Source organism: Canis aureus, chromosome 13 (genome assembly GCF_053574225.1).
Source record: "Canis aureus isolate CA01 chromosome 13, VMU_Caureus_v.1.0, whole genome shotgun sequence".
NCBI classification, from domain to species: domain Eukaryota; kingdom Metazoa; phylum Chordata; class Mammalia; order Carnivora; family Canidae; genus Canis; species Canis aureus.
In genome coordinates this window covers 27,685,062-27,829,240 of record NC_135623.1, presented here as the reverse complement: position 1 = coordinate 27,829,240, position 144,179 = coordinate 27,685,062, and the positions used below count along the sequence as shown (strand labels likewise).

The following is a 144,179-nucleotide window of genomic DNA, read 5'->3' as shown; positions in this document are numbered from 1 at the left end:
AGATTGAAAGCTTCAGAAACAATGACATTTTCAGACAAAACCATTCATTCAATACCTGCGGTGAGAACTACTGGTCATTTAGGTTTACATTAGCAAAGAGTTAAGAGAGGGAAGCAAAAGAGAGAGAGGAAATGATCATTAGTGAGAAGAAACACATTTTTTTTTTTTTACTAGTTTAAGTCCTTATAACATGTGAGTATTAAGAGTAGGACACTCTTGAAGCTGCTCCCGCGAGCACCATGAGCACTGGAGCTCTGCCCACAGGAGTGTAAATGCCTGCAACAGAAGGAATTTTTTTTAATTAATTTATTTATGACAGTCACAGAGAGAGAGAGAGAGAGAGGCAGAGAGGGAAGCAGGCTCCATGCACCGGGAGCCCAAAGCCCATGCACTTGTCTCCAGGATCACGCCCTGGGCCAAAGGCAGGCGCTAAACCGCTGCTCCACCCAGGGATCCCAACAGAAGGAATTTTGATTTCATCTATTTTCCTTTTTATTTTTTCTTGATTTTAATTTCAACCTCTGTTCTATTTTAAAAACCACGAAACTCATTTATTGTTTAAGAAGACACAATATCTGGGCTTCTATCAGTTTTCTTGAGCTCGGTTAAAGCAGATTGAAAATGGATCATGAGGTTGTTCATTCATGATCAAATAGAAAACACTCCCCTAGACTATGTGAAGGGTGTAAATTTCAATGAACCATGGTTTGTACCCTTAAAGGAGCTTATAATCTACTTGTGAAGACAGACATGCACACAATTAATGGAATAAGTAAATAAGTAAATAAAAGTCTTAAGAGAGAAATTATGGATAGGGTCCCAAATATATTTATAATATATAAATCTGAATTTCATGTGTGAGTCTGATTCTGAAGGCATTCCCAAAGAGGAATTTACCAGACTATCTACATTCCTAAAGATCATTTTCAATTTAGAAATATATTTCCTTTTTCCCCCCACACATATGATTTTATTATTCTATATTCCAAAGTAAACAGGTGAAGTAAACACTGGTGATGATAAAACATTAAATTTATAATCATTATCTTCATATTATACATCAAATTTATATTCATTTTTATGTATCATGGGGTATTCATTATAAAGAATATTTTCTTCCCAAGTTCATTTATACTGTTGAGGACACCAGATGTATGAAAGCATTTTTTTTTCTTTTCTACTGCTTTAAAAGATTTGCAGTACTAAGGCAAATATTAATTCATGTACATATAACCTAGTTCCCTAATTTTAATCTGAGTAGGTCATTTTTTACTTTAGGAGAGTATTGGGATGCTTGGGTGGCTCAGCGGTTGAGCATCCACCTTCGGCTCAGGGCATGATCCTGGAGACCCAGGACCAAGTCCCACATCGGGCTCCCTGCGTGGAGCCTGCTCTTCCCTCTGCCTGTGTCTCTGCCTCTGTGTGTATGTGTATGTGTATGTGTGTGTATGTGTGTGTGTGTGTGTGTGTGTGTAATGGATAAATAAATAAAATATTTTTTAAAAAGGAAAGTATCAAGAAGATGTTATATAGAAACTTTACTTTTCTTTCAAAAGGCAAAATAAAGTTCCTAAGTTTTCTCTCCAAACTGTCTGCCCTAATTCTGTCCTACTTTTTGTAGTAGGAGGACAGTTTGGATTTCCTATCTATTAATTATTTGACTTGTTTGTGGAGACTGTCAGGGAGATTGTTAGTGAAAATGCAGTCAGGATTTCTTTGGGTAAATCTGTGATGACAGCATGTGATGGTTTCACACTAAGAGGCCAAAAATGTGAGACAAATGTACCATAAAAAAATCCAAAGTCCTTCTACATTGTAATCAATACTCTGACTAGTATGTGTAACCTACAAATACCCAACTTTTAGCCTGGAAAGATTCAACTACTGTAAAACCTTCATGAAGAAATTCATTTCTGGGGACATCTGGGTGGCTCAGTGGTTGAGCGCCTGCCTTCAGCTCAGGTTGTGATCCCAGGTCCTGGGATCAAGTCCTGCACTAGGGTCCCCACAAGGGAAACCTCTTGTACTATTGGGGGGAAAGCAAACCAAACTGGCACAGCCACTGTAGAAAATGGTATGGAGTTTCCTCAAAAAGTTAAAAATAGAACTCTTCTAAAAAAAATAAAAATAAAAAATAAAATAAAAATAGAACTCTTCTATAATCCAGCAATTGCACTACTGGGTATTTACCCAAAGAACACAAAATTCTAATTCAAAGGGATACATGCACCCTGATGTTTATAGCAGCATTATCTACAATAGCCAAGTTATGGAAACAGCCCACATGTCAACTGATGAACGGATAAAGCAGGTGTGGTATATACACACAATGAAATATTACTCATCCATTGAAAAGAACAAAGAATAAAATGGGAGAAATAAAAAAGAGAAAAGAAAAGAATGAAGTCTTGCCATTTGCAACAACATGGATGGAGCTAGAGAGTATAATGCTAAACAATGTAAGTCAGGCAAAGAAAGACAAATAGCATATGATTTCACTCATATGTGGGATTTAAGAAACAAAATAAATGATCAAAGAGGAAAAAGACAGAGAGAGAGAGAGAGAGAGAATCAAACCAAGAAACAGACTCTTAACTATATAGAACAGACTGATGGTGGCTGGAGGATTGGCTAAATGGGTGATGGGTTTTAAGGAGAACACTTATGATGAGCACTGGGTGTTGTTGTATGGAAGTGTTGAATCACTGTATTGTGCATCTGAAATGAATATTACACTGCATGTTAACTAACTGGAATTTAAATTAAAACTTAAAAAAAAGAAATTCACAGGGTGGGTAGGTGACATCTATCAGTTAAGTGTCCCACTCTTGGTTTTGGCTCTTTCTCTAAAATAAATAAATAAATCTTTAAAAAAAAAAAAAAAAAGGAAGAAAGAAATTCAGGGGCGCCTGGGTGGCTCAGTTGGTTGAGCGACTGACTCTTGGCTTCAACTCCAATCATGATCTCAGGGTCATGGGACCAAGCCCTGCATCAATCTCTGCATTCAGTGGGTGTCTGCTTGAGATTCTCTCCCTCTCTCTCTGTCTCTCCCTCTGCTTTTTCTCTCAACTAAATACATCTCTAAAAAGAAAAAAAGGAAAAAATAAATTCAGTTCTGTCTCTACAGACCGAGGCAGACTTCTTGGGAAATAGGGCTCCAGGAGAATAAATATAGCCACTATCGACTTTCAGTGTGATATACAGGCATACCTTGTTTGACTGTGCTTGGCTTTATAGCACTTCTTACAACTTGAAGGTTTGTGGCAACCCCGTGTGAAGCAGTTTCCAACAGCAGTTGCTCATTTCACGTCTCTGTGCCACAGTTTGTTAATTTTTGCAAGAGCTCACACTTTTTCATTATTATTGTTATATTTGTTATAATCAGTGATTATGACTCACTGAAAGTTTATATGATGGCTAGCATTTTTATAATAAAGTACTTTTTAAATTAAGATGTGTACTTTTCTTTGGTGCAATGCAATTGCACACTTAGTAGGGTACAGTATGGTGTACACATAACTTTTTTTTAAATTTTTTTTAATTTATTTATTTATGATAGTCACACACACACAGAGAGAGAGAGAGGCACAGACATAGGCAGAGGGAGAAGCAGGCTCCATGCACCGGAAGCCCGACGTGGGATTCGATCCTGAGTCTCCAGGATCGCGCCCTGGGCCAAAGGCAGGCGCTAAACCGCTGCGCCACCCAGGGATCCCTACACATAACTTTTATATGCACTGGGAAACCAAAAAATTCATTTGGCTCACTTCATTGTGATATTCACCTTACTGCACTAGCCTGGAATCAAACCCGCAGTATCTCAGAGGTATACGCCTGTATTTCACATTGGCAAATGATCCAGTTAGTCCTTTAGCAGGTGTTCAGAAAGAAAATTAAATTTACAACATTAGGAGTCAAATAATCTCTTCCGTGAGCCCCATGGTATGCCCATGATCATTGAAGTCCTATAAATAATCCAGGCTCTCTCTGCTACAACAGCAGCCGGGATTCAATTTAGCAATATCTCAGGGAGCTAAGGGAGCCCAAGGGCTCTCACCTAGCAGTGTAGGAACTAGGCTCTTTTTTGGCACCAGAAGATGACTCCATTCCCACCCGATGTTCACATTTGCTGTATCTTAAGGCAAAGATGATTCCTCCTCAGAGGTCTCTTCCAGTAAATCTTTGCCTTGAGTCTTTTGCCACGTTTTGTTAGCTCTTTGATATGGACTTCATTTTTCCCTGCATTGGTTTCTCCAGCTGCATACACAGGACATTTGGTGATGAGTTGGTGTTGAACATGGCTGTGGAGATGACGGATGTTTTAAAGGTTAGGATTACTAAGAAGTGTTTTATTTTAGTTCAAATGTGACTGGCATGGTGGTGTGTTATTACTTCAGCCCACTCCTCTGTCTATAACCTACATAATTTGGGCCAGATTTATATGGCCTTCACCTAAGGGAGCACGAAAATTTAAGTAGAAAAACATTGAGCTTCTAAAGTCAAGGCTGTCTATGATATTGTAACCTAAAGTTTCATCACAGCCAGAAAACTCATTTGCAGGTCTGCTTGGACACTTCTCTCTTTCTACCAAACTTACCAGAAACGTCGAGAAAGTGTATCTCACTGTTGCAGAGCCTCACACAAGCCTGCGAGAACCAGTATAAAGGGAATGTACAGAGCAGGAGAAAAAAGAGTCACTGCTCTGTCCTGAAAGTGTAAACTCTGAGCAGTTGTGGAGAGAGAAAGACAAATATTCTCACTTAGCACAAGAGGAAATAGCTATTCCAAAATAACAGTGGCAGAAGCCAGAGTATCTGTTACAAACTTATTTAAAAAAAACAAAAAACAAAAACAAAACAAAACAAAAAAAAACCAAACTTATTTTCATTGCCCAAACCCCATGGAATCTGCTCTTAGCAAGGTGATCCATGAGACAGTGCGTACTTAACCCAAAGGCTGCTTTTAATTCTTCAGTTTACTTAATTTCTTTAAAGAGAAACGAGCTTTTCTCCATCCTCTTAAGTCCTTGTGTTCCGACTCTGTCCTATCTCCCTACAAATTCTTCATGGATTGCAAATCCTCTAAGAGCTGCAATTCCTGTTTAAACGTTGATGGCTCCCTAATCTAAATGTCCACCAGAGAACTCTGTCCCCAGCCCAGGTCGCTGTCTCAGACTTGTTATGGTACAGTGTCATCTGAATATTTCTTTTTTTTTTTATTCATGATAGTCACAGAGAGAGAGAGAGAGAGAGAGAGAGAAAGGCAGAGACACAGGCAGAGGGAGAAGCAGGCTCCATGCACCGGGAGCCCGACGCGGGGTTCAATTCCAGGTCTCCAGGACCGCGCCCTGGGCCAAAGGCAGGCGCCAAACCACTGCGCCACCCAGGGATCCCCTGAATATTTCACATGTAGCCCAAAACTATAATTTCTTCACCCAACTGCATGCTTCTCCTTTCTCTGTGGTCTACATCTTGAAAATGGCATTTATTCACTCCACCGGCTGCTAATGATACCCTGGTACACAAGACAGATGTGGCCTCTGCCTTCCTTCAGCTTTAATCGAATAGTGAAGAATTAATTTTACCAAGAAATAGCAGATATTAAGACTGTTGCAAAAGGTAAAGTACATCGAACATATAAACGGGGTACTTAAAATTAGTAGGGGTGGCAGTGGGTCACACTGATTCTCTCTGTCTTGCTTATTACCCCAATTTAGCACCAAGTCATGTAGTGCATAGCTCCTTAAACATTTACATGCCTCCTCAAATAAAAACACAAAACAAAACAAAACAAAAAAAACATTTACATCCCCTCATTTCCCTCTAATCCCACTATCCCCATCTTAGTTCAGGCTACCTTGGACTTACATCACAACAAACAAGTCCTTAACAGACTTCCATTCTTACCCTCCTTGCCTTCTTCATATCCTAAAATGTAATAAAAAAAAACTTGGAAAATCATTATTATGATGGCTATCACCCAGATGTACAGAAAACCTCTTTTGGTTGTGATCAAACCCTAAGACAATTTGGTCATCTGATTCAGGAACAGTTGCGCGTACACCAAATGCCCAGCTGTTGACAAAAGTCTGAGAAAGCATCTGTCATGCAGTTAACAAAGCAAAGTGCAACCTTCTCTGCCACATGAGGAAAAGGAGAAACACTCAGCTGGCAGGAAGGCAACTTCACACACCCACAATGTTGTCACCTCTCTGAGTCTAATTAGAAACTTAAATCCAGAATAGCATGAAACGAATTAGATTTTCCCATCTAAAGATGCCACAGTTGTTTCATGTTTTAATAGCAGCAGCACAGAAGTTCGTTGTGAGATGTATCCAGATAAAGTGAACACCTACAGCTTGCTATATACAGGAATGCATGGAAGAAGCAGCTGCTCCTGTCTGTTCTCTAAATGCCCCCATTAAAGCCAACGGCATTCTTGAATGTTGCCACAACTTCCCAGCTCAGAAGACGGATGGACGGTAGGCTGGCCAAAGGAACATCTTGAGTTTTCAGTTAGTCCTACCCTTGATTGACCGATGCACATCCTTGGAGAATTCCCCAAGCTGAACCTTGTGTTAGCAGATGAAGAGGTGCCTGCAGGAGCCAGTTCTGATATTAAGAGTGTTAGGATGACGAGTTTAGAAAAAAAGTAGCCAAGCAAAGCTGAGAGTCATGGCAGCATGGAGTCCTTTTCCTTCAGTGGCACCTTAAAATCTCCAATCCTCAGGGAAATAGTGTATACAGACTCCAGAGTGGCCTACCCAAGACCCATGGCTAGAATCAATTACACAAATATATCTTCTTTCCCAAATCACTTTGCTAAGCTCCAATCTTACATATGCTACTTCTACCAACAATTTACTGGGCACCTACTACACAGAGTCTCTATGCATTTGGCCATTCAACTGACTCAGTATTTATTAGTACCTACTCTGTTCCAGACACAGGTCTAAATAGTGAGATACGCAACGAAATGAGACACAGTCCCTCTTCTCAAACAGGAGACTATTCAGTTGGGCAGGTAGACCATAAATTATTACATGTGGGATCGTATTTAATCTTTAAAACCCATTTTTACCAGTTGTGAACATAATATTTTTAAGACATTAAGGAAATAATTTGCTTAAGGGCATGCAGATGGTAGGTTGTGAGCAGGGCTTGATATGTGTGACCCCTTAGCTTCACAGAGTGCAACCTTAATGTGGGTTATGTCGCTTAGTGCTCAAAGACACATCACATCCAACACATGGCAGCCTAAACTCACTGTACCTTTTCTTCAGACCTGCCCCCAGTTTTTCTCTCAGCAAATAGCAGCATCACTTATTTTGTTTTTCCGAACCATAAATCTGATCATTATCACAGATCCTGCTTATCTTTCCCATCTCAACCATAAAATCACTTATCAGGTCTTAGAGATGTTTACCTGCCTAAATCTTTCACATCCATTTTTTTTTCCATTCGTACTGCTATTCTATGTTTTAAACTTTCTTTCTTTTTCCTCTGGGTGATTGTCATGGCTTCCTTATTTCTGTGTCTTTAAATAATCCCTGTCCTCCCTCCAAACAATCATCTACTGTGCTGACTGAACAAACTTCTCAAAATATAAATTAGATCATGTCACACTTCTGTTGAGTCCCCACTCCCTAAACAAAAGATTTATTTTCAGATTCTATCAATCTCTTTAGGGGCTAGTGTCTGTCTGCCTTTCCCTCAGTTCCTTCCACTCCTGTATTCTCTATTTTAGTCTCCCTGTAGAAATTCTAATTCTGCACATGCATCCTGGCCCTTCCTACCTTTATACATATATATGCCTTGTTCTCTCTGCATGGAGGTAATCTCCCCCAATCTTTATTAAGCCAGCGTTTATTTGTTCTTCAAAACTCAGCTTAAGAACCAATTCCTTTAGAAAGTCACCTTCTCATCTCACTTCCCAATACTGCAGATCAATCCTTCTGGGTCTTATTTCACTTTGTGCATACGTACTTACCATGCATGAGTTCTCGAAAAACCCCAGAAATGTGTCTGTCTCCAATGATAAACTGAGCTTCCTGAGGTCAGGCTTAATCAATCTGAGTATGAGTCTTGCAAAATAGCAAAGTAGGTGCCGTTCAAAGGATACGTGAGCTGTGGTCAGAAAACCGGCTTTTTCAAAGTCCATGCTCTTCCATGTAATAGCTGTGACCACAATTGTCATTTAAGCTCTTACCTGAAGTTGCCTCACCCATTAAGAAGCAAACGATAATGATGAGAAGTTGTAGAAAGATGAAATGAGACTCAACATATGAAAGTCTTTTCACCTATAAAATGCTATAAATGTCTTACTTTCCCATGCCCCTCAGAGCTCCTTGGGAGCAGACCCCATGTTTTGATAGCTTTGTAGGATTTTTCCCTCTTCACAGTCACACACAGTTTAGTACTGACCTGGTACATAGCTCAGATTTGATAAAATACATGTTTGGTTTTTTTTGTAACTCGTAGTGAGGGTAGTAATCCTTTGCTTTAAAATGTGTAGAGAATATTTCTCTACAGAATTTCCCTGGAAAGGGATACCTGGGTGGCTCAGTGGTTGAGCGCCTGCCTTTGGCTCAGGGTGTGATCCCAGGGTCCTGGGATCAAGTCCCACATCGGGCTCCACACAGGGAGCCTGCTTCTCCCTCTGCCTATGTCTCTGCCTCTCTCTCTCTCTCTCTCTCTCTCTCTCTGTATGTGTGTGTGTGTGTCTGTCTGTCTGTCTCATGAATAAATAAATAAAAATTAAAAAAAAAGAATTTCCCTGGAAAGAGAAAATGCAGAGTGAGAAATATGAAAACTTAAAAACTAAACTTAGCCCATTAATTAAGTGCCTGACAAGTAAAAAGAATAGGAGCACAGAAATAAGAAAAGTCAATCATGCCTACTACAGTGTGTCTTTGATGGCTTTTTTTGGGGGGGGATATTTAAAAAGACAGCAACTTGAACCTAAGGACTCTTCTCAGAGTTTGACCTGGCAGAAGAGAAGCAGGCAGTTCATTTTTTCAATTTTGCCTCCAAGTCTGCAGCCTCTTCCACCATGTGGAAACCCTTCCTCTCATTTGGAGGCTACTGGAGTCTTGCTTCCAGGTGTCTTCCTAGAACTGGCATTCCTAAAGATTTCTCCTCACCTCCGATGGCCCCCTCTCATTCCCTCAGCTATGTTTCTGTCTCCACGTTATTTTTAGCAAGTTATGATACAAAAACTATTATACCCATCAACTCAAGCAGCAACATCTGTTAGAAATACCACACATGCTAGATTTTAGGAAATCTGATATGGGTAAGATACAGTCCTTGTTTCTAGGAAGCTTAACACTGTTTTAGGGAGTATAGACAAATCACAATTTATGGTCAGATGAGTACATTATAAAACAGAGAGAAAACTGTGGTAAAAACCCCTAAGAAAAGAGCAGCTCACCAGACTGGAGGATTTGAAGAAGGCACCACAGAAGACATTATCTTCAGGTGGGTTGGGGAGGGTGCGTACAAGTTGTCAAGGTCTGCGGTGGGCAGGAAGGGAGAGGACACATGCATTCTAGACAAAGAGAATGGCATTTCCAAAGGCCTAGGATGGGGCATGACATAGTTAGAGTATAGTTGGAAAATGCATATGTTTTAGAAGCTCCCGAATTCAACTGAGGTTGTCTAGTGGTAGACCATTGAGCTACTTAAGAAAATACAACGGGGGAGTTTGGATTGTGAGCATAAGGAATATATTTGGTCTAAGGGAAACTTCAACATGGATTACTGCTTAAACCTGTCCCTCCAGTTCTTCTTTCTGAGCCATTCCCCCACCTCCAGCCCAACATGTGTCTCCTCTGTCCACGTGTTCCAACATCATCTCCGATCTAATAACTGGTTAACTTCATATCTGTCTCTTCCATGTATACAATTGCATCCATCCTGCCTTCTCTCCAATGCCTAGCATGACTTTACAAACCTGTCAAATTGAACAGAAATGTATCTTATTTCATTAAACTCTAAGGAACAATAATAATATAAGGAACAATAATAAACATATGCAATGTAATTGAACATTTATGCATTATACTTACTAACTTTTGAAAATACCACGTGGGTATGATCATTCTCATGAAACAGTTGAGTAAACTGCAAAATGGGAGACTCTTCATCCTGTTTCATGTGAAATACCCAATCATGTTAAAACTCCATCACTTCTACTTTTTATCCTACATTCTGATGCCAATTTATTTGAAAATAGGATGCTTCTTTTTCAAATGTGTGGAGCCACTTTGTTTTTGTGTATGTGTTTGGCTCTTACAGTGAAAACAATCTTTACTAGACTAAATGATTCCTCCAGAGAGGGAGATAAATGCAAAATTTTTGAAATGATGATCATATATTACAAACTCCTCTTTGTTTCTTGAAGGAACAGTGAACCCTCTGTACCATGTCAACAGTGCAGGTTGTGTCTGCAGACATACAGCGGACTAGGAGGTACCAAAATGTGTAATTTATTGTGATTTGTCTGAAGAATTTTTTGGAGTCAGGGATGCAGGAATTTCAGGGTTGAGCCTCTCCTCAGAGTCATCTGAAATGTCATTGATTATTACATCTTCTGTACTGGGCATTCCTATGGCATTAACTTTGGTTTCCAGGAAATATACCAGTGTATTACAATTTCATTGATGGGAAATGCCCACTTATTTTTTTTTTATCAGTTAGGCTCAGACTCACGTTTAGGTTATTACAGGAAAGACACTAGTAGGCATATTAATAAGTTCTAATCCCATCAATATTTTTCAAACTATGAGGGAAATCAAGCATTTTAATACTAAATGCACCTACCTAAATGTAATACCTACATTAATCATAATTTATGACCATCTATTGTTTTAGGCAATTTATCATGGAGAATAAATGAACTTTTTCTTCCTCTGGATCATATTTTATTGTTTTATTTACTGCTTTATAAATATGTATTTAAAATATTCTATAATTCAATATTAGATTTCTTTCTTAGTTATCTAAATAGATACAACATAACTTTGCTTTCAATGCAGCTTATGTGTGGTTTTATGGATTTACCATTATCCTCCTTAAAAATATATATATATGTACTTTCTCAGTGAAAGCATGAAGCCCCTGTTGAGTAAGTACAGTTAACTGTTTTATTCAACTTCTAAAACTATCCGGGGAACCTCTAAACAAGCCTGTGTTTCTCTTAGGTATGGATATATTCCCTGGGACTCTGTTGTCTACCGAGAAAGATAGAGTCAGTATGGAATTAAACTTGATGAGAATTTATGCAAATTTGGTCATTCAAATAGAATTAAACAATTGATCTGCTCTTGGTTTAGGAGCTACCCAAAAATTAACCAAAATACTACTATCTTCTAAGTCTTACATTGTGAAAAGAAAACTTATTCACAGATAGAGAAACATGGATTCTTAAAGCTATAATGGACCTAGGAGTCCTCTAGTATAATACAACAGGGGCTTTTTACGAAAATTGTCCAATTGGTAATGAACTCTTATTTAACTACTTTCTTTAATGACATTTGTGAAGGAGAACTCAGTGCTTCCCTCTGAAAAACTCTACCTGTGAGAGAGTTCTTTACGTTTCAGTCTAACTTACTGTAGTTTTTAAAGACAAAGTGATTTGATCTCTTTTCCATTCAGCAGCTATTAATGAATGAGGATATCCATCCTTCAGAACAAAGGTGCATAACTGATAACCTCAAAATCTGTTTATTATGAATTTGTTATTTAATAGGAAAGGAGTCTCTATCTCAAAATATAATATACCACATTATAAAGGTAGTCCAGGGACCATTTTTTACCTTGAAGTAAAAAATTAAAATCACATTTAAAATCTTAACATAGGTAATAAATTAATAGATATTAAAAGGCATCTCAGATCAATAGAAAGGCAGTTAATAAATGGATTTGGAATATACAGTTAACAAAACAAAAAAAAAATTCAATGTGGTTCTTATAGTATCATTTACCAAATAGATTGAATTTTAACTAAGTACCTAAAGGTAAATACTAACGTTTAGCCAAACAATAAAAAAATTGCCTATTTAATATCTTCTTAATCTAGAAGCATGCAGAGAAATCTCAAAGGAAGGAATGTACAGATTCAAAGATATAAAAAGTATACATTTTTGTATGTAAAAACAAAACTGGAATTAAAAGCCAAAGAGTATAAGAAAAAAAAAGTGGCAGCAAATATGTCAAACCAAAGGTCAATCTCTTATTATACAGAAGAGTTCTTAAAATTAATAGAAAACATATCTCAGAAGACAAATGGGCAAATGAACATACTTTCCAAAAGCAGAAATACAAATAAGAAATGATCTTGTGGAAAATGTTCATTCATACAAGTAACCAGACACAAATCAAAATAACAACAGAAAACACATCTATCAGCAATAATTAAACATTATAAAACTTAAGCTAAGTCAGGCATTTATTGTACATTGGCATAATCCTTTTGAATTTGGATTTGGTATGATGTATTAAAACAATAAATATATGCATATAGTGGGGTAATAACTTTATTTTGAGATTTTCCTCAGGAAATCATCTAGATATTATTTGGAGAAAAGTGCTATTCATTGATGCCCCCTTGCACTATTATCTATGTTAGCCAAATCAATTTAAAATAATAAAAAATAAAGTAGTATTAAAAATCATTATTAATGAGTTGGTTGTTATGATACATCACAGAGTAATTATAAGTAATAAGACATAGGAAATGAGAATATTGGCCCTGCAGATAGATAAAAGGAGCACTCTAAGTAGTGGATCAATGAATGCACAATGCTGACCTAAGAATGAGTTTGGTATATCCATGGAACAGAACAAATGCTCTTGTGCTGGCATCTAGAGAGCCAGGGGAGAATGTAAGAAAATGAAGCAGGAAAGGCTACACATGGGCAGGAGTGGGAAAAAGAGATCCTGAAGCATCTTAATTGTCTTATTAATTAAGGACTGTTGTTAACGTAAGGGAAGGGCCAGCATTCAGGGGGTTTTAAAAAGTCATGTGGTCTCATTAATTTATATATTAAAAGACTTGCCCTGACAGCACAGGGTAAGGCAGAGAGTACAGCTGGGATGGAGACTTTTTGACAATCAGATGACAGATGATGATGACTTCAATGAAGGTAGGAAGGTAGGAGCGTTAGTGGGGATGAGAAACAGGCAAATCATGGATGTTCTGAAGATAGAGACCAACAGAATAATGGTAGGAATCAGAGAAAAAGAGCTGGAAAAATAATACCAAGTTTCTTTGTGGGTTTATGAACAGAAAAGGTGATACAAGTTTACAATCATGATTTTTAAAAAAAAAATATTCTTAGAAAACTTGATTAGAAAGGACCTCCTTTGGGGCTCCTGGGTGGCTCAGTGGTTGAGCATCTGCCTTTGGTTCAGGGCGTGATCCCGGGGTTCTGGGATCGAGTCCTATACCGACCCCCCTCAGGGAGCCTGCTTCTTTTTCTGCCTGTGTCTCTGGCTCTCTCTCTGTGTGTCTCTCATGAATAAATAAATTTTTAAAAATCTTTAAAAAAAAAAAGACCTCTCTTAACCTGCTAAATGGTATCCCCACTATAATTAGAACAAATATAAGACTTAACAGTGAAATACCGAGAGCCTTCCCTTTATGAGAAGGTGAGGAATGAATTCTATCATTGATGTTTGTACTAGACCCTTAGCTAGGAGGTCCTCACACAGAAGAGCACAAAAGATAAATAAGTAGACTCAAGACTGTATGGAAAAGATAAAACTCTGTTCAGTGATGGTATCTGTATTATCAAAAGAATATACAAGTAAATTATTAGAATTGATAAGAGAGGGATGGGGTAGCTGGATGACAGGCACTAAGGAGGGCACTTGATGGGATGAGCACTGGGTGTTATACTATATGTTGGCAAATTGAATTTAAATTTAAAATTTTTTAATTAAAAAAATTAAGAGATTAGCAGATAACTAGAGGAAAATAAAAATATACACACCTATTGCTTTTCTATAAACCATCAACTAGTTAGAATATGAAATTTTAAAAATATGCCATTTATAATGTAACCAGAAATGCAAACTTCCTCTGATATATATATCTACAAATATAGATAATACTTCTGTAAATAAAATTATAAAATTTGAGAGACATCAAAGAAGACCTAAATAGAGAAATATGCCATGTTTGTGACAAGAAAACCTGGAATATTAAAAAATGTCACTTTTCTCCATATTATTTTATGGATTCAATACTACCCTAAAGAAAATCCTTACTTTTTTTGGTTAAACTTGACAAGTTTATTCTTTATTGCATAAAATAGTGAAAAAGGTCTAAATAGCCATGACATTCATAAAGAAGAAGAACAAAGTGTGAGGCATTGCACTAACATATATCAAGGCTTGTTATAAAAATATAATAATTGGAGCAATGTAGTGACAGTCTAGACACTGGGCTAGACAAATACACAAAAAAGGAATAGAACAGGAAGCCAAGAAGTTGATCCACACACACAGAAACATAATATATGACAGAACCGGCATTGCAGATTAGTAGGAAAAGACAGTCTTTTCTATGAATGTTCTGGGAAATCATGCATACACATGGAAGAAGAATGAAATTCAATATGAATTCAATATGAATTCAATTCATACTTTACATAAAACTAGTTCCATGTGGACTAAAAACCTACATGTGAATGGCCCATGAGAATTGCAGGTCATCAACTGTAATGCCCATGTAAAAAAAAAAAAAAAAAATGTGTCCTCAGAAATTAGCCAACAGACTATCTACCACCAGTCAAGAGCCCAACAAATTTCTCAAATCCAGACAGACAGAACTAAGCGGATCAGTTAATAAAAGCCATTGAGGAAGGTCCTCATAAGGTTTTGAAAATATGACCCAAGGCACAGTGTGACCAAGGGATTTGTGAAGAGACTTTCAGAACTTGTTTTGAAGCGTACTTATGGAGGCAGAGCTAATGCTCATCTTCTCCCTCTGAAATCTTTTCTACGGATTTACAGTGGACGTTTAAAAGGAGAGAAAACACAAACAGTAGTGATGGTCATCATAAGATAAATTTTCACCAAAAATTAGAGATTTCAAATTTGATCTGAAAACCAAAAGACTCCCCTAAAATCTCTTACTTTCTGGGATACAGTATAAACAATATTTGGAGTCCTGAGAAATCAGGGCTAAGATCCACGGAGATTCATTCCATAGACCACTGAGTGACAGACTCAAAGAAGCTCTGTGGAACACACAATTTCTGAGTTAACATTAACAATAGCAGTGAGGAAATCTTGAGCGGATCACAGTGGGACGCTCTAGAAGTTCCCCATGTTTGGTGAACACCCCAAAACATCATCAGACCACTTGTTCATGAAGAAAAGCTAAATTTACTAGAGGGACTGCAGTAAGGGAAAACCCCACCTTAGCAATGTCTTAGCAGTGGTTCAGAAGGTGGGTGGGAGTCAGAAGAGGGATATTTATAAGATCTTGGCATTTTGGCACAAGTAGTTTAGGGTGAGGCTTTCAAGTCAGAAAACGAACTGGATTTTGCACAGTCTATGATATCATATTTCCAGCTTAATAAACATAGCAAAGTGATAATCTACAATTATCTAGGGCAGTCATCTCATAGATATTTTTTGCATTCATTTCCTGAAGCAAGCAATGCTGTCATTTGTTGCTTCATAGTTTTATTTTTCCTGAGCAAAGCTTTCCTGGAACAAAGAACTAATTTGTATTGACAACACTTGGTTCTTAGTCCTCGTAGCTATGCTTGATGCAACTGTAGTTCTATCCCCAAATACTAAAAAGAATATGGCACTGTTTATGTAATGTTCCAAAGGAAACAAAATAATTATACAGCTCACGGGCTCATATGTAGGAGGCAGAATGACTTAGAACAACAAAGAAACCAGGGTAGAGGTTTACCTTGGGGATGAATTGGAAGGTGTTGACCTATTAGAGGCATTTGAAAGTTATCTGGAGATCTCACAATATTCAATTTCATGCCCTTGGTGGTAATTATGCTAATAATTGCTTTACAACAATTCTTTAAACTGTACTTATATGTAACACACTCTGCTGAATGTATGCTATCCTAACAATTTTAAGTTCATTAAAATGCATGTTCTAAATTCAAAGTTATATCCTTGTATTCCATTTGATGCCTGAATTCCAGTTGTAACTCCCATCTCTTCTGTTCTTTTGTAGCTGAATGACCTTGATAATGTTACTTGCCTTTCTCTTCATTTTCCATAAAAATGTGAATAATATCATTTTTGTGAAGATCAAATAAAATGTGTAACTTAAATGGTACTTGTTTTGACATTACATTGTTAATAATGATGATGATATCCCTCCACATTACTAAGTAACCCTCTCATAGTCTGCACATGGATCCATGGAGTTCTGAAAACATTTCTTTCTTTCTTCTCACTTATTTTCACTTTTGAATTACTAGAGGTTTCTCCTGTGTGTGTGACTGGAAGTAATTTATCTCGGAGAATTACTTTTTGAGAATTAATTATGATGTAGGGACGAGTTAGGGGCAGACGGGCTGGGCTGGGAAAGATAAGGGAAAGGCCCCAGAGTCAGGTTCCTACTCAACCCAAGGAAACAGAGATAAGACAGTAAAAACAGAAAAAAATAAACCTGGCTCCCTAGCTCCAAAATGTTAGGGAGTATCCCCCTTTAATGGCTACTAAGTAATCACTGAAACTCATCAGACCACAAAGAAATATGTCATGAAGGTGTTATCAATAGTCCCTGCTCAAACCAAGATGGTACAAGAAAGGCCATGGGCTCCCTGACTAGGCTCACAGGAGTAGAGAAGTGTTATGGAGGAGACATTAACCAGAGAGAAGGGAGCACCTTGTTTGGGCTCATGATATTGACATAAACATCTTCTTTGGTATTATGATGGTTACTAGTCCACCATGTTTGTTCTAAATATCCACCTGGTGCTGACAAGTTCCTTGGTCAGTTTCCTATAAAAGACAGATCATAAAAGCCCTCCATGGCAACCCCATCAGGGGTCATCTCACTTCTGAGAACTTTCTCTGTGTCTCTGCTTCATAAACTTCTATCGCTTTGCTCAGTCTCTGTTGTCCGCGAGATTCATTCTTCCACTCGGTGAGCCAAGAACCAAGCTCTCCCGTATCAGTTATCCATTCTAGTCCCTCTCAGATTCCTTTTCTGGTTCCTGCTCATCCCCAACTTCTTGATTTTGAAGCATCATAAGACTCAGTGTTTGAGCCTTTTCTCTTTTATATCAAGATTAGCTTATCCGGTCTCCTAGCCTTAAATACTTCTATAAGCTGATGACCTCCACATTTATATCTCTGTCCTGGACCTTCCATTTGCTAAGCCCTCAAATCTTGGAGTTAAAATTAACTTCTCTCATTTTTGTCATATCCCACATTAGATCCATTAGCAAATATTTCTATTACTGACTTCAGAATATATCCAGAATCCAACCGCATCTCACCATCTCCACTGTCATCCCCTTAGTTGAACCACAGTTTTCCATCACCCAGATATTGGAATAGTATCCTAACTGGCCTCTGTTTTCCCATCACTCCATTTCAATTTGTTCCTAACACAGTGGCCAAATTGATTCTGTGGTATCATCAAGACATGAAGTCATGTTTTTCCTTCTGCTTAAAAACCTTCCAAAACTTCCCATTTTACTCAAACTTAAAGCTAAAGCTTTTGGCATTGCATATAATCACCACCTAATTTATAAGCGTACCTCCCTACACACGCACACACATTCACACACACAGCACTGCCCATCTCCCTTCTCTGGTTTGTTTTTCTTCAGGATCTGCTCCTCCCCCTCCAACCTTACCTCTCTGACACGATCACCTGTTTGCTCCCCCGTAGCTCACTCTGCTACGGACACACTGCCCTTTCCCACAGCACCGAGGGCACCCTCCTAAGTGCCTGCAGTTTCATCTACTCAGACCCTCTGCTCTCAGGTTTGCACCTGGCTCATCCCCTCACCTTCTTTAGTCTTTGTCCAAACATCACCTTTTCAACCAGACCTTCTGATTAAATTTTCTTCAGCTTTTCTGATTAAATTTTCACCCTGCTTTTCTGATTAAGTATTTTCCAGCCTCTATTTAATGTTATACTGTATAATACAATATAATTTACTTATTTTTATAAATATCTGTTTGTACACACACATTAAGAGTGTAGAGATTTTCACTTTTGTTCACTGTTATTTCCTAAAAATATAGAATGCTGGCTGGTATGTATTACGCATTCAATAAGTGTTTGTTGAATAGATGAAATTGTCTGACATCTCCCACTGTGTATGGTGTCTCAGTTTTATCTGGAAGCATATATAGATATGGATATAGATAGAGATAGGTATAAGGTAGTTGAGCAAGTCCCATCTTCTCCAAAATAGGTAGTCACATTATCTGGCACCATAAATGTCATTTGCTATTCATTTACCATGTCCCTTTTCTACCAGAGTACCATAGTTAAACCAGAAGGAGATAGGGAAATATCTGCCATGCATTCCTGTCATTCAAGTTGCACTTGAATCCTTACAATCCTTAAAATATCTCCTAGATTTGTCCTAAAGGCATCATTCATCTTGTGTCAGGTAGTATGGGACTATGTGACTACTGTCAGCGTAACTGATACTTTAAACAGATTTTCTTCTTTTTTTTTTTTTTTTTGCATTTTTGTAATGTTTTAATGTTAACTTACAGACATTCAATAACCATAGTATAGCCTTAAGATGGGAAAATGGTATGTTTACATGTGAGACAAGAATAATAACTGTGTACATTTGGTTACTATTTTACGTGGCTTCTAAATCTATACATGCTAAGAGTCAACCAGTTCCCTAAGTCTGAGTTAATACTATCTATAAGTCTGAAGGACATTTTGAAAAACTGAGATAAGTTTTAAACAATTCTAAAATTGAATAGTTTTAAGTATTTTTTAATTAAATGAATTAGACTGATTTGTACCAGATATATAGATTCAGACATTGAATAATGTGCTCAGTCTTTCAAGGTGCTGAAAATATTTTCTACATTGGGCCATTAATCTTTTTTTTTTATTTTAATTTATTTTTTATTGGTGTTCAATTTACTAACATACAGAATAACCCCCAGTGCCCGTCACCCATTCACTCCCACCCCCCGCCCTCCTCCCCTTCCACCACCCCTAGTTCGTTTCCCAGAGTTAGCAGTCTTTACGTTCTGTCTCCCTTTCTGATATTTCCCACACATTTCTTCCCCCTTCCCCTATATTCCCTTTCACTATTATTTATATTCCCCAAATGAATGAGAACATATAATGTTTGTCCTTCTCTGACTGGCTTACTTCACTCAGCATGATACCCTCCAGTTCCATCCACGTTGAAGCAAATGGTGGGTATTTGTCATTTCTAATAGCTGAGTAATATTCCATTGTATACATAAACCACATCTTCTTTATCCATTCATCTTTCGTTGGACACCGAGGCTCCTTCCACAGTTTGGCTATCGTGGCCATTGCTGCTAGAAACATCGGGGTGCAGGTGTCCCGGCGTTTCATTGCATTTGTATCTTTGGGGTAAATCCCCAACAGTGCAATTGCTGGGTCGTAGGGCAGGTCTATTTTTAACTGTTTGAGGAACCTCCACACAGTTTTCCAGAGTGGCTGCACCAGTTCACATTCCCACCAACAGTGTATGAGGGTTCCCTTTTCTCCGCATCCTCTCCAACATTTGTTGTTTCCTGCCTTGTTAATTTTCCCCATTCTCACTGGTGTGAGGTGGGATCTCATTGTGGTTTTGATTTGTATTTCCCTGATGGCAAGTGATGCAGAGCATTTTCTCATGTGCATGTTGGCCACGTCTATGTCTTCCCCTGTGAGATTTCTGTTCATGTCTTTAGCGTGGCAGGATACAAAATCAATGCCCAGAAGTCAGTGGCATTTCTATACACTAACAATGAGACTGAAGAAAGAGAAATTAAGGAGTCAATCCCATTTACAATTGCACCCAAAAGCATAAGATACCTAGGAATAAACCTAACCAAAGATGTAAAGGATCTATACCCTCAAAACTATAGAACACTTCTGAAAGAAATTGAGGAAGACACAAAGAGATGGAAAAATATTCCATGCTCATGGATTGGCAGAATTAATATTGTGAAAATGTCAATGTTACCCAGGGCAATATACACGTTTAATGCAATCCCTATCAAAATACCATGGACTTTCTTCAGAGAGTTAGAACAAATTATTTTAAGATTTGTGTGGAATCAGAAAAGACCCCGAATAGCCAGGGGAATTTTAAAAAAGAAAACCATATCTGGGGGTATCACAATGCCAGATTTCAGGTTGTACTACAAAGCTGTGGTCATCAAGACAGTGTGGTACTGGCACAAAAACAGACACATAGATCAGTGGAACAGAATAGAGAATCCAGAAGTGGACCCTGAACTTTATGGTCAACTAATATTCGATAAAGGAGGAAAGACTATCCATTGGAAGAAAGACAGTCTTTTCAATAAATGGTGCTGGGAAAATTGGACATCCACACGCAGAAGAAGGAAACTAGACCACTCTCTTTCACCATACACAAAGATAAACTCGAAATGGATGAAAGATCTAAATGTGAGACAAGATTCCATCAAAATCCTAGAGAAGAACACAGGCAACACCCTTTTTGAACTCTGCCATAGTAACTTCTTGCAAGATACATCCACGAAGGCAAAAGAAACAAAAGCAAAAATGAACTATTGGGACTTCATCAAGATAAGAAGCTTTTGCACAGCAAAGGATACAGTCAACAAAACTCAAAGACAACCTACAGAATGGGAGAAGATATTTGCAAATGACATATCAGATAAAGGGCTAGTTTCCAAGATCTATAAAGAACTTATCAAACTCAACACCAGATTTTCTTCCTTAACAGATATACAGCTTCCTGGAAATTGGCCAATTCAGAGACTGATTAAAAATAAAACAAAGATCTCCAGAGTTTTAAAAGTAGCTAGTGTCTTGGTCGGCTATCACAGAAGACCATGAACTGTATGGCTTACATACAACAGAAATTTGTTGCTCACAGTTTTGGAAGGTCAAGGGTCCAAGACCAGAGTGCCAACATGGACAGGTTGTGGTGAGAGCTCTCTTCTGCTTGCAGATTGCTGGCTTCTCCCTGTGTCCTCACCTGGTGGAAGGGGTAGTGGAGCTCTCCAGGGGTCTCTCTTATGAGGGAACTAATCCCATTCATAAGGGTTCCATCCTCATGACCGAATCACCTATCAAAGCCCTCACCTCCTAATACCATCATGTTGGAGGGAAGGATTTCCACATATGAATTTGCCTGTCTGCAGCCAGATTTTATTAATTTCCTGGATAAAGAGAAATTTCAGGGGCTTTTAAGTGTTAGAAGGAGTGAGTTCACGGTGGTTATGCCAATTAAGAAGTGAAACTTTGCATCCCTTTTATGACTCCAATGAGTTTATCCGTTTGAACACAGGTAATTAAAACAGGTCCCATTGTTCATTGTTAAGGAAAGATTCATTTGGTTTTAATAAGGGTCTAGTATCCCGGAGTCTCTCAAAGTTCATTATCCTTTATCAGCTTCAGCTGATTTGAACCTGTCATGATGAAATACACATTCAGTTTTTACTGAAGCCCTAGATGACTGCAGTTGTGAGCAAAAATTTTTCTTTTATACTACCTGTGGCTGCCTATATAATTTTCAGCACTAAGGCAACAAACACTACACTATATATATTATTCCCAGGGTTAAATTTTTTTTGACTTTTCTACTATAGAACAAATGAGTTTTTCCTCTAAACATGGACTCGAATTTGTGGAGAAAGATAATAATAGTTCATTTATTTACTCTTTAATGCATTCTATATGTAGTAAATGCCAGACACAATGCTTTTTACCTATTTTTTAACTAGCTGGAATTTCTTCTTTTGTCTCATTCTCTGCAGTGCCTTCTTCTATTTGTTAATTTCTTGTCACTAATTGAGTTATCCTCTCTACCTTCCATTTGGTGATTTCTTTCTTGAATTATTTCCTGAACAGACATCATTACTAATAAGTTTGTATAGTGAAGGCCTTTCAACGAACCCTTTCATATTATTGAAGGGAGAGCATAACTTTTATTCAATACAGTTATATAGGGGGAAATATGTTTAACAGGAAAGTTAATCTACTCAAACTTCTGTAGCCCATCAGTTATCAAATCTTTCTGTAGCCCATCAGTTATCGAATCTCCTAACAATTAGAGACTATTGCACAATTTTATTCATTCAACATTTACTGAGAAATAAATAAGTGCCAAACATTCTGCTAAATTCTAGGGATGTTCAGCTAGACCCAATTTTTCTGTGGCTCTGCAATCAGACAACTACAAAGCAAATTATGATGCCAAGTTTCCTATTTCCTCCACTTGTTCTCCAGGATTTAGGAGCAAGGCTCCTCAGGCCGGATTCCTGGGACTCCTGGCCCTTCTTACTAGAATTTTTTTCATTGCCAAGGCTTAATGTTCAGCAATTATGAGTAGCTATCAGTTGACCCAAAGATATCTAAAATATACATATTTTGAAATAATGTATTAGGCTTTATTCTACTAATGAGAAAATGAGAGGCCTAAATTTGTGGCTGTGTGTTAGCCTTGTGGCTAACCTTTAGCCTTGAGTACTACTATTGAGTATTAATATCATTCCTTGCCACTCAAATTTTGATCCACACACATGCAACATCAGCAGTATCTGGGATTGTATTAGAAATGAAGACTCTGTGGTGATCCCCAGACCTACTAAATCATAACATGCATTTTCACAAAATCCTCTGGTGATTTGTATGTACATGGAAATTTGAGAAGCTGCTGTAAATCACTTTGACTTTTTGAGCCCTTCCTTGTAAGTGATTAAAGTTCTTTCCCCTACATAGTTATATTATTAATTTCAGTGAAAATAAAAGGAGAGGAATAAGAAAGAAATCAAATTTTGAATCCAGAGAGGCCAATATTAGGCTTTGTTAGATGAGGTAGATACATCTAAGGTTTTAATGGGATGGTGGCACAGATAAATGGCAAAATTATTTAGAAGTTTTGCTACCTGTTGACATTACTGGAAATGCCTTCCAAGCAATTGGAAATCATCATACAGGATTAACGTAACCCACCAGTCAGGAGCCTTTTGAATACTTGTAACCAATTGATGTTCACCCCTCCAGGCATCAAATGCAATTACTGTTTTATCTGGGGCACAATTTAACTTGAATTTGACGTATTGAATGTAGAGAGAATCACAAAGAGTAAAGGCATGAAGAAGTCCACTTGAAGGGAGAGCACCTTTCATTCAGCAGTGGAACACACAGGGCACTGGCCCACTGACATGAGGCCTGAATCACACTGCTGATCTGTCACAGAGGTGAAATAAATAAACCCAAAGTCTTATAAAACTATTGTTAAGTACGTGTGCTATGTGAGGAAGTAGCTTACAATGAAATTAGTCATAGGATCATACTAAACAAAATTTAAAAAAATGAAGGTCTCATTTATTAGTGTTATTTCTTAACCCTAATAAAAATAAATTAGGGCCTGTGTTTTATCAACTGCAAACATGGATTCTGGCTCTTTCTAACTAGAGTTTGTTGATTGCCCTGGGTTGAGGTTTAGGAATTGTGAAGATGGTATATCTGAAAATGCTTTGTAGGGGCACCAGAGTGGCTGTCGGTAAAGTGTCTATCTCTTGATTTTGGGTCAGGTCATGATCTCAGGGTACTGAGATGGAGCCCCACATCAGGCTTGGCATTGAGCAGGGAACCTGTTGGGATTCTCTCTCTCTCTCTTTCTCTCTTTCTCTCTCTCCCCCTCGGCCCCTCCCCCACTTGCGCCCTCTGTCTGTCTCTCTCTCTCTTAAAAAAAAAATGAAAACACTTTGTAGACTGAAGTTGATCAACATATTATTCATCATTAGGCATAAGTATCTTTCTTATTTCAAAATTTGACTTAATTTTTCTACAAAATAAACCTCCTTATTGTGGAAAGTATAGCTCAAATTATGCAAACATCAGTAAAATCTGTTATTTACTCATCAATTCTCTGACATGACCCCACAATAAGGATTCCTATGTTCACTCAATAGAATGTCTGTATTGTTTTTTTATCCTGCATGTAGTTATCTCAAAACAGAAAGATTATTTACATGACACGTAAATCACTGCCATCCACAAATCTCTACTTCTGAATGCTTAGGCAACTATGATTTAAAGTTCTCACTGTCTTGTTTTTAGAAAAATGAGCCAAAAAAATACATGTAATATTCTGGTCACTGCCTCCAAAGTATAAAATGAATTTATTGAAGCACAGTGTATTGATGTCATATGGAGACATTTGAAAGGTATGGGATTAGTTATTGGTATACTTTTAAAGAATATTCTAACAGAATTTGTTTTGTGGCTTTTTATGTGAATACACACATATGTATGTGTGCACATAAATATAAATATAACAGCTAAAACTTTCTTCTTGCCAACTCTAGGTAGCATTACTTGCATTTAATGTGGCAGAGATTGGCTACTTGCTCAATGACTCAATTCCTTTTTCTTCCAGGCAATTTTAGATTCGTTTTATAGACTGCATTAGAGTTGACGCACAAACTGCCAACTGGAATTTATGTGGGCAAGAAGTAGACCTCCATTATATTCAACTACTGAGATTTTGGAATTTATGTTGTGGTATAGCTAGCAATGCTTTTTCTGCTAGAGAATAAGCATGCATCTGAGAACAATCACGTATAAAATTTGAGTTCTTTCTTACTAATTGTTCTTAACCGTACTCCCCTCCTACCCCATACACGTGTCTTTTTTAATCTAGAAGAATAATGTGAACCAAAAAAAGGAAGAATAAGGAAGAAGTAAGAGTGAAGATAGTACAGAGAAGGGAGATATGTGAGTACAGAGGCCTGATCTTGTCCAGGGGGTTGCCAGGGGCAGTCTGTATGTCCCAAACTCCAATAAGCTGTTTATTACTAGACTCTTAAAGGCCATCCTCTGTTGCTAATACTCATTTGCTGCTCTCACCCCTATCTTCATCCGTCTGGTCTTGCTAACTGCTCAATAAACCTGTTTCCCCTACAACATATCAACAGGACAGCCTGCCTGCCCAAGTGCAGCTTGCAGTTCAGAAGGGCTGTTGCTCTACTCTCCATATCCTGTTAATGACATCTGTCATGATTACTGTAATAATTCTATGGAAAAGATATACATAGCTCAGTAGATTTTAATACTCTTAGAGCTCATTCTCCATTCTCCCTTAAAGACGGTTGGTTTTTTTCTATGCCTCTGAATATGATAACATAGTGATTCAAACAATTATTTCGAGCCTGTTAATTTCTGGTACTATATTTGGCTTTGGGAACATACGGAAATAAGGCACAACCATCCATGAGAAGCTTTTAGTCTTTTACAAGCAGTCAAGTACATAAGCAATTCCCTTCAGTACAACATGATGAGTTCTATAATGGGGGTGTCTGTGGAATTTGCAAATTTACAAATCAGAGAAGGGAGTGGAAGTATGTCCTGGAAATACGGAAGATCATGAGAAAAGGAAGAGGAACAAAAGGACCAAAAAATACATTCACCAACAAAGAATACATATTGCTAGGAGGAGAATATCTGAGTTTGTGAAAAGGATTTTACGGCAAGCATGTCCAGAGGCTTGGCTGGCATGTTAAGAAAGCTCTGTAAGACCTGGGTGCATGCTACAGGTACGTGTCTTAGGCTATGGCACAGCAAGGTAGATAACGAGAGACAGAATAAGAGGGTCAATTAGAAGTTGATTTCAACAATCCAGAAAGTGATGATTGTACCAATGAAATCAGTGAGGAGTACACAGATTATTTATGATACAGATTAGGCAGGATGTGGTTACATCTTAAACATAAAAGAGTCAGAGATGGCTAAAACTCTACCCAATGTAGAAAATTAGGGAATCACTAAGAGACTGGCTGAAGCCATGGGAAATGATAAACATCCTTTGAGCTGCATGTAGGGTGAAAAAGAAGGTCAACCAAATGTTCACAAGGTGATTTGGAGTCACAGGAACAAAGCCATCAGCATTCAATATTGCTGCAGTTAGATGAAAAAAAAATCTAAAAATGAGAAAGGATGAACAACATTGCTTCAAATGATGTCAAGAACAAACGTGATCTATGCTAAAGTAGAATTATGTCTAGGATTAAAGTAAATTATTAATAGACTTTAGAACGGGTTAGTAAGATTTCCTTTATATGGAGATATATATTTTTACATTTAATTTTCAGACAAAATTGCTACTTTTTTTGTCTAATGCTGAAAAAACACTTTTACTATAAAACTACATAGAGAGTAGGAGGAGCTTGATATACTAAACACTTAATTTACCCTAATAGTTTCCTACCCATGCCTAAAACCACATCTAAATAAGAAGAAACACATTCCCCAAGTGTCACTTCAATTGTTAAGTAATCCTTACTTTCTGCCTTTAAACCTTTGAGACCACAAAAAAATTAAAATAAATTTTCTATGTTCTATCATGAATATCTTCATTAAAGTACTGAACCATCAAATTATTTCAACCAGACATCAAGGTGATGCTATAGTGCAGTAGTACACTGTGAGTACAATGGAACAGAGAAGAATTGAAAATCTTTTAAACATGTCAAAGAATAATGGAAAATTCCTGACAATACAACTCAAAAAATTAAATTCAAGAATAAAATACAAATATAAAGGAGATTAATACAAAAGTGGATCTTCAGATCATAGGAAGCAATTAATAAGATTTGAGTAAAAGATGAAATTTAACAATAGAAAATGTCTCTCAAAATGAATGTAAATAGTTTTAAATTACATGCATTATATTTAGCCTGTAAGAGTTATAATGGTCATTTCTTGACCATTCCAATTTTAAACATGAGTTGGAATTGTCTCCCAAGAGGTATTTAAGACAATAGGTGTCTTTGATTTAGGAACAGAAAAAATGCATTGTAAGAATCTCTAAAATATTTTCCAATCAGATTTAGCAGCTATCTAATATGATATAAAGCAAATCTGTCCCTTCTCCTTCTAAACATTTCTGTTCCCAGAATACATTGAACTGCAACTGCATGCTTATCTAAAAATAAATCTTAAAAAAACTCTAAAAAGAGGAAATTCTCTGTTCTTTCCTGAAGAAATTCATAGTCCAGACTACATTTCCAATTTCTCTTAGATTTTTTCCCACCTGGACATTCTACTTGAGACTCAGATTCTCCTGATATACCACGCTCAATTTCCTTTCCTCAATCCTCTTCACTTTTCTGGCTTCCTTAATTCTCTTACTGATTCTAGGATTCAGACATATTTGACTCCTTCTTCTCTTCAGTTTCTAATTGGTAACCAAGTAAGTCATACTGGATCTCATTCTGATTCTCATTCCCTTCTTATAGCCTGTGCTTGCTCAGATTCTCTTTACCTTTTCCCCAAAGCATTGTCCTAGTTTCCTAACTTGCTTTATTTGGACTTTCTTCATTCCAATCCACTCTAGACTTTATTGTCAGATTACTATGTTTGACGCTCAAGGGGCACCTGAGTGATTCAGTTGGTTAAGCATCCGACTCTCAGTTTCTGCTCAGGTCATGGTCTCAGGGTCATGAGATCAAGCCCTGCATCAGGCTCTGGGCTCAGCATAGAGTTTGTTTGGGATTCTCGCCCTCCTTCAGCCCCTCCCCCACCTCTCTCTCTCTCTTTCTGTCTCAAATAAGTAAATAAATCTTTAAAAAAATACTTTTGTAGCTCTATTTGATCATAAATGTCCTTTATTCAAAATCTTCAATGGCTTTCCAGTGATTTGTGAACAAACCCAAAGGCTTTGCCAGGTATGCAATATTTCCCAAATTTTTTTTTCCAATTTTATCCCCATTATTTCTTTTTATGCATGTCAGCTCCCACTAACAGCAAAATATTCCTTCCTTTCTATACCTTTTGATCTATTGTTTCTATTGATCAGCTCATGATTTGTGCCAATAATGCCCTTCCTGCATATCTATTATTAATCCAAATCCCATGTTATCACTGGAAATACTATCTCCTCAAAACAATTCTTCGTATTCTCCATCACATTCCACCCCTTTAGAAGTTTTCTCTGAATTCCCTGGATTCCAGTAGTATTTTTTTTTCATTTTTAAATTATACTCATCATTTTTACCTTATCTTACAGTTATTTGTATATTTATCTCACTTACAATCATGAAAGGTCCTTTAAGACAGGGCACTTGATTCATCCTTATAGTAGTGGATACCTAGTATTTCTTTATTAAATAAAAAATGAGGGCAGCCCGGGTGGCTCAGCGGTTTAGCACCGCCTTCAGCCCAGGGCCTAATCCTGGAGACCCGGGATCGAGTCCTATGTCAGGCTTCCTGTTTCTCCCTCTGCCTGTGCCTCTGCCTCTTTCTCTCTCTCTCTCTGTTTCTCTCATGAACAAATAAAAAAAATCTTTAAAAAAAAAAAAGCAAAATGATGTGAAGATAAAATTTCTTTGTCCTGCTTCTGATTTTAAAGTGGAACTTGGGATCCCTGGGTGGCGCAGCGGTTTGGCACCTGCCTTTGGCCCAGGGCGCGATCCTGGAGACCCAGGATCGAATCCCACATCGGGCTCCCAGTGCATGGAGCCTGCTTCTCCCTCTGCCTTTGTCTCTGCCTCTCTCTCTCTCTCTCTCTCTGTGACTATCATAAATAAATAAATTAATTAAAAAAAATTAAAAAAAATAAAGTGGAACTTTATATCACATCAGGTAGCACAAGCACAGTCATGAAGCAAGATAACACCAATATTAGCACATTTAGGATCTTAGTATCATCAAGATGTATGAAAAAAATGGAAAGTAATTAGAACTCCAACTTTTGAGGGGAGGTATCCTTGAAAAGTGAATACCTTGGGATCCCTGGGTGGCACAGTGGTTTAGCACCTGCCTTTGGCCCAGGGCGCGATCCTGGAGACCCGGGATCGAATCCCACGTCGGGCTCCCGGTGCATGGAGCCTGCTTCTCCCTCTGCCTGTGTCTCTGCCTCTCTCTCTCTCTCTCTCTCTCTCTGATTATCATAAATAAATTAAAAAATTAAAAAAAAAAAGAAAAGTGAATACCTCAAAATTTCAGATAATGAGTCTTACAAAGTTTTAGTAGGCCAGGAGAATCTACTGTGTTCAATTTTGAGTTGTTTGATGTTAAATTCTTTCCATTCTAACTATGGTAAAATAATCTAATTTCTTCTACAAGAGACTGTAAATAGCACTTTGCACTGGCTTAAAACAGAAGTAATCAAATAAGGACCAGAAGCTTTACAACAGTCTGATAAACCTGGAATTTTTTAGTATAACCACCCTTCCTAATACTTAAGCATTATTAGTGGAACAAGGACCTTGAAGAGGGTGTCAAGAGTAGATAGGAAGGAAGGAGTAGAAAATAAGAGAGAGCAGCAACAGCTTCCAAGGAGGATTTTAGGAGTTAAAGGGATAAGAATGGGAGGTGGACAGAAAGATGTAGATTGCAGTTAAAGGAAAACTTTGGGAACCAAGAGATAAAGATTCAATTCACAGCTCTACCACTTACTGGCTATGGCTGTCTAACCAAATATCCTTAGCTATAAGGTTCAAATAGGGTAAATACCTAGTACACTAAAGTGAGAGTGGTGACTTCTACTCCAAAGATGTTCTAAAGATCAAATGAGATAATTACCTAACATAGTAACGATTATATAATCAGTGCTTAATTCATGGGAAGCTATTGCTGTAGGACTTTCCACTGCAGTAATGTAGATGTAGACCTAGGTGGAGAACCTAGTTCTGTCCTCATTAGCTTATGACTTGAAAAAAAAAAACCTAAATCCACCTTCAGCCTCAATTTCATCATTAGCACAGGGACTATGTGAACATTAAATAAAATTATATATATTTCATGCACTTATCGATTGCCCCTTGAAAGTTAGATGAAATTCGCTGGAATTCCTATGGTATGTTCTGTGAACAATCCAATACCATCACCAAAACATGCATTGTATTTTGGGAGAGGAGAGAAAATGAGAAAAGAGGGTCATATTTTAGTTTTACTAAATAATACATTCATTGAAGTTGTGCTTTTGTTATCTAATATTTCCCTAATGGGTGAAGGTAGTTTTACCCTGAACATGTACATTTTCTTTTGCAGGTGACTTTTCTCCCTTTAGAAAAAGTAAAAGGTCTATTTGGAGCAAATGTTTTATAAATTAAAAAAAATATTTCTGATCAAACATAGCCCAATTGGAAAACATTTTACTTCAACAAACTTATTTTGTCATGTAAAAAATAAAAATGTTGAACCTATAGAGATATCAGACCTCCTCACCTCTGTCAGAACTGTGAAGAATATAAGTCAATGGGAAACATTAGTATTCTGTTTTTAAAGAAATAGCCTAAGATAAATGCATTATCTTCTAGTGGAAGGAGAGAAAGGTGGTATTTGTGTTGAAGGTAGTAAGGAGGTCAATAAAAATTGTGAACTATTACACACGGGGACTATTTGAATTGATCAAATATTCATTCTTTATACTGATCCACTGAGAGTCTGCTGTTTCTAGAGTAGAAAGATGTAAACTTCTAAGATTTAACCATGATCAGAAGCTTCATCCATCCCTCTGGGAAGCATGCACGCCAGACTCATGAGTCGTCCACCCTTGGGTGAAGGATGGAGGAATGGAGAGTCCAGGCGTTTGATGCCATTGGTATCATTTCCTTTTTTGAATTTTTTATCTCTTTTGAATAAATAAACATAATAGTTTCTGATAATTATATCATGGGATGGTAGTGGCTAACATTGGCACCAATTATGAATATATTTTAGTTAGTCCCTAGATGGATGTTCTACAACATTTTTCTCCAGCTCCTATTTCTGACTCTTCCATTTATGTTCTTTTATCCTTGCAGGACATTGTCCTCAACTCCATTCTGTGACTTCCAAAAACCAATTGCAGCCACAAAATAAAAATCAAAGGTAAACACCAAAACAAAGAAATAAAACAATATTTACAAAGGTTTCTATGTGTCTGGAAGTTTTGGAGGAGGTGAAAATAGTATTACATCAGAGGAACAGAAACATCTTTAAATTCATTGTTATTATTATTTCTTGTCCTTGCCCACTATGAGACTCAGTGATTCCATGTAACTCATTCCTCCTTTCCTATCCTTTTCATGATAAAAGCAAAAACATACAGTTATAAACCCAGTAATGACATTACCAACAATTCTCCCCTTTTCCTAATGCAGAGAGTTTGGTTCTCCATTGCCCCCGCTGTCAACTCAGGTCAGAGCTTCCCTTTACATGTCCAAAAATTCAGCAAAAGCTTTGAAATGACTACTTTGAAGAGCCTGGTGGACTTCCTATGCCATACAAAAATGTTCCATCTTTTTTATCTATAAGCAGCTGAGATAATGGGGGATTGAAGCAAAAGAAGAATTTTTACTTTGTACTGACACTGGTCTAAGAACCATAAATACATTAACTAGTTTAATTCCACAATTCCCCTAGAGGATCAGCATACTATCACCCCCATTTTGCAGGCAAAAATGCTGAAGTACAGAAAAGATTAAGGAATTTACCCAATGATACCCAGCTAGAATGCATCAGAGGGAAGAAGCCAGACTTTTTTAGTCAGGATAGGTTGGATTTTGCTGTCATATATTAATCAATCAATAAATCAATTCAGAATTTCAGCAACTTGATCCTTGGCACGAAGTTATTTTAAATGCATTGATAGTAAATGGAAATAATTTCCAAACAGCAAAACCAAATTGCAATGTAAGTGACCTTTATGTTAAGAAACGTTTATTATGGGTAGTCATAATTTCCAAGTCCCTTGTTTACCTACTCATTTGAAAATGACTCAATTAAGTAAAAGTGAAATGATTGTTTGCCTTCTTACCCACATAGTTACCAGAGTATGGCATAGGATTACCACATCAAAGCTAATCTCATAGAGAAAAAAACTATGCACAGGATTGAAGACAAGGAAGGATTCAAATCCTGGCTCTTCCACTTCCTGGGACAATGACCTTCTCTTAGTGATCTCTTCTGGGCTTCAATAACGACAATGTCTCAATGGGATTATTGTCAGAAATAAAGGAAGTAAATAACATGCTAAGTGGAAAGGCGATTTTCTGGTCTTTGTGGTACGACTGCCCTGGGTTCAAATTTTAGCTCTGACAAATGATATGCATATGAAATGGGGGCTGTTGCTAATTTCCTTACCTCAGAAATGGTAAAAATTATACCAACCTGGGTCTTACAGAGTTATGGGAAGCTGAGAGTGAAAATGCAGAAAGCTGGTAGTTGAACTGACATACAGCAAAAGTTTAATATGTGGTTGATCTGGATATTTCATATTATCAATTTTTTTATATCTGTAGGACACAGAGGCCATGATACTTTTTTGAGGCATTATTAATTACCCCAGACTTCAATCAACTTAAACCCCAAATGAAATAATCACACATTATTCATCTCTTCTTTTAAATCCCTTCACTGACTCACCATTGCCTCCTGTGTAACATTTTAATTTCTACTCCTAATAGTTCATGTATCTGCAAAGCAGGCTTACAAGGCAGGCCTTGGTCCTTCCCATATAGGTTCTGTGGGCACAAGAAGGACTCAGTTCCTTAAGGCATATAGAGAGCAGGCTAGATGCTGCATAAAAATGTGAGAAGACCAGTTCCTGCAATCTGACTTCTCAAATTGATTTTGTTATATAATATAGAAATGATTGTTCAGGTTCCCCATCACTTTTTTTTTCTCACTCAAATGTCCTACTTCCACTTTTCTCTCCCTTCACATCTTTCCATAGCTGTCTTAACTGGAATAGCTCTGGAGTTTAATTAAAACAATGAGCATCTAGTTTGCACAGTTTGTACAGGTGAAGAATATAACCCAGCAGTGATTATTTATTGATGTGAGGATTAAACTCCTGCACTCTCCATGTTAGTGGGCTAAGCAACATTTTCCCTTTTAAATACCCTGATTTCCTTGTAGAAGGGCTTAATTGATATAAGCAAGACAAGAGCAACACAACACACCCCTGGGTCTTACGTGTTAGAGCCTAACGAGAAGGAAGAAAGAAGTAATATGCCCATATGTCTATGATGCATCTTCAGAGTATTAGACCTGTTTTTAAAAGTATATCATTCCTGAACATTTTGTTAAAGCATCACAAATTTAAATATTATATGCCTACATCTCAGTTGTGCTGGTCATTATACTTAGCTGTACAGTGATGGGTCATTCACTTGTGCAACAAATATTTTGAACTAGTTAGTGGGTTAACTGAAGAGGTCCTGTGCTCTGAGAGAGAGCTGAGAGATGAGAAGGAGTTTGGGGGGAAGGTGGAAGTATTTTTCAACTTCAAGAAACATTATGGTGAAAGAATCCAAGGCTGAGGTGAGACTGGAATGGTAAATAGTAGTTTGATCCCCTAGGACCTTGTGTCTCATATTTAAGAAACTTGAGCTTTATCTTAAGTGAAATGACCTTCAAAATCATACAGTAGTAAAGGACTTAAAGGAGCAGAAATCTCACAATTCATAGCAAAAATATAGCTATTAAAGAGGGGGAGCTCAGTAGGCAACAATGACGTAACATAAAAACTCACCTAACACCAGCCTGGTATGTTAGGAAAGAGTCTTCTGGGAGAGTGATGTCGATTCCAACACCTGAAGGTTGAGGAAGCAAGGGGAAGAAATTATGAAGGGTATTTCTGATAGAAGGAAAACATGGAATGACTGCCAGAGAGAGGACTGGATACATTAGGTCTGCAGGTGTGGAGTGAGGACTGCTGTGGGGTGGAGGGCAGAGAGGAAATGGGATAGGCGAGCTAGCTCTGAATCAAGATGAACTTTAACAACCACAGTTACCATTAAGTTTATTCTAGGGGCAATGGGAACAATGAAGGGAGTATATTCTCTCCTGCTGTCACAGTTGTCTTCCTCTGGCAGTCAACACAAACAAATAAAAACACAAGTGAAAACCACAAGTAAACAAGTAAAAACCACAAGGGTACACTGCATTTGCTTCTTCAACAGGTATTTCTTTTAAGCACCTATTTTGGGCTAGCACAGCATTAGGTACGAGAAAAGACAAGCCAGAAAGCAGGCAATATACTCATTTCTATCTTCCATTTTTGCAATTATTTTTATTAAGCAGCCACTGCGCTATCTGTGCCAGGAATACAATGTTGGGAGAAACACAGACAGGGCCTCTGCTTCTACTGAGATCTAATGCACGTTACCGCAAAGCTCATAGGGCTTTGAAAACACAAAGGACGGGCACCTAAAATGACTTCTGTCTCTGTGTACCATCTGGGTAAGGGGGCAGGCAAGAGATAAAAAAAGCATTGTTAAGACAGGTTTTCCAATAATGTATTGGAGGAAGAGGGAGAAGCTTTACAAGTACAAAAAGAGAGGAAAGACCATGAGGTTTTCAGGAACTACTACAAAAGATGCCAACTATACCATCAACTTTAGCACAAATCCTGTGAACAACAGAGAAAAAAGGCCCATGTTCAAAAAGGTTTCCTCTCTGCTTTACAGAAAGAACCAGATTTGTTCCTTTGTTAAATATAAAACCAGTCGCATTAATTGACGTTAGGTTAAATTTGACAGGATCTAGGGACCGGACCAAGGAACATTACTATTTTAATCTTAAATGACTTTATTTCTATACCTCTAATAGAGAGTAAATCAAAGGCTTATGAAAGTCCTGCAGCTGGGAAAAGGAAGCATGATGCAGATAACTATTTTTATTTAAATCAATGTGTTGTATTCATAGAGAATAGGGCAGGATGCTGCAGCTGCAAGAGGGGATTTAAAATTAGAGCAGCTTCAATAGTGTTGTTCACAATTTCATCCAAATTCCTGAGCCTTGCCCCATAGTAAGCATATTTTTTGCATTTGTGATGTGTGTGCATATGCATGCATACACATTTAATATTTTCATGGGAAATTGAGACAAACTGCTCTAGAGTCTGAAAATAAAATTATTCTCTGTTGGATAATAATCCCTCTCTCTTTCTACTTATGTCCGTGGCCTCAAAGTCATGTCAAAACTGCTACTTCATAGCTGCTGCTTCTACAAATAAGGAACTTCATTCAATTTCCAGTACCTGGAAAGGTACTGTTTGCTCCACATATGACAGAACTATAAAAACTACCCTCTAGTGTTATCCGACCAAAAGAAATAGCTGCCTTTCAAAGAATTGCTTATGTAATCCACACGTCCTAGATTTCTCCAGGTTTCAAGGGTCATCTTTTCCTATAAAACCCAAATGAGAACAGTCCAAATCCTCAACTGGCTTGCCCACGGAGGTCTAGTTTTTATCGGGTTCCCTTCTTCATCTATTTCTAGGAATCTTTACAGATGTCCTGAGTCATATAAATAATAGAATACAACCCGGCTTACGAGGGCATTGTCCACCTGAATAATATAATTGCTTTATATCTGCCGCGCCTTTACAAAGCACTTGCTCACTCATCATCTCATTTATCTTCACATTATCTTGTACACAATGGCACCCAGATGCAAATAACACACATATTTATTGATGGCTTGGATCCACATTTAAGGATTCCCAATCCTGTGTTCAGTCACACACGACATTGTCTTGTCCCCCGGGGCTGTCATAGTCAAGTGAGCTAACACATGTGAGAAAGCAGTAAAAAAAAAGTGTGTTCCAAATAGATTGCTGTTTGATTTTTGTTGTTGTGTTTGACATAGTTAAAGGTGTGCTAGGCCAGGTTGTCCCTTCTGTTCTATTCTTTGGATAATGATCAGATTAATCTCTCTGCGTGTTGCATCTGTTATGCCGCCGAGTATACAAGAAGGCTCTACTTTGAAAACTCCTCTACTTATAGTCCAAGGAATTGCATCATGATAGTGTTCGAAGTTTCTCAGCTCAAGGGAGAACTTACGCAGCTTGACAATCCCGGTCATGGTACCTATTTCCGCAGACCGCCCAGCCTCCTCACCAGACTCTCAGCATCTCTGGGGAGAGTAGACCTACCGTTGGTAAAGTTAGCAAAACAACAAGGCCGCTGATTGATTTAGGAAGTGACAAATGTGTCAGGATTCCCCTGTGGGAAGCTGTGGAAATCTGGCCTGTCCACACATCCTTGGCAACTGTTACAAAGCCTTTTCAGTTGCGGTAAGTTGTAGTCTGGCTAACTAATTCAAAAGGAGCTCATGCGTGGACCAATTTTCTGCCAGCTTTGCATAGAAACACCCAGTAATAAGCCCATGGAAGTCAGTAACATTTGCTTTACAATTTCACAGAGGCCACAATTAGAATTCTTCCTCCACAGTCGGGTGAATGGACAGAACAATCCAGAGAGTGAAGGTGTGATGGCAGGGAATGTTAGCACACTTCAATGCTTCAATGGCTTGAGTCTGGAAATGATCCCGGAAGGAAGACTCTGTCTCCAATGACCCCGGGTGGGCTCCATCCTTCCGTGTATTCATTTTATGCCAGTTCCTTTCTGCCTCTGGTGTGATTTACCAGCACTTCTCCACCATGCTCACATATGCCACCCTTCCAACTCTGACACGATTTCAGCCTGTCTCCTGCCTTTGACGATGACCTAAATAACAAAATCTCTGTTCTGAAACACCTTTCTTCAGGAAAGATATTTCACTACAGTTTTTGGCTTGATTCTGTTTCGCTTAGATGAGGTAGAAAAAAAAAAAAACATGGTGAAACAACTCATTATGTGCACTGACTTCTTTAAAAATATACATAAAGTATTTGAATGAATAATGTATATATTTAAGAATTCTTGATAAGTATGGATGAGAACTATTAAAATTAGATTTAAGCTAAGGAAGGAAGGGGGAAAAGCTAAGTAGAAAAATATTTCAACCATAAAGTAAAATATGTAGTTCGTACATCATAACTCAAACACCTACACTGATGTGCACAGTATGTGGATGATTCTACAACTGTGATTTTCACAATAGTTATGTATGCTTTTTCAAAGACAATATTTCATTCAATCATCATCTAATCTTACTAGTTATAAGGGAAGGAGGAATATATATATTTTAACCTGTTTCTAAGAAGGAATAAATATATAAAAAAAGATTGTTAAATCAGAATATCAATTTCCCATAGCATGCCAAAATTTAGAGTTTTGAGATTAAAACTACAACTGGCTTGTAGTCTTTAAGACAGCTCCTCTCACTTTTTAGTAGATACTCAAAAATAATCATCGTGAAAACCAGTATCACAAACATCAACTGATTTTCTGTCTTTAACCTGTGTAAAAGAAAAATCCATGTTGCTTGGAATACTCAAGTGCTCTGAAAGCCTACTATTGAAGGCCACAGAGCTACACTCATGAATCTGAGAGAAAACCAATAATTAAAAGTAAGGTAGAGCATAAAAATAAGATTATATGGCTCAGATGCTAATCAATGATTCCTAGTTGCAATCTGTATTTGTCGTACTTGGTTTGTCCCAAATCATTTGAATATCTTTTGGGTATTTGTGGGAATTTCCCACAATGTGAGTCCTATCCTTCTAAAGTCAATCCCAGGACTCCTCGTGCCATCTTTTCCCACTGCTAGGCCATCAGGTGACTTAGATTCTGGCAACTAGACGTACCCACTTGAGGCAACCAGAAGGAACAAGAAGACTCCCTATATGAAAAACAAGAAGTGGGCAGCCTGGGTGGCTCAGTGGTTTAGTGCCACCTTCAGCCCTCAGGGTGTGATCCTGGAGACCCAGGATCAAGTCCCATGTCGGGCTCCCTGCATGGAGCCTGTTTCTCCCTCTGCCTCTCTCTCTGTGTCTCTCATGAATAAACAAATAAAATCTTTAAAAAAGAAAGACAAGAAGTAGGCACATGCAGTATCCATCTTTTAGTGAGTAACATAGTGAAGGGGTAAGACCCTTTGAGAGTGGCAGTGGTGGAAGTTTGTTGTGGCCATTATGGCATTGGTGGTACACACTCTGTTGACTCAGAACTATGCTATTTGTGCAGGTTGGGGACAACAGCAATTTCTTCTTTGCAACAGTTCTACATGACATTGTTGGGGATTTTTCATGGCTAGTCATTGGCTTTCCAGAAGATGCTTTCAACTACCTAATGAACTTCAATAAATTCCTACCTGTTTTCACCTGAAAACATTGACTGCACTAAGTAACCATTTTCTCATTGTATTTGAATAGTATTCTAGTTCTGGTCTAATTTTCTGACCTACTGGTCTATTGTGTGGTATAATTGCAAATTCACATCAGTAGGGCAGATGCAACAAACCCTCTTTCACAGTATTTGAGTGCCCTCTCACTTGATCTTCTTTCTTTTTCAAGCATTTATCACCTATAAGCAAAGTATATAGTTTATTCATTTTTTTATAGTTTATTCATTATGTTTAATACCTAATGTTTGTCTAACCAAAGCTTCCTGTAAAACGTAAGCTCCACAGGGCAAGGGATTATATTCTGTCTGGGGCATTGCTGTTTCACAAGTATCCCAAAAGAGTCAAGCACATAGTTGGGACTCAGTAAATAATGAGTGAATGAATTAACAGAAAAATACATCAATTCATCTTTGTGGTTCTAGAGGATCTAGGGAGAGATGGGTCCTGATGGCATTTTTAAATAGAGGTATGCTAGAGATGCTTTACCTGTTTTTCCCATATTCTTGGTCTTTAAGTGAACCTGGGAACTTAGATCAAGTGAATCTTAAATGTGAATGAAGGAAATTCCTTTCTCTCCCACTCAATTGCCTTCATCAGAGAAAATCTGTATCATTAGCCTGCTTTTTCTTTACTAAAATACTTTGCTATTCTGCATATGTTCTCCTGAATTTCCTCATGCCTATCTACTAAAGGTCTCCATGAAAATGTATCATCATCATTAAAATAGCATTATCAAGAAAGTACTTCAAGTAAACACATTATTGAGACAAGTCCACTATTAAGTGAAAATAAGTGGCAGGAAAGTGAATTGATATCAAAACAACTAGGAGGCATTTGCTTAATAAAATTGATTGAAATGGAAAGCTATTAAATATTTTTAATTATGCTCAGAAATAGACAAATGCATTTTGAACAAGTTTACAAATTTCTCCTCACTCACATAAGTACAAAATCATTTAACATGATTCACAATCAGATCAAGTCTCTTTTCTTTCTCAATATGAAAGTATTTTCCAAGGAGTTGGAAAAGACATATATGACATTTTCTACCAAATAGAGAATATTGACAATCAATGCAATTTATTTTAGTAAAACCTTCATAACTTTGAGAGAAGGAAAGAAAAGGAAATGGAAAAAAGAGGAATATAAACACATATGTTGAATATCACAATGGGTCAGAAGCTGGGCTAGGTCTTTATACATGCATGACCTTTTACATATGTCTTTTCACGTCATCTTCATTATAACTCCAAGAGATATTATTATTGCTGATTAAGAAAATTGAGTCTTTGGGAATTGTCTTAAGTCAATGGAGCTAGTAAATGGGACACTTACAAAAATCTGACTTTAAAACTATTATTGAATTGCACTGTACTGACACACTCAAGATAAGGCTAATGGGAAGATGCCATTAGGATCCCTCTTGCCTCTTATTGAAGATGAAAGAAATCATCTCTAACATAGACTTGAAAACTCTCAAAGGACTTGGAGAAAATGACTGGCAAGGTTTAAACATGTCAGTTATCATGGCACAAGAGAATTGTCATAAAAAAGGAATGCTGATTATTCAAATCCTAAGAGAATAAAAATGGATCCAAAGTTCAAATTTAATTAAAATTACATTTTTGTCCCTGGTAATCTAATTTGCATTGTTGGACTTGATTGTTTTATTAACATAAGTAGAAAATCGAATAACATGGCAAAGAAGTAAAGAGTGAAAGAATGAAGAAAGTACCAATCTTTGTTTACTTCATAAACATAAACTAGCTCCTCAAATTCCATTCTTTGGTAAACAACTCTCTCCCCGGTTTTATGAAGCACTGCTTCTAAATAAAATCTTTTTTGAATAACAAGTTCTTCTTTATGAAATTTCCTACATAAGTCAAACTAATTTTCTCCCTGGAGAAAGTTCTGGTCCCAGCATGACGGAAGCCCCAGAACATACTCCTGTTGTCCCAAAGAGACTAATCAAACTGCATCAAGATGTGACACTCAAAATTTAACTTTCATGAGAAAAATATTATAAATGGATGCTTGCAAATGTAATTAATATCAATAAAACCACATATTATGGCATATTTCACTGAAACATTAAGAGATCATTGAAGCTGTAATTTAAAGAATATTCTTGAGGAGGAGGGGCAAGATGGCTAAAGAGTAGGGTCCCCAAGTCACCTGTCCCCACCAAATTACCTAGAAAACCTTCAAATCATCCTGAAAATCTACGAACACGGCCTGAGATTTAAAGAGACAACACCTGGAATGCAACAGTGAGAAGAGTTCGCGCTTCTATCCAGGTAGGAAGACGGGGAAAAAGAAATAAAGACACAAAAGGCCTCCGAGGGGGAGGGGCCCGCGAGGAGCCGGGCTGAGGCCGGGGCGAGTGTCCCCAGGACAGGAGAGCCCCGTCCCGGAGGAGCAGGAGCTGCACCGACCTTCCCGGGGGAAAGGGGCTCGCAGGGAGGTGGAGCAGGACCCGGGAGGGCGGGGATGCCCTCGGGCTCCCCGGGACAGTAACAGACACCTGCGCGCCCAGGAGAGTGCGCCGAGCTCCCTAAGGGCTGCAGCGCGCACGGGGGACCCGGAGCAGCTCGGGGGGCTCGGGGGCGGCTCCGCGGAGGGGGCTGCGGGGCGGGAGCGCGAATCCAACAGCGCAAACCGGGAGCACAGGGCGCCGGGACACAGCCCAGGATCCGGCCTCCCCCCGGGACAGGCAGAGGCCGGGAGGGCCCAGGACAGCGAGGACGCTCCTGCCCCAGCTGAGCAGATCAGCGGCCCCGCCCCGGAGCCTCCAGGCCCTGCAGACCGAGAGCTCTGGAGTTCCTGCGGGGGCTGACTCCAGGGCTGCAGAGCTGGCCCCGCCACTGCGGTTGTTCCTCCTGGGGCCTCACGGGGTAAACAACCCCCACTGAGCCCTGCACCAGGCAGGGGGCAGAGCAGCTCCCCCAAGTAATAACACCTGAAAATCAGCACAACAGAACCCTCCCCCAGAAGACCAGCTAGACAGAGAAGATCCAGGGGAAGTCAAGGGAATAAAAGTATACAGAATCAGAAGATACTCCGGGGTTTTTTCTTTTTTTTTTTTTTTAACTTTTTGATTTCTGTTTGCTTCCCCCACCCTTTTTGTCCTTCCTTTCTTTTTCTTTCTCTTTTTCTTCTTCTTTTTTCTTTTTTTCTTCCTTTTTTTTTTCTTTTTCTCTTTTCTTTCCTTCTTTCTCTCCTCTCTTGCTCCTTTTCCCAATACAACTTGCTTTTGACCACTCTGCACTGAGCAAAATGACTAGAAGGAAAACCTCACCTCAAAAGAAAGAATCAGAAACAGTCCTCTCTCCCACAGACTTACAAAATCTGGATTACAATTTAATGTCAGAAAGCCAATTCAGAAGCACTATTATACAGCTACTGGTGGCTCTAGAAAAAAGCATAAAGGACTCAAGAGACTTCATGACTGCAGAATTTAGATCCAATCAGGCAGAAATTAAAAATCAATTGAATGAGATGCAATCCAAACTAGAAGTCCTAACGACGAGGGTTAATGAGGTGGAAGAACGAGTGAGTGACATAGAAGACAAATTGATGGCGAAGAGGGAAACTGAGGAAAAAAGAGACAGTTAAAAGACCATGAAGATAGATTAAGGGAAATAAACGACAGCCTGAGGAAGAAAAACCTATGTTTAATTGGGGTTCCCGAGGGCGCGGAAAGAGCCAGAGGGCCAGAATATGTATTTGAACAAATCCTAGCTGAAAACTTTCCTAATCTGGGAAGGGAAACAGGCATTCAGATCCAGGAAATAGAGAGATCCCCCCCCTAAAATCAATAAAAACCGTTCAACACCTCGACATTTAATAGTTAAGCTTGCAAATTCCAAAAATAAAGAGAAGATCCTTAAAGCAGCAAGAGACAAGAAATCCCTGACTTTTATGGGGAGGAGTATTAGGGAAACAGCAGACCTCTCCACAGAGACCTGGCAGGCCAGAAAGGGCTGGCAGGATATATTCAGGGTCCTCAATGAGAAGAACATGCAACCAAAATACTTTATCCAGCAAGGCTCTCATTCAAAATGGAAGGAGAGATAAAGAGCTTCCAAGACAGGCAGGAACTGAAAGAATATGTGACCTCCAAACCAGCTCTGCAAGAAATTTTAAGGGGGACTCTTAAAATTCCCCTTTAAGAAGTTCAGTGGAATAATCCACAAAAACAAGGACTGAATAGATATCATGGTGACACTAAACTCATATCTCTCAATAGTAACTCTGAACGTGAACGGGCTTAATAACCCCATCAAAGATGCAGGGTTTCAGACTGGATAAAAAAGCAGGACCCATCTATTTGCTGTCTACAAGAGACTCATTTTAGACAGAAGGACACCCACAGCCTGAAAATAAATGGTTGGAGAACCATTTACCATTCAAATGGTCCTCAAAAGAAAGCAGGGGTAGCCATCCTCATATCAGATAAACTAAAATTTACCCTGAAGACTGTAGTGAGAGATGAAGAGGGACACTATATCATACTTAAAGGATCTATCCAACAAGAGGACTTAACAATCTTCAATATATATGCCTCGAATGTGGGAGCTCCCAAATACATCAATCAATTAATAACCAAAGTAAAGAAATACTTAGATAATAATATACTTATACTTGGTGACTTCAATCTAGCTCTTTCTAGCCTCGATAGGTCTTCTAAGCACAACATCTCCAAAGAAACGAGAGCTTTAAATGATACACTGGACCAGATGGATTTCACAGATATCTACAGAACTTTACATCCAAACTCAACTGAATACACATTCTTCTCAAGTGCACATGGAACTTTCTCCAGAATAGACCACATACTGGGTCACAAATCGGGTCTGAACCAATACCAAGAGACTGGGATAGTCCCCTGCATATTCTCAGACCATAATGCCTTGAAATTAGAACTAAATCACAATAAGAAGTTTGGAAGGACCTCAAACACGTGGAGGTTAAGGGCCATCCTGCTAAAAGATAAAAGGGTCAACCAGGAAATTAAGGAAGAATTAAAAAGATTCATGGAAACTAATGAGAATGAAGATACAACCGTTCAAAATCTTTGGGATGCAGCAAAAGCAGTCCTAAGGGGGAAATACATCGCAATACAAACATCCATTCAAAAACTGGAAAGAACTCAAATACAAAAGCTAACCTTACACATAAGGTTAGAGAAAAAACAGCAAATAGATTCTACACCCAGGAGAAGAAGAGAGTTAATAAAGATTCTAGCAGAACTCAACGAAATCGAGACCAGAAGAACGGTGGAACAGATCAACAAAACCAGGAGTTGGTTTTTTGAAAGAATTAATAAGATAGATAAACCATTAGCCGGCCTTATTAAAAAGAAAAGAGAGAAGACTCAAATTAATAAAATCATGAATGAGAAAGGAGAGATCACTACCAACACCAAGGAAATACAAACGATTTTAAAAACATATTATGAACAGCTATATGCCAATAAATTAGGCAATCTAGAAGAAATGGACGCATTCCTGGAAAGCCACAAACTACCAAAACTGAAACAGGAAGAAAAGGAAACCTGAACAGGCCAATAACCAGGGAGGAAATTGAAGCAGTCATCAAAAACCTCCCAAGACACAAGAGTCCAGGGCCAGATGGCTTCCCAGGGGAATTCTATCAAACGTTTAAAGAAGAAACCATACCTATTCTCCTAAAGCTGTTTGGAAAGATAGAAAGAGATGGAGTACTTCCAAATTCGTTCTATGAGGCCAGCATCACATTAATTCCAAAACCAGACAAAGACCCCACCAAAAAGGAGAATTACAGACCAATATCCCTGATGAACATGGATGCAAAAATTCTCAACAAGATACTAGCCAGTCGGATCAAACAATACATTAAGAAAATTATTCACCATGACCAAGTAGGATTTATCCCCGGGACACAAGGCTGGTTCAACACCCGTAAAACAATCAATGTGATTCATCATATCAGCAAGAGAAAAATCAAGAACCATATGATCCTCTCATTAGATGCAGAGAAAGCATTTGAGAAAATACAGCATCCATTTCTGATCAAAACTCTTCAGAGTGTAGGGATAGAGGGAACATTCCTCAACATCTTAAAAGCCATCTACGAAAAGCCCACAGCAAATATCATTCTCAGTGGGGAAGCACTGGGAGCCTTTCCTCTAAGATCAGGAACAAGACAGGGATGTCCACTCTCACCACTGCTGTTCAACATAGTACTGGAAGTCCTAGCCTCAGCAATCAGACAACAAAAAGACATTAAAGGCATTCAAATTGCCAAAGAAGAAGTCAAACTCTCCCTTTCGCCGATGACATGATACTCTACATAAAAAACCCAAAAGTCTCCACCCCAAGATTGCTAGAACTCATACAGCAATTTGGTAGCATGGCAGGATACAAAATCAATGCCCAGAAATCAGTGGCATTTCTATACACTAACAATAAGACTGAAGAAAGAGAAATTAAGGAGTCAATCCCATTTACAATTGTACCCAAAAGCATAAGATACCTAGGAATAAACCTAACCAAAGAGGTAAAGGATCTAGACCCTAAAAACTATAGAACACTTCTGAAAGAAATTGAGGAAGACACAAAGAGATGGAAAAATATTCCATGCTCATGGATTGGCAGAATTAATATTGTGAAAATGTCCATGTTACCCAGGGCTATATACACGTTTAGTGCAATCCCTATCAAAATACCATGGACTTTCTTCAGAGAATTAGAACAAATTATTTTGAGATTTGTGTGGAATCAGAAAAGACCCCGAATAGCCAGGGGAATTTTAAAAAAGAAAACCATATCTGGGGGCATCACAATGCCAGATTTCAGGTTGTACTACAAAGCTGTGGTCATCAAGACAGTGTGGTACTGGCACAAAAACAGACACATAGATCAATGGAAAGAATAGAGAACCCAGAAGTGGACCCTGAACTTTATGGTCAACTAATATTCGATAAAGGAGGAAAGACTATCCATTGGAAGAAAGACAGTCTCTTCAATAAATGGTGCTGGGAAAATTGGACATCCACATGCAGAAGAATGAAACTAGACCACTCTCTTGCACCATACACAAAGATAAACTCAAAATGGATGAAAGATCTAAATGTGAGACAAGATTCCATCAAAATCCTAGAGGAGAACACAGGTAACACCCTTTTTGAACTCGGCCACAGTAACTTCTTGCAAGATACATCCACGAAGGCAAAAGAATCAAAAGCAAAAATGAACTATTGGGACTTCATCAAGATAAGAAGCTTTTGCACAGCAAATGATACAGTCAACAAAACTCAAAGACAACCTACAGAATGGGAGAAGATATTTGCAAATGACATATCAGATAAAGGGCTAGTATTCAAGATCTATAAAGAACTTATTAAACTCAACACCAAAGAAACAAACAATCCAATCATGAAATGGGCAAAAGACATGAAGAGAAATCTCACAGAGGAAGACATAGACATGGCCAACATGCACATGAGAAAATGCTCTGCATCACCTGCCATCAGGGAAATACAAATCAAAACCACAATGAGATACCACCTCACATCAGTGAGAATGGGGCAAATTAACAAGGCAGGAAACCACAAATGTTGGAGAGGATGCGGAGAAAAGGGAACCCTCTTACGCTGTTGGTGGGAATGTGAACTGGTGCAGCCACTCTGGAAAACTGTGTGGAGGTTCCTCAAAGAGTCAAAAATAGACCTGCCCTATGACCCAGCAATTGCACTGCTGGGGATTTACCCCAAAGATACAGATGCAATGAAATTTAGGGACACCTGCACCCCGATGTTTATAGCAGCAATGTCCACAATAGCCAAACTGTGGAAGGAGCCTCAGTGTCCATCGAAAGATGAATGGATAAAGAAGATGTGGTTTATGTATACAATGGAATATTCCTCAGCCATTAGAAATGACAAATACCCACCATTTGCTTCAACGTGGATGGAACTGGAGGGTATTATGCTGAGGGAAGTAAGTCAGTCGGAGAAAGACAAACATTATATGTTCTCATTCATTTGGGGAATATAAATAATAGTGAAAGGGATTATAAGGGAAGGGAGAAGAAATGTGTGGGAAATATCAGAAAGGGAGACAGACGTAAAGGCTCCTAACTCTGGTAAACGAACTAGGGGTGGTAGAAGGGGAGGAGGGCGGGGGGTGGGAGTGAATGGGTGACGGGCACTGGGGGTTATTCTGTATGTTGGTAAATTGAACGCCAATAAAAAAAAAAATCCAAAAAATAAAAAAAAATAAAGAATATTCTTACATCATAGGACATGTTCCATAAAAACCATATATTCCAAGAAACAAATCATCAAAATGGGAAATATACTTCATTATACAAATCTGTGGGTTTTAAGAATGTTTTGTGCATCAGTTTAAAGCATTTTGGTCTAAAAAACAAACACGCAAAAGGTATTCAAAGAGTATTCAATATGAAGAATTTTTCTGCAAGTGACCAACTGAGAGATCAAAATGTGTCACTTTCGTTTCAAAACCAAAAGCATGACCCAGAGAGTGAACTTATTGCCAAAGACCAGTGAACTGCACCTAAACTAACTTATTTTTTTATGATTCATTTATTTATTTGAAAGAGAGAGTATGTAGGGGGAGGGGCAGAGGGAGAGCAGGAGAGAGAATCTCAAGTACACTCCACCCTGAGCATGTGACCCCACTCGGACTCAACCCCAAGACCTTGAGATCATGATCTGAGCAGAAACAAGAGTGGGATCCTTACCGACAACCACTCAGGCACTTCATTCCCCTAAACTCACTTTTGACTAATCAGAAGAATTAGATCCTATTAAATATTTCACAAGTTACCAAATATTAACTTTGTCATTAAAAATGAAACAAATGAAAAAAAAATGAAACAGATGAACAATGGTTATTTATTTGGATCATGTTTTGATTGCTTGTTTTATATAAAAGGAAACTGGTAGAAGATAAGTGTCTTTCCCTGGACGTTAATTTTGTAATATTTCATATGATCTTAAGTCCTCACCATCCTAGTGAACTATAAATAAGTCTTTTGCCACCACCAACTTCATTCTAGAGAAATGTGGTTTTTGTATATAATAAATAGGTAAGTTTCAGGGAGCCTGGGTGGCTCAGTCAATTAAGCCTCCACCTCTTGATTCCAGCTCAGGTCTTGACCTCAGGGTCGTTTGATGGAGCCCTGTGTCATCTCCACACTGAGTGTGGAGCCTGCTTAAGATTCTCTCTCTCTCCCTCTGCCCCTCTGTCCTCACGTGGTCTAAATAAATAAATAAATAAATAAATAAATAAATAAATAAATTTCAAAAACCTACTTGAATAAATTATTTGAATATTTGCAAGCTATATTTGCAATATATTCTGAATATAGGAACATAGTGTTAGGAATTCAGTAATGTAGTGTTAGGAACACTTACTGGGCCCAGAGAGGTTGAAATACTTTTCCAAGGTCATACAGCTGGTAAGTAACCAAACTGGGATTCAAACTTCAGCAGGAGCTTGAGGTGGCTCCAGAGTTTGTGTCCTAATCTACTATCTTATTTGCAAAGTTCTTTATATTATTCATTTTCATACTTTGATACGTATATCACAAATATTATTTTCTCGAGGTTTATTTGTTTTTGTTTTTTCTCCAGGTATATTTGCCTTTGAACATAATTCAAGTTTTTTATTTAATCATGTACATCAACCTACTAAAACTACTGCCAGGATTCATGACACATGCTTCCACTGATCCCATAGACCAAATATCTCATCGTCCTCACTTCATGTAGACTTTCTAATACTACGGTAATTTGTTTCTACTCCTATCTTTTTCTTGATATTTCTAGATCTTTCTAAATAAGATCAGTTCTTATTTCTCTGAAGGCACTGTCTTTCATGTTCAGATTAAGCTATCTGATCTGTGGTGTTTTTCTCTAAGGGTCATCTAGAATTCTTGTATTTCATTCTCTGAAAAACCTAAATTATACAGAAAAACCAGCCCTTGCACTGGAAGCTGTAAAAACCAAAGTCATGTTGCCAAGTTATAATCTCCTCCACTGTTCCCATGACTCTATTTCCGTGATATCTACTCTATGATGTATTCTTAAAAAATATATTTTCTCTACATATGCAAAGGTGTTGTCCCTGTTGGCATAAAGAGCATGCTAAGGATGTATGAATCATATATTCCTTTTCTTCTCTTTTTTCAGTTTTTATTTAAATTCCAGTTAGTTGACATATGGGTTACTACATGTTAGTTTCCAGTGTATAATATAGTGATTCGACATTCCATACATTACCCAGTGCAAATCACAAGTGCACCTTAATCCCCATCACCTGTTTAGTTTCCCATTCTGCCTATATTGTTCTTTTTCACTTTGAGTCAAGGTGCAGTTGTGGAGGCTTACATAGTTATTATAATACAATGAATCACATATTTCTGATCAGTCTGAACACAGAGGCCCCCCCACCACAAAAAAAAAAGCAAAATAAAAATACAAGATTTTCTCAGGGCATCAAAGATTTATTAGTAGGCCCTTCTTGACAGGTTCTGTTGCCTTCAGGCAAATAGAGGGATTCACATTAAAAGATGTGACTAAATATAAATATGTGTTCATTAGCTGTGAAATTGAGTCATTGTGTTTTCATGGATTTCAGTAAGTTCTTAAAAGTTTGCTTTTAAAAAGACGAATATACATCATGGTATTTTGTTCAAAGTACTAACATTGTTCAAACATCCTTTGTAAAATTAATGATTGTTGCACACGTCTGTGTTCTTGCTGAAATATTTGAGGGAGGGAGAAAGGGCAGGGGTGTAAAGGAGGGAAGAGAGTCGGGCTTGTTTGTAATAATTGTTTTTTCAAGAGCGGTATCTATGAGGTCCATTTAAAAATGGACACTGAATATAATTTCACAATGTAAAGTAATCAAGTTCAATACTTATTTCTTGGATTTGTTGAGTTCTTCCCATCCTGGATGTACTCATGCACTTCACAAACAAAGCCACCTTCTTCTATCCCCGTCAGAATCTGGTGGGAGTTTACCTTTCCCACTAACACCCATTTATGTGAATTGGATTCATTGAATTAAATCAACAGCAATCACAAGATTTAGAAATGGAAACACAGGGGCACCTGGGTGGCTTGGCTTGGTGGTTGAGCATCTGCCTTCAGCCCAGGTTATGATCCCGGAGTCCCGGGATCGAGTCCCACATGGGGCTCCCTGCATGAAGCCTGCTTCTCCCTCTGCCTGTGTCTCTGCCTCTCTCTCTGTGTCTGTCATGAATAAATAAATAAAATCTTAAAAAAAAAAAAAGAAACATTGGAGACAGCAAGAGAATTAAAATGCATGAATGATGGGATGGAAGAGGAGGATAAATTAAAGAGAAATTTCACACTTGAATGAGGAAAAATAAACAACAATTTTTAAAAAAAGAAGAAGAAGAAAAGAAAAAAGCAATCATGTGCTTCTGAATTTGCTTAGTAGTGGGACCTGTGTCAGGGTCCCAGTGTTTTTTTCAGGGCCCCAGGCCTTCCTCACTGATTTCACTCTGCACCTATAAGTTGATAAAGCTGTCGCTTCTTTAAACAATTGTCACTAATATATGGCATTTGTATTTATATATATTAAATGGTAAGCTATCAGTGCATCAGAGGTATTTAATGTATCCCATCATTTGACAGACCCGTCCCCAAATGACAACACTCCAGAAAACACGTTAGTGCTGTTTACGTTATAATTGGACAAAACAAACCTTTCCTTGCAACCACTGTGAAATAAATATGGAGACTTTATCTGTGAGTTTCTAAAGATTTCATTGTGAGGCAGATCTATTGTAGAAAATGTCACCTGAAACATATTTATATATTTATCAATTTTTTAGCATTTCTTAGTTACTAATCCAAGTTTACTTTTCTTTATCCCTCACTATGAAACACACGGTATATCTCATCTTTAGGAATTTTAAGGGGCTTTAAATATTTCCCTTCCACAAGGGTTTAACTATAATATGGAAAGTATGAAGTAATTTCAAAACTAGCTTTCAAAACAATGACATTACTCAGGCAATTTGTATATTCCTAATCAGTTCAACAAATACATGTTAACTAGCTATTAAGTTTTGGACACAATTCATCTTGAAAGCAAAAATATATAAGAGTAAATCCTGTCCTATGCCTGTAAGTGGAGACAGGCATGTCAGGATGAAAATGCAAATACTATATAAATCATATTTAATTTCTGTTTAATATATAATTAAGCTTTATAAATCACTAAATAAAATATATTATAATTGGTAGCGAATATTAGTTACTAAGAAAATGTTTTGTGTCACACACGATGATAATACATCGTAATACATTATCTAATTTAATCTTGACAATTCAGAAAGTTAGAAAGTTTTATCTACCTGTTAACAATAATGACAATGAGACTTAAGCTCCTTGTTGACATTGTTGGGTTTAAGTGTTTGGCCCCTATAGTCAGAGCATCCGGGGATTCAAATCCCTTCTCTATAACCAGTTTTTGCTCCACGGTCTACATCTCCAAAGCAGGATTGGTAAGAGAAGTTGCCTCACACAGAAAAGTACAGGAATAAGGAAGTCATCACCAGCAATGTGCTTCACGCTGGGCTCCTCGTATAGCAAGGGCTGAACAGATACTAGGTGACCCCACTTCTTCACCAAAACCAATGGAAGTACCTGGGGCAGGTGCATCAGGCATGAATGAGAATTACTGCACAGAACCAAATCGCTACACAAAGCTTTGTGTTTCCTTCTCCTTAATGAGCTATCAGGTAGCTAGGAGTGGCTGATACATAGACAAGGACAAAGTAAATGAGGGAAGCAGTTATAATTCAGAAAATTCACAGATTGGGGACCAGGTTATGAGAGTAGAATGTGATTAGATTGTGATTTTCCATTGGTACCTTCCACCATTCAGATAACAGAACAGAACTAGTAACAGTAGATAGAATGTAGATAGCAGAGGGTCATAAAGAAAAAAAGGCTAATTCCATTTTGTTAACTTTTTGTTTTTCTGCCAGAATCAGTGTTTTCACTTTTTATTATCAGGAAAACTGCCTGTACTTTATTTTCTCTGTTGACTACAAACAGTTATTATGAGATCTATGATTCCTAACTTATGTTACAGCTTACCATGAACAAATAAAGACTCTAATCAGTTGTTGTGTGGTGTTTTTTCCCCATTAAAGCAATTGAAAGTGACCGTTTCATGGTCCATAATTGAAAAGGTAAAACAGAAACACACACTTCACTAAATGATGTCAAACAAATGTGGTATTGAAAAGATCAATTTAATTTTAATCTTCTAGATCACCAACTTTATGGTGGCAATATTCTGTTTGAGTCAAGAGTTACATGGAAGAGTGAATGATAGTTTTAGAGCCACAAACACCAGGGTTCATATCCAACCTCTCACAACAGCTGCTGTGTGCTCCTGGGCCAGTTGATTAACCTCTCTGATTTTCAATATTCTCATCTGTAACATGGAGATAATGCTTTACTGTGGTTTCTTAGAAAATTAAATGGATGTTTGGATTTTAGCATCCAAAATAGTGATTATCAAGTAGTTTTTACTTACTACATATTAGATTTTTTCCACCACATTCCAATAAATTAAGGTAGGATTGTTTTTATTATTCAAAAATATTTTTAGGGCATAAGAACAGGGGAAAACTACAGTATCACAGGGAAAAGTAATCAACTGATTTCTGTATATCCAGTCAAGTTTAATTACCATATATGTGTGTATGTGTCCACATATAGTGGGTGTATATGTGTATGTGGAGAGAAAGAGAGAGAAAGAAGCAGAGACCAGGAGAGAGAGAAGGAGGAGGAGAAAGAGAAGGGCGAAAAATTATTTTTATGTATTTTAAATGATTCAGGGGAAAAGGAAACTCAAATTTTAGACCACTATCAAAGTACAGTTACCATGAAATACATTCATCTATCAATATAAACTTTTAAAGGGATACAGTCATCACTATCATCTTATAATTGACTCTATGCCTTACTGCAATTGGGGTGTATAAATAACCCAGATAATCCATCATTCCCAGACTCTGGTTTTCAAGCCTTCCATAATCCTGGCTTCATTTTGCCCACCATCCCTCATGTCCACTCATCAGCAATACGTATTTTTAACTTCAATGGTTAAACCTTCATCATAGTTCCACAAAAGTGCTAGATTCTCTTTCTTCAGATATTCCATTCCCCTGGCCTAAAACGTTTCTAATCCCTACTGTTCACAAAATCTACTTTGCTGAAGAAATCCAGCTCACTGTGTCTACAAAGTCATTTTGCGTTACTTCCAACAGCAGTTTTTCAAATGTTGATCTACAATAAATTTTTCACTAACACAGAGGCAAATAAAAAATTAAAAAATAAACCTTTTATGTTGGTCACTGAATATAAAGTCCTGAGTAGTAAGTTTCCAGTTTTCATCATTCTTCGTTATATTTGAATTTCCAAAATACATTTATATCTCAGGTTTTGTGGGACAAATGTAATTTCAAATATATTTGCTCTCTCCATAAGCTCTTGAGATAGCACTTAAACTACTTTTTCCAAAAAGTCCCTTACACCCAGTGATGAAATAAAAATAATTTATCAGAAGAAGGGTACTGATTTTTGGCTTTGTAATATATGGCCATATACACAATGAAATACTTAAAAATAGATAGAACTTGCATAATTTGCATAGTTTGCCAACGTCTTTAGGATCTTTTATACTGTCTCCCTTACATATTGACATTGTACTGTTTAGGAATCATATCTAGGCTGGTGCAGAACACTCAGTAGTTGCTTGCTGATGAGCTGGGATGCTCCTTCCATCTGGAAAGCAAAATGAGATCTCTATCAGAGCAAAGCTTCATAAAGACAATGACTTGATGCACAGAGTTAATAACATGGATCATTCTGATAATATCCAGCTAAAGTAGCAAAATAGCAAATGATGAAATATCCATTTCTGGTTGAAATAGTTCCCAAAGATGATGAGTTATTGATCCTCTCTATGAATGTTGAAAGCAGTGCTTACTTGGGCAGACTTAGGAGCACTTGCTCCCTTCTGCACTAAGAAGGGACCCTTTTAGTTTCTCTAACCCTCACAACCAAATAGATAATACACTATACTCCTTGCAAAAAAAAAAAAAAAAAAAGAATTCTCCTGCTTTGAAGAGTACATCAGAAATCTTTCTTTTCTGTTTCAAAAATTGTAAAGATAGAGCCTAGAAAACTGCTACAGAGGTGAAATACCAAGACCTCTCTCTGTTTATGAGGGAAAAGACCAAGTGTATAATCCTCTTGCCTTGCCCTGGGCCAAACATGTTTAATGTGCTGAAAAGGAAGGAATTTTCTCCTTCTTCTTACATAAAATGTAAGCCTTTGTACATGTGCCCTATTTAATTTCCCCTTGGGTTAGAGCTGCCTGCACAGTCAATGTGACCATTTTCACTCAACTGCCTCCCTTTATTTATATACTTTTCAAAAGGCCAAACCAATTTGTGCATCATGTTGAAGTCCAATGCAGCGTTCATTCTTTATATAATTATAGAAAGTTGCTTATTGTTTCCTCTACATCAACAGTATATTTATCTTAATAACAACTCCCTAAGTTCCCAAGAAATCCTTGTCTTTATTCAAAAGCAAACTATGTTGGATTGACCTGAGGCCAGGACGTGAAAGAAAGATCCTTCTACAGAAAATATTTTGGGAAAGCAGCTTGGAAATCTTTGTATCAGTGATGTATCTGTGATGACTTTTTCTGTTTAGGATCTATAGAAATGCTTGTCGTTTATTTACATTAAGAAAATGATTACTGGACTGCAAAAAAAGCTGAAATCTTGTTTTTTTTTTTTTTTGAAATCTTGTTTATTAAGTTCATGTTTCATATAAATATTAAAATTTATACTGTTTCCTTATGAATTTTAATAAGAGCTTTATGATTAATATAACAAGGATAGAAGTTAAGTTGTAAACAATATTAATCAATTAAGTTGTAAACAATATTAATCAATTAAATTGAAGCAATTTATTATGAAAATTTTAATGACCTCTTTTTTCCTGTTGGAGAAAGCAAAAACTTTGTGAAGTTCTATACCAAGAGAAACAAGCTGTTCCGTGTCTTGTCTGACGTATGAAGAAGATTCACATGAAATAATTGTTCCCAAAAGACCCAAGAAAAGCACATAGTTTTTAAACTTGGAGGCAAAGCTTGAAATACATGACTCATGGCATTCAATGTTTGAATTTCACCCTACTGTTACCTGATTTTTTAAAGAAATGACAATTCCAGTGGGTTGAAGGGATAACTTCTTTTGAAATTATCAATAAACCATGAATGGTGAGATTGTCCCAAAATTTAACCAGGCAGCAAGCAGTGATAAAATATGAGGTTTTGTCTCAATTGGACGCAAATGATAAAGAAGCAAAAGTGGTGAACTTCAAGAGGTATTCCAAGGCTTACAAGATAAATCTGCTTCAGGAAGCAAAAGAAGGAAACTTCTAATTCTTTTCTCCTACAATTTTAAGAATATATGGAGAATAAAATAAATAAATTCCACTCTCTCAAAATCAAATTAGCATCTACTTCCTTCATATCTACAATATGCACAGACTATCTAAAACAAAGGGAGCAAAATGATTAGTTGGAAGATGAGTAAACTTCCTAATATATACAGGGCCCCTTTATCCTCACCCAAAAATGAGGAAGTTGAACCTTGATTGGTCTTTTCCCCAAAAGAAAATAAATGGAGCTGGGTGTTCAAAAGTATTAGAGGGAAAATGGAAGTCAGAAATTGTATAGGTTCCCCCCCCCCTTTCTTCTGTCTTCTTTAGCGTAGAGGGCAATAGTTGTCCAAAATTCTCATTGCCCCTCCTGATTGACAACCAAGGTTAAAAGTGGAATAAAACCATTACCAATATATTACCCCAGAGTGTGAAATTGACAGCATTTACTAGTACTGACATTTTTCAGTTACCTGGATAAAATATATATGTTATTGAATTGTATTTGAGTACCTCTGCAACAAAAGAAAAATGTTGCTAATGTAACAGAATACAAATATGTTACTAATGTTATAGAACACAAACTAATGTTTAAGTTGTTTACATTGGAATTAATTTTCTTATAAAGCCCTAACTGTATGAAAATAGGCTTAGAAAGAAAGAGCCGACAAATTATACACAAGTATAATGAAAATCAACAAAGAAGTTAAATTAAAAACCTATTTATAAAGGAAGAGAAACTATGTCTTATGGCCAATGTATTATTGTTCCCTATAGTGTACAGGGGACAGTGTTTCATTTTATCACTAAACCACAAACCAAAATATTCCTCTGAGTTTTTCTGAGATGCAAGGAACATCTCTTGAAGATTTTATTAAAAACAAGTCCAGGCAGAAACCTATTCTAATACATACTTCATGCCGCTGGCCCAGGAGGTCACTGAGTTTTTTTCAAAACACTTTTGAAACAGGAATTCAAAAACAGTCTGCTGGAAGCCAAGAAAAATCTTGAGTTTCTCATATGGTTTAATAGCTAGAGTTGCTGTGTTCAAAAATTAAATGAATTCAGTGATACATAAAATTTCTACCATTTGCCTTGCTTTATAAGGTCACGGGGTCAAAAGTAGCCAAGATTCAAGAAATCTACTTTATTTTAGTATTTAGTTATTTTTAATTTTTTGAGTACAGTTGAGCATTTAGTTATTTTTAATTTTTTATTTGAGTGTAGTTGACACACAACGTTATATTAGTTTCAGGTGCACAACACAGTGATTCAACACCTCTATATATTATGCTGCAGTCACAAGTACACCTACCATTTGTCAAGCTACAATGCTATTACAATATCAGTGACTATGTTCCCTCTGTACCTTTTATTCCCATGACTTATTCATTCCATATTTGAAAGCCTGTTTCTCAATCCCCTTCACCCATTTCACCCATCATCCTACCCCTCTTCCCTCTGGCAACCATCAGTTTCTTCTCTGTATTTATAGGTCTGATTTTGGTTTTTGTATGTTTATTTCTTTGTTTTGTTTTTTTAGATTCCGTGAATCAGTAAAATCACATGGTATTTGACTTTCTCAGCCTGACTTCGTGAAATCTATTTTTTTTAATGTGTCTGATCCTTAGAATGCAGACTTGGATGTGCCCATCAGGAAACTCCATGAAGTAACATGTATGATGTTGGAATCAAATAGTTTATTCTCCCTTCATGTAAGTAGATAATCTCTTTTTAGCATGTATTTTTGGTATGTATCAAATATCACATACTTTTAAAAAATTAAGAGTAAATAAATTACATTCTATTTCCCCTTCCTTCATGTAGGGAAATGTTGCAGATACTTCATACCCTCAAGAAGGGACCCCAAGCCAAATAGTGAAGTAAATGAAAAGAAAACCATAAAACTCCTAGAAAAACCTATGGGAGTAAATCTTCTGGACATTAGTCTGGGAAGTGACTTCTTGGATATGACACCAGAACCACAGGCAACAAAAGCAAAAATAGATAAGTGAAACTACATCAAAGTAAAGATCTTCTGCACAGCAAAGGAAACAATCAACCAAATGAAAAGGCAACCTATGGAACGGGAGAAAATATTTGCAAACCATATATATAATAAAGAGTTAATATTCTGGGGGCACCTGAGTGACTCAGTCATTAAAGCAGTGAACTCTTGACTTTGGCTCAGGTCATGATCCCAGGGTCCTGGGATTAAGCCCCACATCAGGCTCCATGCTCAGTGGGGAGTCTGCCTGAGGATTCTCTCTCCCCCTCCTTCCTTTCCCCCACTCTCTTTCTCACTCTCTCTAAAATAAACAAATCTTCAGAAAAAAAAGAGTTAATATCCAAAATATAAGGAATTCATACAACTTAATAGCAATCATCATCATCATCATCATCATCATCATCATCATCATCATCCTATTATAAAGTGGTCAAAGGAAATGAATAGACATCTCTCCAAAGACATATAAATGGCAGGAGGTATATGAAAAGATACCCAGTATCACTAATCATCATCACAAATCAAAACCACAGCAAGACATTACCTCAAACTTGTTAGGATGGCTATTATAAAACAAAACAAAACAAAACAAAACACCACAAAAGATAGTAAGTATTGGCAAGGGCATGGAGAAAAAGAAACCCGAAACCCCTGTACACTCCTGCCAGGAATGTAAACTCATGCTACTACTATGAAAAATAGTATGGAGGTTCCCCAAAAAATTAAAAATAGAACTACCATGTGATCTAGTAATTCCACGTCTGCAGTTACCTCCAAAGGAATTGAAACCAGAATCTTGAACAGATGTCTATAACCCCATGTTTATTGCAGCAGAGTCCATAACAGTCACCACATGAAAGCAATGTAAATGCCTACCAATGGACGAATGGATAAATAAGTTGTGGTATTGTCATGTGACAGAATATTATTCAGTTTTTTTTAAAAAAAGGAAATTCTGTTTTTTGTGACACATGGATGAACCTGAAGGACTTTATGGAAGAGCAATAAGCCAGACACAGAAGGACAAATGCTATATGATATCACGTCAGGAGGAATCTAGTCATAGAGAAGCAAAGTAGAATGGTGGTTGTCGGGGGCTAGAGAAAGATGGAAATGGAGAGATAATAGAGTACAAAATTTTAGTTATGCAACATAAATAGTCCTAGTGATCTACTGTGCAACAATACTGTATTATATAGTTTAAAAATTGCTGGAGGATAGATCTTGTGCTAAGTGTTAATAATAATAATAATAATTAAATAAGAGGATGGGAGGAAACTTTTAAAGGTGATGGATATGTTAATGGTAGAGACTGCAGTGATGGTTTTATAGGCATGCACTTATCCCAAAACTTACTAAGTTATATACATTAAATATGCATGCCTTTTTGTATGTCAATCAAATCTCAATAAAGTGGTTTTTAAAAATAACAACTACACAAGCCTCTATTTAAGATCATAACATTGTATATAACCCCTAATGTAATATTGTATTTTTACTTATTTTTAGTGTATATGCCCCCTAATATAATATTGTATTTTTACTTATCTTTATTGGAAGGAACAATTAGTGGTCAAGTTCAAGAGGGGGTTGAGAGAAACAGCTGTGGGTACTGAGGGCATGCAGGGAACATAGTGGAAAAATTTTAATCCTCCCAGGTCTCTTTCAACATAGGTATATAACCCTGCTAAGTACCAATATTCATTGCTTCCATTGTATTTGTTTTTAGTTGTATTTTTATCTTTAACTCTTTTCTATAATAGACTATCACAATCTAGGCAGAAATTCTAGATTTCTTATTGGATTCTATTTTTACAGTACACTGTAGTTAAATTAATAAAGTAATAATTTCATTCTAAACACATTTTTAAATAACCTTGATGGAAACTAATTATTTTTCCCAAAATAATATTCTTATAAAACTGAGATGCATCTTATCCATGTCCTAAGCATTAGAAAATCATGATAGTAGTTAGTCACCTGGTAAAAACAAGAGTAGTGTTGTAGAAACTAGATTGTAAGGGCTCGATGAAAATGTAGACAGCAAGGGGGTGCCTGGCTGCCTCAGTCAGTAGGGCATGCGATTCTTGATCTCAGGGTTGTAGGTTCAGGCCTATGTAAAAACATAAATATATAAAATGTGGGTAGTGAGGAAGTAGGAGCAGTAAGTAGATATTTATGTTAAGATGTCTGGCAGAGAAGGAAGGGGAAGAAGCAGGGACTTAAAGGATCGAATGGGAATGGCTTTTAGAAGAGAGAAGTATAGGGGCACCTGGATGGCTCAGTAGGATAAGCACCCAACTCTTGATTTCAGCTTGTGTCGTGATCTCAGGGTCAAAACATTGAGCCCTGCATTAAGCCCCACCTTGGGATCCACAGTGGGCGTGGAGCCTGCTTAAGATTCTCTCTCTCCCTCTCCCTCTACCCTCCCTCACTCTATCAAAAAAAAATGTAAATAAATAAATAATATAAAAGAGGAGTATGTTCATTAGACAAAAGGGGAAAAAAAGACTGAAGGATAGATCCTTTGGAGGAATGTCTCATTAGATGTAGAAAGTGATAAGAGCAGGAACAGGAACTGAGATGAAGAAATCCACGTCAGGTGAGCTTCATTCCTCAGGAAAGCTTTAAGTAACACTATCTGCTAAGAGGAAGAGCGGTGGGGAAAGGGAATGAATCTTCGGAAAATTGAGGAAGTGGAGATTAGCAACAGATGTCCTTAAGAGTCCTCTCGGGAGTCTCACTAGCTCAACTGCGTGTTGACTGCCAGCTCTGTTAAATAGGGAGCTGATTGAAGTAGACAGTAGGAACCTTTTTATAGTCTAGGAAAATAGTGTGCCAAGCAAATTAATAGAAGTCTAGGCATGAAAACTCAAACTTGTGAAACTGTGCTCAAACAGACGGCGCAGTAGACAATTATGCTCACTTCAGTTGATTCTTATGTGTTTGAAAGCTCATGCAGGTTACTCAAAATCCTAAGAGATGTAGGTATAGTTCTATTTCCCCGTTTCTATCAAGAAAAAGACTACACTTCTTCCATGTCTGACAGCTCCCACATACCACAATACAGCACTGTCTCCTACCAAACACACACACACACGCGTGCACACATATACACACACACTGATATTTATTATATCTTGGCTTTTGTTTGATAAATTTAAATGGTACAGTCTGGTGAGTTATGGCTGAATGCATGTGTATCTATTCAGGACAACCTATTTTGTGACATCCTCAAAGCTGAGCCAGGGACGGTATTTATGAATGTCATAGATATTAGAATGAATAATATCTAACTAAAATTATAAAATGGCAGGATAGTTAGGCATAAATATACTACTAGGGATCCCTGGGTGGTGCAGCGGTTTGGCGCCTGCCTTTGGCCCAGGGCGCGATCCTGGAGACCCGGGATTGAATCCCACGTCAGGCTCCCGGTGCATGGAGCCTGCTTCTCCCTCTGCTTATGTCTCTGCCTCTCTCTCTCTCTCTCTCTATGTGACTATCATAAATAAATAAAAATTAAAAATAAATAAATAAATAAATATACTACTAGTGGAATGCAGAAATATGATTCAATGTAATCACAGTTAATTTCAAAAGTAGTCACATAAAAAAAGACTTTTTTAGAAGAAACAATATGATGAAAGATGGCCACAAATACAGGGGAAAAAAAAAAAACCACAAAAACAAAAAAAAACCCAACTTGGGTGGAGAGATTCAAAGTAGATGTGAAACAAACATTACACTTCCTATTATTATAGGAGACACAGCTCTTCTTCAGACACTGGGATAAAAAAGGGGGTAGTGGAGTTCCTTTATGGTATCAGCTTAGCTCATTATGACCCTGTAACTTACCTCCTCAAAAAAATAAAAGGGAAGCAACTAGGGAATCATGTTTAAAGTACATAGCCTACCACACTTATGTCCACACTTTAGGCACTTGACCCAAGCTTCTTTCTCCTGCATTTTTCTCTCCTAAAATTCTAGACTTTAAAAAATAAAGAATTCTAGTTCAAGGAACCTATTTTTTTCTTTTTATCTTTTAAGCATGCATAAGCAAATGTATGCCAGGCATTTTTCACAAACCATATAGGCCAAGAAAAAGAAATAGTCAGCTTAGGGTGCCTGGGTGGCTCAGTTGGTTAAGCATCAATGATTCTACAAACACATGGCTACACCATAAGAAGATTCCACTTGAGATCACTGAAAGATCCAGTTTGGCATTCTGAATGTACATGCATACACACATACACACACAACCATTCTAAGTATAAATCTCTGCATGTAGAGATATGAAAAGAATGGGTCACTCAAATGTTTTGAAGGGTGAATCTGATTTCTCGGTGATATGATCACGGTTTATTGCTTCCACTGAATGTCAAATTGTAGAGACGCAGGCTCAGCAGGCTTAAACATCGAGATAGGCTTCAAATGAATTTCTTGACATCTTTCTCCTTGGAGGGCATTAAGAGGACTGATAAGTACTTTTGAAGAAGTGTTCAAAGCTTATGAATAATCAGGGAAGTAGATAAAGGAGGGTTGAGATAATTCAAGAGTGTGTTTAAAAATATTTTTGCCATAATTCCTTTATAGAACTTTTATTATGAAGTTATTAATAGTAGACCTCCCTTATCCATAGTTTTGTTTTCCGTGGTTTCAGTTACCCACTGTCAACCACGGGGTGGAAGCACATGATCCTCCTTGTAACATATCATCAGAAGGTCAAGAGTAGCCTATTACAATGTCATGATGCCGATGTTATCACCTCACTTTATCTCATCACATAGGCACCTTATCATCTCATAGCATCACAAGAAGAGTAAGTACAGCACAATAAGAAAAAGAGACCATATTCACATAATTTTTATTACAGTATATTTTTATCATTGTTCTTTTATTGCTGTCAATTGCTGACTCCACCTAATTTATAAATGAAACTGATCGTAGGTATGTATGAAAAATCACAGTATAGTGGTACCTGGTGGCTCAGCAGTTGAGTGCCTTCCTTTGGCTCAGGTTGTGATCCTGGGGTCCTGAGATCAAGTTCCACATCGGGCTCCCCACAGGGAACCTGCTTCCCCTCTGCCTGTGTCTCTGCCTCTCTCTGTGTCTCTCATGAATAAATAAATAAAATCTTTAAAACAAAAGAAAGAAAGAAAGAAAGAAAGAAAAAGAAAGAAAGAAGAAAGAAAGAAAGAAAGAAAGAAAGAAAGAAAGAAAGAAAGAAAGAAAGAAAGAAAGAAAGAAAGAAAAAGAAAAGCCATAGGACACATAGGGTTTGGTACTATCCCTGGTTTCAGGCCCTGACTAAGGGTCTTAAGACATCTCCCCCACAGAGTAGAGGGGACTGTTGTAACTTACTATGAAAATTTGGAAAAGTTTAGAATCAGAACTTGGCTACTTCTTGTATGACAGTCTTTTTGTCTTACAATATTAATAAATGAAAAGTAATAACAAGTGAGAACTTTAATATAAGACTGAGATCAAGTAACTTGCCCGCACTCACTAGCAATTGACAAAAATTGAGATTTGAAGCCACAAATCAGTGGTCAGTCTGATCACAAAGCTCATGCTCTTCTAACCACTGTGCTATATGGCCATTCTCCATCTTCATGCCTCTGAACAATTAGAATTCATCTTGATAAAAACACATACCACTTGAACCCTATGTACAGTAGAGTTCCACAAACTTCTACTTCAGTGAACTTAACAAAGTGTAACCAGTCAGTTTACCCATACTGTGTTCTATTCAGGATTCATGGCATTCACTTTGGTATCTTAGCTTTGTTTACTCTCTGCTTTTCTTACTGAAACTGCTTCTCATCTTCCGACAGTTTTCAGGAACAGTAAAATCTGTTTTTCTGAGGTCATTCTATAAGGAAACAATTGGGAGTTAAAGATATAGAAAGATGTATTTAAGTCACAAATATTTTCCATCCTGTCTCTTCTGCCTTCAAAGACCGAATCCAGCCTTATAGGGATTTTTACCATTTGGGAAAAGAAAAAAAAAAACAACATTCTGACACAGTGCATGCCAAAAGAAATATTCTTCTAAAATATCCATTCTCCTCTTTTAAATGTTACTTTCAAATGCCAGCCCATAATTTCCAAGCAGCATAAACTATTGTAAAAATCAAAGGAAATTTAGTGTTTTTCATCTGAACAATACATTCTATGTGCAATCTTAGTGCTTCAGTTTTGGGTGTAGAGAGTTGGATATTTTTCATATTTCTTCCCTGTAATTCGATACCACATGTCTAACAGCATGGATATTCTCTTTTTTTGGATAGAGAGACAAGATGTGAGGGTGAGTGACAATGGTTGTAGTGACAGAGACTATGTGCAGTTCAGAACACTGTGCATAATTCATAGAATTCCATTTTTACTTTGTAAGTGTGCCACAAAATTCTAATTGGGTACTCATTAGCCTGGGAGAGGGGAAAAAAGAAAAAAATGCTTCAAGATATATTTTTAATTTTCACAGCATTCCATTTCAGATCTCTTGAATCTACAACAATATCTACTTTATTTGTTGATACAGATCCTATAAAATGCTTCCATTCAGTCAATTGCTGTGGTTGACTTTGACACTGATTTGACTTTGGGCCTAACTTCCACTTCTCTTTCTTGATGTCCACGATAAAACTCTAAAGCATTTGCCCTATTCGGAGAGCTGGCAGGTCATTTTTCAATATCATTTCATGCAGCTGAGTGTTAAAGAAGTCTTTCACTCCGAGAATGGTGTTGCTTATTTAAACTACTGAAAAAACCTTAAGGACCCATGTGTTCCAAATAACAATAATACAAATAGTAAACATCATGGAGAACAAACAAAAAAAATTATGGAAATTAATGAGTCATTCTTTATTCCCTCTCCCCAATGTGAGACACAAATAAGCAAAGGCAAACAACTTAGACAAACGAGCGGATGGAGATTGGAAGGGTTGAAGTGGACAGGTGGAAATGACAGATGCTCTGGGGGTGAGGAGGAGACCTGGGGACAAATGATAAAATCTGATCCAGACAATTGGAAGAAAATGATGGCTCCGTTTAGACAAAGGCTCTAGCTAAAGAGGAGCAGCACACAGGGACCCCAAGAAACAGGTGAAGGCCTCATCTAGAAAGTAAGGCTGGTGTTATTTGTGCCAGTGAGAAGAGGAGACAAGACATGTAAGCTGGCCAGGGCTGGATGACGCCGAGGAAAAGTCTTGTTAGGATGACATGACTGGCAAGCAGTAAGTTGGATGAGAACTACCACTTCCCTGAGGGAGATAGATGAAGGTAAGGACAGCAGGAGGAAGCATTCTGCTCCCAACTGACATAAAGATTGTCTGTTTGTTGAGGCTCACTTCTGGAGTCTAGATCCCCTTCCAAGGAGGGGAGGCTTCTTTCTCTATGAGGTGGTGTTACCCTGGCCCTAAGTATAGTTATAGCGGTAAAAATAGAACTTGTGTAGCTCAGGCAATAAATATATAGGTTTCTTGGAAGCCATATGGATTCCCTGAATGCCACATGTGTTCTTGAGGAAAGCCAGAAAAAGCGAGTTTAGTCACTTGAGAGCTAGAGATCATAAAGGACACACTGAAAGGAGATAGAAGTTGTGAGATGCCCCAGGTCATCTCTGCACACCTCCACCCACATGCACACAGTTTAAACACACTGTTCTGGAAACAACGGAGGAATTTTGAATTTTGCTGCTCAAAATAATCTTGTTATCAATTTAGGTATGTACTCTTCCTCCCAGCCTAGGACTCATGAGGAATTGCAGCATTACTAGTTTCTCCTCCTACACAGAATCTAACATCTTCTACTGACTCAAAGTAAGTACCTAAGTTCTCTATATATTACACACAGAGAAGCCCTGTCAGTTTTTTTTTTCTATGGTTCCCAAACCTCTGGGTTGCATACCCAGTTCCTTTACAGTATTCAAGGGCGGTGCACCTACATGGCTCAGTGGGCTAAGTGTCTGACTCTTGATTTCAACTCAGGTCATGATCTCAGGATCTTGATCTCAGGGACATGAGTTCAAGTCCCATGTTGTGCTCTGCACTGGGCATGGAGCCTACATAAAATAAAATAAAATAAAATAAAATAAAATAAAATAAAATAAAATAAAATAAAATAAAATAAAATAGGTTCAAGAGGCATCTTAGTCTAGTTTGGTCCTCTCTTGATGCAGCTTGTGAAACATGCCATAAGCAAAAAAGATGAGTTATTATGCAGGCTTCTCTAAAAGCCAAAGGGTCAAGGTATGTTGGTGGCCTGACTGTCACATTTTCAGTGGGATGCTCACTCCCAGTCTAATGTCCAATGGAGAGACTACACCTGACTTGCTCTGAGCTTTTTGATCTGAAGATCTTCCAACTTGCTCACTATCAATAAATAGAGGCAACAGGTGGAGCTGAAGGTGGAAAGGGTTATTAACCAAATTTTCCAGGGATCTTGGGGTTAAATAATTTATAAACCTACAGGGTTTCAGAGGAATTAGGTAGCAGTGATTTGTCTGTAAAGGCTAGAGGACTGGGTGTTAAGTTGCAGCTCCTTGAGTATGAGATGACACAGGAACCCGATGGTTAACGGTCTCTGTCACAATCTAGATACATTGTAGGAAGGACAAATAGACTAAAGCAGACTTTTCAACAATAAGAAAAGAAGCCAAGACAATGGGATAGTGATACACAGTTCTGAACTGTTCAGAACTATTAATCTAGAAACATAGACTAACATAAACTTTCACCTGAAACGGAAGTGAAATTATGACATTTCAGAAAAACAAAAACCAAGGATTCACCACCAACAGAGCTTCAGTAAAGAACTTCTGGAAAGAAACTGAACAAAAAAGGAAAAAAAATACAGTGAAAGAAGTAATGGCGATCAAAGGAAATCATAAACGTGTGGGTGAAACTAAGCAAATGATAAGTGCAGGAAGCAACAGCATTAATAAGAATCTGGAAGGTAAAAACCAAGATTGTTCTGATGGAACTAAAATACTGGAAAATAATACTATGTAAATTGGAAGAAAGTAATGGAAGTCAGAGCATAGTGAATTGTTCAGAAGCAGCATAGAGATATTCATTAACTTCAGATCTTGTTAAATATGCGCGTGTTAAGTCAAAGTTTAAGGGTGATCGCTAAAGAAAAGAATCGAGGTGTAATGTCCTAATCACTATGGGAAAACATATAATGTAAAAATATCTCAAACATTTCAAAAGAAAGCTTTGTTTAAAAAAAGAAGAAGAAGGAGGAGGAGGAGGAGGAGGAGAAAAATCAGGACAAACGAAAAGCTAGAAGCTATTAGAAATAAGGGCAAGTTGGGACGCCTGGGTGGCTCAGTGGTTGAGCATCTGCCTTTGGCTCAGGGCATGATCCCAGGGTCCTGGGATTGAGTCTTGCATCATGCTTCCCGCAGAGAGCCTGCTTCTCCCTCTGCTTGTGTCTCTGCCTTTCTCTCTGTGTCTCTCATAAATAAATGAAATCTTTCTAAAAAAAATAGAAATAAGGCAAGTATATTCACAAATTCAATAAATACAAAGTAATTCAATTTATCTTTTAAAAAATAGATATTCTAAGATTGTGTTAGAATATTCCAGCTCTATTGTTTAAAGGATCTAAAACATAAAGACCCAGAAATATATTAAAAATGAAAGTTTGTGAGAATTAAGTATTGCTTTATTACTATCGAATAAAATAAACTTAAAGGTTAAACAGAGAAAAACATGCTAAAGATAAGGGGGGACACAATATAATAAGTAAGTAGTTAAATATACCAGGAAGGCATAATACAATAATCTTAAATTACTTTACACCTAATAACACAGATTTAGGAGGACAAAAGGCAAAAAATGAAAGAATTACAAGAAGAAACTAATGAAGCTATGCTGAAGTGAGGAAATTGAATGTACTTGCATGCAGAAAATTTTAAAGCATCCTTCTTAATCGATAAATCAACAAACAAAATAAATGTGTGAGTTTATAGAAAATTGAGCCAATAGGATAAAAATATGACCATGTATCATAAGCATGTACAAAGCAGCATTCAAAAATTGGAGAACAGGAACAAATGAGACATTTATGCTAATTAACAACACAGTGGGGTAAACAATCAAGCCTTAATCAGTCAAAGACTTCCACTTCAGGAAGCTGAGTTTGCCACTTACCCCAAGTTTTTTGTTTATCACGGTGGCCTTGAAAAGCATTAAAATAGAACTCACAAGCATACTACTGACAGGAAGGACTGTAGGACAGATAAACACATGCAGCATAATACCGTTCACAGTGAAAATATAAAGACCTGCATTTTAAGTTTTGAAATTCAAGATGCCCACCTTGGGGCACCTGGGTGGCTCAGTTAAGTGTCCGTCTCTTGATGTTGGCTTGTGTCATGATCTCAGTGTGCTGGGATAGAGGCCCCCCAGTTGGCCTCTGAGCTCAGGCAGAGTCTGCTAGAGATTATCTCCCTCTCCCTCATCCTCTGCTCCTCCCCTGCTCTCTCTCTCTCTCTCTCTCACACACACACTCTCTCTTTCTAAAATAAAAAAAATAAAAATAAAGATGCCCACCTCTTAGAGGTAGTAGATAAGGAGTAGGAGGTGGCTATGGAAACATTTCTTATAATGTTTCATTTCTTGGAGGTGCTACACAAGTATTCATTATATCATTCTTTTTGCCTTTTTGGATGCTTGGAAATTTTACAATCAAAAATAATATAACAAAAAATAACAAAAATAATAATAATACAACAAATAAATAAATACATATTTCTAACAGTGATCTAGAATAGAACTCATAACTTTCTTATAAGAAAGATAAATGGTTCAGCCTCTCAAAAACAAAAAGAAAGCAATGGAAGATAATTTTATGTGTGCAGATAGAGATACATTTTGAAAGGTGAACAAAATAATATGAAAGTAAAATCGGAGATGACCAACCATTGCAGAGCATTATGTCTTACTTACAGACATCCGCCATCATGTTCTTCCCCAAACTGTAGTGTGCCACGTGTTAATGGGAATTCTCGGTGAAAGTTTAGGAAACATTACAAATTATATCTCCTCCTGGAAAATCACAAGACACATTATTACATGAAATGGCTCTAAGAAACTAGCTGTAAAATAAGGCTGCTTAATTTTGTTGAACTTCATTTCCCAAACTGATTTGATCATAAAATCCTTGTTCTAAGGAATACCTATTAGCAAATTTTCAGGATGCTAATGTTCCATTGAAGAAATTTAGGAAATGCTGCCCTAAACGTCTATTTCCTAGAGTCATAACTAAATGGGAAATACTCTAGTCATTTATATTTAATTTATATAATTAGTTAAGGGTACTCAGTCATTTTTCAGGTGAAATGCCCCAGATGATATGTTTTTTTTTATTCCTAAGCCTGTATCTTGTCATTTCTGTAGTTAAAATTTTAAAAAAGATGTTCCAATTACAAGAAAGAACTTGTTAACCATCAGGACTTTATTATTAACTATTTACCAAACAGCAGATAGTTTTTGTTCAATTATTTTATTCAATTTTATTTTTCACTGATTGCAAAAGCGAAACATAGAAAACTAATTAAATATGAATACAAAAAGGAAGAAAATAAACCTATTTGAAATCCAGATCTAACTACTATTCTGGTCCTATAGGTATGACAGGCCCAGTTTTTATATATATGTAAAAATGTATATATTTTATTTTTTAACGTACTTTTCCAAACCCCATCTCTCACTTGCTCTCAACTTGATTTCTATTCTAAAAATAATTTATTATCTTCTGTGAAAGCCAGTGTTTTCATGATTTGATGCAGAGCATCTTAGATTTAGTCGATGTAAGTTCATCACATGAGCTCAATATCAAAGGCAGAGTTCAAGAGAAACATCTTCAGTCAGGCTCTTAGCACCAGGGTTAAATTTTTCTCTTACCCAAAGAGCAATTCAAGAGCTCCATTGATCAGCACTGCAGTCCTTTTATTGACTGTCAAAAAAGACTATCCAGCAATATTTCCATTATTGCCATGTAACCTTCATCTCATTCATGTATTTATATCCTCATTTATTCATCCACTTAGCTAGATATGCCCTCTACCTAACTAGAAAATTAAGATGTATGCTCCCTCTTTAAATTGAACTGGATTATATAGGCCAGATTACAGCATGACAAATGTGTAGGGAAAGCAGAGGGAGGGATTGGCATCCAGGTCTCTCAAGTAAAACTTGCAGCAATTAGAGCTAAATACTATTTCATTAATGCTATATTTAAGGATGCCTGGGGGGCTCAGTGGTTGAGTGTCTGTCTTCCGCTCAGGTCGTGATCCCAGGGTCCTTGGATTGAGTCCCACGTCGGGCTCCCTGCATGGAGCCTGCTTCTCACTCTGCCTGTGTCTCTGCCTCTCTCTGTGTGTCTCTCATGAATAAATAAATAACATCTTTAAAAATAAATGCTCTATTTAGTCCAGTGAAGTGTTATTTTGTGGAAATAAAGAAAATATTTGAATTATACTAAACCACCATAGTCTATGAGCAGTCCTGCTGGCATGAGACTGATGGAAGACACTCTCTCCCGGGCCCCTCAAGATCCCGAATGGGCCTCATACTCTGCTCCAGCCCCTTCCAGCCCCATGTTAGGAACTGTCCTGCCAACCCCAGAGGCAGGCCAGTGACCTCAGTTGAACAGAAAGTCCTAAAATGGATGCTTGTGAGCTTCAATTTCTTCCAGTTGTGGTCCTGGAGCAGTTCGGTCCCCTCAGAGACCCACTGGGGGACATGCCCACCCGCGCTCCTGTCAACCTTGGTCTGTTGCAGAGCCTGAGATGGTCCTGTAAGTCAGCTTCAGGCTCCCTCAGTCATGGTCACCGAGCCACAGTGATGCAGTCACCTGTCCAGAGAAGAGGTGGGAGAGGAGCCCACCTGGGCCTCCAGAGCAAGCCTCAACCTTGGCTGTGGACCAGAAGTAACCATAGGAGTCAGTTGTAGCCCTTCCCAGCCAGCATCTGGATTTAGTCCTCTCCATGCAAGGATGCATCCAGGATCCCGGCAGGAGCCCATCCCCTCCACCCGCCCCACTCTGTATACCTGGTAACAGGCCTGCTATTTAAGGACCCAACTGCACACCCCAAAGTGGATCCTTGTGCCAGCACCACCTACTGAACAATGTCCCTTCCACCTAGGGGCCAGACAGGGTCCCCCTATGCCCAAGACTCTAGCAAGAAGCCTGCCACCTCTGACCCCACAGCAGACCCAATAACAGCTTTATTTAAGGCAAATATTAATAGAACTGAAGGGAGAAATAAGTAACAATATAGTAACGATAAGGGAATTTATCACCCCACTTTTGAAATTGGTTAGATCATCCAGACAGAAAATCAATAAGGAAATAGCAGACTTGATTAACCCTGCACACCAAATGGACCTAATAGGCACATACAGAACATTTCAATCAAAAGCATCAGAACACACATTCTTCTCAAGCGCACGTAGAACATTTTCCAGGGTTTCTGGACTGAACCCAGCTCTGCCCCTCTTCCCTTACTCTGCTCGCGCTCTCCTCTCTCTCTCTCTCTCTCTCTCTCAAATAAATAAAATCTCGAGGGAAAAACCCTGGCTTAATGTGCAATTCAGAGGTTTTCTAACTACTTAAATATATATCATAAATCAGTAATTCTAGCTTCAGTATTATGTCAGCAACCTTACTAGATGGGTACGGTTTTCAATTACTCTAACACTTCCATAGCAAAATATTTATTTAAAATCATTTAAATGTGTGTAACTGTGAGTATAAATGAAAAGCAGCTTGCATATGTCATCTATGTTCCTGAATAGCCTATATTTTTTTCAGTATGTATTTATTTAATATGCTCTTTTGTTCTCACTCATTATCTTCATAAGTGATAATGCACATAGCCTACTGCCATTCATAATTAGCAACACAAATTCACTGCTTAGAATTTTGTCTTCTAATTCCTCAAACTCGTGGTCATGAAAACATGTTATGAATTTGGAAAGAATACTTATTTTCTCCCAAAAGATATCTAAGTCAACCGTGATACTGCTTTCAAAGGTAGAGAACTACAAATGGGAGAGTTCACATTTGCTTTTGCCGGTGTTTCTATACCAGAGCTGTATTCAGGTGTATTCAGGCAATTTCAGAAATGTTTTAAAGAGACAAAAAATACCAGATACACATAAATAAAAATCGAAGGAAGAAAAGAACTAAGTGCAACAGTAATAAGCATGCCATTGAAAGCCTTCCGGGAGGGAAAGGAATTAATCTATTTTTAGCAGCTGGGCATTATTTCTTAGTCATTTGCAGAACTAATGAGCTTAAAAGTTAGTCCTCCAGTTTCTTCCAAATGTTAGCACATTTAACCTAATTCATAAAACGTTTTCTGGTCTGAAGCTATCAACAGATTATTAGAGACTCAGTGATTTTTCTTCTTGCCACTCTGATAGCGTTCCTGTAACCTCCGCTGTCTTTTGTAACACAGAGTCCATTTTATAAAGTGAAAACGAAACAAAGCTGAAGGAAAACAACCTCCAGTGTTCTATTTATGAAATATGTGATCAGCTTAGTTTAGAATGTATAGGAAATGTTAATAAGCAAGTTAAATAAAATCATAAATAGGCTGCTTCTCTAAAGCCAACCACATAATAAAAATGTTCTAGTTTGAAGTTATATGAGAAGAGGACCATTCTTGGCAAAATAGAAAACAATCCAAGGGAGGGAGAATGAGAAGTTAAAAGTCTATCTTTGACATCAATATCACTTTGTTCTCTCATTGCTCCCTTTTTCCCTCCAGGTGCCAGGGACTGAGTCTCTGTAACCCTCCCCAACCCCAAATCAATTTATATCTCAAGATTTTCTTCATCCTCTCTATGCCATCATCTAAGTTTCTCAATTTAAATTTCCATTTTCTAAATATGTTAGTACAGTATTTCCCCCACATGTCTGAGAATCGGAATCATTTAGGTATCTTTAAAAATACACACAAATCTGGGCTCCACCCAAGATAAATAAATCCAGAATACCAAGAGTAAGGTTCGGTGTTCAAATTCACTTTCCTGATGATTCTGATCATCAGGTTTGGGGAGGACCGGGGCTCAAGCCAAACAGCTGAGATATCTGACAAATCTTTTTTAAAATATATAAATAAATCCAAGAAACTACAGATTATTAAAATTGTATTCTTCAGCATCTTATTTGCATTTTAACAGGCCGTTCGATGGCAAAACTCCTAAAGTGGTAATTTTGGATATTTGAGATATTTACTTACATATTCATCAAATACAGAGCATCACACTGGGCTTTCACAATTACTGTTCCAGGCAATAGAGATTAAAAAAAAAAAAAAAAAAAGACTAAGGTGTTGCTCTTGCAAAAATGGAGCTGTAAGTAGGGAAGAATAACAAGAAACAGATGAATTTTAAACACAATAGAAATATGAGCAAAGGCTTTTGGGAATCAAAGAGAGTAGATAATTCTCTCCTCCTTGGGGAGTTTGGGAAAATGTTATTGGAAGAGGTGATATTTAAACAGGTCAAAAGATGAGTAGTTTACCAAGTCCAGAAAGACAAACATTATTGCAGGATGGGAGAACTGTAAAGAGTGCAGTCTTCCTGGGCTCTGGATTGTATAGCTATTGAACAGAGAGATGATACTGAAAGCATGATTGAAGAAGCCCCACTGTGAAGGGATTTGAATACCCTGCTAAGTTGTTTACACTTTAGTCCAAAGATAGATCAGTGAGGGTCCATTTGGTTGCCAGGGACAGAAATCTCAAATAAAACTGTCACATAGGAATAGCTTCAGTTGCTGGCTGAACCAGGAGTTCAAACCCCACCCCCAGGACTCCCTCTCTGACATCTCTGCTTTCCTTCATGCTGCTTTTATCTCAGTCTTCACCTGGTGGTAACAAAACTGCCAAAGAGTTAGAGCTACATTCTTCCCACCTGTTAATCCCAAAGAACACAATGTCAATATCCCATAGCTCTCTTCTGAATCTCAAGGGGTTCTTTCAAGTGCCCAAACAGTTATCAGGTGCACCAGGACCTCATCTTACAGGTTCTCCTCCAGGCAGAATGAGAGTGTTCCCTCTGTGGCTCTACCACACATTCTAAGAACCAATCTGATTGCACCAACTTGGATTGATAGTCCCGTCGCTGAATAAATCACTGTGCTGGCGAGGTGAGAGGGGATGGCAGGGGGAAGTTGATTGGTTAGGACTGGCCAAATAGCCATCTAAAGCAGCCCTATAGTCAGGGTAATTTGGTGCCCTCATTGAAAAGGCAAAACAAACAGGGAATCGTGTGCTGAGTATCAGAGACAAACAAAATATATAAAACAGGCAGTTCTGGTAGCCAACTAAAGAATCGGGTGAAGAGAAACGGACTGCAGTTAAAACAAAATACAGTAGCCCAAATTAACTTAGATGGAATTCAGGAGGAGAAACAAAATATGAAATCATTTATTTAGTAGAATCTATTAGGCCTCTGAATGATGCGGGGGTGGGTAGAAGATACAGAGGAGTTAATGCCAACTTGAGTTTCTACCTTTCATTGCCACTAAAATCACCATTTATATACACAACTGAGCCCAATGTTAGAAATACCTTCACACTTCTCCGGATAGTCTCTTTGCTCATAAGATCCAAATGAGTAGATGCTAAATCTCTCTGAAATAACTAATAAGACTATGAACACACTGAGACACTTGCACAGATATACACTCACACAAACACATAGGCATACATTTCTTGGATTTTAATCTATGTGCTGCTAATTAATGCAATGTTAATTAAAATTCTGAGTTTGTGATACTGTTATTGCCTTTACAGCTGACTTTCCAGCAGAAACTTTTAAAAAGGCATTCCTATGAGTCCTTGAAAAGAAACATGGCTGAAATGTTTCTGTTATTTGATTTTAACTGTTCAAAAATATCCTTAATTACCACGTGAAAAGAGTTTCAGCAAAAGGTATTTTAAACAAATTGGAATTGTTACAATAAAACTAATTCAAAAACTCTTTGTTTACTTTTAAGGATGCTAAATATAAAAAGGTAAATTTTAGATGAAGCTAATCAAAGGATCCACTGGAAGTAAAATTTTTTCAGTCTCATCTATTCCATTAGTCTTTCAACTTGTTGCTCATTATTAAAGAAGATAGAATGTTTTATACACAATATGCAAGCAATTTAAATTACCTAAATGAATCCCTTTAAGTAGCTGTCATCCGTAACCGAACATTCCTTGACAGAGTAATTCCAGATCCCATTTAACTATGCTACTCAGTATTTTACTGACACCACTTTCATGATTGTCTACTCACTTAAAACTTATTACCTGTAGACTCCATTCAAGGAGCATAGACAACAAATGTCTGCTTTGTGCTTACTTATTTGTTACATAAAATATTTTCTCATAAGGAGGCCATGAGTTTAAAATGTGTTTTATGCTGGTTTGAGGGCAACTGTAAGGAGGCAGAACAAGGTAGAACAAAGAAGGCAGGTTTTAATCACATTCTTCAGACTCAGTGACTTAAAAACTAAGTAAGAAGGTGAACCAGCCAGGATGCAGGAAGACTCTACAAATCTGCACAGAAATAGGCAATACCCATGATATGTTCATGGGGAGTTCCAACTAGAAAAAAACATAAGACTATTAAATGGAAACTCACCCAGGAGGTGAACATGATGGAGGTCACAATCTACAAAGAGTTCTTGACCCTCAGTGTCTTCTCTGCCATTTGACCTGGGAGAAACAGAGAGAAGAAAGACCCAGGAGAGAAGCTCAGGGAAGCTTTTGGGCTTTAATTGCACAAATGGCCAGCCAGTTCACACTCGGCTAAAATAATTGTATGTGCTATGACCTTGAACTTTCAGTCTCTGAGCCTCATTTTCCTGGCTTGCTGAATGCGGCCCATAATGCCTATCTTCAAAGGTGATATTCAAAATAGTTAACAATTAGCAAGACACAAGTTCCAATCAATCAGCACAAACGTGTGATCAATGAGAACAGATATAGATAGTGAAGTACAGCTTGATATCTTTCCCCTCTTTCCCCACAAAGTTGATATGGTGATTAAATGATATGACTGTAAAAGCTATAACAGCACAGTATCAATAGGAGCTCAAATTATTTGTTTTTCTGCTTCTTCCTACAGCTTACCCTTGACTCAGTGCACAAGACTGACTCCATGTACAATCTTTTGTTCATAAGGGCACCATTTCCAGAAAGTTCTACACTTAAATGAGAGCCTAAAAGGTGTTTTCCAACTCTAGCAGGTACAGATAATTTGTTAATTGTAAAAAAAAATTATGTTAGCTCAAAACTCTGTCATTCACTCTTGTAACTTCTTTCTATGCTCATTCTTTTTAAATTTCCTCAATTTTCCACCTAAATACTGATAATTCCCAATTCTATGTCTCCAATCCAAATCTTTTCAACTATATCTTTAAAAGCTCTATTTCATTCATTCTTTTATTCAGCAAATATTTATTCAGCCGCTGCTGGATGCCAGGTCTCTACTAAGCAATGGTTATTTAGTAGTGAACAAAACAGATATCCCAGCAGAACATGTCCCCAGAAAAGCAAGGACAAAAATCTTTCACCAGAATCAATTCATTTTCTTGTCTTTCCTAATTCAGTGAATGACATTGCCAATTAGCCAAATGACAAAGTCAGATCTTGCCTGACATACTTAATTCCCTCCTCCTTATTCTCCAATACCCTACACAAAGTCAGCCTCATCAACCATGAAAGCTGATTCTCTAAAACAGACTGTTTCTATATACTATAAAGCTGTAGTAATCAAAACAGTAAGTACTAGCACAAAAATAGACACATAGATCAGTGGAACAGAATAGAAAGCCCAGAAATAAATCCACATGTATATAGTCAATTAATTTTTGGCAAAGAAGGCAAGAATATGCAATGGGAAAATGACACTCTCTTCATCAAATGGTGTTCAGAAAATTAGCTACATGCAAAAGAATGAAACTGGACCATTTTCTTACACCATAAACAAAAATAAATTCAAAATGGATTAAAGACCTAAATGTGAAATCTGAAACTATAAAAGTCCTAGAAGAGAGCATGGGCAATAATTTTTCTGACATTGGCCACAGCAATTTTTCTAGATATGTCTCCTAAAGCAAAGGAAACCAAAGTAAAATTAAACTATTGGGACAACATCAAAATTAAAAGTTTCCACACAACTAGCTGGGCAGCCCTGGTGGCTCAGAGGTTTAGTGCCACCTTTAGCCCAGGGTGCGATCCTGAAGTCCTGGGATCAAGTCCCACATCAGGCTCCCTGCATGGGGCCTGCTTCTCCCTCTGCCTGTGTCTCTGCCTCTCTCTCTCTGTGTGTCTCTCATGGATAAATAAATAAAATCTTAAAAAAAAAAAAGTTTCTACAAAGCAAAGGAAACCATCAACAAACTAAAAAGCAAACTACCGAATGGGAGAAGATATTTGCAAATGATATCCCTGATAAAGGATTAGTATCCACAATATATAAAGAACTTATACAATTCAACACCAAAAAACTCCACAAATAATCCAATTAAAATTGGGCAGAAGACACAAACAGACATTTCTCCAAAGAAGACATACAGTTGGCCAACAGACACATGAAAAGACATTCAACATCATTTATCATCATCAGGGAAATGCAAATCAAAGCCACAATGAAATATCACCTCATACCTGTCAGGATAGCTAAAATAAACAACACAAGAAACAACAAGTGTTGGCGAGGATGTGGAGAAAAAGGAATGCTCATGTACTATTAGTGGGAATGCAAACTGGCACAGCCACTGTGGAAAACAGTAAGGAGGTTCCTCAAAAATCAAAAATAGGATCATCATATGACCTACTCATTTCACTGCTGGGTATTTACCCAAAGAATACAAAACACCAATTTGGAAAGATAATTGGACCCCTGTGTTTATTGCAGTATTTTTTACAATAGCCAGATTATGGAAGCAGCCCATGTCCATCGATACATGAATGGATAAAGAAGGTGTGGTATATATATATATATTTTTTTTTATCTGTAAAAAAATATAAAATATATATCTATATTTTATCTTTATCTTTATATAAATATATTATATGTGTGTGTGTGTGTGTGTGTGTGTGACACAGACACATAGTGGAATATCACTCATTCATTAAAAAAAACAAAATAAAATCTTGCCATTTGCAAGAACATAGATGGATCCAGAGGGTATTATTCTAAATGAAATGTCAGTGAGAGAAAGACAAATAGCATATTATTTCACTCATATGTGGAATTTAAGAAACAAAACAAAGAAAGATAAAAGAGGCAAACCCCTCAAAAAATCAAAAAATAGCAAACAAACAAAAAGCTAGGGGTGGCTGGGTGGCTCAGACAGTTAAGCATTTGCCTTCAGCTCAGGTCATGATCCGGGAGTCCATCACCGAGCCCATGTTGGGCTCCCTGCTCAGTGGAGAGTCTGCTTCTCCCTCTCCCTCTGCTCCTCCCCCTGCCCCACCCCGTTCATTTTCTCTCTCTCTCTCTCTCTCTCTCTCTCACACACACACACACACACACACACACACACACACACATACTCTCAAATAAATAAATAAAATTTTTAACAAAAAAGAAACAATAAGCCAGACTCTTAAACACAGAGAGCAAGCCAATGGTTATTAGAGGGAGGTGGGTCAGGGGATGGGTGAAAAAAGTGAAGGGAATTGAGAGCGCACTGATGATGAGCACTGAGTAACGTATGGAATTGATGAACCACTGTATTGTATACCTGAAACTAATATAACACTCTTAACTATACTGGAGTTTAGGTTGGTTTTTAAGTAAAATAAAATAAAAGTAAAATGGCAGATTTTCCTAATGACTGTTAGAAATGTATTAATTGAGAAGAAAAAGAGCATTTATATTCTATACCTGTTTTAGCAATTTTTATTAAAAATCACTTTTGCAACCGTTAGAGTGTGATGCTTCACATTTGAGGATTTTTTTTAAGTAAAATAAAATAAAGACACATTTACTTGACAGAAAGCTCTTCCTCCCTCACCTCTTGTTTCAGTGTCCTGAAGCCTTATTGCTCTGGCCCTCTGTGCCCTCCATAGTGTTTTTAATGATCATTTTGCTATTGATTCCATCTTGAGATGTGTTCCACAGCAATTATGACCTCTGACTTCCCATTTTCCCATTGAAATGTATATGTTTCATTCCTGCTAAGAAGCAACCCACATGTTTTGTCTTTTGAAGCTCAAGTCTCAGCCTAAAATTTTCTTTGCTTTTACACTTTATATTCTATCAGCAAGGAGCAAGGTTCAGGAAGAGAATGCTGCTCTTTTGGTGGTGTTATATTCCATCCAAGTTTGCACAACATCTGAAATTGCAGTCTGAAACAGTGGGTCAAATACATAGTAGCAACCGCTGGGCTTTGAAAAGCCTTTTTCCACTTTACAAAAAAATTCTGCAAGGCCCATGCTGTCCTATCACAGTTATGGTCTTTCTTTGAATAACTTATATTCAAACTTTTGCTTTATTTTATGGCCAAGAGAATTTCACACATCAAAGAAGGTTCAAGCAGGTCAAAAGAAGTACCCAAATAAGTGCTAAGAATGTTACTACAAGGAAAAGAACAATATGAAAACTAACATATGCCCCATAATAGCAGCTGCACTCTTTTAACTCATTATATCACTTTGCAGCTTTGTGCTTTTTCAGAGTTTTAAATCAACACATAATCCTATCATGATTTACTCATCCATTTAACAAATGTTTACCAAGACTATCTTCCGAGGCTCAAACCAAGCTTTCTTTTAAGAAAGCGGGATATGAAATGAAAAAGTCAAGCTCGTGGTGCTAATTACATTTTATTTAAAGAATAAAGAATATGCATAAAGAGCCTGTTAAAGTTGTTTCTAGAGAAACTATCATTCATAGTCCTCAAATTATAATTTCCTCTCACTTTTCTTCTGGCCAGTCTTGAATGTAACAGAACATTTGAAGGGAAATCGCACATGGTCTTTCTTCATAAGGAAGGACAATACCATTGAAAGACGGAGTCAGATTGCCTCATGAAACCTAAGTGAATTTTGCCATAGTCTTTTGTTTACTCACTAATTCAGTCAATAAATATCACATAAGTACTTAAAACATATCAGTCACTGTGTAACAGGCCGAGGTTATAATTGTAGTTGAGGCAGAAAAGGAGCCTGTCCTCAGACATCTTAAATTCTGATGGAACAGACAGGAATTAACCAAATAACATTGCAAATATCCGACGTTGGCACAACGCTGTAGATTCACCTTCTACCACCCATATCCCTCTACATTGCTGTTTTCCTTCCTATGATAGTCTTCCCACAAAGACTGCAAGAAATTCTTCTGGGTTATAATTACAATGCCTGAATTCAGGGTAACTTGATGCCTGTGGCTCTGCCTCTTTTCATCCATTGTTTGTTGGACACTTTGATACAAAACAATAAAGAAAAATTGTGCTCACTCTGATCCTGTATATTGGCTTACTGAGCACACTGTTGTTCTCCCCATAACATTTCACAGCTCTGCTCTATTGCCTGAAGTTATGCCCCCAGATGTCCTACGGACTGTTGTTTCCCCCCCTTCTTATGTTTTAGTAACTTCTGTTCATTGCCCACATCTAGTTCAGTGGAGCTCAAGGCAGCAGACCGGGTTCCCTGCTGGTAGACATTGCCGTCCAGGAGACTATGATTGCCGTTTCAGGTTTGCCACATGGTGAATCAGAGATAACTCTGATGCAACTCATCCAACTTATTTGCATTCTCTGGCAGTGAACTAAAAAATGTAGATGCAAGATAGGATGAATATATTTCTTTACTTTAGGTTCATTCTTTCTACTCAAGTTCATGCTGATGCTTGGGTATTACTCAGCTACCTCTATAGCTCCTATTTATCTTGCCATTCAGTTGCCTATAAAATATTTATTACCAATTTCTGTTCATGCACTGCTTGTGCCTGGGGATGAAAAAAAAACATGAATAAAGCACAATGATTGATATGTAGTAGACTCTCAACAGTGTTTTTAAATAATAATAATAATAATAATAATAAACCCTGATGACTGACAAACACAGTGTCTATCTCCAATGACATTCTCTTTAGCAAAAAAGGTAAGAAGGTAAACACAATACAAGGAGCATTGCCAGTAAAGAAGGTATAAAATGCACCTAGAACAATGCCTGTGATATGCTAGGCCACAAACATTTGTAGAATGAATGAATATGAACAAGTAAGGGGGTACTAATTATTGTGAGTTGACAGAAAATGAACCCCTAATGTCTACCCCTAAGACATACAGAAGGAATCACTGCACAGGTGTCGTCTGAGATAGATCTGAAGTTTGCTTAGCTATTCGCCAGGTGTGCCAAGGAAGTCTGGTTTGTTGACTATAGGAACAGGACGGCCTAAGCAGAGCTATGTAATTTATGGGGCCCAGTGCAAAATGAAAACATGGGATCAGACGCTTTGTGCAAAATGTAGTGGGGGGGGAGATGGTGTCTAAAGTACTAAAATATAAAGCTTTTCCTGTCTTCCACAGTCTTTCTCCCACTTCTCAGCATGTTTATTATTTGCTACTTCTATTGTTCTAAGTAGAAAAAAAATAAAAATTTTAAATTATAAGCATCAATTGTGCCCTTCATCTTTATACTTTTCACAATATCAGTTTTAAATAAAAATATAAGAGCACTTAACTTGTGTGCGGAATCACCAAATCACACAATTTGTATTTCATAGCTCATATGTGTGTACCAAATAATGGAAGTGCTACAAAAGCCTATCAGTTCTAGTTCAATTTTTGATATGCACACATTCTACCTGAATGAAGGAGAAAGGACCTATGGGCTGCTCCTTACTTTCCCTTTTTTACCACGTCATCATTTCTAGTACAAGTAGTTGGCTAATATTGAGAAGTAATACCAAGTGACAAAGGATATGATAGGATTCCTTGTTATTTCAAATTTCCTACAATACCATTGCCTTTCTTTTACATTTGAAGCCAGTTCAGATTCAGTAGGAAAGTGTGGCATCTCAGGCGGTGTGCCCCAGCCTCCTAAATTGTAGTCTTAGTACACGTACCTTGCTTGGACTTGCATTGAACTTCAACACCAAACTTCCACCATATTGTTGTACTCATGGGGCCTCTCATGGGCAAATAAGCAACAAGCAAAGTCGAACACACAGACAATTCTCTCTGTTCATGTTCATGCCTCCTTGTTCCTTGGAACTTCGCTAAATAAACAAAACACAAGTTCAAAGTTAAAATTATTTAGACTTTTCGGACCACGACAGCATAGCTTTCAATGAAACACAGGGCCCTGGTATGTATGGAACCCTGTGCAACACAGGTTGCATGCTCATGAAGCACACCCTCGTTCAAAGGCACAGAAGCATGAGCCAGAAGTGTGGCCAGGGAACCCGGCACCGTCCCACTGTGAGGGAGCCTGGAGTCTGAAGGGAGTATAAGTGAAGTTGTTCCATACATACCAGAGAGGTAGGCAGGGTCGGTTGCCCTTTGCATTTTGCTCAGGAAATTTTCTCAATTCAGGTCTCTGGCGACAAAGACAGAGGCCCCAGCTCAGTGCGGGTCTTGAGTCAGGCCTCCAGGGTTCAATATCTACTCTAAGTGAGACCTGCCTCACTCTGGCCTGCCTCAGTTTCCTCATTTATGAGAAGCATAAGAGTTGCAAAAGCATTTAGTACAGTGGAGGACGTTTAGTAAACAGTGGAGGACCTTTAGTAAGTACACAACACATGTTAAGTAGTATTACATAACTTCTAGAATCATTCATGCAAATATTTACTGATCACAAGCTATTCACCAGGGACTCAGCTAAGAGACATTGTAAGAACAGTACTTATGTAGAAACTTGAATTATGGCACTAAAGGACTGTCAAAGCAACTTTAATTGTGGCGAGAGAAGGAGCTTAAGAAGGCACACTAATGTGCTGCTCCTCACAGCAAAAGACGCAATTGGAAATGGAACATCAATTGCAACTGGCCAGCCAAATGTTTCATTTATCAAGAAAGGAATTGGGGGAATTGTCAGCAACATGGACAAAAAGCAGCATGCTCATAGAGGTTCCACAACCATTGTGAAAATTTGATTCCTTAAGAGACATCAAGTGTTTAAGTAAATATCTCCAGTAAATCTGTGAGCCTCAGATGACATGGACATTTCTCCAAAATGAGACTACCTTAAATATTTTTAAATCAGATTTTGACTAGAATCTTGGTGATGGGCTTCAAAACATTTCAGTGAGGTTTCCACTGTGATAAATGTAGGTCCACCTTCTTATAAATGTTAATGGTTCACATGTGCAAATTGGCCCATTTGCCAATAGACACATTTATTTGCAAATTGACCTATTCTCTCTACCCTAGAATTCAAGAAAACATTTAGACTCATTTGGAAGCATAAAAAGTATTACCATTCTTACCTGGTACAAAGATTCTATCAATAATGGGAATTAATAATCACCTGCAATAGACTTTTACCTTTGCTCAACTATATTTCATGTCCACACAACAGTCGACTTTAAAAATTACAAATCAAATACCACTTCACTGCATGAAACCCTTTAATAACTTTTCCAGTGCAATTAGAATAAAACTAAAACTATTTAATATGATGTTAGGGATTGATATTACCTTCCTCCTTCATAACCATGATTCCAGATTTCCTGATTCTAGACCATATTACCAAGCTCTTTCCCTCATATTTGGCATGATCTTGGCCCAGAATTCTCTGGGTCCAGGTTTTCCCAAAGCTGACTCCTAACATGCATTGAAATCTTGGTTTAAATATCACTTTCTCAGACTAGCCTTCTCTTTCTGTCCTTTTAAAAGTGTTTCTCAATAAATAAATAAATAAATAAATAAATAAATAATAAAATAAAAGTGTTTCCTAGTTCACTTGCTATTCCATTACAATAGGTTTTTTCCCTCAATTCTCAGAGCACTTTTATCCTTTAAATTCTTATTTTGTGTTTACATGTTATTATTTGTCTTATCCTAGATGTAAGCTCTAGTGAACAGGGATTTTTAAAATTATTTGCTGTTTTATCTCCATCAATCAAAACTGTCACTGGCACCTAACAGAAACTTACCATAAATATTTGGCTGAATAAATGATCAAATGGATGAAAAAACTGCCTCTGTGATTTTATTATTTTTTTGCCTTCTTGTTCTTTCCACTATAGTTTATGATGCTTTTCAGAAGTATAAGCAATTACTCATTTGGTGTTCTAATTGATTTCTGCCAAAGAGAGTTAATACTTTACTTGGTTTGGAAAGCCTTTGGTGTTTTATCTTATTTGGGCAGAACATTAGCTTATTCTCTAAAATGCACACTCAGAAAACAATCCAATTCTTATAAAAGAATTGAAACAAATATTACAGCTCCAAACGGTGTCTCAACTAGGAAATATTAGGAACTACAGCTATAAACAAATCAATCTAGAGGGTAGAAATCATTCATTCATGCTCCAATCCTACAAAGTCCTGCTCAATCTCATAAAATTGTGTAAAGCATCCCCAGAACCCTCCATTCTTCTCAGTTAAATTAATTACTACTGAATCTAAATTTCTATATCTACTTTTTATACCTACCTTTGCTAGAGTGCAGCATTATATTTAACTGTTTAAGTATCTGTCTCTTCTGTTGGACTAAAAATCCTTTGATATAGTAATCATATTTATTTGCCTGTCCAATCTCAGTGCTATTACATAGTAGATATCAAATATTTTAACGAATGCATATAGTCCATCAGTCTGAGGATCTTCAGAGTCCTTAGAGACTACATATTTGCTGATACTGAACTAATATCTATAGGAAAAAATAGAGCTTAAATTTGGGGTTGGAAAGTAGAAAGCCCTGTTTCATATCCAGATCTACCCCTTGCTAACAGTGTGGCTTTGAGCACTTCATGCAACCCATGGAAGACAGTTTCATCACCTCTAGACTAAGAATTATAAGAACATTTCTAGAAGGTTTTTGCGAGGATTAAATAAGATGACATTTCTGAAAGGTTTACCATAGTGCCTAGGACATAGCAAGCACTCAACAGAGAAGACACCTGATAGAGGTGTGAAGGAGCTTATGTTTGAAATGAGGGGCATGAATACAAGAAACTGCATATAATTCTCTTTAACTCTGTTAAAAATATGTGGAACTAAAAGTTGTGATATGTATTGAGGAGGAATGTTCCTCTGTATATTAAAAGCTGAATTAATGATCATCAGGGATTAAAGTAATCCACAAAAAGCCATTTTTTTCTAACTATTGTTTTTATTGGGCCATTGAAAGTTTTAACTTTTGTCAGATTAGCTGGCAATAACATAGACTATCCATACTGATTTTGACTTTTATATAACTCAGCAAATGTCCAGTTGGATTTTAAAATGTGTTCAGGGACACCTGGGTGGCTCAGCGGTTGAGCATCTACCTTGGGCCCAGGGCGTGATCCCGGGGTCCTGGGGTCGAGTCCCGCATCAGGCTCCCTGCATGGAGCCTGCTTCTCCCTCTGCCTGTGTCTCTGCCTTTCTCTCTGTGTCTCTCATGAATAAATAAATAAAATCTTTTTAAAAATGTATTCAGATCCATCACTAGTCTTTGCACATATCAATTGTTTTCCTAAAACAGGAGTCAACAATCAATGACTCAGCCTGTGGTCTTACATCATAGGTTTTACACAACCCATGAGCTAAGAATGGGTTGTGCAATTTTGAATGGCAGAAAAAAATTAAAAGGGAGACATTTTCAAGACCCCTGAGAGTTATATATAAAATACAAGTTTCAATATGCATAAATAATCTTCTGTCGAAACACAGTCTTCACAATATAGTGTTGATAGAGTTAAGTAACTGTGAGAGAACCCATGGCCAGCTAAGCTTAAAAATATTTACTATCTGATCCTTGATAATAATAATAATAATAATAATAATAATAATAATAATAATAATAAAAGTTTTACAGCTCTGACTGAAACACCAAAGAGTATCTTTATTTTCATGCACTGGGAGAAAGGATTGTTCTCCCCAAAACTTCTTCACCTGTTCCACCCTATGCCACCATCTTCATGAGGGTGTGGTCACTTTGTATGCTCACATAGGCACTCCTACAGAAACATGAATTTGTTAGCTCAGCACATCAGTCTTACACTCCAAAGTGCCATGTTTTAGGAGCCGAATCCAATACTCTCCTAATTTACTAGTAAAAACTCTTTCAGATTCACTATAATTGACTTTAAAACTGAAGATATTCTCTTTATTGTTGTTTAACTAATTTAACCTGACTTTTCAAGAAATGGGCTAAGTTGAGAAATAGCTTGGAAGAACACACCTAATATTTGTCCCAGATTGTGCACTGTTATCCTGTTTGATATACATCTTTAAATAAGTCAATTTTATTTTATGCTCTGCTAAGAGAGAAAGATGTATTTATTCTTAGGCTTCGTGAAACATTGGAATGAGTAAGTCGCTGTTCCATTTACTCAATGATAAACTCAAGGAGAATAAAAATGTAATAGAGAGAAAATTAGCATGTCACTTATTGTACTGGATGGTACTCCTGAGACATGCCTGTGCCTTTTTTCTTAAAATCTTTGACTTCCTCACCTCTATTTTCTGTGCCCAACACAAGTCCAAAAAAGTGCAAGTGCTTATCCACAAACACACCTTTCCATTTCTCATTTTCCAAGTAAATCAACAAATTTGAACAGATGACAGAGCCAGAGAATTGCTCTACAATACCATTGCCCTCAATTAACATTTCCTCTGGGCAATTCACACTGAAATAAAGTTCCCTTTGTCTCCAGTCAACATCTTAAGGAAACAAGGTGTAAATTGATGAAAGAGAGAGGAATCTTTTGGATTGGGCTTGGTAGGGTAACATCTAAGTGGCTATCTTTTTTTCTCCTAGTCAATTCTTAAAAGAAGAAGCAGAGTCCTTAATATATTTCCCATTTAGTTTGAAATAATCATTGTCCAGGTTGATTGGAAACATTGTTCTGTGACGGCTAGCAGACGTCGAGCACTGCATTCTATATAAGAAGTGAAGCTATCTCTCTGAACATAGTTTGTACGCTTTCAGGATGAAAACAATCAAAATGCTCATCCAGACACTGAAACAATCACTAGGGTCTTAAAGGACAAATTCACCAAACACACACACACACACACACACGCACACGCACACACACACACATGCACATGTACCCAAAGCATTTACACATAAATGTCTAGCCAGACAGAGCTAGATACTTGCAAACTAGTCCTGTGAATTAAGACAATCATTTTAGTTACTGGAAAATGTAAAAATTGGAATGCTGCATGTGGGTTTCTCCATAGCTTGCTTACTCTGTCTTAAGAGAAATAGTATTTAGATACTGTTTTCCTCAGACATGTAGCCAGAGAAAAAAGCATTTTGAAATTTCAAAGCTGAAGAAAAGAGTGACAGTATAGAGATATATCAGCTGATAAAAGTAATGCTGACCAGGAAGCTTTTAAATTATTTTCAAAATCTTTTATCAAGCTATATTCTATTATGGAATATGGCGGCTTTTTAAATTGGATTTCCCTCAAGCTGCAAAAGTGAGCTTGTTGTTCTGCTACAATCTCCTTTGAGGGAGCTCCAGGGTTATTAACCCTCTAACTTAAGAAATGCAGGCAATATCCCAAAGCCTAGTTCTGAGAGGAGTTGGCATCTGTGAGCATATAGAGAGCCTGACAGATGTGTGTTCACTAATTCAACGGTTATTTATTGAGCCCAGTACATGCTGTGGATATGTGTGGGCCAAGGGCAGGCTGCCCTCAAATGTGCCACGATGGCATATGGATTATTTTGAATTAAAATCACTTAAGAAGAAGCCAGTGCAAAAAGAATGCTCTGACACCCCTCCCGCCCCCCCCCACACCTTTTGTCTCCAGAAAGCAGGAAACAAATCTCCCATGTGAAAGATGGCATCCTTGTACCAGGGGGTAGATACACTTACTGTCAGACATAGGAAATTCAGAGCTAAAAAGTGCATATAAACAAAGCTTGTTGGTTTTTTGTTTTTTGTTTTGTTTTGTTTTTACTAATTTACTACCTCAGCCCAAACTCTGTTTAAAATTCCATCTAGTTAAAAAAAAAAAAATTCCATCTAGTTGAAGCTTCCAAACATACATTTCTTTGTCTTGTCAATTCCTCACAGATTTTTTTCTTTGTCTAAAAAGTATAAAAATGCCTGCTTTGGTCACTTCTTTGGATCTCAATATCAATATGGGCCTCCATGGGTATATAAGTAAACTCTGTGGTTTTTTTTCCTGTTAATCTGTCTCAGGTCAATTTCATTGTTAGACCAGCTAGAAGAATTTTGAAGAGTACAGAAAAATCTTTCCTCTCCAACACATACATCAGCAGTAAAAACAGACAAAAGTCCCCACTTTTGAGCTTAAGTGGAGTTTACCTTCTAGCTGAGAGATACAGATAACAGACAATAAATGTATCAAATTAGTAAATAGCATAGTATATTAAAAATGTTCAGTACAATAGAAAAAATAAAGCAAAGTAAGAAGAGCTGAGGTTGGGAGAGTCACAACATTAAAATAAATGGTAAACAATGTAGGCCTCATTGAAAAGAAAATGTTTGAATATCTGAGAGGTTCATATCTTGGAGAAGAATGATTCAGGGAGAGCAAGTGGCCAGTACAATGGCCTAATCTACAATATAGATTAGGACACACTCAGTAAGTATGAAAAATATCAAGGAGGCCAGAGAGGGTTAGGCATAGGATGAGTGAGGGTAAAAGTAGTAGGCAATGGGCAAATTGATAAACAGATTATGTAAGTGTTTAAAGTAATAAACTGAAAAAAAAATGAGGACTCACTGGCAGGTTTTGGGCAGAGGCATATTATGATGTAGATGTTGTGAAGTTTATTGCCTGAGGTGACTTGAACATTTTAGAAACTGAAATTTATTCTCGTACATGAAGTATGACTTGTCTCATATGAGATGGGGCACTACACGGATATTACATAAAACCCCTCACTTAGAACACGGGAGAACTGACTAGCGCCAGGTTTTCTGTGTGATAAGTGAGTCATTTAATTTCTTTATGCCTCCAAAAAGTTGAAAAGAATAATGCTACCTGCCATGTGTAGCTCTCAGAGTGGTTTGAGGAACTGGGGAGATAATGGAAGAAAGATAAAGTGTCAGATCAATATGGGGTGTCTTAGAGCTCAAGAGTTGATGACGATTTGTGTACATTCTGGTTGTCACAGTGATTATAGTCCTTTCTATCAGGAGTGAGAATGTCTATGCTGAGGCTAGAGAGTCAAATTTTTAGAAGATCGTTATATTTGTGAGAATGATAGGATATAAAGTATGTATAAGAGCTTTACAGGGATAATGTAGTGGAGGTGCTGACAGGAGGCCACTATGATAGATGTCAGATCAATCTATCAGATGGTAAACTCAGAAGTGAATGTAGAACGTGGGAGGAGAAGCTCAATCCCAAATCAAGCATGTCACCAATGTTAAATGACAATGCTTGCTACGGGGAAAGCTATGAAAGAAAATAATATTTGCCATTATGAAAATATCGGACTTGTCTTTTTCCATTCCTGCTCAAGCAAGAGAGTAGATTTTTGTTGGCTGAAAAATTAAATGGAATTAAATATCTGTAATTTTTAACATCAAAAATGTGAGTGAAATGTTCCTGAGACTATAAGTACATAGGATAAATATATCAATAGGTATAAATGAAAATGACAGAACAACACTAAACTCTCTTACATAATGTAAGAGATGATAAATTCCTTCAGGCCATATTACATAGAATACAGATTACAGAAAACAATTTTGCTCCATTAAGATATTTACTCTATGATTTAGAGATTTTTTAAATGTGTTTTTTGATTTATGATTTTAAAAACCTCACAAGTTAACTGTATGTAGAAACATTAGCTCCCCCATGAGAATAAAATGAATAGGTTTATCAAATATCTTATCCTAAAAGATCTAGGAAGACAGATACATAAAATAGAAATGTCCAAATGCTAGAGGATAAAGACTGAGGAAAGCATTTCCCAAAGTGACTTGCTAATAGATTTTGGTAGCGGGGTCTGCAGTCAAATTGATTTGGGAAATACTTGCCAAGAGCATATCCTGCTTCTAAAAATGGCAAACTAAATAGGTTAAAATGGTAGGGCACGCTGAAGGAGAAATGGAGGAACAGCTAGAAATCCAGTGAGAGCCACAATGCAAAGGGACATGGAATCCCAAAGAGAAAGTTTCTTACTTTATACTTTTGCTGAATACACACATTTGTCACAGCACACGAAAAAAAATTATTTTGTGTTCATAGCATTTTTAGAGCAACTGGTTTCTTCTTTTAGAGGTGTATAAGCTGAGTTCCAAGAGATCAAGTGATTTACCTCAGGCCATAGAGCTGAGATTGGGTCTTAAATTCAAGTCTTCAATCAAAGTAATATTCTTTGACTTCTAAACCTCTAAATATCATTTTAAAAATGGAAGATTCTTACAATAAACTTATGATACTCTCCTCTCCTTTTTGGTGAATTATTTCTAATGGCTTTTGCCATGGGAACTGAATTTTCCTTTTCTGGAAAAGAATCTCCTAGTTCCTATATAAAAAATAAAACAACTCTTGGTACCTACCAAGTGTTCTACAGATACAGTGGTCTAAATATTTGATCTATGTTTTACCGTCTTTTTTTTTTTTTTACTTTCTCCTACCAATTTATCATCAATAAATTTTTTGTCATGTTTGAAGATTTAAAATAATTATAGAGATGATTTTAGAAAGATACTGTGATAATATATGGCATAAGACATAGATATATGATAAATTTTGATGTGATTTGAGAACTGTACTATGTGAAACAATAAATTCAAAGTCAACAATCCTGACAAAATTGTGATATATCTACAGAGAGACACACATATACACACAAAAATGATTGCATGCAAAAAGCCTATGACAGGGGATCCCTGGGTGGCTCAGCGGTTTGGCGCCTGCCTTTGGCCCAGGGCACGATCCTGGAGTCCCGGGATTGAGTCCCACGTCGGGCTCCCGGCATGGAGCCTGCTTCTCCCTCTGCCTGTGTCTCTGCCTCTCTCTTTCTCTCTCTCTCATGAATAAATAAATAAATAAATCGTTAAAAAAAAAAAGCCTATGACAATTTAGTTCTATAATCTAGTTAAGCATTATTGTACCAATGTTAGTTTCCTGGTTTTTATATTGTGCTACAGTTAAATCAGTTGTCACCACTATGGAAAGCTGGATAAAAAAAAAAAGGAAAAAAAAAAAGAAAGCTGGATGAAGATATACAGATTTTATGCATTATTTTTGCAATGTCCTGAGTTTATAATGACTCAAGTGATCAGTTAAAAACAAACAAAATACAAAAACAAAAAGAGCATAATTCAGAAGAGGGATCCACAGTCCTCTTCAGGCAGCCAAAAGAGCACAGGGCACAAAAAAAGTTAAGAACACCTGGCCTAATCCTTGGTAACCACAAAAGGACAGGCTCAAGGACAGGCTGAGGCATCCTCTGTAGATCTCCTTCAACTTGACAAGATCCAAAGAGATATATTTTCAGGAATCTTTGAGAGTCTTTGTTTCTTCATCTGTACAATGGTTCACTCACAATGCCCACTCTGAATCAGAAGCAAGAAAACTTTTGTAGTGTTTTTGCTGAGTATCTATCTCCACGCTAACACCTTGGATCTCTACCCCCTACTTCCCTCCCTAATTTGGCAAGGGGCTAAAAATAAATTAGATTCAGGTCAGTAAGAGTTATCAATCCGAGTCAAAAAGAAAGAGAAAACAAAAACTGTGATTTGTGAAACAGCTGATCCCCTTTTACTTATTCCTATTTATCTATCTATCTATCTATCTATCTATCAAGAATAAAGATACTATCTGGAGCATGGCTTATTATGGAAGATGTAGGAAGTATTTTCCTTCTATTTTATGAGAAAATATAAGCATTATATTACAAAAAGTAATAGGCTATATATTTTACCATTAATTTGTATCAAATATTTTGAAAATCAAATAGTCTCTAAAAAAACTACATTTAATAATTAAGTCTATTACTGAGATAATTGATCCAAAGAACATATTTTTCAAAATTATTTTCATCAATAGTATAGCTCCAAATAAATTTTAAAAATGCAATGTTTGGAATATCTATGCATATCAAAAATGAAACATGAACATATTGACTGTTTACTTTAGAAGAGATTGAAAGAATACTTACATTTTTTCAAATAATTTTTGCCTAAACTGCAGCAACAGGGACTAACTTTGCACCCCAAATATGAAATGTCACTTTTAGAATTGAAGCTCAGCCTACTTGATATTTGAAAGAAAGAGAACAGATTTCAACATCTCCACAATGCAGTCATTCTAGTCAAACAGGTTCATACCATGAGTGCAAGTGTGGGATGTACTTTGAAAAGTATCTTGGAATTTTTTTCCCTCCTAATTGTCAGTAATGTTGAATGTATTTAGTGAGCTCAGAAAGAGTCCAGGTTGATTACTCTAGCAACGCCCTAATGCAATTGTATGAGTTTGCTAGGGCCGCCATAACAAATGACCACAAACTGGGTAATTTGTTTAAAACGACAGAAATTTATTCTCTCGATGTTATGGATGCCATCTCTGACTATCTATAAAGTCATATGAAACTGAAATGTTCAAATCTTAAATTTGGACCTCTCTGGATCAGAACATTCCAAAGGATATAATGAATCTATCTAAACCTACATTCATCTTGCACACAAAAAAAAGGTGAGTGGAGAACTCCTTCTGAGGCTCTAAGGAAAAATCCATCCCGTGCTCCTGTTCTAGCTTCTGGTACCTGACAGCAATCCTGGTGTCTTGGTTTAGTACTATGTAACTCTAATCTCTGTTTCCATATTTCACTTTCTCCTTGTTTGTATCTGTAGCTCCAATTTTTTTCTATCTTTTTATTATAGGGATACCTACCCCTGGACGTAGAGCCCAACCCAAATCCAGGATGATTTCATCTCAAGATGTTAACTACATCTAAGAAGACCCTTTTCCAAATAAGGTAACATTCATGAATTTTAAAGATTAGGGCTTGGACATATATATATTTTTTAAAAGATTTTATTTATTTATTCATGATAGTCACAGAGAGAGAGAGAGGCAGAGACACAGGCAGAGGGAGAAGCAGGCTCCATGCACCGGGAGCCCGATGTGGGATTCGATCCCGGGTCTCCAGGATCGCGCCCTGGGCCAAAGGCAGGCGCCAAACCGCTGCACCACCCAGGGATCCCTGACATATATCTTTTGAGAGGCCTTAGTTAACCCACCACAGCAATGATCTATTTTAAAAGTAAACAAGGCGGGGGGGGGGAATCTCTGGGTGGCTCAGCGCTTTAGTGCCTGCCTTCCATCCAGGATATGATCCTGGAGTCCCAGGAGGGAGTCCCCCATCGGTCTCCTTACATGGAGCCTGCTTCTCCCTCTGCCTGTGTCTTTGCCTCTTTTTCTCTCTCAAATAAATAAATAAATAAATAAATAAATAAATAAATAAAATCTTAAAAAAATAAAAGTAAACAAGGAAAAAATGATAAATTCCACATAATCACAAATAATATGGACATCAGATTTGGCCATTTGGTAATATTAATATCACCCTATACATCTGTGGGGATTTTTTTAAACAGTTGAAAAGGGGTCTTGGGGCACCTGGGTGGCTTAGTGGTTGAGTATCTGCCTTTGGCTCAAGTCCTGATCCTGAGGTCCTGGGATCAAGTCCTGCATCAGGCCCCACAGGCAGCCCGTTTCTCTCTCTGCCTGTGTCTCTGTCTTTCTCTCAGTGTCTCTCATGAATAAATAAATACAATCTTTAAAAAAATAAAATAAAAAGGGACCTCACATTTACTTTCTTTTCAATATTTATAACAATTACTAAAGATAGTTTTATTCTATTCTCATTTTGCAGATGACAAAGCTAAGGCTCAGAACAGTTACTGACTTAACATCAAATCAAGAGAGAATGTTAGGACATGTCAGAATTTTTTTTTTAAAGGGCATGTCAGAATGTAACTCAACTTTGAAACCCAAGATGCCCGATTCCAAGATAAATTCATTGCTCTAACCTATGAGAAATTTTCTCCTTTGCATCTGATACAAAGATAAGACATAAAATAAGACACATATTAAGTGTCTTAATAAATCAAATACAGTCAGGTAAGTGTTGCCAATAATAGAGCTTGAGCAACATAGACAAAAATCATCCAGACCAATAAATGGACAATATCATGAAAAGGAATTGTTGATTCATGACAACAAAACTGTTAATAAAGCCTAACTAAAAGGCTTAGTTTATTATTTTCTTCTTTTCTCTTTTAAACGTTAGTGTATATGTAATAGAGCAAATGATGCAATAGAGCAAATGACCAGTGTCTGGATAATTTACTTCAAGAAGGTTGGATTATTCTTTCTCAGGGAAAAGGTCTGTTGACCTCTCTATTTCTGCCTCTTTGTTATGCCTTGCTGCAGGATTCCTTCCTTACCTCCTAGACAAAGCTGATGCTATATTTATCATGTGAGATTCTGAAAAGAACCACAGATAACATGTATTTGACACCTTACAAGATTGTGTAAGATGTTAGCAGGATAAGATTTCAGTTCTTTGATGTTTTTGGAAATCTCGCATTCTCCATTGCAATAGAAATAATGACCATGGTGCCTTCCTTTATGTAAGGAGTTTTAATGGTCAGGGATGTAGAATACATGATTTTGTGAAGTATGCCTTTTATCTCCCTAGAAATAGTGCCTTACCATCTCTGACTATCTATAAAGTCATATGAAACTAAAATGTTCAAATCTTAAATTTGGACCTCTCTGGATTAGAACATTCCAAGGATATAATGAATCTATCTAAACCTACATTCATCTTGCACACAGCAGGCTGACTGGATGAAAACACAGAAAGTGCCTATTAAGTTCTGGTCTAGAAGCATTCCACAATGAAATGAATTGGTTAGAGTTGATTTCCACAGTAAGCTACATTAATCACTAGGTTCTCAGCTGTTATGTTCTGTGTGTTTGCTGCCTAATATGTAAAAGAGGCTGGGTAAATCTTACCAATTCTTTGACAAGCAGCTATACAGTTTTTTATTCTTTATTACAGAATAAGAATCCCACTGAAAAATGAAGGGTTTTTTTTTTATCACTCAATGTCAGGCAAGTCAGAAAGTATTAGTTCGTAATGTACCTTTCACTATTTAAATATTAAAAATGGTGAGGTGCAAAGCAATATGGAACAAATCCTTATGTGTAGGATAAGGTGGGGAACTTAAAAGGATATGGGGAGAAAATTAACCTCAATAGCAACAAGGAATTTGCTTTCTTTCCTTTCTTCCTCTTTTCCTTGGTAAGGGAGAAGGAATAATTTTCCTTCCACCCTTCGAAGTTCTTGCTAAGACCCATCCTTTACAGGAGAGATACTCAGGAAGGCTGAGTAGTTCCCCAAATGGCTCAAACCACCAACTTAAAAATACTATCCTCAGCTAATGACAAAAGAAAATGTTGAGGATGAGGAGCCTGAGCCTGGAAGCTTATCAGACAAAGCAGGGTCAACAACAGTATGCGCATTAAATTCAGTGTCTTCTCCATTGAAAGCTTATAGAGATTCAGTGAGCTTTTCTTCCTGGTACAAAGAGGAACACCCTTACAAAGGAAGATTTCTCTTATAAATGTAAATGTCTCCTACAAAAGGATAACTTCTACCTGGTTTTCGAAGCTTCTCCCATGTCCTAGTTAAAAATAATCCCTGTACACCACAGAGAAACATTCTAGAGTGGGGAGTTCTGCTCTCCAGCACCTCCTTCCATTTGTCCCTCATTTTCTCCCTTTCAGCCTCTCTCCCTCCCCTCCTTCCTTTTTCCCTTCTTTTCATCTTTCTTCCACTTTTCCTTTCTTTCTTTCTTTCTTTCTTTCTTTCTTTCTTTCTTTCTTTCTTTCTTTCTCTCTCTCTCTCTCTCTCTTCCTTCCTTCCTTCCTTCCTTCCTTCCTTCCTTCCTCCCTTCCTCCCTTCCTCCCTTCTTTCCTTCTTTCTTTCTTTCTTCCTTTTTCCTTCTTTCACTCTTTTTTTTTTCCTTTCAAAGTTTGGAAATGCCATGATTTTACTCTACACATCTGACTCTAGCCATGAGATGTATGAAAATAAATTTGGATGATTCACATTCAATTGGATGAATTTTTATTGTTGTAAGAGTGTTATCCCTGTAAGAGGACCCTTGTCATTCTTTTATGTATTCAGTAATGTCTATGATTACTTACTATGTGTCAAACAGTGCAGTAGACACTAGGGATTCAACAGTGAACAAGATTTTCAGGGACCTCAGGCTTTATAGGGGACCCAGAAAATAAAGAAGGAAAACAACAAATTAAAAAATCAGATCCAGTTATGGTTAAACAGTTTGCTATGATAGAGAAAGAAACAGGTCACTATTATATAGAATAACAAGATTGAGTAGAATAACCTGATTTATATACTATAGTCAAACATATAGAAAAATGCAGTTTTATAGTCAATTTTATGCTATTTGGCATAAGAGAATAATGAGTCCAGAATCAAATATGCTAATCAATGAAGTAAGTCTTTGAATGTCAGACAATATCAATATCACTTGCCAGAGGAATATAAAACTATGTTCTGACGAATATAGATTGAGTATCATTTATATGCAAAATACTGGCTACTCACTATAAGTAATACAAAGCTGAGTAAGACCTAGACTCTTTCATTTCTGGATTTATAATTTGGAAGAAAAGACACACAAATAACCACATTACCAAAAAAAAATCAACTATGGTAAATGCCATATGAACAATAAAGAAAGGCTACCAAAGATCAGAGGAACAACTCTTTTACAACATGAGTCACATTATGTCACTCCTCCACTGAGTTTTTCTAATGGCTTGCTGCCTCACTGAATATAAATGTCAAAGTCCTCGCAATGAGCTTCAAGACCCTACACAGTCCGGCTGCTATTACATCTTTTACCTCATCTACTACCAACGCCCACCTTACTCTCTTAGGATCTGTGCTGTTTCACAAATCACCAAATACCGTCAAGTCTTTGGAACTGGTTCTTTCCTTCAAATATCCACATGGCTAATTCTCTCACCTCTCCCAACACTTGTGTCAAATCTTACCTTCTAAAGGAGGCCTAATGGTTCTTTTATTTAAAATTAAGATACTATCTCCACTGCACCTTTTCAAATTTCTTTACCCTACTCTCTTGTTTTCTTTATTCTATTATGCTTATTATCTTCTAGTGTACTGTGAAAGTTATCCACTATCATGTGTGTCTATCATCCATTTCTGCCAACGAGAGTATAAACCCCATGTGGATAGGAATCTCTATCTGTTTTATTCCTTGATCCATTCCAAGTATCAGATCAATATCTGAAGCACAGTAGGTGCTCAATACATAACTACTGAATAAATTAATGAGTGACCAGCTTTGACTGGGGAGAAAAGGCAGTGGAAGAAAACACTTATGACTTAATGTATGAGGAGGTAACTTGATGATAAAGAACTTTGACAGGAAGAAATGATCTTCCTGATTTATCCATCCCTCTTTCAGCACGTGGAGGATATTTTTCAAACATAGGTAAGTTCATAAAATTTCTCTATGTAACTATACAGTGGATAAGTATGAATCATAAGATGTGATCATAAAACAAGTTTATTTTGGTTTCCCAATGTCCTTGTCATGTATTTAGTTGTTCTCTTTCCACTGGATGAAATTCTTACGATTCTTTTGGTCATTCTAAGGAGGCTACTTTTAATCAAAGTTACCATCTCACTTTTATAAGTAAAACATTAAATCCAACTTGATTAACACAGACATGTATCCTCTCCACTGTAGTGGGTGGGGTCAGAAGGTGCAGAGAAGAGAAGGGAGCTCACAATTAAGAAAGAAGGATGGTTGGGTTTCTCCCTTCCTCTTCCAGCTTGAAAATATTAGTTTCTGAACACTACAGAATTAAGTTCAGGAAGGACAGAGTAGCATGGAGGACTTAACCAACCTTATTGCCCTGAGCTGCATTCCGTGGCTCTGGCAGCTGTTCAGAGCAGACTCTCTCCCTCATTAGTGCTTTCATGGGCTCTCTGGAGATTGCTCTATCACTGATGATCTCTCACTGGCAGTTCCCTAAATCCAAACAAAAGCATCTTTATTCTGAGCGCTCAATTACTCCTTCTACATCCCACATAATCCAGATTCCAGAAAATGATGCCTGTTTGCTCCTGCAGTCAGCCTTTTACACAAGATCTAAGATAATACCTATAGACTTCCTTTAGCTCCTGACGTATCTGGAGCCCATGGAAAATAGTCAAGCATTCAATCACTTCTGCTACAACAAAAACAGTTTCTCTTTCACCCTGGCTATTAGATTAGTTATCCAGTTGTGTTTCTTCTTTTAGAATTTGAAAGTAGGAGTTAACTATCTGCCCATTCTATATCCCCCCACCACCAAAACCAACAACAACAATAACAACAATACACACACACACACAACACCCTGCAGAAAGTGTCTATTAAGATATTGGAGTAGTTTTAAAATACACCTTTTTGACTTCAGGTAGAGGAAGAGCACCCCCAACTCTCCCTATTATGGACAGAACTGAGACTCATATAACGGCCTTCTTCTCTACCATCTCTCAGTCTCCACTCAATGAATCCTTATATGTATTTGATAACATTTTGACCAAGTTAAGAGTGGTAAACATGGCTTGCGGTCAATTCGTGTTTATGAGAATTCTATAGGATGGTTCGTCTCACTGTTTAGTTGAGTATCTGGTATGGTACATTTATCCTTCCAATTTTGGCTGAAACTTTCATTTTTACATCCAATTCCCTATGCAAAAATCTTCTCTGCTTCCCAATTACTCATAAGATAAAGTCTAAACTTCTGAACTAGAATTCACACATTGATAGCATAGCTTCATATTTGCTTCCCAGTCTTGTCTTCTATTATGTACCTCTAATACATTCAAGTCTGACAGTGTTTAATTCATTTATTCAACAAATACCTATTTATGCACATACAGCATTCCAGATCATGTTCTAGACCTTGTATGCATGTCAAAGATGAATATGCTAGACTATTTATCTTTTCCCAAATATATCATAAACCATACATTTTTTTTACTCTTCTCATATCATCTCCACCTTATGGAATACCATTTCACTCTTTTCTGAATAGTAAACTCGAATTCATCTTTTCTGTTACTGCTCTAAAATCACCTTCTCTGTGGAGCTGACCCTGAATTTCATGTCAGCATTCCTCCTTCTATTCGGTGCTCCCACTGCACTTTATTGATTTGGGCCAGTGCATTATTATATTCTGACCTGTATATGTCAGAATTGTCTGCTAGTTAAGAAGATACATTATATTTATAGATTTCATTTCTAATAACTTAGATAGGCATTCTTGCCTCATAATAGAAAGAACCTCAATAGGTTTGTAGAATAAAAAATGAAAACTGAGAAGGGAATGTCTTCGATGGGGATGCAGGCAAGTAGCACAAACATACTTGCAGACCAGTAGGTCAACCTAGCATAAGGTATGCATTAACTGGTGGAAGATAAGGCTTTAAATGTAGATTGGATCCAGAGTAGGTGATATTCTGATAGGTGTTGAATACCATAGGGGGATGTGTACTTAAGTCAGCAAACAATAAAGAGTTATAAAAAGCTTCAAAGAAATGCGTTATTATAGTTGAATAATCTGACAATATTACACAGGTTGCTTTGAAGTAGGAGAAGACCAAATAGTTATTAAAATAGTTATTAATTTGGGGTTCCTATGTGTCTCAGTCAGTTAAGCATCTGCCTTCAGCTCAGGTCATGATCCCAGGGTCCTGGGATCAAGTCCTACATGAGGGAGCCTGCTTCTACCTCTCCTCCCAGGCTCGTGTTCTCTGTCACAATCTCTGTCTCTCTCTCTCAAATAAATAAATAAAGTCTTGTTTTCAGAAAAAAAGAAAGTGTTCTTTATAAAAGAAATAGTTATTAATACGTAACATGAGAAGGAACAGCACAACTGTGAAGGAAACATCACATGAATCATTGTAATACAGGAAACTGTCTTTAAGAAAGGGTCAAAAAGAAAAGTAAAAGATACTCCAATTAATCTTGAGTGATTGGCAGAATGATAGCATAATTGTGGGAGTTAGAAGGGGAAGAAGGTGATTCTTAGTCTAGTTTGGACATGTTAATTTTGTGTGAAAAGTGAGATGTTCTATTAAGATTTTCAGGAGGCAGATTGAAGCCTTGGCAACTTGATGGGAGCCTTTAGGAAGGATTTGGATAAAGAATTGTCACAACTTGTAATGAAACCCAGAGCAATGTATAATTATAAGACTATAAGAAATGTACATTTATTTGTAAAAGATAATTTACCCAAAAGAGAAAAAAAAAGAAAATCAATAAATAGCACATAAGAAAGGGTCTCGATGTAAGAAAAGGAGAATTACGCTCAATTCACTAGATTCACATTCTCCTTAAGGAATAGAAAGAAAAAAAACAAATCAGTGAAACATTGCCCCTATGAAACAGAAACAGATGACAAAGATGAGGAAAAAACTGTTGATAAACAGTACACTTATTGAATTATAAAACACTTTAGTCTGAATCAATAATTAGCAGACCTGACATCACAGAAAATTTAATTAGTGATTTACAGAACAAGACTGAGAAGGAACTAAGGAATCCAGAATAAAAGGGCAAAGAGAGTATACAGTCAGATAAAATGAGAAAAATGGCAAGTCATAGTGAAATGCAGTTAATATAAGAGACTTCCAAAAGAAAGCAGAATAAGTATATTGTGACAATAATCAGAGAGGAATTCTAGAAAATTATCCAGTTTTTTAAAAATGATCTATATTTTGAGATTGAGAAACTAGTCATGTTCCAAGCAAATTAATAATAAAATTTATACAACAAAAAATAGCTTGGTGACATTAGTGAATTCTAAGCATAGAGAATGCTCCATACAAAGAAAAGTAAAATGTAAGACTGGCCCAGCATTCCTTTCAAACACCAAATGCTAGAGCACAAGGGAACAACACCCCTAGAGGTTGAAAGGAAAGACTGTGACCCACGATCGCCACATCCTGCTTCGCTGCTGTTCAAACATGAAGGTAACAGCTGGACAAGGGCCATAAAATAGACCAATATTTTGAAAAAGTTTATCAAAAATAATTATCTATCTATACAGTCAATATCTATCACACAAGCCTATGACTGTCAAATAGTAATCTCTTCCTTAGATCTGTTTCCTGAGCTCCAGACTTATAGATTTAACTACTGATAGAATCTCCATTTAGATGAAATTCTCCGTCCTAGAATGCCTCAATTCTCTCTCCATTTCCAGAGCTGCCACCTAGCCTAAGTCATGATTGCTTCCCTCCTAGGTTACTTCAATAGCTTCCTCTAGTTTTCCTGACACCCAGTCTTGCCTTTCTCCAAGTCATTCTCCACATTGTAACTGGAATGATCTTTTCCAAAGTGCTGTTGTCATCATTTCACTTCTTTGAATGAATCCTTTGATTCATGATTTGTTTCTTTGTCCTTAGGATAAAGCCCAAAATTTTCCAAGTAATTGAAAGAGTCATCTCAAACTGTCTAGTGTTCACTCTTGATTTTGGCTTAGGTCATGATCTCAGGGTCATGGAATCAAGCCTCACATTGAGCCCCACCTCAGGCTCCATACTCAATAGGGAGTCTTGCTTGAGATTCTCTCTCTCTGCCCTTCCCTCCCCTTCTTAAATAAGTAAGTAAGTAAATAAATAAATAAATAAATAAATAAATAAATAAATAAATAAAATTATAATCATGACCTGAGCTGAAACCAAGAGTCGATGCTTAACTGATGGAGCCATCCAGGTGCCCCTATTATTCCCTCTTTAAATGGCAACAGAATGCATAAAATAATATCTGTAGTAACCCCAAATTAACTGACAGATGTACATATCAGTGGTAGATTTAACATACATTATTATTTCTTATATTAAATAAAAAATGATAAAGTATTTTAATAATGGATTTGGTAGGATTGAGTTTATATATTTTTACCTTAAAAAATAAAATTTTATAACCATGAAAACATTTCTAAAAATAGATCATATAAGAGATTATAAAGAAAACCTAAATAATTCATAATAATCTTATCAGTGGTTATTTTTAAACTTACCAGTCACTTTAATGACTTTATGAATAATCCAAAGTTCTTATAGTTAGTAGATATTGTTTCTATCAATAGGGAAAATTAAGCCTACCTTTTTAAAATCTAAACAAAAAGAAAGAAGAATGTGGAATGGCTGAGGCAGATGATGACCATACAGACCAGGTTGCTTGATGATTAGATCATTTGTGATTTTAAAGATAGAATGTTAAAAAAGATGCCAGATCACACGGTACTGTGGAACAGTGAGACAAAAGGAAGGTTGGGGGAAAAGCAGAGGAAGCAAAAACGGGGTTAGAGAGTAATGTGAGTGAGAGAATTCCACGCCTGAAATATTAGAGATTAAGTAAGATTTATTACCTTTTGCTTTCTCTTACCCTACATTTCCAACTTCCTAGAATTAATGACATCATTTGTGTCTTCTTATTCCTCCACATAAATCCCCAGAGTATACTCACCACATCCCTGAACTTTCTACATCCATCTACAACCTTCCTATAAGAAGCACATTTCATTTTATTTGATATTTCAGTAGCAAGAGACATTGGTAAATACCTCTTCCCTCTTTGTTTCAAACAGATGCTTGCTTTTTCCTCCTTGACGATCCTCTTGATATTCCTTCTGAATTGGCAACCAGGTAGATAGAGAATCAAGTCTAGACTTAGCAAGCCTGAGCAGATGGTGCTTAGAAGAGAGTTAAAGTATATAAAGATTAAGGTACATAGATGATCATAACCAGAGAGGAGGTTTTGATATTGTACTTCTTGGAGTACAGAGATTACTAAGATATGTAGGTGGCTAAGACAGAAAAAGAAATGGTAGTCTTTGGATAGAGGGAATATGCTCTCAGAGATTTCAGTGGTGTCATCAAGATGCTTTATTGGGTTTGTATACAGGCTAAGCTGTTTTTACAACACATCCCAAAATATACTTGTACAAATAAATATACTGTTTCCTAAAGTTCCAGTTCAAATGTAGGCAGGTGTGGGTAGGCGGTTAGCTCTCCAAAGTAATCCAGAAATTCAGGTTCTCTCTCTTTTGTTCCTCCACCATCCCCTAGGCTGCTACCCTTTTCTAAACAGTCTGTAAGAAGAAGCAAGGGGGAAGCTTAAGGCAAGCAGTTGATCCGGGAGTAGTACATCTCTTATGTTCCCAACCCATTGGCCAGAGCTTAGTCACATTGCACATTTGAAGAACATGGAAGAAAGGAACAGTTGCAAAGAAGGTTTAGATAGATAGTCTCTGGCTGGTTGACAATGTCCTGTTAAATATAACGGGGTTCTTTATTAAAAGAAGTGAAGACTGCCTATTGGAAGTCTGCATGCATAAATGTAAGATAATTAGTAGTTTCAGACACAAAGTCAAAATACAGGGTAGAACAAGGACCATGAAACAAAGGTTGAAATCAGTGAGGAAAGAATTAAAATCTTTTCTGGGTGGTAGGCAGGTGTCTTTAAGACAACAAAGGAAGTGCCGTCAGTAGTGTGCATGAATTTTATTAAGGAAAAGATCCTAGGTTTTTCCTTGAGAATGTTGAACTCTTTTTCTGAGACTGTGAGTTGCAGTGCTTTTGAGAAGAGGAAAACTAAAGAGATATGGAATCTCCGGAGGTATGACACTTATTTACACATTTGTGGAAGAATGTGGAACCCGAGTTTTAAAAGGAAGATGTTAGCACAGAGGACATTAGAAGTAAGCATGAATAACTAAGGACGGGGATGCTAATTTTAGACAGAAAAATTAGGGACACTGGGAAGGAAAAAATGCTTTTGGAGAAATCATGTCAATACCCAGGATAGGAGAAACAGGGAGGAGTCAGTGTACATTGACACAAAGGTAACTGAAAGGATAAATCTTTTTTTTTTTTTTTATAAATCTTTTTTTACATATGGTTTCTCACCTTTCATTTTATCTTCATTTTAACAGTTCTTTGAAAATTATTAAGAACAAACTCAACTCTTCCTGAATTTGAGTAGAAATTATAAATAAATATAAGTGCATGAGATATAAAAATAACAAACTGGGCAAAATTTCAATCCCAGTGTGAATTTATAAAACTAACCAGCTTAATCTGGACTCTTGGTATAACAAACTTACCTTAGAAACTGCCATCCCCCAATTGCTATCCTATTCCGTTGGTTGCACTACACGTCCTGTGTTAAGGGACCAGTGTGAAGGCCAGCGTGGTAGCTGACACATATTTGCTACCTGCTTGTCCAAGTAATTTGCCCTAGTCCGGTCACAGGTCCTGGTGTTGGATTTATTCTCCTGGAAATAGTGATGGTGGAAGGATTTTAAGTAGACTTGGATCGCATTTTAAAGAGTTTACTGGGGTGGCAGAGAGAAAAAATAAATGAAAATGAAATCAAACTAAAAAATAGGGAGAACACTTTGTAAATTAGCACTATAAAACCAAATGAGAGAAGATACAAAAGGAATTACTCTGTCTTGCAGGCCTTTAGGACATCATTACAAACACAGCTTATCGATACACTCTAAACATACAGAAATACAACCTAGATGATAGGGAATAAAGCATATACTTGTTTTATGGAATGGATTTGGAAGAACCCAGAATCTTCGAATATTATAGCCAACGCCACTAAATCTTTTCTAGGTGGTAATATTTTTTATAAGCTTGTGTTTTTTTGAAATGCCTCCAGGGTTGGTTAACTTTTATTACAAGATGGAGGAATCATGATCACAATAATACTTCATAAGAAAGTATTTTGTTAGTCTGATTCCTGCTAGTGTACCTTTAATGCTATGCTTTTAGAAGAAATGTAGTACTTTGGCATGTCCCATCAAATTTTGCATCAGAACACTTGAAAAGTTTGATTTCTGTTATTCAGTGACCTCTTGACTAGACACTAATAGATTTCCAATCCACTGAGAAACAAACCCTCACAGACACTTTTTAGACTTTCAAAGCTATGATTAAATGTGCCTTTACATCAAAAATCAATCTTTTTTAAAGGATGCAAGGGATTTGTTCTGCAGAGCAGAGACTAACATGCTAGACAGGATCTCCTAGACTTTGCAAATATCTGTCTTTTCCCCTTGCAGGAAGTCATTGTTCCTGGGGCTGTTTATAGAGGTATATTTTCAAAGGTCCCCAAGCCTCAATTAAAATCATATTAGCTTAAGTACGTGCTCTAATTTATTACAGGATATTCTTGAATTATACAAAAGTTGCATGCTAAAAATATAACAATCAGCAACTAGTAGATGTGCCTTTCTGATACTTTGACTGGTTAGCAAAACAGCACATTTATCTTCACTTTTCAGAATCTATCAGATAATATATATAGGAGATTTTTTTTCAAGTAGTTATACCAATTCCATAAAACAAAAAGAAGTTTGCTCTTTAGAATTGTCATGATAATAACATAAAGTAAAATAATAAAATACACTAAAAATAAAATATTACAGGTGAATTTATCTAGCATTTACTGAATTCCCCACATATAAGATACAAAGATCACTGATTTTATATAGTTTTTAAAATAATCTTAATGGTTTCCTGTGCTTGTTAACCTTTCTTCTCCTAAAAGATAACGTGAGTTGCCTAGGGACAGGGATTCCATCTTATATTTTTCTTAATTCCATTACCACATTTAGCACAGCACCAAATTTTCCCAGGTAGTCCTCAGTAAGTACTAACAATGAGCCTTTAATACTGCAAGTTCAATAACAATTCATTTTTTACACTGTGAGGTACAAATAATAGCCCCCGTCAGTTCAATAAGCTGAACAGTAAGTAGATTGAAATTAACAGGCTCTATTGTCATCGAACTGGCATTATTAAATTGTTCACAGTTTTTTGTGTAGCCAAACTACAATATTGAAGCAGTCAATAAAACCTTTTCACCAGTTGTCCCAAATGTCATGTTGACCTCTTATAGGCTTTGTGATGTCATTGTCTATTACACTTGCTTCAGCTGTACCATTTTGTTATACCCTAGGCTTTAATTTGTACACTACTTCTTTATTAAATATCAGGCCTCCGTGTGGTTTCCCACTGTTTTGTGATGTTCCAATGTTTAATTATCTTGTTAAGTTGCTTAAAAAAATCTACAAAAGTGGACCTAAATTCATAAAAGAGGTCTGCACATGATCATAGCTTACATGGCAGAGGCTGGCATAACACATGCCAAAATATATAAAGCATAAAATGCATAAGATGGTCCATAACAGGATGAAAGAGCTCAATAAATAATATTTATCAGCATTTCATGTCTCAGTGAATGGTGGTGGTTATCATTACAAAACTGGAAGAAAAGCATTCCTTTTAAACCTACCAAGAATTTGAGTAAGATCCCTTTGGAAAATATCAGAATTATTTTTAGGCAAAGAACTACTCTTATCTAGAAAAACATCTAGATAGATGCTTTTGGGATTGTGAAATCTAAGGCCTTGTGGATGTGATGTAGGAGGATAGTTGAGAGCTCTGCATAATAATAATTTTAAAAACCCCACATATATGGATCCAGGAGGGAATTTTGTAGAGATGAACAAGGAAGGCCATGGAGTAGAGACCCAGTATCATGACCAAGAGCAGAGGCCAGATAAGGATATTGGTCAGCGAAATATTCTCCAACACACTGCAAGCTGATAAACTTGTACAAATCCTGATTATAACAATGAATATGTTGTTCTTTGTTCAATACCGTGCCACAAACACCTCTATGACTGGTTAAAATTTTAGTAGAAGGTGGTTCCCATCAGCACTCTTGTTTTAGTGGTGCCATGGGGAATGAGGCAAAAGAGGCCAGTGATCAGCTGGGTGCAAAGCAGCCTGAGCATGCAGTGTGCATGATTAGATCAAGCAACACAGAGAAGCAAGGGCCATATGGAGAGTGACTCATCAGGGATAGAAGACAAATCTCTTTTTTTCCAAATGTACTAGAGGAAGGAAAACCTTTTTTTTTTCTTTTTTGAGAAGAAGGAAAGCAGAGGGAGTTGTTCATTTCTGATCTCACACATTTTCTGTTACAGAGATTAACTCTATCCAGATACCAGTTATTATTTTTGTGATGATGATGGTGATGATAGTTTTGTTATTATTTCCAGGTGGTCTACATTATTTCAACATTAAGAAATATTTGAAAATTTTTCTCAGAGGCATCATAGAAAGGCATTAAGAAATCTTGGAGCACCCAAGAAGCATAAGAAGAATGAAAGTGTCATATCATAATTATCTAAAAAGGGAATATTTTAGTTTCTAGTATGTAAAGATAGGTTAGCAATGCAAATCCTCACAAAAACCTAAAATTTATGACTTATCTGATGAATCGTACTTGGAATATATTTACTAGGTTACCATGAACTTGAATAGATTCACCCTAAAAAAAATCATCTTGTGAAACTTTTTTCTATTTTAAAGATATTTCTAAGCTTTTTTTTCATTCAACTGAGTATTCTAAAAAGACGATTTTTAATATTTTATTTTTAAGTGATCTCTACACTCAACTAGGGGCTTGAACCAACAATCCCAAGATCATGCTCCACTGAATGAGCCAGTCAAGTGCCCCTAGAAAGATCATTTTTGCCACAAATGTAAGATGCAGTAGAAAAATTTCTTCCAAAAGAAAAACTTTTTCCAAATGACAATGTTGCTTTTTGGAATATTATGTTAACCTCTCCAGATTACTAAATTACAAACATAGCAACATAACAAGTTCTAAGTCTAAAAGATGTACCATAATCTAAAAATATGTATGTAAAGAAGGTACAGTATTTCCCAATCTGCTTTTATACATCTTATTTCCTCTGACAAAAATATTTTAACCTCCTTCAGTTCTATGATCTACTGTAGATGTTCTAAATGTAGAACATAGGTGATAATATTTATTTTTGTAAAGCTTGATTGATTGATTGATTTTAAAGAAGGGGGAGGGACAGAAGGAGAGAGAGAAGCCTAAGCAGACTCCCCGCAGAGCACGGAGCCCACCGTGGGGCTTGATCCCACCACCCTGAGAGATCATGATCCAAGCTGAAATCGAAGAATCAGCTGCTCAACCCCCTGAGCTACCCAGGTGTCCCAGTGGTAATACTTTAAAATCATACTGTAAAATAAGGAACACATCCCCAATTAAATCAAAACAAATAATTTTTTAAAGGACTGTGTATAAACAGATGTGCCGGAGACACTCTAAGATACCTCCAATCATCTCTGTCTTCTGGTACTTGTGACCTTGTACAATCCCCTCTCCTTAAGTGTTATGATACTGTCACTTGTTTCTAACCAATAGAATACAGCAAAGGTGATGGAATGTCACTTCCAAGGTCATCTTCTAAAGTTTTGACGTCTATCCAGCTAAGATCCCCCTTCTCTTATTGGCTTTGATAAAGCAATACTGGGAAAGCCTATGTGGTAATGACTGGAAAGTGGCCTCAAACTGACAGTCAGCAAGAAATTGAAACCTTTAGTCTAGCAATCCACAAAAGTGAATGCTGCCAGTAACCACCTAGTTTGAAGCACATTTATCAAGCTTTTAGGTAAGAACCTAGTCGTGCCTGACAGTTTGGCTCTAGCTTTGTAGAGGACCCAGTAAAGCCATGCCTAGAGCATACAGAAAATGTGAGATAATGAAGGCAAATATTTTTATTAAACTGTCAATTTTGAGGTAGTTGTGGAATCCCATGTAGTTGTGCGAAATATACAGAGAGATACTCTGCACCCTTTCCTCAGTTTCCCTAATGAAACGCTTTTGCAAAACTACAGTATGATATCCCTACCCGGATATTGATACTGACATATTCAAGGTAAAAAAACTTCCGATCACTATAACGAGCCCCATGTTGCCCTTTTACCTTGAAGTAACATAATAAGTCTTAAAATTTGGTAGGCTGATTTGTTCTCATTATTCATCTTTTTTTAGTTCCTTTGCCTTTTATATAAATTTACAATGATCTCGTCTATTTCTATATATTATCATGATGAGATTTTTATAATGATCACATTAAATCTGTATATAAATTTGGAGAGAATTGACATCTTTACTTTGTGAATCTTCCAATCTATGAAGACAACATATTTCTCCATTTGTTTAGATTCTTAGGTTTAGATTCTATGACTTTTAAAATCAGAACTCTGTCATTTTCATCATGAGTCCTGTACATGTTTTTTGTTAGATTTATGCCCAAGTCATTCCTTCTTTTGCTTTAGTAATTCTGTCCACCTGTTTGCTAGCATTTAGAAATAAAATTTATTTTTATATATTTACTCTGTATCCTGCGATCCTGCTTAAATTGTTTTTATTCATTTAAGAATTCTTGGAATAATCTATGTAGACAATCATGTCATTTATAAAGAGAGACAATTTTAGCTCTTTTTTTTAATCTGCATTTTTTTGTTTCCTTTTCTTATTGTACTAGCTAAAATTTCCAGTACTATGCTAAATTAAAGTGATGAGAACAGACATCTTTGCTTTGTTCTTGAAATTAAGAAGGAAGCACTCAGTCTTTCTTCATGAAGTGGAATTTTAACCGTAGGAGTTTTGTAGATGATCAAGTTGAGGAAATTTTCCTTTATTACTAGTTTTCTGAAAATTTTTATCATAAAAGAGTGGTGAATTTTGTCAAATTTTTTTTCTGAACTGACTAATGTGATCATATGGATTTTCCTTTAGCTTGTTAGTATGGTAGATTACATTTATTTATTTATTTATTTATTTATTTATTTATTTATTTAAGATTTTATTTATTTATTCATGAGAGACACAGAGAGAGAGAGGCAGAGACACAGGCAGAGGAGAAGCAGGCTCCCTGCGGGGAGCCCGATGTGGGACTTGATCCGGGGACCCCAATATCACACACTGAGCCGAAGGCAGAGGCTTAACCATTGGGCCACCCAGGTGTCCCACATTTATTTATTTTCAAATACTGAAACAGCCTTGCATTCTGTAATAAAGCCTACTTGATCATGATACATAATTATTTATGACTAAATTCTACTTGCTAATATTTTCTTAAGGAATTATATATATATATAATTCATGAGGGATATCAGTCTATGATTCCCTTTTCTTGTCCTGTCTTTGTCTAGTTTTGATATCAAAGTAATACTAGCTCATAAAATGAATTGAGAATGATCACTCTTTTTCTATTTTCTGGAAAAAGTTGTTTTGAACTGGTGTTAATTCCTCCTTAAAAGTTTGGTGTAATTCTCCAATGAAACCATCTGGGACTGTATTTTTTTATTTTAAATTGTGAATTCAATTTCCTTACTACTTATGGGGCTGTTCTAGTTCTATATTTCATATTGAGTGAATTATGGCAGTTTCTGTTTTTGAAAAATGTGTCTGTTGTCAAATTTATATGTGTAGAGTTGCTCATGGCATTCTCTCATTATGTTTTTAATGTCTTCAGGATCTGCAGTGATATGTGCTGCTTCATTCCTAATATCAGTAATTTATGTCTTCTTTGGAGTTTTGTTGTTGTTGTTGTTGTTAGTTCTGCTGAAGATTTGGCAATCATATTGATCTTTTTAAAGAACCAGATCTTTGTGTTGCTGATTTTTACTATTGTTTCGCTGTTTTCGATTTTATTGATTTCCATTCTCATCTTTATTTCCTTCTTCATGCTTATTTTTGGATTTATTTTTCTTTCCCTTTTTAAGATTCTTTACATGGGAAATTTATGTTATTGTTTTAAGACTTCTACTGTCTTCTAATATATTCCTTCAAGCCATAAATTTCCCCATTGGCACTGATTTAACTGTACTACACAAATTTTAATATGTTGTATTTTCATTTTACTCAGCTCAGTGTGGGCTTTTACATTTTCCTTGAGCTTTATCTTTGGTCAATGAATTATTTAGAAATGTGCTGCTTAGTTTTCCAGGTGTTGGGAATTTTTCTGTTATTTTTCTGTTATCAATTTCCAGTTTAATTCCAAATAATATATCTGATAATAGTCTAACATTGAGAATACATGGAGAACTCTTACAACTCAACAACAAAGACAGACCACCAAATTAAAAAAAAAAAAAACAACTAGGCAAAGACTTGAATAAAAAGTTTTCCACATATATAGTGATGGCCAATGGCCACATAAAACATGTTCATCATTAATCATTAGGGAAATACAAATCAAAACCACAAATAGATAGCACTTCACACCAACTAGGATAGTTGTAGTACTTGTAGTAATACTAATAATAATAGACAAAAACCAGTGTTTATGATAATGTGGAGAAGTTGAACCATCATAAGTTGTTAGTGAGAATATAAAGTGTGCAGCTGTTGTGAAAAACATTTGGCAGTTCCTCTTAAAGTAAACATCCAATAACCCCATGGTCCAGCAATTCCACTCCTAGGTATACACCCAAAAGAATTGAAAACATAATCAAGCAAAAGCTGATACATGAATGTTCCTAGCAGCATTGTTCACATTTGCCAAAAGTGGAAACAATCCAAATATTAGTTGACAAATAAATAGATAAACATGAGGGAATATAAATAAGCCATAAAAAAGAATAAAGTACTGATACATGCCAAAACATGAATGAATCTTGACAATACAATGCATAGTGAAAGAAGCCGTGATAAAAGGCCATATAGTATATGGTTTCATTTATATGAAATATCCAGGGTTGGTAAGTCTATAGAGAAAAAAAGTATAATAGAGGTTTCTTAGAACTTAAGGGATAGGGAAGTAGGGATGACAGCTAAATAATATGGGGTTTCTCTTTGTGGCAATGAAAGTGTTCTAAAATTGTGGTGAAAAAATAAATAAATAAAATAAAATAACATAAAATTGTGGTGATAGTTGCACATAACTGTGAGTATAGTAAAAGCCATTGAATTTTACATTTGAAATGGGTGAATGGTACAGTAAGTAAATTATACCTCAATAAAGCTGTTTATTAAAAATATGAATGTGATTCATTTATATGTTATCATATTAGAAAACAAATAATGGCATCTTTAAAAAACAAAACAAAACAAAAAAAAGAAAGAAAGAAAAAACTCACAACCGTGTCAATTTCTAGGTCCCAAGTTGCCTAGTCAGTCTACCTTCTTCTCTTCACCTTTCAGATTTCTTCTATTTGCTTTCTATATAATGTCCAGGAATTTTACCTTTACCTAGCATAAAGGATAGGAAAAGTAGTATCTATTCTATCTTCCTGGAAGTACAATTCGCCAGTGTGTGCTATGTTAGCTGATAATTTTGTATTGAGATTGTTATGCAACAATAAATAATATGACATGTAATTGTATTTGTGTCCATTAAACACCAGGGGGTAAATATTTATCACAGATCACCATTGTAAGCATTAAATTACATAATACCAATAAACTGATAATAGTATACAAATATCACCTATATCCCAGCTTCATACCATGGTGGAACATAGATGAATGTTCCAATGCCTACTCTTCCAAATACTAAAAGTGTCCACTAATCAGTGCTTCCAAATCCTAGCGGCATATTACCGTCACCTGGGAAAGTTTAAAAAATTATAAATATCTCATGAAAGAGTGATTAAATAAGAATATTTAGGCATGGATCCCTTGAGTTAAGAATTTTAAAAATTTGTCATGAAATTCTGATGAGTCATTGAGTTTTGGGAAATACTCCTCTAAGCCTCTCTAAAATTGTCTCCACCTAAAATGATGATTACAATGGGATAATAATAAGACAATGATATTGGTGTCACAACTTGCTATAAGATCTATAAGACACAAATAACCTAACTCAAGTTCCCAGCACAATACCAACATTTTAAAGTTGCTGAAGTACAAGCTTTATTAACCAGGTTCATGACCGCCTGCACCACTTCTTAGGTTAGTCACTGATGAAGTCACATGACCTGTGAGCCTTGGCTTCCTCATTTCTAAGCTGGAGGAAACTGTACTTAACCCATGAAGTTTATGTAAGGTGAAAAGAGATAACATATATAAAAGCACTTCACATATTGTAGGTGCATTAGTTCCCAGACCTTCTTTCTTAAATGTCTCTGCAAAGAACAAATAAAATACTGTTATCATGATATAAAGTTTCCTATGGAATTTTAAATGCTAGGAAAGAAAAAGACACTTTCTATGGGTTCAGCCAATATAGCATCCATACTGGATGCTACCAATAGTTCTTTGACCTCTTCTGGGCCTGGCTGCTGGTATAGTAAGTTTTTCAGAGTAAGAGTTTGTGTAAGTTTGCCTCCCTAAGAAAAGAGTACAGTTATTGTTCAGTCATCAATTTTTGGACAAATTTTGGACATCTATTTTTTCTCCCTTTATCAAGATTTCTGCATATCAGCCTTGTCCCAGGAGTCACCGGGTTCAAAAAGCCAAAATGTCATCCCCAGGATGTCTCTTCTGACATTCTAAAATTGCTATGCATTTAAAAGAGGTCCTGTTAGGGCACCCGGGTGGCTCAGTATCTCAAGCATCTGTCTTCTGTTCAGGTAATGATCTCAGGGTCCTGGGTTCAAGCCCTGCATCAGGCTGTCTACTCAGTGGGGAGTCTGCTTCTCCCTCTCTCTCTCCCTCTCCCCACTGCTCATGTTCTCTCTCACTTTCACATAAATAAAATCTTTAAATAAATAAATAAATTATAAATAACTAAGGTCCTGTTGTGTTTGTGAATTTGAGACTTACTCCCCAATGTTAGATGCCTTGAAAAATTTCTGGGATATGCAATGAAGGAATTCTAAGACACTTCTCTGCATTGTCTGTCTTTTTGTCTCACCTCATGAAATTTGCTCAGAATTCACACAAGTGGGTGATATTGTAGAACATGTGAAACAGATCTGAGAGATGTAATGCAAACCCCAGAACTGCCCTGTTCCAGCTCTGTATCGGGATTCACAGATTCAACATCTTGACTTAATAAACACAAAGTTACTCATACTCCTACCAATCTTAAGGGTTTGGTTCATTGCAGAAAATCAATCATTTTTGGAACTTTACAAAACTATTCTCTCTCTGGTGTAGTTAATTAAACTATAAAATATTACTTGATCCATTATTTTATCTTTAGACAATTAGGCCAATGAAAGCATGATTAGATTCTGGAGTCTAACATCTGGGATTATGCTGCACACCACATCAGAAGTTGAAATAACTCACTGAACTCATTACAAGAGCTCTAAAGACAAAACCCCTCACTCTGCAATAAATAGACTTAATATAAAATGACAAAAGAATATATGATGCCCAAAGGAAAACAATTACACTTTCCATTTATGAGTACCATTAGAATAACTATGTCACATTATGAAAGTAAGATAGTAAAATGATTTCTTTTAATAAACTATTGCCAAAGTATTTTAGGAAAAGAATATTTTCAATGACAGAAGTGAGTCATCATAAAGGCACACTATATTTTCTAAACAGATATTTTTGATCAGGGTCTGGGTTTAATTTTTGGCCAATCTTTAAATGCTTTTGTATAAAAGAACTATTTTTAGCTGAGTCATGATATTCTTTTCATCCTCAGAATTCATTTTGTGTGATAAGGTTGGAGAGGCTGGAAATAAATGGATCAGATACTGACTAACATATATATAAGTAATTAGATATTTGCACAGGAGGACAAAGCCGGCTAGCATTTAGAGTAGTGATTTGGGTCTCCTGGATTTCTGTTGACTTCCCTACCTTGAAAAAGTCAAAGCCTTTTCATTTTCTTGATTCTAAACAGAAGCAAAATGGACTCTCAAACTATTCCAATCCAAACTAAGCTGCTATTTTCCTACTGGAAAGTACTATTAACTTTCCCCTGAGAAAGAGAGGTTTATATAAAAGCCAAATAAATAAGACTCCCTTTAGAAGACCCTAAGAGTGCCTACAATGAACCTAAAAATCAATGTGAGCCCCTTTGACAGCTGAAATTAGATGTCTCATATGTTTTGCCAGCCTCACAGAGCATTGTATATTTTAGAGGCACCCTCTCTGCCTTTGTGCTCCTTTGTCTTCGTTTGCCTCTCTCGTTAAAAATACAATTTTGCCCTTTTGCTAACATTTCATGGGCTTAGGGATTTTCTTTTAAGACTTAGCCACAAAACCGTGAATCATTGGCATCGGGGCCACTATCAGTAAATTAAGCTGAGAGAATATGCACCTCAATGAAATAACCCATTTCGTTGGTAATTTTTATTTTGAAGCGTGGCCCTCTTTCCATTTGATGTCACATGGCATCTGGACAAAAATGACTAAAGGCTGCAGAGAGTTGTCTACAAGAGACAAATGCCCTGTGATGTTGCAGGATCAGTGACATTCTCACGTCTAAAGCTCCAGGACTGAAATGCAAGGCACCAGTTTGGAGTCAGGAGAAGGAAACGGAACCAGCCAGCTAGTTCAAATCAGGTTCCTTAGGGACAATGGAAAGCCACAGAAGTAAGGCATTACCACTTCTTAAAAAGATGGACACAGAAACACGCTATTAATAAGACCATAGATGTAGACATCCTTTGCAAAATTTTTCATACTCTATTCTGAAAGTTGATTTTATCCTTATGGAAAAAGATGTAATAAGAAAATGATTCATTTCAGGCACTGTTTTCTATTATAAAACGGTCTAACCCAACAGCCTTTGAGGCCCTATCCTGACCACTCATTTAAAATCCAACCTCTTGGCATCTGGGTGGCTCAGTCGGTTAAGTGTCTACATTCATCTCAGGTCATGATCCCAGGGTCTTGAGATTGAGCCTCACATTGGCTCCCTGCTCAGTAGGAAGTCTGCTTCCCCCTTTCCCTCTGCCCACCACCCCGCCCAACTCACACTCTATTTCAAATAAATAAAATATTTAAATAATTAAAAAAAAATAAAACCCAACCCCTCATCTCCAACACAGCACCCTGATTAACCTTAACTTGCTCTACTTTTTCCTCCTTGTACATTCTAAAATAACTATGTAATTTACATACCTTCTGTGTTTATTGTTTATTGCAGATCTTTTCCTATGAAAATATAAAATCTACAATGGCAAAGACCTTTGTTTTATTCATTGGTGTATCCCAAGAGCGTTGAATAATGCCTAGCACAACATATTTGGTGAACAAGAGAATGAAAAGTACCACAACATGTATTAACCAGGATGTTTTTTTCCACATATAGAAATGAGCCCACTGGGAGCTGACTTAGTGTTCAGTGTTGGCTCTAGCATTTTGTCTCTGTATTAACGATTTACTGTAATTTACTCTTCCCGCCTTCAATTTACAAACATAAATTACATGGTTTGAAAAACATTGCATTTTCTTCTAGTCTCAAAGGAATTATGCAATAAAGCCAGAAAGAGACTTAGGACCTTACAGTACTATACTGTATAATTTCTTATGGGCACATAGTGTTTAATACTGCAAGTATTTATTCATCCACAAGTCCCTATTCTTTTTTTTTAATTTTATTTATTTATTTATTTATTTATTTATTTATTTATTTATTTGAGAAGAGAGAGAGAGGGCACACTCATGCAAGCTGGGAGAGGAGCCAAGAGGGAGAAGGAGGGGGAAAGAATTCAAACAGACTCCCCACTGAGCACAGAGCCCAGCCTGGGGCTTGATCTCATCACCCTGAGATCATGACCTGAGCTGAAACCAAGAGCTGGACGCTCAACTGACTGAGTCACCCAGGCACCCTAGACCTCATTTTAATTTAATCACTATTTTAAAGACACTGTCTCCAAATATAGGTACATTCTGAAGCACTGGAATTAGGTGTTCAACATATAAATTTTGAAGGAAGACCCAATTCAGCTCATAACACGTATTAGAATGGGTTGACAGAGATTTATATAATTTCTGAGGCAAAGATCAGCATTAGATAAGATTTAGAAATCAGAATACAATATGAAAACACTCTGTTCTATTCTATCCTTTAAAGTGGAATTAACGTTCCAAAACAATCTCCTTCAATGAGCCAAGGAAAGGAAGGTGTCTATTCAAACAGCAAACATATCAGCAGGCATCTAATGCCAGTCTAGTGCCCTCTGGAGATGCTCTATATTGGCTCGCAGTCTATTTTCTTCTAACCATATGGTTTTGTGCAGATGATTTAGCACGAAAATAACCTTCTTCAGTGAATAGTGGTACCGTGTGCAGAAAGCTCACCCTTCCTTTTTTAACCACTCATAGAGGTGTAACCCCCAGAGGAAAGGCATCTGTCCTCCAGCAACAGTTCAGAAATTGGAGGTATAGATTTGACAACTCACTGAAATGTCACAAAGGAATCATTTTCTCAACAGAAATTTGCCATTTCCTCTTTTTTAAAGATGTATTTATTTATTCATGAGAGACACAGAGAGAGGCAGAGACACAGGCAGGGGGAGAAGCAGGCTCCATGCAGGGAGCTCCAGGTGGGACTCAATCCCAGATCCAGGGATCACGCCCTGAGCCAAAGGCAGATGCTCAAATGCTGAGCTACCCAGGCATCCCGAAATTTGCCATTTCTTATATTGAAGTTCAGAACTTTGCAATGAGAAACAATCTCTTTCTAAATTTATGGGGTTGAATTTTATATATAATTTTTTAGCATTTTAATAAATATTTTATTCTGCTGGTCCATTAAACCAATGCAAAATGATATAGCCTACTACTTTTCCCCCATTTTCTTCTTTTATTTGTTCATTTTAAAAATGGAGGGGCAGGACGCTTGGGTGGGTCAGTGGTTGAGCATCTGCCTTTGGCTCAGGTCATGATCCTGGGTCCTGAGATAGAGTGTCATATCGGGCTCCCTGCAGGGAGCCTACTTCTCCCTCTGCCTGTGTCTCTGCCTCTCTCTGTGTGTCTTTCATGAATAAAAAAAAATATTTTTTAGATAAATAAAAGTTAAAAATGGAGAGATGCCTAAGTGGCTTGGTCAGTTAAGCATCTGACTCTTGGTTTTGGCTCAGGTCAGGATCTTAGGGTCATGAGGTCAAGCCCTATGTTGGGCTCTGCACTCTGTGTGGAATCTGCTTGAGATTCTCTCTCCCTGTCCCTCTGCGCCTCCCCCTACTTATGCACACACACTCTCTCTAAAATAAATAAAATATTTTAAAATTAACTAACTAATTAGGATGAGGTCATTGTGGTCATTGTAAGGGCTCTAATACAATCCAGTGTCCTTGCAGGAAGAGAAAATGTGGACAGAAACATGAACAGAGGGAAGCTTATGTGAAGACAAAGGGAGAAGATGGCCATTTACAAGCCACAGAGAGACTCTTCAAATAGATTCTTTCCAGCCTTCAGAAGGAACCAACCCTGCAGACATTTTGATCATGATAAAATAAAATCTCAGGTGTGTTTATTGCCTAGTCTATGGTACCCTATTATGACAGCCTTAGCAAACCAATACAATACACAAGAATCTAAAAACTCTCTTCTGGAGTTAATTGAAAATAACTAACAAATTGATGGAGGATAGGTGATTTCTGCCCTATAAAAAACATAATAGGGACACTTGGGTGGCTCAATGTTTAAGCATCTGTCTTTGGCTCAGGTCATGATCCTAGGGTCCTAGGATCGAGCCCCCAAGACAGGCTCCCTGCCCAGGGGAGAGCCTGCTTCTCCCTCTCCACCTTCCTGCCACTCCTCCTGCTTGTGCTTTCTCTCCCTCTTTCTCTGTCAAATAAATAAATGAATAAAATCTTTAGAAAGAAAAAGGGAACACAATAGTCAGAGACCATTACCTACTTGAAAAAAGTCTCCATATAGGGATAAAGATAAGCATAACATTAAATGTACAATAGTTTCAGAGAAATAATAATGAAAAATGCAAAACAACCAATGTTTGCTCTGTACTCTTCCCAACCGTCTTTTGTTTAATGCTATCAACCTCACAAAGTAGGGTTGTAGATTTTAACCTTCAGGTTGGCTTGTCCAGTGCACACAGCTGAGACATGAACCCAAGTGCTTTAACTTTAATTCCTACTCTATCACAATGTCACTTCTGTGTCCTAATTTTATCTGTGCTTAATTTCTGTTATATTAATTGCCCTTAGTGAAGGAAGTTCAAAAATTTTTTTCTTACCTTGGTAAATACCACGCTCCTTGTAAGCAACAGAAATACTAGCAGTCAGTATATATATTAAGTAAGTTCTTTTTGATTGCCAATAATTTCACATTATTAATTATTTTGTTCTTTTTTTAAAGATTTATTTATTTATTCATGAGAAACAGAGAGAGGCAGAGACACAGGCAGAGGGAGAAGCAGGCTCCCCAGAGGGAGCCCCATGTGGAACTCAATCCCAGGACTCTGGGATCATGCCCTGAGCCAAAGGCAGACGCTCAACTGCTGAGCCACCCAGGCATCCTTCATTTTGTTTTTATAATGACAATTAATTTAGCTCCTCAAAACACTAAAACCTACTCAACCTTGTGGGCTTATAATCTGTGTCTTAAAATAAATGGCAAAATGTGTTATTCACTATTTTAGAGTACCTAAGGTATAATACAGAAATACCTATATTATCTAAGCAGAACTCAGTTACTCTCAGCATGATTACTGCTACATTTTTTGTTATGGGGTTACAAATTATTCATTTCATTTTTGTTATTTTCTATTTTTTTGTGTAATGAGAAGAGATGCTTAGGAAGAGGAATTGTAAATTTTCTAACATCAAATAGCCAATTTTATCTAGCAATATTACTTATAAGTCAAGAAAATCTAGATAATATGTTTTCATTAAAGTTTTGACCAAAAACATTGGAATAAATAGTACTGTGTCTTTATATGGCATTTATCACTTTGTACATTTGCTATAGTCTGTATGTACAGGTTTTATCCTCTACTGATTTATAAAACCTTGAGATCAAGATTCATGTCTAATTTATCTTTGCAACCTCACTGATTTTTTTATAGTATGTGTTCAATAATTATTGATTCATAAATGAGTCAATTCAAACCAAAATAGTTCTCTGTGCCTCACTCAGATATTTAAAATATGGATTAAATCAGAATAACCCACTAATTATTTCATATCAAAGAAAACTTGTGCATCAAAATAAGAGTATTTATACCTTAGATTCTAAACAAATGAAACACTAACATATGGTAGAGTCCTTTCATCTGTGATAAACAGATCTTTAATATTAATTTATGAATGGTGTTTATTAAATTTTTATGGCATGAAAAAGTATCCTTCCTTAAAATTACTATATTTGGTCTATGGCTTAAAAAACCAAAGTCCATTAGTCTAGCTTTATTTATGTCATCACCTTGGCACACAGGACTCCCCTGGGATATTTGGAAAGTCACCATTCTCTCCTGCTGTTTCAATTAGCACTCAAGAACACTCATTATCTTTAGTAGAAACTATCTTTGAAACCATAACACCCTTCAGCATGAAATATTTTTTTTGACTGTTCAGAAGTAAAAGGTTTAGGGTTCTTATTAGGGATCTCACATAGGGATGGAAATTACAAGTGGTGGAAGACCTTAGCCAAGACATCCAGAGAAGGTGATCACCAGTCCCTCCTGCTGCTTAGCAAGTCCATATACTAGGGCATAGCTGAGGTGAAAATGCTAGGAACACATTTTGCCAGCTCTCCAGATGAGAGAGCCTTGATCTAAACCATCTTCCTCATTAGCGAGATTATAAAACCTATTTTCTCACTCTGCCTGAACTTGAGTTGAGAAGGTAAGAACATTTCTTTACTCTTTCTTCCAACCACTTGTGGCTCCAACCACTAGCCAACAAGGTTTATTGACCTCCTTTTCTTTTCTTTCTTTCTTTTTTTGATTTAAATTTATTTTTTTATTGGTGTTCAATTTGCCAACATATAGAATAACATTCAGTGCTCATCCCGTCAAGTGCCCCCCTCAGTGCCCGTCACCCAGTCACCCCCACCCCCCACCCACCTCCCCTTCCACCACCCCTAGTTCGTTTCCCAGAGTTAGGAGTCTTTCATGTTCTGTCTCCCTTTCTGATATTTCCCACTCATTTTTTCTCCTTTCCCCTTTATTCCCTTTCACTATTTTTTATATTCCCCAAATGAATGAGACCATATATTGTTTGTCCTTCTCCGATTGACTTATCTCACTCAGCATAATACCCTCCAGTGCTCCCTTTCTAGGGAAAGGCTGTGCTGCCATATCGTTTACCAGTGCTGAAGAACTGGGGTGTGAGAGGAAATGATCTTTGTCTTTGAAGATCTCCAAACACGAGAAACGTAGGCAAGTTAATTCCTACGTCACATTTCTTTTATTGGAATATACAGAGAAAGAAATTAATATGAATAAGTGCTGCCAAAGCCATATTCTTCCTCTGAGTTGGGTATGCCGTAATGCAAAAGACAGGTGAGATAAAATAAGGATCCTTAGCTCACACAAATTGCCTTATTTTTAGGCAAGTACCCCACATGAATATGAGAACACATGCCATTTACTGAAAGGTGACCTTATTAGGAAAATTAGCAACTACATGCTGTAAAGGCATGAAATGTATGATAAAACGGTTCTAAAAATATTCTAGTACAGCTCTCACATTTTCAGATAGAGGCTACTTGATTAATTCACATGAAATCAAAGTTTATTAAAGTTTATCACAGCCTCATATTCTTTTAAACAAATCATTGTTTTAATATAAAAATTTAGAAGAATTCTTATCAAAATGTTTTATTTCCCATTAAAAGGTTGTTGGGGATTTGTGTGTGTGTGTGTGTTTGTTTTTTCTGTGTCCTACACTCTCATCTGTTGTTGGAAGCATAGTGTTTTGATAAACGGATAAAGACAATGTGAAGCAAGTCACTGAGAGGGAAGCCCATTTCTAGAACCATTTTGTGATAACTTTAATCTCTCCTAATATATTTTTCCTTGCAATGTTCTTTATGATCAATAAATAAGTATCTCAATGTTCCTGAGATTGAGTGGTTTCATCACAGACAAGAAATTTATTCTGCCTAAGTTCACTGACTGCTATCCCCAACACAATTTTTGCTGTCTTCCCCACGCTCCTCTCTCTCTCTCTCTCTCTCTCTCTCTTTCATAAAACATTTGGCGGAAAGAGGAAAAACCGAAACTAAAGGTGATTAGGAAGTATGACAGGTAATTCTTTGCCAGAAGTTGACCTCTGGGAAGCAGAGATGTAGTTTCTGGCTACAGGAAAGTGAAGACCTTTTATAAAAGTGAAAGGTCAACACCTAAATCATCACATCTATTGTGTGTCAAATAATCAATACTCACTATTAAAACTGGTTATAAACAGGTCAGACTTTCACTTGCCTCTATTTTACTGAAAGAAAACTCTTGAACTTTTGTCCTCTCGAGGTGGAAATATGAGAGGTTAAAATAGCAATGGCTTCCCACTGGCAAGATATTTCTTCTTAATATTCTACAATAGTGTTGCCTGGAACATTTTCTCTTGAAATATTCAGCTAATGCAAACAAAGAGAGTTGGGAATCGAAGTAGATCAGGGAGATGTAGCTTGTAAGGAAGGATGTGGGTGGTAATTTGATTAGGAAGTCAGGACAGCCAGTTCTGAAACAAAAGTTATTTCACAAAAGACTCTCTGTAATAAACCAAAAGTAAAAGGAGGAAAACAATTATAGGTTCTCTAGTTAATATTAAAGGGGAGTCTTATTACTTTGAAGGCAAGGTTAACTAATTTTATAAAACATACTCTGATGTCTTTTTTTTTTAAGCATGAAAATCTGAATTATCTTAGGACTCTATGCATGAGTAGGCTCAGACGCTGACTTAGGTGCTGCATGAATACCATCATATTTCCTTCTTAAGGAAAGGGAAATATTTTCTTTCTTGAATCTGAACTTTATGTCCTTCATGCTAGAGAGCTTATTGTAAGTGCTCAGTATAGGATAACATAGAGGTACACATGCTTAGAAAATTAGAAATGTATTTCTGCCTGCAGGAATGGAGTTGGCTGGAATCATTCAGTAATTCCACAAATGTATATTCAGCTTTCTCTGGATTTTAAGCAAACACAAAGTCAAAGAAAATGTAATCCTTGATCCAAGGGTCATATAGCCTATGGGAAGTTAAAGGATACACACATTGCCTTCTTGTTAAATAAAATATGTTCAAAATTATGGGAGGTTACCAAATGCTATGAAGTTGAGAGGAATAAAAAAAGGGAAAAAATAATTCTTCATAGAGAAAGTAGCAAAGGTTTTATTGAAATAGGAGCCCTCAAATTGGGACTTCACACCTAGGAAAACATAACTAAGAAAAATTGGCAGGATGGATATCGGACACAGTGGATATATTAAAGAGAACAAAGGGGCATGAGAAGGCAGATAGGGTCTTTGAGACTGAACAATCTAGTCTGACTAGAGAACAGAGTGTGGGAAAAGGAATCCAGAAAAGGCAATTTGATAAACATCCTCCATGTTCTTGAATACCAAGCTGTGAGGAATTTAGACTCTATTCCTCAAGCAATAAATGACAATTAGAACTACTTGAGATTGCATCCATTGTACACCTTCTAAAACCAGTTCTGGACTTATGCTATATCCTTTAATTTTCTCATCAGCCCCATAGGGTAAACAACTTACACGCAGGAGTCTGTAAATGGGATTTAAGCAATTCTTATGCCAAAGTGCTTTCCCCTCCATTCTCTTCATGGTCATGAACATCATTGAGAATCTCAACAAAGCTGCAAACTTCTTCCCAGAAAAATGCATATGCATATATGCACACAAAAGCTTTCTGCACTTTCAGGGTATTCACTAATACTCATTTTCATCATCTGTTAGAAACTCTCACACTATCGAAAGATATCACCTAGTGAGGGAATACATTGCCTTCTAATTCCGTGATCCAGTAATATCAACAGGAAAACATATCAGAAAATGTTAAGGAAGTAAGCTGTTAAATAAGTCATTATTTTTTCTTATTCTGTATAAATGGAGTATATAAATTAAATGATTAATTAAAACAATGTAATAATTTCACTTCAAATTTAGAAATGTTCCTCTTATTAATTAAAAACAATAGATTGATCTGAATCCACACCATACCACCATTCAAATCTCCTTAATGTTTCACTAACGACTGTTCTATTTGTCTTCATATTTTATCTGATGCTCTCTCTTTTAAAGAACCTAAATATCATTTCAACTTTACCCATATTTTCCAATTCAAATATCAACATTTTTATCAGTTGAGAATTCTAATATTTCAGTTGCTCAGAGGACAAGTCCTTAGTGATAGAATCTCTAAAACTGAGTCCCAAATCTGTACTTCATAGCCATATGAACCTGGACACAGTACTCAGGGTTTTGGTCAAGCCCATAAAAATATCCCATATCCTTCCTCTATAATAATAATTATACTTTTTCCTTGAAAGGTTATTATGTCCAGAAAATTTCTAAATGATAGAAACAATAGAAAGATCCTTTACCAATTCAATTCACCAACCATGTTTTAAGAACCTAGTTTGTGTAACAGCACTAAATTTGGGAATAAAGACTTTTAAAAAGGAAAAAGTTAAAAATAAGAAAAAGCTCACAGCATACTAAAAGAGAAAGACACATAAGTAATAAATGGTTTAGAGCATGTAACAAAGATATACATAAAATGCCAGGAGAACACAAGTGAAGAAACAATAAACGATGGCTGGAGTGGTATAGTGACAAGGGGATGTTTGAGTAGAGCCTTTCAGGATGTGTTTTCTAGGTTGACCTCGCTTACTGTTGAAACAATTCTCAATGTAAAATGGCTACTTCCTATTGTCACATGACACACTAGTCCCTGGAATAGTGCTTATGCTTCTAAATAAAAATATTACATAAGCAAGACAGAAATGCTATATCTCAGCTTAAATGCTACTTACTCATCCATATATTATGATTATAAAAGCACAATACCTTTTCAGTTACATGGGGAAATACATTGTTTATATGAACTTCAGGTAGCAGAAAAAGACAGATCATATAAATGATGTTCACAAAACAACAAAACAACAAAACAAAGGCAAATTCAATTATTTTTCAAGAATTTGAAATTCCCTTATTCACAATATAAGGAAAGAGTCAACAGTTCTTGGCAACTCATCAACTCACATTAATTAATTTCCTTTTCTTGATTAAAATATAACTTTTTAGTAATTTTGCTTTTTATTATCTTTGGGGAAATGTTTTTTCTCTCTAACTGTTCAGGCCCACCTGGGAATAGGAGAACATTAAAATCTAATCTTTTTAGTTTTGTTGATTGTTTCTTTCACCGTACAGAAGCTTTTTATCTTGATGAGGTTCCAATAGTTCATTTTTGCTTTTGTTTCCCCTTGCAACCGATGGAATGAGAGAAGGCATTTGCACATGACATATCAGATAAAGGGCTGGTATCCAGAATCCATAAAGAACCCAACAAAATCGACATCCAAAAAAATAAATAATCCAGCTAAGAAATGGGCAGAAGACATGAAGAGACATTTCTTTAAAGAAGACACACAAATGACTAGCAGACACATGAAAAAATGCTCAACAACATTCATTATCAGGGAAACACAAATCAAAACCACAACGAACAGTTAGTGCAGGGTCAAGGGTCCAGCCAGTTCAGAGGAGTATAAGACCTCTTCCACATTAAATTTTTATTCTTTACTCACTTGAGAAGAGACATCATCACTATGATAACTAATTGACAAGTGCCCTAACCACCAGCTACCTGAAGCCAGGAGAATGATTCTTCTCAAGTGCAATTTCTATCTATGTCACAGGAAGTAGGATTTTGCATCCCAGAGTTTTTCAAAAAACATAAAGGCTTTTCCACATCATATGATATTTCTAGCCTAGGGTCTTTTTGCTAGGCAGACCTGGCCATGACCTACTAAAAGTTTCTTTGAGCTTAAACCTAGGATTTGAGATAAAAATCAAAAGTACTAGAATATTATTTGTTTAGTGAAAGAAAGAATGAATGAACTAGTAAGGTCAACACACACTGATGCTCATCTAGTATAGCATGCCTTTAGGTCAAGAATCACATCTTATTTACTCTTTTGTCTCCTACACTTAAAAGAGTGACATCATATAGTGAATATTCAACAAACATTTGTGGACAAATTCTTTGGTCATTATTCATACATCATGACCTTGTTTAGACTTCCCAACAAAGCATTGAGATATGCTATTATTATCCCTGTATTTTAAATTAGGTGGTTACATCTTTATCCCAAGAAGATGAAACTGGCAAGTGACTGAGTTGAAATTCAAAGCCAGAACTTCTGACCCTAAATCTAGTTTTGAAAGTGACATCAGTGAATTGAATGATTCAAAAATTTATAACCAATGACAAGGGATTTAACATATTATCCAAAAACTTTAAGACACATCACTAGGCATTGTCAATACTCATTTAATCCTCATAACAATCTTGAGAGGTGACTGCTATTATTCCAATTTCACAGATATAATAAGGAAGCTCTGAAATGCTGAAACAGTCACCCAGGGTCAGAGGCTTAGAAAATGACTACTTACTACATGTCAAGTGCTTTATGTTTATTAACTTCTCAAAGAACTAGGGAAGGATTTGAACCTGGAAACTCAAACTCCAGTGTCCATACAATCTGATGCTTCATATATTCAGTGAGATTGATTTTAATTTCCCGAATTTGACAGTAAACATTTGGTTTCAAACAGTTGAGCAAAATACTATTACATGTAAGATACAAATTCCCAAGTCCCTCTGGTGTAAGGAGTTCAGGCAGCATCCATAACACATGTTGGACTTCACAGTCTGAAACCCATGCTGCTTCATCCTCATCTGCAAGGCCTGCCTTCTTACTTAGCCTGTTTTGAATATTCAAATGAAAACCTCAACTGTGGTAGGATCTCATTTGATCCTACATTCATAAATAAAATAAGAGAACTCAAACCAAAGCTTTCAAGATAGCAAAATATTCACCCATTATACTAAAGACCAATTAGCTATTGCAGATTAGATGTTTGTGAACTGGTTTGATGGTTTACAAAAATCAGAATTTTATTTCATGCAAAATAAGATAAGCAGTAACTGTTCTAATATAAGTCAACTTCTAAATCTAACATTGAGGATAACAAGGCGAGGTCCTGCCTTGATAACCTTGAACATTTTGGAGAAAGGAAACAGTTATCTGCACTTTCCAGAACTCTGCAGTGAAGATAAACCAGAAAGAAAGCATGACAGCGTATATTTTGCACGGAGATTATTTAACAGAGATTTAAAAATGAAAAGTAAATAAAAAGGGCCACCCTTTCCCTCATACTAGTAACATTATATATTTGCTGGCTTGTTTTTGAGGTTTTTTGTTTTGTTTTGGGTTTTTTTTGTTTGTTTGTTTCTAAGCTCTTGAGAGTAAAGATTTGTGTTTCATCTATGCTTTTATAAATCACCAAGCAACCTAGCCATGCTAGGTTTTAAGATACACAGGAACACAAATATTACACAGGAACACAATATTACAGCAAGAGAATGAAGTCCATGGTGATTCAACTTCTCAATTTATGTGTGCTCTTCAATTTCTTTTGGCTCTGATTCAAATTCTTGGGACCTCTGAGCTTCTCCCCAATGAGTTGCTCTTTTCATATATATCTAAGGACTGACTTTAACCTTCGCGTCTAGCACTTACGAACACTGGCTAATTCTTACCAAGTAATTATGAAGTTAGCCCTTACTAGTGCTGGATTTATGAAGTACAACAAAGGTCCCTACTTTATCACATAGTAGGAAAAATTACTAGAGCTAAACTGATCAACTTTAACATTATGCCTCAATTCTAAGAAGATAAGGAAATGCATGAAGACTTAATGAATCCAGAACCCAGGAGGGAGTTTACCAGGAGAACTCCCAGACAGATTGCTTGGGATGAGAATACTAATGCCAAATTATGTAAAATGATCTCCAGATGCAGAAACAGAGAATATATGAATATGTTCCTCCAAATGTGAGTAAATTTCTCTAAAAGTTCTCAGTATTGGTCACTGCTGTGTAAAAACATAGTGGTCATTTATTAAGAAAAGTCTATATAAATGTATAAATTCTTCATAGCCCCTTTTACAATTATTAAACCAAATATTTAGGGGAAAGAATTAGAAAATCCTATGAAAATGTCTCCCTATTTATATCTCTTCAAAATGTTATTAAATAAATAATCCATATTTTATTTATTTATTTATTTATTGATAATCCATATTTTAACCCAAAAGTATACTGAACTTCTACAGTAAAGTTCTGATATAATGAGTAACTGTGCCTAACTTTTAGTTTCTCTGGCACAGAAATGCACCAATAAAATTCTATTTTAATTTTAATACTAATGAAGGGACAGTCAGGTTCCATCCCTCCCTTCACATGTCAACTTACCTTTTTCCTGCTCTAAGCATTTGGGTATTATACATACTTTTTATATAATTTAGGTTTTAGAAATAGAAACATACTGATTCTTTTGTATATGCATATGCAATTGAGGCAATTACTAAGTATTTAAGGTGAAAAATCATAAGAGAAATTAGTTTGTAAACTATAAAGAATGAGTTATTTTTAGATTATCATCTCCTTCTCTAGGAAGACATGTAATCTCTGGGATAGATTTTATTTCTGTTCACATATCTTTGATGCCTCCATTCAGAGCTCCTTCTTGTGGAAGGATTTTACATCTCCACCCTCTGGAATAAATTGGCCATGTGACTTGTTTGGGCCAACGAAATGTGAGTGGGGTGATGGGCATCACTTCTTAGCCAAACTTAAAGAGTGAGTGCATGGTTTGCATGTTTGCTAATATCTTTGTCAACTCAATCAATGAGCCAAGGAATTACTACTTGATTATGGATCCTAGAGTAAAGGCACAGCTGCCCTGCAATGGACATGTAGGATGAAAACGACATTTTTTTTAAGTAAGTCACTAATATTTTGTAGTTGAGAACATAGAATTACATAGCCTGTCCTGTCTGATATACCCTCCATCAAAATGCCTTGAAAATTGCTGATGCTTTATTTCGAGGGAGTAACTAGCCATTATTTATACATCAGAACCTCTAGAAGAATATATTCAATAAGCTCACTAATGATAAAGAATTAATTGTAAACAATGAAAAATTGTCGTTGCTGTGGTCATTTAACAGGACATAGAAACCATTTTGCTTTAAAAATTCTCTTTGTTAACGGATTGTATCCAAGTCTGTTAAATAAAATTATCACACTCAAGTTTAAGTCATGACTTTATAATAATGTGAGCTTTCTCCTTATAGAATATTTTCATATAGAGAATCAAGAGTGAAGAACATAATTGGTGAAACCACATATAAATATTCCACTTTCTGTAAGAAGCACGTACATTTAATTTTTTTTTCTAACAACAACAAAAAAAGCACTGCTCCCTGGTCCAATGAGAAACATTAAGCACAGAGAAAATGTTCTTTGGTTCAAAGCCCAAATTTTCCCACTTCACTTCTCATTTTGTACTTGAAGTGCTGGTACTGAGAAGTGATTTTACAGTGTAAACAGCTCAGTATTCCTTTCATTTCTAGTAGTTGCTAATGGGCTTTTATTGTGACTTTTGAGAATTATTTGTTTTATTTATTGCCACATAACATGTCTGATAGATCATATCTAAACCAAAAGGAGGTGACTAAGTGCCTGTGCACAATTATGCACTGTGGGAAAGAAATAATATTAGCATCTGTAATCCTGACAGAAAGGGAGAGGAAAGGGGGAGGAATAGAGGAAGAAAGAGGAGGAAAGAGGGACAGAGGAGAGGAGAGATGAGAGTCAGAGCAATAAGCTGCACAGGGGCCTCGGAAGGGAATGGACATGTTTCACTGTATCATCTTTCCTGTTAAATATATTACGAAGAACTTCAAAATGTACTTTCTGAGAATGATTCAGAGTTAGGAAAGTCTTCTTTCATAATAAAATAGAGATAGATTTTCCAGCTCAATAGATGTTACAAAATGTCAGCCAGTCAAACAGCAACTGTACCACATTAAGAAAATAAAAATATCAAGACATTTTCTCAGTTTGAGCTACATCGTGGAGGCCTTAATTATATGCTCTGTTTAAAAAGACGGTCTGTCCCATCAATAATTCTCATTTTCTACCTTTAGATGAGAGATGCCCAGCCTTCAAGAAGGCTGGTTAGATACCCTGCTACACCAGGCACCTGATGTTTGTGGATATGCTTTTGTTTTCATCTTGGTATCAACACAACATCTTTATTTGCAAGGTCTGTCATTCTGACTTGCCTGTGAAAAATGATTTCCTCTTCAAGAGATAATCCATGCTCTTCTTCCTCAGACAGAAGTCAGCAGCAAATGGAGGAGAGTTCTCACGTCCAGAATTCACAAACATCTTGTCTTAGAAAAAGATATTTTTTAGTAATTATCATTTTGAGAAGAGGGAGTAAAAATCTGAAAATACTCTCAGTTCAATGAACCATTTCCTATCTTTTCTCCTTCCAGAAAAATAAAATATACATGAATGAAAGATACAAAAGCAGTCAGGTATAGCAATGCTGTTTCACTGTTGAGTGATTAGCCTTCCGAAGCTCTTCAAAAGCAGTTAGGGTGAAGGGAATCTCTTGGTCTTTGAGGAAATTAGTTGAAATGACAATGATTAGAAATAGGAAATATAGGCAGAAAAGAAGCTAGGCTTCTCTCACTCGAAAACCAGATAAAAGACAAAAAGAACTTTGAATGATGCTGATTAGTACTATTCAGGGGCAGCCACAGAAGCCTCAAAGTCTGTTTTTTTTAAGCATGAAGATGATACCAAAAAATAAATAAATAAAATAAAAATAAGAAAGTAGTTTCAAACTTCAAAAATAGAGTATACCATTTGAACTAAAGGGGCAAACCTTCTGATCCGGATGATCAATTATAAGATAGGAAATAAAGATGTTTTCCTAAGGCAAACTACTATGTAGAAGAGAAAGTATTTTCACGTGGCAATATTACTTTCAATAATATCTGAATTGATAAGTTCAACCATTTGACAAGCATGCCACATCTCAGCCCTGGTATCAATCTTAGCTGTTCAGGAAAGCTACAGCCCACATGGAACCATCTGTCTACTGCGTTTTCAGCCATGCTATCTTTAGGGCATTATGACATGCTGATCTTAATCCCTAGCCATGAGTATGGCTTCTAGAAGCTGGCCAATGAAACATTGAACTGGAGTTTTCACCTCTGAGATACGCTTGATGACCTTGGCCTTTAAATGTCAGAGGCTGTGCAGAAAAGGTCAAGACTCTCCTCTTAAAATATCTAGCAGCTCCAATCATCTTCCTGGCTGATGAATAAAAAGCAGGGATCTCATTTTTTTTTTTTTCAAAATCTAGAAAACTTTTGCTCCTCAAACTGCAAACGTGGGCCAACCTTTGTCTCTTTAGTCATTGAACTAAAGAACGATTATACTCAGCAACTTTCCTAAAGGTAGTCTTTAATCTCCAAAAGATGAATCTGAAGCAAGGGGCACCTGGGTGGCTCTGTGGTTGAGAGGCTGCCTTCGGCTCAGATCATGACCCCCCGGGGCCTGGGATCAAGTCCTGCATCAGGCTTCCCATGGGGAGCCTGCTTTGCTTCTCCCTCTGCCTGTGTTCTGCTTCTCTCTGTGTGTCTCATGAAGAAAGAAAAAGAAGAAAGGAAAGGAAAGGAAGGAAGGAAGGAAGGAAGGAAGGAAGGAAGGAAGGAAGGAAGAAAGAAAGAAAATTAGATATGTCTGAAGCATGTTCTTAAAAGGAGAAAAGTGGCCCTCTAGGAGTTGCAGAGCAGACACTGATTAACAGTAAATGTGAAGAGCTTATATTCTGAAGGAAAGTGATATTTTTACCCCTAAGCATCTAGCATATGGGTTCCCTTTCATGAAAACTGCTTTAATATTTAAAGTGGGAACAAGAAAAAATACATATATTTATAGAAAAGAGAACAAATATAGCTCATTAATATTTTTATTGAACTTTTATAACCACTTTTATCAATGTCCATAAAAGCAGGATAGCCAATGGAAATTATTCCTCTAAAACAACACCGTCCAAAAGAAATATACTGAGAGCCACATATGCAATTTTAAATTCTCTAGTAGCCATCTTGAAGAAAAAGTAAAAAGAGGGACGATTGGCTGGCCCAGTGGTTGAGCATCTGCCTTCAGCTCATGGGATCCAGGATCAAGTACTGCATCGGGCTCTTTGTGGGAGGCTTGCTTCTCCCTCTGCCTATGTCTCTGCCTCTCTCTGTGTGTCTCTCATGAATAAACAAATCTTTGTTAAAAAAAATTAAAAGTAAGTAAAAATAAATTTAAAAAAAAGTAAAAATCGACAGGAGAAATGAATTTTAATATAATAAACTAATTTTATTTTAATAAATAATTACTAAAAAACAAATGTATGCTGCATTTGTTTTGAAACTTGAAATTAAATAAATTAAAATTAAATAAGATTGAAAAGATAGTCTTTCAGTTGCAATAGCCACATTTCAGAGCTCAAGAGCCACACGTGGTTGGGGGCTCCGATGCTGTACCACACAACCTGGCATCACGTCAGGTTCAATGCACACTCATGGAAAAAAGGAAATGGAGGCTCACATGCAGAAAATGAGCTTCTCGAGGTTACCTAGCTAGAGAGTAATGCAACCTCAGCTAGAACCTCTTTCTTTGGTAAGCTTATGATATTCCTTCCATGAAAAGTTTTGTTGAATTCTGATGAGCTAAGTTGAAATTTTGCATTCCAGAGTAGAAAACTCTGAGGACTATCTCTAGTTATTATTTAGTAACTCAGATGTATGAAAACAAATTCATTGATTACACTACAAAACTCCAAATTTTCCAAATGGAGCTCTTTGTGACACACGCAGAAGCTCTGCAGCGTGGTCAGGAGACATGGACACTTTTAGGGCTCACATTTTACTCTTTTCCTAAAAGTCAGTCAAACATCCAAAAATCATCACAGGTCGCCTTCTCATGATTTTCTTTCTCTTGTTGGTTTGCCACCTGGTCATGGGTTTTGACTTAGGTTTTCTTAGGTTCTTAGAGCCAGCCACATGCCAGAAATAAAGTACATGTCGTGCCATATCCAGGTTCTTTTTTAAAGTGTGTTTTCAGACAAGTGGCCACAGGCAGAGTCACTTCAATTAACTCAACTGTAGCAGATGATGGATCTCCTTCACTGTGGGACCTCTCATCCATCACGAGGCACACCCTGCCCTCCGTGGAAGTAATACATCATTATAGGGCTCAGGGCCATACGAGCGAAGACCCACAAAGATTAATATACAAAACAATGTGTTTTGTCAGCACAGACTAGGGCCACATCAAACAAACAACAACTTCAAATCCTCTTCAGGTGTGAGTACATTTTCCTTACGACCATTCTCTGGTTTGATGCCCGCATGTGCCTGCTGCAAACATGCTCTGTTGCTGTGTAAAATGAAGAGTCATCCTCTGCCTTCTAAGACCTTATATCTCTTTCATTGAATTATCTTCTAATGCCCTGCCCTGAACTGGGAGCTGTCCCAGCGCCTTGTCAAATCCTTTTATTTTTGTTATGAAGCAGGTTTCACCTGAAGGAGATGCCCATTTGTTGCCAAACTTAATTATGGGAGGCTGGATCTTTTAGAGCAGGAAAGCATAGGAGTTGCTAAATAGCAAAGGGCATTTTCTGTGTTTTTCTTTTTTTTTTAAGATTTTATTTATTTATTCATGATAGTCACACATAGAGAGAGAGGCAGAGACACAGGAGGAGGGAGAAGCAGGCTCCATGCAGGGAGCCCGACGTGGGACTCGATCCCGGGGCCCAAGGATCACGCCCTGGGCCAAAGGCAGGTGCTAAACCACTGTGCCACCCAGGGATCCCCCCATTTTCTGTGTTTTTCTACAGCACTAACACCATGTTCTTTTCATCTAAGCAAACAGAACACTCTAGCCTCTGCTTACACTGTGCCCATCATTTGGTCATCATTACCCCCATTTAGCAGGTGGGGAAACTGAGACCATGAAAGGTAATTGGAGCTGCCTGGCACTAGGAAACAGCAGCCCGGACTAGAAGTCATTAACCTTGTCCATTTCCACAGCACAGCTCAGGCGCTGTGGTTTTGAAAAAGAACAGATGGTTAGTGAAGGAAGGACGAAGGCAGCGTCCTTCCTTTAGTAACTGGGAAGGCTGTCGGGTGCTCTTCTGCATGCTAAACAGCACAGAAATTCCAGACATTGAAAGCAAGCCATATTGCCGTATAGGAGGCTGTAAAAATAGTTTCCTTTGTAAAGGGTGGCCTATATTTAAAATATCCTCAGTGTCCTATTTTCAGGGGGTTCAGTTCAAACAGGTGTTTTGGTTTGGGGTTGTTTTTTTTTTTTTTTTTAATAGCAACTGGTCTTCTCAGTGGTCTGTTTAAAATGGATTACTCTAAGCAATAGGCTACAATCACTCTTTTTAGGTGATTTCCTTCTCTCCCTGTCTCTGTCTCTCCACCATTCATTTCTGCAGAGCACTCCGACAACTCTAATCCACAGATGAAGTCTATCCCCTTTCCCCCAACAAATAGGTTCACCCAATCAAGATTTTGCTTCTCACTACAAAAACTGTAGGGGAAAAATGCCTTCTGTAATGCAAACATGAGGACCAAGAAATCTGGTTCCTTTGCTTCTGTGATGTTATTTTCTCCGTGCCCATGATTCTTTGCCTTCTTGATACATTAGAGTAGTGTTGCTTTAAGCTATGAGGCGTACACTTTTTTTCTATCGCGTGCATATCAGTGATATTTAATTTTAATATTATGATATTTTTACTTCCATCTATAATTAGGATAAACTAAATTAGTCAACTTTTCACTACATACCCTAACACAGCATTAACATGATAGCCTTTAGCCACATGGACCTATTAACACTTGAAATGTGGTGAGTTCAAATTAAGCGGCACTGTAAGTACAAAACACACACTAGATTTTGAAGACTTAGTACAAAAAATGGAATGCAAAAATCTCAATAATGTTTAATACCGATTATATCTTGAAATAATAATTGAGGTATATGTGGCTAAAATATCTCTTCAAAAGTAATTTCACCTTTTTAAAAACATTTTTTAGTGTACCTACCAGAAATTTTTAAACTACGCATGTGGCTTATTGTATTTCCACTGGACAATAGTACTATAGAGAAGAAGTTGGCAATTTTTTCTTGTGAAGGCCCAGATAGTAAATGTTTTAGGTTTTGCAGCCATATGGTCTCTGTTTCAATTACTCATCTCTGTCATGATAGCTTGAAAGCAGCTATAGACAATGCGCAAATGAATGAGCATGGCTGTGTTCCAATAAAACTTTATTTATGGACACTGAAATTTGAATTTCATGTAATTTTCATGTGTCATGAAATATTCTTCTCTTGATTTTTCCCCCAACAATTTAAAAATATGAAAAAAGAGTCTCACAGGTCACCTACAAATAGATGGGGGGGGGCAATCTGTCAGAATTTGCCCATGGGACAAAGTTTGCCAACTCCTATGTAGAATGGGTTACAGAAAGTACGATGTAGGGACAACCTTATCATCCACCAGAGCCTACTGCCCATCCTAAAGGGGACCAAGTTATGTTACAAAATTTGGATAGAAAAGAAAATCGTAAATGAGATTTGCAGGGATGAAAAAAGAGGCAAAGTTGCCAGATTGATTTTGCATGGATCACAAAACCACAGAAACCCTTCTTTTTTACCCACAGTAATTAATACCATCAACTTTTATTACAAATATTCTTATGCTAGTAAATTTGTTTAAAGTTTCTTTTTCAGTAATCTCCACACCCAACGTGGGGCTCGAACTCACAACTCCAAGATCAAGAGTCGCATGCTCTTCTGACGGAGCCAGCCACGCACCCTGCTAGTAAAGTTTTCTTGTGCAAGTTTTAAAAATACAAGAGATGATGAAGCTGAGACAGAAGGTAGAAAAGAAGTCACAGATGTTAGCTAATTCTCCTGCATAAGCGTCAGTTGCCCTGCGTGCTGGCCAGTAGGTGAATTAGCCGGAGAGACCAAAGAATATTCTGTGCGGAGTGAAGTCTGTGTCTTGGGAGAGCTAAATAGCAGACGAAGTTTGTTACCCATCTTCCATCTTTGCCCATTAGTCCCTGACTTCATACAGCTTATAGTCTAGTGGATCAAGCAGGCTTTAAGCAGATAAGCACGTATGTTACTTAAAAATGTGAAAATACTACAAAATAAAGGGTGAATACACTAGACGAGTGTTTGTCAAACTTAAACATCCATCCGTTTATGTAATCTGAGGATCTTGTTAAAAGGCACAACATAATCTAGCAGGTCTGGGTGATACCCACACACTCTGTTTAAAATGGATTACTCTAAGCAATAGGCTACAATCACTCTTTTTAGATGATTTCCTTCTCTCCCTGTCTCTGTCTCTCTCCACCTTTCATTTCTGCAGAGCACTCCAACAACTCTAATCCACAGATGAAGTCTATCCCCTTTCCCCCGACAAATAGGTTCACCCAATCAAGATTCTGCTTCTCACTACAAAAACTGTAGGGGAAAAATGCCTTCTGTAATGCAAACATGAGGACCAGGAAATGGTCCACACACTCTACACTTACAAGTTTCTGGGTGATGCTCGCAGTCTTGGTCCTTGGCACACACTTGACTAAAACACAAAGTTCACAAGGGCCATCAGTTGTGTCTACTGCGGTCTCTGATTAACTGAGGTTTCCAAAGTACCTTGAACAGCACTTAGCTGTACTGAGCAGAGGCACTCAGTAAGTACTCGATAAATACGTTTTAAATGAATAAAAGTCGATACAAGAGAAAATCACATGGAGAGACCTATCATTTAGATTGAGGTATCGAAAAAGGTCTCTGATGGAGAAAATATTTTAGCTGAAGCTAAATAAATAACAATATCCAGAGCCCTCTTACCTTCCGAAGGTCACCACGTGTCCCCATCCCCTCCATCTTACTCTCCACTATAAGAATGGGTCATCATAAAATAATTCAAAGATAAAATTATAGATAATAGTCAAACATGTTGCCTCTCCCGTGATATTTACAGTCCTAATGTTGGTGCCAAGAGAAGGAACATTTTCTAAGGAATGACTCTCTAAGGGTGGAGTTTGATGATTAATGACAACTGAATAGGGAAATATTTATCCTTTTGTCAATGTCCTTTTGGTTACAGCAAATAATACCACTTACTACCAGTCTCTGCATAAAACTAGTGATATAATCATTAACAGATATGAGTCACATTTTCTTCAAAAATTAAGGCTACCATTTATGATTAACATTTCCTCTTACAGAAGAACTGATGAATAATAGACTGTTAAAGTTGCAAAGTATCTGAGAAATCATCTAGTTCAAATACTTTCTTAAGACAGCAACTTTTTATTCCATATCCTGCCTTTGAACAGTCATGCAATCTGAACTTCCTTACAAAACAATCCATTCCACGACTAGTACCTGGCAAATGATACTACTTGAATGATTCTCCCTTCCTAGAACTTTTATGTACTGGTTCTGGTTCATCTAGTCAACAGTTATTTTGGCTCCAACAAAATGCTAAGATATAACAGTATAGTCATTCATGGGCCCTGCTTATATCATTCTGCCCTCTGGAGCCCATCAGAATACATCTGATCCATCTTCCTGGTGACAGCATCTCATAATTTTGGAAGACAGTTATTCTTAAAGATGTGGAAAGCTGCCCATTCATCTTTATGAGAAGGTATTTTATTTGGTCGCTCTTTCACAACTGCCATGTGCCCGTTGCTGGCCTAAGCATAAGGATATTGCTCTGCACAAGACAGACGTGGTCCTTGTCCCCATGGAAATTAAAGTTTATTTGGAAGCATATGCATTCAATAAGTTGGTACAATATTGAGTATTATGACAAAGCAAGAAATGATGCTCTGAGATCTGGGTAGTCAGAGGGTAGGGGTCCTAATAAAATGACCTTTGAATTGAAATCTCAAGGACTGAGGTTGACCAGTATGGGGGAAAGAATATCCCAGACTGGGGAACAGCAGATGCAAACACCCCATTTGAGAAAGAGAAGGGCACACTTAGAATAAAGATGGCTAGAGCATAGTATGTAAAGGGAAAGTGTTAGTGAGATGAAGCTGGGGTGGGAGGGTGATCAGTAACCAGGTCATTAAGGACTTTGTAATTTAATTAGAAGATTTTGTATTTTAGCCAAAGGACAAGGAGAAGAAATTGAAGGGTTTTAGCAATAGGATCGGATTTGAATTTTATAATGGTTGCTCTAGCTTTGGTGTTCAGAATGGAACAAAGATAAAGAAAGCCAGAGGAAGGGGTATATGTCAGTGTTTCTCAAAACATAGCATGCATATAAATGATCTTGAGATCATTCAAAATACAGATAATAATTAGGTTTGAATAGGGGCTGGGATTTCATATTTCTAACAAGCTCCTGAGTGATGCTGATGTTAATGAACTGAGGTCCTCACTTTAAGTAAAAGGCTATTGGGTGAGAAATGATGGAGACTGGATAAGGTGATAGCAGGGCAGTTGGAAGAGAAGTGGATGAGTTCAGGTGAGTTTTAGAAAGCTGACTTCAGGGCAACTGGATGCCTCAGTTAGTCAAGCAACTGCCTTTGGCTCAGGTCATGATCCCAGGGTCCTGGGGTTGAGCCCTTGTCAGCCTTCCTACTCAGCAGGGAGTCTGTATCTCCCTTTGCCTCTCCTTCTTGCTTGTGCTTTATCTCTCAAATAAATAAATAAAATATATATATTTTTAAGATTTTATTTATTTATCCATGAGAGACACAGAGACAGAAGCAGAGACATAGACTAAGGGAGAAGCAGGCTCCTTACAGGGAGCCTAATGCAGGACTCAATCCCAGGACCCCTGGATCAGGACCAGAGCCAAAGGAAGACACTCAACCACGGAGCCACCCAGGTTCCCCAATAAATGAAAGAAAAGAAAGAAAGAAAGAAAGAAAGAAAGAAAGAAAGAAAGAGAAAGAAGAAAGAAAGAATTGACTTCAGTAGGTCCTACTGAATGATTTCTAATTCATTTTAATTGATTGGTGTGGGAAATGAGAAAAGGATGCCTCTTAGGTTTCTAGCTTAGCAAACAGGGATGTAGAGGTTGTGGTATATTTGAGCATATTGTTAAAAAAAAAAACTCTTAATAATTTTCCAGCCTCTCATAAATATAACAAGTTTTCTCCAGCCAGTTGTCTCTGGTCTATAAAAGCTGATTTATTTATTCTAAAATGTGTTAAGTGGCTTAGAAAATGCATAAGCTTAGGCATATTGCCTTGATACGGTATTTGGGTTCTTTAAAGACAAACAGTCGAGGGATTAGCTTTCTGTCTACACAGCAACATACACATTCAGTACGTTTAGTCTTGCAAGTGTGCAGATCTATATACTTCTACGGTGCATTCTGGACTTCAAGGGACTGCATACCAATTTGGGGTCCCTATTTGGCCTTAGCAGTAGAAATGGGTAACTAGAGATGAAAGGGCTCATTTCCTAAATTTTTACTACTGGTGTGGTAGGAATAGTGAAAATCACATTTCTGCAACATGGTTCTTAACGACTAGGATTCCTTCTACACTCCCACAGTGCATTCCCTGGCAGATCTGTGTTAAACAGAAGAGGTAATTTAAAGGATTGATTATTATAGATTTCTTGAAGTTTAGCACACGTAGCAATCGCAGCCAGCCTTGCTAGAATAGTTGGGGGTTGAGGAGGGAATCTGATATGTTGAAACAATGAAACTTCATTTTGAGAGACAGCTCATATCCATTTTGTGTTCTATGAACAAAGTGTTTGTTGCACTATTCAGGCATAGGATTGATGAGCAGGTCCTAGACTTGTCAGCTGATGTGGAGAGTTGAAATATTCCTGGTTGCAAAGCTTAAAAAAGATCGTTGTTTATGGTATATATTCCATAGTTTTCCATCTACTTAAATTGAAGCTGACAGAAATTCAAAGTCAATGCCTTCCTTATAAAGTAATCCTTTGTGATGTAATTACAGAATGAAATCTCTTGGCTGAAATAGGATTTTCTCCCCTAGAGATGACATTAAAAAGAAATAGAGATTACCAATAAACAATCTGAGAACCTAGATGAGTAGCCGCGAAAGGAAGTAAAGTCATTTCTTTAATTCTCTTGAACGCTGTCAGAAAATAACATCATTCGGTTGAAACAAGTAACTCAAACCAGGCTGCAGAGACCAAGGCATTGCTGAAGTCCCTCCCAGGAAAAGCCAGTCATCTCATAACAGAAGACATCTCTGGGGATCTGCCCAGCAGTGTCTTTCTGACAACTTCCCCGAGGATGGGTCCCTGTGGCAAAGATAATTCCATTTCCTTTCTTCCTCGGCTCATCGGTAGACAGAATTCCCCAGCCTCCCTTGCATTTAGATGGGTCTGTGTCAGAGCTCTGGCAATGGCAAGTGGGTGGACGTGATGAATGTCACTTCCAAGCCTAAAGCCTAAAAACCCTTTCAGGAGCTGCTCTACATGCTCTCTCTCTCTTTATTTATTGACCTCTCCATTACAGAAGAGCCAATGGAGAGCTCTGGCATCATAAAAGAAGCTGTAAAACAAAATCCCCTGATTTGTTTTTATTTTTCCTTTTATCGAGGAAGTATCCCACCACAACGAATATGATCTCTGTGAGCCATGTCTTACGACTCCAGGATCCAAGTTCATTGGTCCAAGAGTGAGTAGCTCACTCTTGTTGGGCCAGGTTACCATATCTTGCTGCTAGCCTCTGGAACTAAGGACATGTCAGTTTAAGAGCCTGGAGCAGCCTCCTTTGGTTGCATGCAGGTAGAGCTAAATAAATGAAACCAGTCCGTGGAAGTGAGTATGCAGGCCGACTGCCCGGAAGAGTGACCATGGACCACAGAGATACAATATGAGATGTGCGGTAAGAGCTGGGCACCTTGAAAGTCAACTATTTCCTGGTTTTCTCTTCTCACTAAATTAACTTTTTCTTTTAACTGTAGTCTTCTGATCCAAGTCGGGAGTTGGAAAAATTCCTACAGAAGGCTTCATATCAAGGCCATTTATTGCCTATCTTCATGAGACTTATAATAAAATTCATTCTAGTGAAGATTCAAGAGTTCAAATTATACTGTTTTTATTCAGTAATTCAGGTTATTCTTCGGCAATTGCAACGGGAAGCAAGAACACTATCCCATCTGGACTGCATGTTGCTTTATTTCAAATCACACTGTTGGTTCAGAACAATGAGGTCCATTAGCTAGATGAAGACCCCTCTGGCCTTAGTGATGAGAAGAGGGAAGGAGAGGAATGTATTCAAATATTTTGATTCAATTTAGGAAGAAGGAAGGGAAGGGAAAAGAAGTTGATGATGGAGGGTAAGAAACAGATCAGAGGCAGGTGGAAAGGAAAAATAAGGCAGAAAAGAAAACGAGAAAAGTGGGGAAAGCAGACACTGTACCCTAACACACGCCCTGCTGGCTGGTCAAGTTTATCACTGATGGGGGCATCAAAAACAACTAAACGCGGAGGGGGAGGGGCACCGGGGTGGCTCAGTGGTTGAGGGTCTGCTCAGGTCGTGATCCCAGTGTCCCACATGGGGCTGCCCCTAGAGAGCCTGCTTCTCCCTCTGTGTCTCTGCCTCTCTCTGTGTGTCTCTCATGAATAAATAAAATCTTAAAAAAAAAAAAAAAAAGTTTGCTCTTACAAGCCTCAACCAGTTCAATCTTCCTGGAAACAAACTGCAGTTATGAGGAAAACAAGGATCCTCCTGTGTTTGAGTCTTAAGTATTGGGGGCGGGTGGGGGGCTGTTGATACATAGAGCTATTTCTCTGTAAAATTGTTGAACTATGCTTCTGAATGCTATGTAGATGGGAGAAGCAGTGGGAATCTACATCCTCGTGGGAAAAACAAGTAAAAATTTGCAGGCTACTAAAGGGTCTTTATGTAGATAATGCAGTTTCTAAATTGGTTGGCAAGCCAACAGATCATTATTTTCAAGCATTGATGATAGCTGCTCCTATTGTTCTGGATTGTGTTGCCTTGCTGACCTCTGATCATCCTGTCTCTAGTTCCTTCTACACCCAATTTCTTTCTAAGTCTATACCATAAATCTGATTATCCATGTTTCATGTAAAAACTCCTTGGTTATATCCCATTTTTTAAATTAAGCAGTATTTCCTAAATAGTCCAACGCAAAATGTCCTTAACATATATGTTTGGGCTTACATTTTCCTTTTTCCTCACTTCTCTTCCATTTGGAAAGAAGACTTCACTGAACTTAATAGTAAAGAAATCTCTGGAACATAGAGCCACATTCTACAACCATCAAAATGAAATATTTCATATTTCCAAGATGGCCCTGCATAGCCTTACTACACTTTGTTTTCGTATCTTTATTTGTGCTCCTCTCATGGCGTTACCAATTAGTATTGCTTTAGTATTATGAATGTATAATATTTCCTTTCACCGATGTACAGTGGAAACAAAGGATTCATATTCTAATCTCGGCCATCATACAGATTGATATGAAAATGTTGGGGCTTGGGAGCAAATGGTCAAGAAAGAATTCTTGAGGGGTCTTTGTTGCAAAAAGGGGGGTTTTATTAAAGCATGGGGACAGGATCCGTGGGTAGAAAGAGTTGTACTAGGGTCAGGAGGAGTGACTTGTTACATACTTTCAAGTTGGGAGGGGGTTAGGGATAGCATAAGTCTCTAAGGAATTTGGAGGCAAGGTTTTCAGGACCTTGAGGGGGCTAGCTATTGCCAGGGAAAGGTCCTCAATTAAAGTCTAGTGAAACCCTTGTCATGAGACCCTTCAGATGTATATTAGTGGACCATATGCTTGAAGGATGACTGCTAATGTATATCTTGGGGAGGTAGAGATAAAGGAAGTTTCCAGAGGAATTTTTATTTGTTAAAAGAGACTTACAGGATCCTGGAGGATGGGCTAATGATAAGCTAAGGTTGTCTTTTCCCCTTAGCAAAGTATTAACATCAAAGCAGTCGAGCTCCTGGAGGAAGGTCCCTCTGCCTTTCTCAAGGACTTGTCAATGGACTGGAAGTTGTAAGGGTATTTTTTTTTCTAAATTTATTTTGCCTTTGTTCTCTACATCACAAATGACCAGATATTGTTTATATATATATATATATATATATATAGTTTTGATCCTATTGATTCCACCTGCTTTTTAATCCTAAAACAAAGACGTGGCTCCTTCCCTGACTTCTTTCATGCTCCCCCCGTGAAGCTACGTCGTGTGTTTGTTTTTATCTGTCTCCTAAGCACGTCTCAGCAACCATAACAGCACGAGCAGCTTGGCGGTCCTTTAAATGAAGGTTATGGTAGATACTATCCATTTCCATTGAGTCTTTGAAAAGGAATTGCTGAGCCGTTAACTTAATCCTATCACATGGAAGTAAATGTTTTCAAACTCTGATAAAAAATGGGAGATAGGAATTAAAAATTCAGGTGATGTCTTCAACCTAACAATTTTTTTAAACTCCCATCATTTCATGAGATCACTTTGTGCAATGGTTTTCCACACTGTTTATTGGACGTGGAGCTACACAAACATGAAAGTGTTTAGCTGCTGTGTTTGCTTCGAAGTCAGCTGTTTGCCTCGGATTACTCAAGTCTTGTTACATTAGAATTGGAGCATATTTCCTCCGAAAGGAAGAAACATGGCACATAACTGTCCAGGGACAAGCTTGTGTCGCCTTTTGCCAGAGCACCGGACCAGACCCTTCTGAACCTGGAATGCTGCACTGCCATCTGGGGGATAAACGTTTAACAGTCATTTACTGGTGAGCTGAGATGGAGGGGCGAGAACCCTCAACAACCTGAAGAAATCCAGAGCAATGAGACTGTTTCTAAAATACAATGTGAAGACTTGTACTCTCCTTGGGATTGTTTACCCAAAAGTAAAATATATACATCAAATTCCATTCCCTTCCTTCAGAATAGGGTTCTGTTATTGTGATGTGTCACTTTCTCTTTTTAATGACACTTTATTTCCTTTAAGTTATAATCTGAACCCAAAGAAGTTTTAGGGAACATCTACCATAAGCTCCTTATGGCAGAGATGATGAAATGGAAGTCCAATATTGCTGCAAATTCCCCTGTCCTTGTAACTTGTCAGTGCGGGAGCCAAGCAACCTAAGTCCCTATCTCCTCATGGAATGTCCTCAGTTTTGGCAAGATCCCATTCCCAGTAGTATCAGGACATAAATATTTCCCAGCTTTGTAAATAGTCATTTAGCCAGGCTTCCAGGAGTAAAACACAAGTACAAGTGAGTCAACGGTGTTGTAATGTAGAAGAGTGAGTGGACATATTGGTTTGTGTGCTTATTTGATAAACTAGTATACTTATCCTTTATTAGTGTTTGAGAACCATCTCCAATAAGGTCCAGAGTTGTTGCTGTATTTTATTTTATTATTATTTTTGTTGTTGCTGCTGCTGCATTTTTGAAATGATTTTTTTTAATTGGCTCATATAAAGTTAACATTATGAATTAAACAACAAAAAAAAATGTAAACCATGCTAATTTGACCTCTGTTAAGTAGCTACTCACTGGGTTATATGAGTAGAAATAAATCATAAATTCCCAAAAACATGGCTTCAAGTAGTCACATGTTTTTGGGGTTTTTTTCCATTAATTTTTAACTTATTTGCTCAATATATGCATCAGTAACACTGCCCACTTAATTCGTTCATCAATTATTATATCATTCCTATTCAAAAGGGACCGGGCAACTTACTGATATGAGCTAAAACTAAGTCCTCCTTCCCTGCATTAAAATTCAAAAGTCCTAAATCTTACCTTCAATGGACAGGATTCCCAAGGATCTAAATAGATAGGATACAGCTGAGTCATCCTGTGAAACCCTGCAGGGTTCCTATATCTGTCCAATCCCTTAGGCATAATAGACAGGATACCTTCCTCCCTTAGCCAAACTCCTGGAAGTCTGCATACCAGACAGCTCAAAGCACTTTGCATCTGGAGTAACTGATAAAGGGGAGCAAAATTTACGATGCCAAAATATGCCACTTAGGCATAAGGATTACCTAGAGCTGGTTATTTGTGAGAAACTACAGATACAGGTAAAAGCTCTGAAAACTAAGTTACCTTTTTTAAGAGACATTTATGTTCTGAAGGGAAATCTCCATTTTCAAGGGTGTCTGTCTCCTTCTCTATCCCAGGAAAAGGAGGAGGACCAAATCTCTAGAAGTGCTTTTCAACAGAAAAGGCAACAACTTCAATCCAGATAACAATCATACCTTTGTTTACTGTGCTTTTTTCCCAATGACCTCCCATAACTGCCCTG

At 37.1% G+C, this 144,179-nt stretch overlaps 1 protein-coding gene across 6 annotated transcripts; it reads right to left on the bottom strand.

The window, feature by feature from the left end:
• Nucleotides 1-51,509: 51,509 nt before the first annotated feature.
• Nucleotides 51,510-129,697, bottom strand: LOC144282226 (uncharacterized). Of its 6 annotated transcripts, none has more exons than XR_013350564.1 (5): nt 129,123-129,689; nt 80,849-81,001; nt 74,408-74,481; nt 67,706-67,804; nt 51,510-53,068 (listed from the first exon to the last, which is right to left on the bottom strand). XR_013350564.1 is itself a non-coding variant. In XM_077845604.1 (3 exons), the coding sequence occupies exons 1-3, from the start codon at nt 129,226-129,228 to the stop codon at nt 53,010-53,012; spliced, it is 318 nt and encodes a 105-aa protein (XP_077701730.1). In that variant the 5' UTR covers nt 129,229-129,697; the 3' UTR covers nt 51,510-53,009. The 6 variants fall into 6 exon arrangements, 2 of the variants coding, with proteins under 2 accessions (XP_077701730.1, XP_077701731.1); XR_013350565.1 differs by lacking the exon at nt 129,123-129,689 and adding an exon at nt 101,577-101,820; XR_013350566.1 differs by lacking the exon at nt 129,123-129,689 and adding an exon at nt 96,861-96,987.
• Between the last annotated feature and the right edge of the window lie 14,482 nt (nt 129,698-144,179).

Coding starts and splice junctions, on each gene's coding strand:
- LOC144282226 (XM_077845604.1), bottom strand. CDS start 129,228: ATGTTTGTGAATTCTGGACGTGAGAACTCTCCTCCATTTGCTGCTGAC. Junction 81,002..129,122: donor GAGGAAATCATTTTTCACAG/GCAAGTCAGAAT, acceptor TTGTTTATTTAG/CGAAGTTCCAAGGAACAAGG. Junction 53,069..80,848: donor TCAATGCAAGTCCAAGCAAG/GTACGTGTACTA, acceptor TTTGCTTTCCAG/ATGGAAGGAGCATCCCAGCT.